This window comes from Mobula birostris, chromosome X (genome assembly GCF_030028105.1).
Source record: "Mobula birostris isolate sMobBir1 chromosome X, sMobBir1.hap1, whole genome shotgun sequence".
Lineage (NCBI taxonomy): Eukaryota > Metazoa > Chordata > Chondrichthyes > Myliobatiformes > Myliobatidae > Mobula > Mobula birostris.
In genome coordinates, this window is record NC_092402.1 from 26,052,339 (window position 1) to 26,196,517 (window position 144,179).

Consider the following 144,179-nt stretch of genomic DNA (forward strand, 5'->3'; position numbering starts at 1 on the left):
AAGGCTCAGTGCTGGGACCCCAGTTGTTTACAATATATATTAATGACTTGGATGAGGGAATTAAATGCAGCATCTCCAAGTTTGCGGATGACACGAAGCTGGGTGGCAGTGTTAGCTGTGAGGAGGATGCTAAGAGGATGCAGGGTGACTTGGATAGGTTGGGTGAGTGGGCAAATTCATGGCAGATGCAATTTAATGTGGATAAATGTGAAGTTATCCACTTTGGTGGCAAAAATAGGAAAACAGATTATTATCTGAATGGTGGCCGATTAGGAAAAGGGGAGGTGCAACGTGACCTGGGTGTCATTATACACCAGTCATTGAAAGTGGGCATGCAGGTACAGCAGCGGTGAAAAAGGCGAATGGTGTGCTGGCATTTATAGCGAGAGGATTTGAGTACAGGAGCAGGGAGGTACTACTGCAGTTGTACAAGGCCATGGTGAGACCACACCTGGAGTATTGTGTGCAGTCTTGGTCCCCTAATCTGAGGAAAGACATCCTTGCCATAGAGGGAGTACAGAGAAGGTTCACCAGATTGATTCCTGGGATGGCAGGACTTTCATATGAAGAAAGACTGGATGAACTGGGCTTGTACTCGTTGGAATTTAGAAGATTGAGGGGGGATCTGATTGAAATGTATAAGATCCTAAAGGGATTGGACAGGCTAGATGCAGGAAGATTGTTCCCGATGTTGGGGAAGTCCAGAACGAGGGGTCATAGTTTGAGGATAGAGGGGAAGCCTTTTAGGACCGAGATTAGGAAAAACTTCTTCACACAGAGAGTGGTGAATCTGTGGAATTCTCTGCCACAGGAAGCAGTTGAGGCCAGTTCATTGGCTATATTTAAGAGGGAGTTAGATATGGCCCTTGTGGCTAAAGGGATCAGGGGGTATGGAGGGAAGGCTGGGGCGGTGTTCTGAGTTGGATGATCAGCCATGATCATAATAAATGGCGGTGCAGGCTCGAAGGGCCGAATGGCCTACTCCTGCACCTATTTTCTATGTTTCTCTGTTTCTAATTGCTTGTAACTAGATTCAGGAGTTATTACATCTCAAGAAAAATTTAGAAGGTTAATGTTCTTGTCACCCACTATGAGAATGATTGGTGACCTGACAGAGATCCTTAAGGTTAAATACAGAAAACGTTGTGAATCACAGGAGAGACTAGAAATATAAAATAGAGAACTCAGGCACATAATTTTACACAAAGAAAGTGCTGAATGCAAAACTCTCCACCCTATGATGTAGTTGAGATGACTAGAGTCATTAACTTAAAGGGAATGCTAGATAATCAAGGGAGAAACATGGAAGGATATGTTGAAATGATTAAATAAAATCAAGTGAGGAGTCAGGTGGAACAAAATAAAAGCTTTAGGGCAAAAAGGAATATTTTGGTGCAGAGATTACTGTGAAGAATGGGTGGATATTCCCTAGATAGTCAGTTGTAGGATATGGAGCCAAATGAGTCAGTGTTGGGCGTTGTCATTTCTAATTTCCACAGTCCCTAACTAGCATAAGTTGCGTGCATGTCATGTGGTCGTTAGACACTACACCATGCTTAGAGCCTACAGCTTTTAAATAACATAATTTTGTGTGTGTGTGTGTTCAAAAAGCAGCAACTTTTATCACTGATAGATGGTGAGTAACAAGCAGTAAGAAAATTTAGAACTGCTTTGCTCACTGTGGTTTCAAACATTCAGACTTGGAGATGCCAGAAGTGGCTGGGAGTGAAAATTAAACGATTTCATTACTTCAGCAAGTTAGGAACTACAGTACAAAAAAATTTGAAGGTATTGACAATGGTCTTGAATGTTACAATAAAAATGAAGATTTGGAGGATGTAATCATCTATAGCATTGTTTGAAGGTAGTCCATTATCTGCACTAGGTGTCTGTGCTGATTTTGTTCATTTACTGTCAATCAAAAGAACATGGCAGTCTACACTGAATGGATTCCTCCGTTGACAACTATTAAGAACTAATACACAGATTTATAGCACTGTAGTAGGATTGGCAGTGTTCTAATTTGTTCTGTACTTCATTTAAATACAGAATTTGTTACTCAGTTAAATAGCAGTTTGTCTTTGTTTTTATACCTTTTTAACTATTTCTATGAAATTTCAGTTGATTGGGGCAGTTTGCTTAATTGGACCAAAATATACTGATCCCAATGTGTCCCAATTAACTGGAATCCATTGCATATGGTTCCTGAAGACTGGCTTTGGAAGCTGAAATAAAACAATGTTGCTAAGCAGAGGCCAGTCAACTACCTGAAATATCAACAAGGATAAAAGCCTTAGAGCTACAATTTCCTTCTTATAGCCAATATTATGTATCATACAATCATGGTCCATGATACTGGAATGATCATATTTGCAGTTTTCAGGTACAATGACCTGTACATTTAACCAGCAATGTGTGTTCGCTAAAGGGACCACTGATAGTTCCCAAGAAATATGTCCAAAAAGTTAAATTGGTGCAGGAAACACCAGGATATCCTCTGAAATCCTGCAGTAGTTGGTGCTCAATCTGAAATAGATTCGGCTACACCTCTGTCAAACCTGTTACAACTGTGATCGTGGTCACCAGACAGACACTGAAGCTGGTGATATAGAAGTTTTTATTCATCATGACAAGCAGGCATTCTCCTGGTGACCCTCTTGGTAGTCTCCCAAATTCAAAGTACATCACATTTTTATACCCTTAAGATCAATGGTAACAGCTGGTGATTCAACACAATTTCAATAGTTACAATGACATTCAATATTTTGGGTTGACAATGCTTCCTTTAAATTACATATCTCCAGTGCCAGACACCTCTGAATGTTTGAACACCTTTGCTGGGACAGATGGTCTAAAAATTTCTGGGGACAGAGATCCCAGAAACCAAAAGTTAATGGACTCAAACATCCTGAGTACTCAAATATCCCAACTATCGATTACAACTATACCTGTGACCATGTTAAGTGACAACAAGAGTCTGGTCTGCCAGCTTGAACTCAAGTCACAATGGTGCAAATAACTTAGCCCATATTGCCCGATTTAACACAATCTCATTAACTTACATAGAAGCATGGAAAACCTACAGCACAATACAGGCCCTTCGGCCCACAAAGTTGTGCCAAGCACGTCCCTACCTTAGAATTTACTAGGTTTACCTTTAGCCCTCTATTTTTCTAAGCTCCATGTACCTATCCGAAAGTCTCTTAAAAGACCCTATCATATCTGCCTCCACCACTGTTGCCGGCAGCCCACCACGCACTCACCACTCTCTGAGTAAAAACTTACCCCTGACATCTCCTCTGTACCTACTCCCCAGCACCTTAAACCTGTGTCCTCTTGTGGCAACAATTTCAGTCCTGGGAAAAAGCCTCTGACTATCCACATGATCAATGCCTCTCATCATCTTGTACTCCTCTATCAGGTCACCTCTCATCCTCCATCGCTCCAAGGAGAAAAGGCTGCGTTCACTCAACCTGTTTTCATAAGGCATGCTCCCCAATCCAGGCAACATCCTTGTAAATCACCTCTGCACCCTTTCTATGGCTTCCACATCCTTCCTGTAGTGAGGCGACCAGAACTGAGCATGGTACTCCAAGTGGGATCTGACCAGGGTCTTATACAGCTGCAAAATTACCTCTTGGCTCCTAAATTCAATTCCATGATTAATGAAGGCCAATACACCATACGCCTTCTTAACCACAGAGTCAACCTGCGCAGCTGCTTTGAGCGTCCTATGGACTCAGACCCCAAGATCCCTCTGATCATTGCATATGAGAACATCTCATGGTCACTTCGCTTTATAAACTTTATCACTTGAGCAGCCAGCCTCGGCTGTGAGCCAGCAGCCTGTGCTCTGTAGACAATACTCTTTGCAAAGCTGTAGTTTTAACTTCAAACTTACAATTTACATTAAGAACTGAAAAGTGGTTCTTGTTTGACTTGATATCTGCTATATTCATATAACTCCACAATACTCCCTAACACCTTCAATGTGCCTGACAGTCAGTACATGCTGGCAGCTTTGCTATTTCTGATCTTCCCCACCTGCATCAGCAAGACTGTCCACAGAATATTGGCTGCAGAGAGAGGGCTTATCTAAACTTGACTACAGAACTTCTGAAATTGGTGTCCAAATGATGAAGCATCATTAGACTCTCCAATACTAGATCTCTGGGTGCTATTGCTCGCCTGAGATCCTTGCAATAATTTAATTGGGCAGTATGCACTTCCTATGTTTTAAAGTTTATCTAGAGCAGGGATTTGCAACCTGGGATTCACAGACCCCTTGGTTAATGGTATTAATCCAGGTAATAAAAAAAAGCTAGGAACCCCTGGTCTAGAGGAATGGGTCAGGTACCAACCCGATCCTCTGATGGAGACTGCAAAGCATTCTCAATCAAGAAGAGGATGGAATTTCATTTTGAAAATTAAACACAATAACTAGAAATGACATACCACATTTAACATTGCAAAGTTATTACTCAACTAAAATGCAATTTAAATATAATATTTTGAAAACACTAGTATATTGAGAAGAATAAAAACATGTGCCAAAAACCACAAAATCTGGTAACAGTACTAGTTACTGACCAGTATACTTACAATTGCTCGATCTTAAATGTGCAATTTAATTTCAGAGTACAAGAGAAAGCCACTCAGTCCAGAGTCAATGCATGTGGCATGTTGACTCTGGGCTACCGATGTTGGAATCACAACCTTAAGGATTAAAAACTTTCTTTTTTAATCCATTAAGTTAAAATATTAAAATCAATTATTATTTCAAAATTAAAATTCAGAAGGATTCTATGTTTAAATACATATTTTACATGAAATTCAAACCATTATAATGGAATACAGTTGACTTGCTCTGGAGATGATTTGGAAGACTCAATTTTATCTTGCTTATTGCTCCAATTATCAGTCTTAAGTAGTTTCTGGTCTATATTTACCCCATGGTTTTCAAGAGTATAAGAAACAGTAGACAGAATAGGCCATTTGGCTCCTCCTGTTCTTTTAGCTCAGTACATCTTTCTTGCAACATCTCATATCCCTTGAATTCCTTAATATCTGAAAATCTATTAATCTATGCCTTGAATAGATGAAGTAAGTAGATAGAGTTGTAGAGAGAGTTTTTGGCCTTCATAAATCAATGTATTGAGTACAGGAGTTGGGATGTTATGTTGATGTTGATGGTAAAGTCTAATTTGGAGCATTATTTTCGGTGCCGGTCGACCTGCACCTGGACCATAGACCTCCATACCTCTCTCATCCATGTACTTAGCCAAAATTCTCTTAAATGTTGAAATCGAACCCACATTACCACTTCCACTAGTAGTTTGTTCCACACTCTCACCATATTCTAAGTGAAAAGGTTCCCCTTAAACATGTCACCTTTCATCCTTAACCCATGACCTCTAGTTCTAGTCTCACCCAACCTCAGTGGAAAAACACTATCTATACCCCTCATAATTTTGTATACCTCTATCAAATCTCCCCTCATTCTCCTACACACAAGGAAACAATGTCCTACTCCTATTAAACCTTTCCCAATAACTCAGGTCCTCAAGTCCCACAATGTCCTTGCAAATTTTCTCTGTACTCTTCCAATCTTATTGATATCTTTCCTATAGAGGGCAGCTTGCCTTGAATCAATATGCTCTTCACTCTTGATGATTACTAACAGCAAATGCCTTTCAGGGCTTTTACCACCTCTTTACCTCAATTTTCAAGTGCAGCTTTAGTATGAAACATCGGGGAATTTAACATCCAATGCAACAATCCACAACATTACCTGTGGATCAATGATAAAATTGTATTTGAGAAATTAATGAAGAAACACAAAATAAGGTAATATTTCACAAGAATTCTAATCATTTGTATTTGTTCAAGGTATCACAGGTTGAGCTAAACTGGACAGAACATAATTCTTTTATCATATAGATTAAATCCATTTTAAGCAGCCAGGCCGTTGTTGATGTAAGAATGTTGATTGGCCACATTGACTTCCCAGTTATGTAATGTTTCCACATTTTACTACTTCCTTTAATAACCCACAAGCACAGTATAACAACAGATATCTATTTTCATTTAGTTATACAATTGGACAAAAAGATTGATAGAAAATACAGTAAAACACTGATAATCTGGACCATTAGATGTTATTTCTAATAAAACTACAATATACTTCGAATCCCCTTTGATTTTAAAAATTATTTATTACTTATGTTGCTGGGGAGTATGGCAATTGAGATAACTTTATGAAATGATGCATTTTTTTCTATCACATCATGATTTTGGCAAAAGTAAATAAAAGTTCTGTTTAAATTGTGTTTCTTCCAGAATAGTATGTTTCCTTCAATATATTTTAAAGTAAGTCAGGGAAGATTAAACAGAACACAAGAACTGGGGCCGCAATGAGTGTAAAGCGGGTGTGGAAAATATTAGCTGGTGAGCCAGATGCCAAACCATCAGGGTTACTGAATAGCCGCATAGTAGCTTATCAAAGTTTTACTCTATTGCTTTTGAAAGAAGTCCATGCTTGTCACACTTTCCATGGATAAAGTAAGATTTTTGGAGGGTTTTACTCTGTAATTTTGGTAGATAGCCAACAGAAAATGAAGTTTGCATCAATACTCAAATGAAATTCGAGAAATTGCCAAGGAAACTCTGGCTAAAAGCAAAGCCCATGGAACTAAAGTCAAATTACTGACCTGGTTAAGGGAACAGTTAGGTGACAGGGACAGAGACTTATCTGAATGTTTATGAATTTGACTTGAAAGGAATTGAAAACCGACGCTCCAATAGAATCTAAGAAGGTGGCCTCTAATATTAATTCCAGTTTCATGGAACCATGATTTGCATTATACTGTACATAATATTGGCTATAAAAAGGCAATTTTCAAACATCCAGAAACATTCAAAACTAATGCAAGCTATAAGAATGATAGAAAATGCAATATATCTTATGTATTATATACTTTTATTTTTAATTATAAAAGCACTACCTCACTATTTTGCTCTCTTTTTGCTCTACTTATATACTTTTAAATGTTTATTTCTTGTTGCAATTTATAATACATCTTATGTATTGCACTATACTGCTGCCACAAAACATATTTCATGACATACAGTATGTCAGTGATAATAATCCTGATTCTGAAACATTTAAAAGCCTTTAAGTATGTTCATGAAATTTGAAAGATTTTAAATTAACTATTACACGATTCCTCCACAGCAGTTCTCCTCCACTGGAACCAATGGAATGGTAGTCACAGCACCTGGAACAGATTTTCACGACAGAGTGAAATGTTCAAGTCGATGGTCCCTTGAGGTGTCCAGCATTGGAGCAAAGTCAAATAAACAGCAACAAACAGCTGACCAAGTTTTCATTTCATTTACAGGGGGATTGCTGAAACATACTTTAGAACAGAACAATAACTCTGAATGGAATTGTCAATGTTCCTCTACAAAATTCAGACTGATTAGCATTGACAGCACTTATTCAGCAACATCAGGTTTAATACAAAAGCAGAAAATGCTGGAAATGCTCAACAACTCAGGCTGCAACTGTGAGAAGCAAAACAAGGGTTAACATTTCAGGTCAAAGTGTTCAGCCTGAAATGTTAACTCTGTTTCTCTTCCCACAGCTGCACCCCGGCCTGCTGAATATCTCCACCATTTTCTGAATGTATTCTAAATTTCCAACATCTGCTATCATTTTTTTAAAAAATGTTGATCTGGATAAATATACTCAGATTTTCAAAAGAATTTTTAAAAAGTACTGCATGATCGACTCAACACAAGGGATAAATTCACATTCAGACAGACAGAAGGCAGAAGTGGAATTTCCACCCATTGTCTAATATTCGCATCAATAACTCAGACTTATGACTAGAAGAGGAATCTTAAATTACTTAGACAACTCCAAAAACAGGGCAGAAATCAATTTTTAAAATTGTGGACTTGTCCACAACACAAAAAGTCACTGATTAACTCGCAACACAAGTATGTAGTAGAAATACAATATACTGTAAACCCTTAAAATGGGTAAAGTTGAGGGAGCATATATAGGTTGGAATATTAAGGAGCTTAACACTTTTTACATATCTAATTGAACAGAGGGGTTATGCATATTGACAAAAAAGAATAAAAGGAATATTAAACTAAAACATGATTAAATAAACCAAATAAGCACTGGGACTTATTTCCAGGGAGTTAGAATTAAAAGATAGAGGGTCATATTAAGTTTCCATAGATTCTTCAATCACACTTAAGAGCTTTTTGCTTTACTTATTGTAAATAATAAATGAAGCACTACAAAAAATACACTGGAACAATACCAGAACTACAAGGACTTATTGAACACATTGGAACTCCTCCCTTGAGGAAAGTAAAAATTGTCGTTTGAGCTGACAGAAGCCTGTTGGATTATGAAGTTATTTGATGTGATAGACATAAAGAAGGTGAGTCCAACTGTTTAGAAAACCAGAGCTGGGGACCATAAAAATGAATTTAAGATAACCTCCTTTACTCAGAAACAGGTTAGAATGTAGCACCAGCTTCAAGGAGCAATTGAGAAGACAGATAAAAGTGCATTTAAGAGAAATCTAGATAAGTACAGATATAAGAACATGGTAGAAGGATGTTTGATGAAGTTAGATGAAGAGTGATACAAAATAGTACAAGCAAAGCATAAACACGAGTATGAACCTGCTGAACTGTTGCTGTGCTATTAATACTATGTAACTATGCAACAGATAACGCGATATGAATTGCATGGTTTCTGTGATTGATGGTCTTTCCTCCAATTGATATACTGCACATCTCCACAGTATTTCACCAGTGTAGGCTTAAATTATATGGGGCAGAGGTTGATTCCAATTCATCATTACTGATTATGGATACGGGTAATTTTACTCCTGTAAACACCAGCATAGAATTAAAACCAAAACAGCACATTGGGCAGCTCAGAGACAGAGCCTGTTGAATTGCTGTTCCATGACACCAGGGACTTAGGCTTGATCCTGACCTGTCTGTGTGGAACCTATATGTATTCCCCCTGGCTGTTTCAGTTTCCTCCTACATTAAAAAGACATGTAGGTTGGTTGCCAAATTGCCCACTGTAAATTTTCTGTAGTGAGCAGGTAAGCGTAGAGACTGTAGAGTTGATGAGAATGTGGGTAGAATAAAAAAGTGCTTGATGATCGGTGTGGATTTGAAGGGCCAAGTATGCTGGTGGCAGTCCACTGGTATTTCCTTGCTGTATACTGCTATAGCTGAGGTCTAAGAAACTACATGTGGAGTTGAGTATGGCATGATCTGTCCTGATTGGTTGCCAATAGGAAAAGGATATCAAACAAGCAAAATTAGTTACTTCATGTAATGTCTGCTTAGGTATTCGGAAATTGTTACAGTTATTTTTGTAAATATTCTCAAGAGATTAATTAGGCTGAGGGTATGGATTTTACATGATGCACAGGAGGAGTTAGCTGGGTTAGACAAATAGACCTTCATAATGCTGGTTTCAAAATCAAAATCTAGCGAAGCTTTTGGCACTGTAATTTTCTTTGGGTGGAGCATCATGAGTGATTGAATCAAGACCATTGATCAATGTCTATATCCTGAGTTACACACAATTCATCAGCTGTATGATAAATAAAATGACTCAAGGAGCTGACATGAACCTATTAATCATCTCTTAAGTTAAAAAAAGGAGCTTTGTTTTGAAAGTTAATTTCAAAAATCCAATGTCAAAATTAATCACCACCGGGAATTTAGTAATCTGCTTTTTATCCACACTTTGTCTCAAGAGGAGTGGCGAAAAATAACGGTTTCTTCAGGAGCTAAACCATGCTTATGTGATTTCTCTGTCACAAGGAGACATTTTCAACATAAAGTATATTGACTCTACACGAATAGCCTTGCAACTTTGCCACATCATATTTCCAAATCAGACCAAATCGCAACCAAAATCATTCTGAACATGACCCATGAAATTAGCATAATCTCACAGAGAGGAGGCAAATGGCTGATAATCATCATCTTTTGGTTTATTTATCAATTTTTCAATTCTGTAGATGAGATGCTAGTCAATTCATCCAGTTATTATGCTCTAGTCTTATGCCTTTGAGATGTTGTCAGAAGGTGAGTTACTCACAGAAGGTTAACCAGGCTTTGATTTGATTTTGGAGTCACTGCATTTAATTGACTAGTTCCTCATCAACCTCTAGGTGTTTATGATGCAGGACTCAGTAATAAGTAGGTATAAGAGCTAGAATGTTATGATGAGGTTGTATAAGGCATTGGTGAGGCCGAATCTGGAGTATTGTGTTCAGTTTTGGTCACCAAATTACAGGAAGGATATTAATAAGGTTGAAAGAGTGTAGAGAAGGTTTACAAGGATGTTGCCGGGACTTGAGAAACTCAGTTACAGAGAAAGGTTGAATAGGTTAGGACCTTATTCCCTGGAGCGTAGAAGAATGAAGGGAGATTTGATTGAGGTATATAAAATTATGATGGGTATAGATAGAGTGAATGCAAGCAGGCTTTTTCCACTGAGGCAAGGGGAGAAAAAAGCCAGAGGACATGGGTTAAGGGTGAGGGGGGAAAAGTTTAAAGGGAACATTGGGGGGGGGCTTCTTCACACAGAGAGTGGTGGGAGTATGGAATGAGCTGCCAGATGAGGTGGTAAATGCGGGTTCTTTCTTAACATTTAAGAATAAATTGGACAGATACATGGATGGGAGGTGTATGGAGGGATATGGTCCGTGTGCAGGTCAGTGGGACTAGGCAGAAAATGGTTCAGCACAGCCAAGAAGGGCCAAAAGGCCTGTTTCTGTGCTGTAGTTTCTATGGTTATATGGTTCCATAGCCTCAAGATTCGGGACCGTAAATTTAGGATGGAGACGAGGAGCTACTTTTCCCAAAGAGTGGTGAATCTGTGGAATTCTCTGCTCAATGAAGCAGTAGAGGCTATCTCAGTGAATATATGTAAGACAAAGGTTGGATTGATTTTTGCAGTGTAGGGGAATTGAGGGTTATGGGGAAAAGGCAGGTAGGTGGAGATGAGTCCATGGCCAGATCAGTCATGACCTTATTGAATGGCAGAGCAGGCGCAACAGGGCAGATGGCCGACTCCTGCTCCTATTTCTTATGTTCTTATGGTAATGCTCCTGAATGTTACATTCCTTACATTGGGTATGATTATTTTGCCTCACATTCAGAGACATGAATGTTTTTTGCCACTTATCAGCCTGCCTGAATGTCATTAAGGTCCTGTCTCACTCAGGCATAAGCTGTTTCATTTGTGAGGGAGTGGAGTTAAACATTATTTAATCATTACTGAACATCTTCAGTTTTTATCTTCTGACAGAAGGTCATTGATGAAGCAACTAATGGTGGTTGGGTCAAGACACTGGCATCCTGGGACAGGGATGACTGACCAACAACCACCCTCATTTGTACATGGTATGTCTCCAACCACTGGAGTGCCCTTCCCTTGATTCCCAGTGCTTTCTGTTTCACTGGGTTTACTTGATGCCAAAGGCAGTCAGATGTCTTGATGTCAAGGACAACCATTCTCACTACACCTCTGAAATTCAGTTCTTCGGAATTTAGACTGTGATAGTTTCAAAAGCTAAGAGTTCATAGTAATTCCAAGTTATTGGCAAGTAAGTGCTGTTATGGTGATTTCTGGAATTAGGACATATACATTTAACAATTGACTTTGGCTGCCTGTCTTCACATCTGAAAATGTATTCTGCATTTAATTTAGAGTGCAGTTCTAAACAATGGCTGTGAATCCCAGTCCAGACAATGCTGTTTAAAATTCATTTAGATGTCTGTGGTGTGAATGTGAATCAGGAGGTGTGAAGGTTGTATGTAGTTTCAAAGAAAGCATTGTCCATATATTATAAATATGGAGTTGTCCTTTGATATTTAGCACATAAACTATCGAGCCCCACATTGGGCCAGCAGCCACTTTCGACTGAAAACGTGTCTGTATGATGCCTGCTGTACCTTGTTTTGTCGAATAAAGAAGCTGCTTTGTATCTACCAGTAATTTTCTCTGGTGAGTTCATTCACGCAACAACATTTGGTGTCAGAAGTGGGATACCTTTGTGACACATCGTGTGGCCAGCGATCTTAGCAGTCTAAGTTGGTGAGTAATTTTTAAAAATACGCACTCACACTTGGATCTGTTTGGGTCGGTAGTACACGGGAACACAAGGTATCATGAATGTGGACTGTGTGTGCATGCATGTGTTTATGTAAGAGACAAAACTTTGCATGTTAATTTGGTGAGTTGGAGCCACCAGTTGTGGAGGGTGGTCACTGACGGTTCGGGATGCCAGAGCAAGGGTGTGAATACTCATTTGGGGAGCTGCACACATTTTGTGAGTGTGATTGATGCAAAGGAATACAGCAGGCATCATGAGTTCAGGTGCTCAAAAGTGGCAGATTGCGGAGTACATACTCTGCGGTTTTAAGTATGTGTTGTTTAACTGGTACCCGTCTTTTATATTTTGCGTAGTATGGGAATTAGTGTTGAGGTATTTCAAGAAGAGGTTTTACCCAGATGTATCTGTCAGGATGGCACCTATTGAGGTCAAGTAATGTCAGGTTGAGATCCCTGATGACTCGAGCCAGCCCTTGACACTGATTATGACTATTCATAAGCCCTTCACGCCTGGGGAGAAACAGAGCATTTTGTCAGAGTTGCCCTCACTTAAAGTCGCCTGTGATAATTCAGAATTCTGGCACAAGCTTGAGGAAATGCTTGAAATTCACCAGATGTACCCTAAAGATATACACATGTTGGTAAAAGCGAAGTGCCCGAGGAATATGTGGGACAGGATGGCCCAGGGGGTGCGGGATGGTACCTGGGCAACTACCAGGAACGCAAGCAATGAAGAAAGGTATTGCTCTTTTAAAGGGGAAATGAGGCAGCGTCTGGGAGGCGAGAGTAACTGGGGAGCGATAATGGCAGTAATTCAAAAAGCTGATGAGACTGCCGTGGATTACGCAGAACATAAACATCAAGCATATGAGGAGTATTCAGGGTTGGATGATCCAGGGAGGGCCGACCTATTCTTCCAGAAAATGATGAAGGAAGACCTACTCTGCGGTAGCTTCATGGGCCAGTGAGATAGACAGAAGAAAGTGCAAGAGAGATCATAAAGTGGCTATAGTGGATGAAGCTGCTAGGGTGTCCCAGAGGGTTTGCTTTGTTTACCGGCGGCCAGGGCACGAAGCAAGGAATTGCTGGAATAGATGTGGCAGCGTAAGGTGGTAGATATGCTACAGCTGTGGCTTACCAGGACACGGTTGGAGGCAGTGTCCAAAAAAACAGGTGAACCTCACAGCAGACGCACAATTTCTCTCCCCCTCGGCACAGAGTCTGACCAATCTGACTGCCGATCAGATCATAGAGCTAGTAAAGACGGCTCCTAGGTCAGAAAAATATGTGGTGGGCCCCACTGCCAGCGCTGGTGACCTGCAGATATACACAACAGCTTTGTTAGGGGGACGGCAATGGGATATGTTAATGGACGCAGGGGCATTGATATCAATAACTGACCTACCCTTGCCAACAACAGGACAGGCTACTTATATTACAAGTGTAGGAGGAAAAACAGTGAAAGTAGAAAGTGAGACACAAATACTCGAAATCGGGGGAGTACAGCTTCCAGTGTATTTCTGGGTATGTCCAAATAATGAGGGCACCATCCTTGGAATAGACATCCTCAGGGAAGCAGGGGCTGTTATAGATTCAGGAAAGGGAGAAATAATATGGACATGTCAGGGACAGCGAACATGTACAACCAATGGAGTACATAACCTGGCTAGCATAGTAGCAGCTGTCCAATCACCAGAGACTGGAGCCAGCAGTTCCCAGTAGCGTGGGGACACAAGCAAGATTGTGGTCGAGTAAAGATAAACCCAGTTAAAATAGAGGAGGGTCTGTATAAACCCCATAAACAGTACCCTATAAAAACTGAGGCACTAATCACTGTTCAGGGTGAAGTGAAGGAACTAATACACCTGGGGATACTTACAGAGACTACGGTAACCACTAACTCTGCTAAATGGCCAGTAAAGAAGCCCACTGGATCATATCCATTAACAACAGGCTATACAGCCCTTAAGACCATGTCAAGATTGCGTCCCATACTGGCGAGCCCTGCAACAATCCTGAATGGCCTGTCTCCAGAACAAAGTTTTTCCAGTCCTGGATCTCACTAATGGATTTTGGGGGTCCCCTTAGCACTTGAGTCGAATGATCGATTCGACTTCACCTTAGATGGGCAGAAAAATACATGGGCCAGATTCCCCCAGGGATTCCACAGTAGTCCTGCCATTTTTCCATAAAGTCATGACGTAGACTTTGGAAAGCTCAATCTAACGCCCGCCCAGCTGACACGCTTACAATATACAGATGGTCTAATTGCTCTGGGAAGCTGAAGCAGGTAATTTAGGGGCAATAGTCAGTGTTGTAGGGATACTGCGAGACAAAGTGGCAGTAATTAAACTGAAAGCTCACCAGAAAGGGGAGAGTACGGAGCAGAAAGGAAATGAGTGGGCAGATATTACAGTGAAGAAGGCAGCAGAGGAGCAAGAGGCAATTGAAACAAGTGTGCAGGAAGAAACGACAGAAGCCTTGGTTGCAAACAATTGTAAACCTCGGTTCGGCTAATCGCTTAAGGTAGGGGATGATAACCCCCCCAGCCCAGCCAAATTTAAGAAATCTCATTTGGGTGGATGCTGTGCAATGTGTCCCCTGTTACAAATCAGTACCATGAAATAACAAACAGTACCCAATATGCAATTAAACGATTGAGCTTTACAATTCTTAATGTGACTATATGGTTAGAAAGAAATAACAAAAAAGAAAAGGGCCCATTCTCATAAGACAGTCTAATGTGCAAATGTTGGAACTCAGACCCTCAGTTCACTCTGTCCAGTGGTCTACCAACTCTCTCCATTTGCTTCCTCTCTCTTCATCTCTCCCCAACAAAAGACCGCGAAATCCCTGCACCCAGACACACAAGAACAACATCCTGCTCATTGGCTAACATGCCCAGTTATCTCTAGTCATAACCCAAACATTGCTGCTACGGAGAAACAATTATTACCTTAGCAGTGGAACGTTCCAGAGAGAGCAGTGAAACCTTACAGCTTGTTACACCAGTTTAGTTAAATTGTATGAAGAGATTGAGGCAGAAGAGAAGGAGAAATGGTGAAGAAAGGAGGGGCCAGATGGGAGCTGGACACATGGGGAGGAAGGAGCCGTGGTACCACCATGTATTAGGCAGATACTGCTGAAGTTATATCATGGGGTGATGCATCAAGGGAGGCAGAACGTGATCATGACCCTCCAGCAGGACAGGTGGTGGCCAGGGATGGGCGGGGATGTTGAGAAATTCTACCATCATTGTATCATTTGTGCCCAGCGTAACCCTGGTTCGGGCAGAAAGTTACAGCTGACAGATCAGCCACAGCCAAGAGAACCCTGGGAAGATATCTAGATGGACTTCATGCTGCCCTGATGCAAAAGCAAGGGGGGAAGCTACTGTCAAGTAATTATGGATCACTTCACTGGGTGGGTAGAAGCTTTCCCAACAAGGGACAGCACCGCCAACACCGCTGAATGGATTCTAGTTCAGGAATTTCTCCCAAGGTGGGAAACCCCAGTTCAGGTGGACTAGGATCAGTGAGCACATTTCACAGGGAAAGTGATGAAGGAAATGTGTCGACTGTTAGGGATTTGATAATGGTTCCACAGAACCTACCATCCTCAGATTTCAGCAGTGGTAGAAAGGATGAACAGAACAATCAAGAATACCTTAGCCAAAGCTATAGGTGAGACAGGAAAGACATGGCTTGATGTATTACCAGGAATCCTGACGAGATCACGAGCAACACCAAATTGCACGTTGGGTTTCAGCCCATACAAATTATTGATGGGGTGAGCAATGCAACTCCTTTATGGGGTAGTTATGGGTTGTGGGGAGCCTGGGGCTTACAGGGATAGAATGACATAGTGTGTAAAAGGCCTTTGTAATCAATTTAAAGTGTTCAAGGACTGAGCAAAACAAGAGCAGCATGTTGCAGATCAGAGAGAGCCAGAGGAAAACGAGTTAGTTCTCCCACAGCCCGGCGACCAAGTCGTGGTGAGGATGCTGCCTAAAAGGCCAGGGTTTTCTCCCAGCTGGACAGAAGTACAGATGGTACTTTTAACAAATGATACTTGCGTTTCTGTGCAGACTCGGTGAGGCAGTCAGTGGAAACACTGGACTCAGGTTAAAGCATATGACTCACCCTCTTCTTGCTCCCACAGACAGAGCGGGGAATCAAGTGTACCCAGTAACCATGTACTTACAGAGAACCTAAGAGAGGAACACCAGCCAGCCATGCCAGACCAGAACACAGTTGATGAAAACATACCTGCAGGAAACCTGAAGGCAGGAGACACCAAAAGCGTGACAGAAAGCTGTGAATAGCATACTAGGTGACGGTACTCTGTAACGAAGGCTGGTTGCTGAGGGTAGATAATTAGTTTAACAGCATAGAATAATAAAGATATTGGAAAATAGATGGGGAGGGACTTAAGTTAAAACAGAGACAGTAGGTTCCATAACTTTGATGGCACAGCAGACTAAGAAGGATTGTACACAGCATCTGAAAGCAATTACCCCCAGCCTGAATGGGGAGTGAATACAAATAAGTTGGGCCCTTTCAGCAGTCAGGCCAGTAATTGACTGGACAGTTTGGGAGGGGGTGCCACTGGGGAGGGGTCCTTGCAGTCATTCAAATAGAGACCACTCCAACCCTTGCTGTATGTCAACGAGAGGGCATGTGAACCTGATATACTTACTTTGCTGGTGGCGCTGGAAAGAGCAAGTTTCAACAACCAGAGAATGGAGGGGAGAAGACAAGGAATGTGATTAAACTGCAAATGTTGGCAGGGAAGAGTCAACAGGAATATGAATGAACAAAGCTGCATTTCTAAATACTGTTGTTCAAGTTAGCATTTGTAGATAGCGATTAGGGATCATGGGGTAGATGTAGATGGACACAAAATAACGGGGGGTGGGAATTCTGAGGCAGTGCATTTTTGCTGCCCTATTTGAGTTGATCCTCATTTCCTGGTACAAATTTATTTTTGTCCAGGAGGACCAAGAGGAGGGAATGTTAGGGTGATTTCTGGAATTAGGACATATACATTTAACAATTGACTTTGGCTGCCAGTCTTCACATCTGAAAATGTATTCTGCATTTAATTTGGAGAACAGCTCTGAACAATGGGTTCCTAAATGCTGTGAATTCCAGTTCAGACAACGCTGATTAAAATTTATTTGGATGTCTGTGGTATGCATGTGAATATGGAGGTGTGAAGTTTATGTAGTTTCAAAGCAAGCATTGTCTATAAATTGTAAATATGGAGTTGTCCTTTGATCTTTGGCACATAAAATATCAAGCCCCACATTGGGCCAGCCAGACCTTTCGATCAAAAGCGTACTTGTTTTGTCGAATAAAGAAGCTGCTTTGTATCTACCAGTAATTTCCTCCGGTGACTTTATTCACGCAACAACATACAGTATTGTGAGCTTAATTTCTGCTGAGGAGGCAGAGGATTGATCAGGCAGGAATTATCTTGACTGGATTGCTTCTGCTTTTGCTAAATTGAATGTACTTGTCTAGTTTTTCATTTTTTGGATAGCTGCCAGTGTTGTAGCCGAACTTAAAAAGTACAAAATAGTGAAATAAATTATTAAATGAGGAAATCACATAAATTATAAATGTGTAAAAAATATAAAACTGCAGATTTTGATTTTATTTCAAAAGGCCCTGATTAAGACGTGCATAATTGTTCAACAATTATAGATGGTTTTCTAGCTCAAACAGATAGTTGGGGTAGCTTGGACTCAATTTAAATTTTAATTTTATGGAACAGTTCTCCTGAGCTCTCTCCCTGTCTCCCAGCCTCTCTAAACCATAGTAGCTTGTGAAAAGTGAATCTATAACAAAATCAGGTAGTCATCATGACCATATCCCATTCAACTTTATATTTCCCAATGCCTGTTCAAATCCACACTTCCCACATCCCAATTCAGTACTATCTTACCTCCAAAATTCTTCTTGCTTTCTCAACCACTTTCCATATTCCACCTCTCTTTCCATCTTAAATTCTTGCCTTCCATTTCCCATTTCTATCTATCAAATCCCACTTTCCAGATCTCATTCCCATCACTCACTTCCAATTTTGGGTTTCAGAGGTGGTCTTTTGATAATTTCTGCAAATGACAGGACTCATACAATCAAGAGCACACCTAACAACATCCATAATTCAATTCAACAGAAGCTCCAGCAGACAACACAAATACCAGCAAACTGCCACTAACATACCATGCAAGGAAGACCCATATTTAATGACTTTAATTTTCTTTGGAGATCAAGGGACAATCATCCTGGATTCCTCAGATGTGCTAAACTCAAAGTAATTGAAACACCAGCACAAACTCAAAACTGATTCATGTGAGGAGCTTGACATTAAGAACCTCTGTAGTCAAGACATGCTTAAATTTTGACTTCAAAGATTTAGAAGTAATTTGAGGCATTTACTGGAATTAATTTTCATTCTATTTGATACAAGTTTGAAAATACCCAATGATGCATCTTTCAGCCAGAATTGATATCAGTAAATTATAATCTATTTACTTGGAACTCCTATGGATAAATACCAACAACTCCAGTACTGGATTATGATATTTCCTGTTCAGTAACTCAGATGCTTAGGGTTGGTGAAAAGGGTGCAGGTAAATCATGATTAACCTGTTGTCTGCTGCCATGAATCTTTCACAAACTTCAAACTTTCTGCATTTTCACTCAGAGTTGAACTGCATGTGCATTTAATGAGAGCTGTATAACTCATCACCTTTTACCTTAGGCCACGAACATATCAATCACCCCTGCTGTGGGCCACTTCTACAAAGAAGGGATCCGTATGCTCCATAACCGCTGGTCTAACTGTGTACATGTAGGAGGGGACTATGTTGAAAAATAAATGTGCTAGGTTTTCTAAAATTAATCCTTCTACCTTAGGCCACAAACTTATCAATCGACCCTCATAACACTAATCTCTACATATAGAAATGTCTTTAAGGAACACCGGAGAAAGAGGAAAGCAGCTATCCTATAATGCTGCTAAATGAGATGATGTAAATATGCATCTTAAAACTGTTCACTTAACTTTATCCTGTCTCCTTTAATTTCCTTACCGAACAAAAATTCAGCTTCCTGTTGAATAACATAGCTCACTGTCACTGCAAAAAACTCCACTGCATACAGGTCACATTGCCTGATATTGAGCGGTTATCTAAACTGGATCGACTCAGGAGTAAACACAAAATCCTAATGTGTGTGAATTGCTAACAGCTGCTTGTATAAAACAGGACGTTGCAAAATATCCAAGTCCCAGAGCCTGCAGCAAGGTATGATAGGTAAAACAAAATAATTAAACCTTCAAAATCTATTAAAGGTTCTTGCCTGTCAAAGGGATACTCAGTTAGTTACAACAAGATAATCAAACTATTTGAATTCAAGACACCATGGAGAGTGGAGTGATTTATTCATTTTGAAGTCTCAAAACAGAGCTAAATGTGTGGATTGGCTAGTGAAAGTAAACTACAGTTTTGCATGCGAACTTAATCTCTTGGAAATAATTTACAGGAAGTGAGAATGATAAGGATAAGAGCCAATGTCTGTAGACAACCACCAACCCTCTTGATTTTTCTCATTGATAAGACTCTGAAGAATGCATTAAGTTCAGAATTTTGTATGTTGCACAGTGACCTCAAAGACTACATTAAGCCCACTGAAGAGATTGTCAGTTTCTTTTTCATTGTATTTATTCCCCATTGAAACAGACCTTATCAATCTGTTTTAGGTAGTTCATAAGTACATCTAATAAAAGCCACAGCCTAATAGTCTGGAGGGTAAATGTCATAAGACCGAGCTCAATGCAATTTGAGGGATTTAAAATTGGATATTGTCTTTTGGTGCAATTTATGTCTAAATTAATTTTGAACCTAAAAGCTATGATTCCATTTACAAAAATTCTAAGTCTCTAAGTTTTGATTGGCATGCTGTTTTATCAATATTAATAAAATGGTAGGAACTCACTCTACATGAGCATTGGCTGCAGAGACTAAGCAGACAATTCATCTCATGTCTCATTTGTTTTATAAATTCAACCAAAAGTACTGTTTTACATAATTAAAAAATGGGTTCAACAAATGAGTTAAACACACCAGTTATACCAAGCTCATAACACAAGGCTCCTTGCCTCACATTTACAACTACCCTAGTTAACCCATTGCTTCAATTTGAACTTGCGTCCAAGACGCAACCCTTCCCATCTCAGATCTGTTTCACTCCTTTTGTTCAGCATCATCTCGCTTACTTGTGCAAATCAAGCAAGGAGGAGGAGAAGATGGCAGCACGACACAGCACGCAGTGGCCACTCCGGTGAATGATACATGTTATCTGTCAAGTAGGGTGCTGTGCTCAATCCTGATTTGATGGAGACAGACGTGAGAGCATGGAGGAACATCCGGAGAAACTTCTGAAATACCTTCTTCGCTGCCGCTGCTGTGTGATCCAGAATCTCCGGAGAAGGCCCCGAGTCCTCGGCTTTGTTTGCTGCTCAGCTGCCAGGGCGGGGTCAAAGCACTCAGCAGAGATGGTGCTCGGTGTCGGAGGGCTGGTTGGAGGATCGAAGTTTTCAGATGGACTCAGAGTCAACTGCTTCCAATGCATTGGCAGTTGTCAGTGCCTGGAGGTTTATAGCAGGGAGAGCTTCTCCCTTTCACCGCCTGCTATCAGGAGTACTGACAGTTGATCAGAACCTTGAGAATTTTTTTTTTTTTAATTAAAAAACCATGCCCATGTCTGCTCTTTGTAAAATTATGGTATTGCTTTGCACTGCTGTAACTATATGTTATAATTATGTGGTCTTGTCAGTGTTAGTCTTTGGCTTGTCTTGTTTTCTTTTGTAAAACCACTCTGGAGGAACATTGTATCATTTCTTAATGCATGCATTTCTAAATGACAATAAACGAGGACTGAGTGTCCTCATAATCTAATCTTCCATTGTTGCTGCCACTTTAAATGATTCTAATTTTCTCACCCCATTTTTACTATGGATAGTTATTCCATTCCTCCACCCCAGCAGGACCCTCCAAGAGGACCACAAGCTTGTCATAGGGTTTAGAGGCTAGCATGCTGCAATGACCCGGAGAGCCCTGTTGACTGGAGGCAGGGCCTTGCTCTTGGTAGGGTCATCTATGCCAAAGCAGTCAAAGGTCAGAGGCCAGACTAAAAGTGGTCTACCGGTCTTCCAAGTTTGAAGTTTCACCTCAGGGGTAACAACTCTAACTGATTAAAAAACAAAATGAGTACAGTCAATGTTTCAGGCTGAAACATTAACTGTACTCTTTTCCTAGGTGCTGCCTGGCCTGCTGAGTTCCTCCAGCATTTTGTGTGTATTGCTCAGATTTCCAGCATCTGCAGATTTTCTCTGGTTTGTGATCAAGAAGAAAAAAAAAATTGTTGCAGAAACAGCAATGAAGAATCCTATGTCTGTGCACAATGGTATTCCTGAGTCTCCACCCAGGATTTGTATGACTGACCATAATGAAAACTGAGGGGAAGCTGCTTGCATGATGAAGGAAGTCCTGAATACCACCAAGATCAAAGCCAAAATTGTTTTTTGGAATGTACAAACCATGTACAACACTAGCAAGCTAGCAGGAAAAGCATCATTACAACCTCACACCATGACATAATCATTGTCATGGGAGATCTAAACACCAAATTGGGAAATAACAGCTCACACTTCACTCAAGTCATAAGCATGCATGGATGTGGATTGATGAATAACAATGCTGAAAGACAGGTGGAATTCTGTGCCATGAACAATCTGGTCATAGGAGGGACCTTCTTTCCACACCATGAAATCCACAAACCGACATGATGCTCACCCAATGCATATGACAAGAACAAGATTGACCATTTAAAGATCAATAGTACATGAAAATGATCCTTGCAGGATGTGAAGGTGAAGAGAAGGGCAGATACAGGAAGTGATCACCACCTTGTTGTAGCAGTGGTGGAAACTCAAGCTAAGCAGCACCAGAATCAGAACACATGTGCAAAGACATTTTAATGTTGAAAAGCCCAAGGACACCAGTGTGAGATCTGCCTTCACTATTTAACTTAAGAACAGATTTCAGACCTTGCAATACCTTGATGAGGATTTATCAGTAGACAGGATGGACATAGGGAAACAGATTGCCTCAGTCTTCAAGGAGAGCAGTGAGGCTTATCTAGGATACAGAGCTGGAAAGAACAAAGAATAGATACAGCAGTAAATGTGGCCAGCCTTAGAAGAAAGTGTTAGATGCAAAGTCAACATGAATTATGGTGAAACTTCACCTATCATACACTGAAGCTAACAAGAAAGCAAAGAAACTAGTAAGAAGGGATAAGAGTCCACATGGAAGACCTTGCAGTGGAGGCTGAAGCAGCAGCCAGGCAAAGTGATCAGGGAAATATGTATTAGATTTCAAAACTGAAAAGCTCAAGACAGGAGTCAGTCAAGGCTGTGTGATGTCAGTGATATTATTTAACCTGATGATTGATTGGGTTATGAGGCAAACAACTAAAGATAAGCAGAGAGACATTAGGTGGACTCTATTCTCTACTTTAGAAAACCTTGACTTTGCAGATGACCTCCCATTGCTATCACATACACACCAGCACATGCAAGAGAAAACTCAGTGCCTGTGTACTCTTTGTGGACAGGTTGGACTCAGGGTCAGCCAGAGAAAGGCAGAGACCATGACCCTTAATGTAGAGTCTCCTCCTCCCCTCAAGCATATGGCAGCAACTTACCCTACACTGACCAGCAGGTTCACCTACCTAGGGTGGTGGTTGGGGCAGCATCATTCAGCAGGTTCACCTATCTGAGGGGCGGGGGGGGGTCAGCATCACTCAGCAGGTTCACCTATCTGGGGGGGGGGGGGGGGGGGGGTGGCTAGCATCACTCAGAAGCATTGACTTCCATATCAACTGTAATTACATTTCCTCACACAATACATCCTTAATGCTGAATCCATTCTCTTTGTTTCAACTACATCCATTGGATCTGCAAAAACATCTAATGCTTTTTCAATTCTTTCTTTTATCTTAATTGAAGAATTCTTCCATTATTATTGACTGAGACAATAACACAAGTCCATTTCATTATCAATTATCCTTCCTCTCAACTCTATGAGCCTATCAGGATGAGCAGGGATTCAATCATAGACCCAGTACAATGCACGCACTGATAACAATTGAGTAACAAATCCTGAGGTGCAAACAAAGTCAGCATCAAAGTTCAGGCAGAAATCAAACTATCCAAAAACCAGAATTGGGAAACAGGCAGAGTTAATATTCAGAAAGCCAGAATACAGATTATAAGTGCGGGATAGATGCAGGAAAATTCATTAGTACAATCTGGCAACAAACAGGTGAAAATACAGGACTGAAATACATTAAGCACTAAATAGAGGGGCAGATGATAGGTAGAGCACAATGAGACACAGGTGAGAGACAGAGTACTCAATAATACAGGGACCATACTTCCAAATAGTAAATAACCAGTCAGTTCTTCCAACTAAAATATACTACCTCACATTTCTGTGGAGATGAATGAGGGGCTGAAGACCTATAGCAGCAGTGAAATAGTATTCCACAACAATTTGTGATATTAAAACCCTGTCAGGACACTAAAGCAGGGATCCAATCACAGACCCAGTACTGTGCACACTGTGATATTTACTGAGTAGCAAATCCAGAGGAGCAACAAGGTCAGTACCAAAGTTCAGGGAGAGATCAACAATTCCAGAGAAATCCTAAAACAGAGTCAATATTCAGATGGACAGAGTTTAGATATGAATGCTGAAAAGGCTCAGGAAAACTCACTGGCACAATCTGACAACAAATAGGTGAAAACAGAGGACTGAACTACACTGAGCAATAAACAGAGGCAGATGATAGGTGGGGCACAATGAGACACAGGTGGCAGCAATACAGGTAATAATGAGAAACCGATGAGAGACAGAGTACTCAGTAATACAGGGGCCGGAGTAGAGCAGGAATGGGGACAGGAGCAGATGGCAAAACAAAACACAGACTGACAGTTGGGGGAAACACACAAAAAGACAAAGTTGAACTGGAGGTACTGACTGTACCCCTTCCATGGACGCCTCCTGGCATCATGGCAGGTAGAGATGGGTGCTGGTGATGAGATGAAAGAGCGGTCCAGGATGTTATGGGTGGGGACACAGCACCTCTCCTCAGGACCGTAGTTCTCCCAGTCCACAAGGTACTGGAGGCCATGTCCAGCAGCTGACGCATCATGAAGGCCTCTGACCCATTGATGAGCAATTGGGAGGTGGGTTGGGCACAACCTGGGGGTGGCTTGATGTGGGACACATGGAAGGTGGGATGAATGCAGCAGAGAGTGGGGGGAGCTTGAGATGGACAGTAGCAGGGCCGATGACTTTAGCAATGGGAAAGGGGCCGATGAAGCGAGGGGCGAGCTTGCAGGATTCCACTTTGATGGGTTGGTCTTGGGTTGAAAGCCACACATGCTGTCCCTGGTGGTAACACGAGGCCTTGGAGCGATGGCAGTCAGCTTGACGGTTGATCCTAGCAGAGGCATGGAGAAGGGCAGAGCGAGTGTGCCTCCACGTCCGCTGACAACGGCGGATGAATTCCTTGGTAGATGGAACACAGGAAACAGTGGAGGTTGGTATCCAAGGCAGCACTTGAAAGGGGACAGACCACTGGATGAGGATGGATGAGAGTTTATGGTGTACTTGGCCCAGGGTAGCTGCTGACTCCACACAGAGGGGTTCTGGGAGACCAGACACTGCAATACTGTCTCTAGCTGTTGGTTGGCCCGCTCGGTCTGGCTATTGGTCTGTGGGTGGATTCCTGAAGACAGACTCATGGAGCTTAACTGAAGGTATTGACAAGAATAAGTGATTAGGCATTGCACAAGAGCAGAATTAACAACAAAGGATGGGTTTCCTGATGTTTCCACCTCTGTTAAAGTGGAAGTTTATGGAACAGAGATATTTACGATGATAGTATTCTGATGAGTGAATTGCATTATGTTGCCAGGTTTTCCAGCAAGAACGAAATGACTTAACATAAACTTGAAATCAAGAGCCATTGCAAGAGAAATTATTTAGATGGTTCACTAGATGTCCGTCAACAATCTAAGATTAATTAGAATTACATTTTCGACATGACTTTTCATTATACCAACAGAAATATGTGTTTAAAGAAAAATGTACTGACTTTGAAAGGGATGTCAGCCTATTGAAGAGGGTCTTCTTCCAGTGAGAATTGAAGAAGTCAATGGCAATCATTAATTCCCAGGAACTTAGCCTCTTGATAATGTGGGAAGTCATTTGCTCTCACAGAGTAAAAATAACTGCCCCATGTTTCTCAGTAAATGATGCTCTTCCCCGATAATATGCTTGTCTACTTTGCCAGGAAGTTCTATAGTTGAATCAAGATCATGCACAATATCAGAGTTTTCCATAAAAAAAAGATAAAAATAACCCAAATAGCCCATTTGCAGATTATGACAACACAGGCCAATTAAATTTAGTTACTCCATCAGAAGGAAGGAGCTTTGAACTGAAATCTTCAAGATTCATAAGTGTGATGTATAAGTAACCAAATGATTTTACAGTACTTCATTGATTGAGCAGGATGCTTTGCATTTTAAAGTTATGCAGAAGTCAGAACTTCAAGGCCAATTAATAACATTATAACTGAGCTGGAAACCCAGTGTGATTGACCTCCAATGCCTACCAAGTTCCAAGTCAAATAAAGCTGAAATATTAGGTGGTATTCCTTAAGGTTGCCTTGACTAAGGAACACTTATAGGAAGTGAGGAGAGAGACTGATTTTAAAGACAAGAAGATCTATCAGTACCTCCAGATGAACTCTGTCTTTTCGTGTGTTTCCCCCTGGCTACGGTTTTGTATTGTTCCTGTCCCCACTCCTGCTCTACTCCGGCCCCTGTATTACTGAGTACTCTGTCTCTCACCTGTTTCTCATTATTACCTGGATTGCTGCCACCTGTGTCTCATTGTGCTCCACCTATCACCTGCCTCTGTGTTCATTGCTCAGTGTATTTCAGTCCTGTGTTTTCAGCTGTTTGTTGTTAGATTGTGCTAATTAATTTTTCTGAGATTTTCAAGCATTTGTATCTATGCTCTATCTATCTGAATATTGACTCTGCCTATTTCCTGATACTGGTTTTTGGATTTCACTGGATGTTTTGATCCCTGCCTGAACTTTGATGCTGACCTTATACTATAGGATTGTACTCTGTCAGTCTGAATATCAACTCTGCCTGTTTCCTAATTCTGGTTTTTGGATTTCTCCAGGTATTTTGATCTCTATCTAAACTTTGATACTGACTTTGTTTGTACCTTATGATTTGTTACTTAATTAATATCACTGTGTATAGTACTAGGTCTGCAATTGAATCCCTGCTCCAGTGTTCCTGACAGTACAATCTGGTCATAATGGATCCAGCAGACCTTGGCCTTGGAACAACAGGAGCGATGCTGGGGAGACACTAGCACTAGCTGGACTCTGTATTTAGGGTAGTGGAGTTACTTTCTGCTAATGTAGCTGATCTTGTGGCCTAGACTTAGTCACTCGAGCTGTTCCAGAGCACCCATTAACATTCTGTAACTGTATCTTCTGCCCTGCTCTTGGTGACCCTGCATGCTCCACCTATCCAAGAGCCCAGTCTGCCTCCTCTAGAAAAGTACTCAAGTGAGTCTGCTGCTCTTTTCTTTCCCAGTGCAACCTCATTTTTGAATTGCAACTGACAATATCTCTAACTGAGTCAAGGTGGCCTATGTCATCACCCAACTGTCTGGTCAGGTGAGAGAATGGGGAACAGCTGTCTGAGAGGTAATCTCACCCTTTGTACATCAGTTGTCAGTTATTTTCGGAGGAGATGAGGAAAGTGTTTGATCGCTCCAAACATGGGAGAGAGGCTGCCCATAAAATGCTGCACATACATCAGGGCACAAATCTGTGTCAGATTATACCATAGAGTTCCAGACCCTAGTCATCTCCAGTGGCTGGGACTCGGAGGCACAGTATGATACCTTCCTGAATGGCCTCTCTGAAGATATCAAAGATGAGCTGGTTGCCCAGGACCTTCCTGCCACCTTTGAAGCCCTGGTGGATTTGGCCATCTGTATTGATATTCGCCTTCAGCAGCGTCACAGAGAGAGGGGTTCTAGAGGGTCCCTGGGGGCACCTGGTGAGTTCCAAGCTCCTCGTTGGTCTATATTGCCCTGCTGTTTGCCCCCATCTATAATTCCCGTTCCAGAGCCAGAGGCTATGAAGGTTAACTGTACCTACCTGATGCCGACTGAAAAACAAAGGAGAATTAGTACCCATTCCTGTCTGTACTATGGCCAATCAGACCACTTTGTCTCCATCTGCCCAATAAAAGCCAAGTGCTCACCAATAGAATGAGGAGTACCCCTGTTTGGCTCTCCTCAATGCCACTCACTCTCATACCTGCTTCTCTGGAGTGACTAGCTCAGTCACAAAATTGTAGGCTGGAGCCCATTCTGTCACTCCCACTGCCTCTGCCATGCCAATCCTCTTGTTGCCAAGCCCAGATCCCCCTGAGGAATTTCTGGAGCTTAGTGCCATCCCTCCTGAATACATGGACCTCAAGGCTGTGTTCAGCAAGTCCCAGGCCACTACCCTGCTGCCTCATCGTCCATATGATTGCACCATTGACCTCTTGCCTGGTACATCTCCTTCCCACCCCCGACCCCCAAAGGGGCTGCCTGTACCTGAAACAGAAGCCATGAGTAAGTGCATTCAACAGTCTCTGACTGCAGGTATCATCCGGCCGTCTTCCTCCCCTGCTGGTGCCGGTTTTTCCTTTGTTGAAAAGAAAGGCGGCTCCTTATCCATGCATTGATTACCGGGGACTGAATGAAGTCACTGTTAAGAACCATTGCCCTCTTCTGCTCATGACCTCGGCAATTTAACTACTGGAAGGTGCCTCAGTTTTCACCAAGCTTGATCTCCATAATGCCTACCATCTTGTCTGCATCCACGAACGGGACGAGTGAAAGACGGCCTTCAACACCACCTCAGGCCATTACGAGTATTTGGTTATGCCATTCGGTCTCTCAAATGCCCCCACTGTCTTCCAAGCCCTGGTAAATGACGTTCTCGGGGACATGCTGAACCAATTTGTTTTGGTGTATCTCGATGACATTTAGATTTTTTTTCTAAGACCCTTGCTGAACACATAGGTCACGTCTGCAGAGTTCTCCAGCGCCACCTGGAGAACCAGCTCTTTGTGAAGGCTGAGAAATGAGTTTCATCGCAATACCGTCTCCTTCCTGGGGTATATAATTTCAGGTGGTTCCATTCAGATGGACCCACAGAAGGCCAAGGCAGTGGTTGAATGGCCCCATCCCTTGACTCGTTGGGAGTTGCAATGCTTTTTGGGCTTTGTTAACTTTTATCACTGTTTCATCAGAAATTACAGTACACTGGCTGCACCCCTCACTGCTCTTATCTCATCTGTTGTCAGATTCTCCTGGTCCCCTGCTGCTGAAAAAGCATTCTCTGACCTGAAGGAACGTTTCACCTCTGCCCCCATCCTGATTCAACCCGACACCGACCGGCAGTTCACTGTGGAGGTGATGTGTCTGACATTAGTGTAGGAGCTGTTCTCTCTCAGCGCTCGGCCAAGGATGAGAAGGTACACCCCTGTGCCGCCTTCTCTCACCGCCTCACTCCCACAGAGCAGAATTACAATGTTGGAAACCGGGAGCTGCTGTCTGTGAAGCCAGCTCTGGAGGAGTGGAGGCATTGGCTGGAGGGAGCCAAGGTGCTGTTCTTTACTTTATTGTCACCAGATAGTTGATACTAGAACGTACAATCATCACAGCGATATTTGATTGTGTTTCGTGCTCGCTGGAGTACAAATTGATAGTAAATATTAAAAATTTAAATTGTAAATCATAAATAGAAAATAGAAAAGGGAAAGTAAGGTAGTGCAAAAAAACTGAGGTAGGTCCAGATATTTGGAGGGTATGGCCCAGATCCGGGCCAGGATCTGTTCAGCAGTCTTAACACAGTTGGAAAGAAGCTGTTCCCAAATCTGGCTGTACGAGTCTTCAAGCTCCTGAGCCTTCTCCTGGAGGGAAGAGGGACGAAAGGTGTGTTGGCTGGGTGGGTTGTGTCCTTGATTATCCTGGCAGCACTGCTCTGACAGTGTGTGGTGTAAAGTGAGTCCAAGGACGGAAGATTGGTTTGTGTGATGTGCTGGGCTGTGCTCATGATCCGCTGAAGCTTCTTCCGGTCTTGGACAGGACAACTTCCATACCAGGTTGTGATGCACCCTAGAAGAATGCTTTCTATGGTGCATCTATAAAAATTAGTGAAGGTTCTAGGGGACAGGCCAAATTTCTTTAGTTTTCTCAGGAAGTAGCTTTTTTAGTCTGGACTGGTCACAAGAATCTGGAATACATCTGTACGGCCTTGTGTCATAACTCCCATCAAGCTCATTGGTCCCTGTTTTTCTCAAGAATTAATTTTACTGTCCTTCTGCCCCAGTTCCAAGAATGGAAAACCTGATGGTCTCTCCCGAAGATTTCCTTCCTCTGAGACCCCCGAGGTACCTAAGGTCATCCTCCCTGCTCGTTGTCTCGTGGGTGCAGTGCAATGGAACATTGAATCCATTGTGCAAGCTGCTCAACAGAGCGAGGCAGCCCCTAGTCAATGCCCCACTAACCGTGTTTATGTTCCCAGCTCTGTCCGCTCACAGGTATTGCAGTGGGGTCATTCTTCCTGGTTATCCTGTCACCCTGGAACCAAGCATACTCAGGCCTTATCAGTTGGCAGTTGTGGTGGCCCTCCATGGGAGATGACATCTGCAACTTTGTCTCAGCCTTCTCGGTCTGTGCTCAAGGCAAGAACTGTAACTGGTCATCCGCTGGTCTGTTACAACCCCTGTTGATCCCAAAGAGACCCTGGTCCCACATTGCCCTGGATTTTATCAACAGTCTTTCCCCATCAGATGGTAATACCACCATTCTCACAGCAGTTGGTCGTTTGTCCAAATATGTACACCTCATTCCTTTACCTAAACTCCCCTCTGCCAAAGAAACAGCCAAATTACTAGTACTGCATGTTTTTAAATTACATGGTTTACCTGTAGATGTTGTGTCAGACAGGGGCTCTCAATTCACATCCAACTTCTGGAGGGCATTCTGTAATCTTCTGGGTGCCTCTGAGTCTGTCTTTAGGAATCCACCCACAGACCAATGGCCAGACTAAGCGGCCAACCAACAGCTAGAGACAGTATTGCAGTGTCTGGTCTCCCAGAACCCTATGTGGAGTTAGCAGCTACCCTGGGCCGAGTACACCATAAACTCTCATCTGTCCTCATCCACTGGTCTGTCCCCCTTCGAGTGCTGCCTTGGCTACCAACCTCCACTGTTTCCTGCCCAGGAGGAGGAGGTTAGCGTTCCATCTGCCGTTGTCAGTGGACGTGGAGGAGCACCCGCTCTGCCCTTCTCCGTGCCTCTGCTAGGATCAACCGTCAAGCTGACCACCATCGCTCCAAGGCCCCACATTACCGCCAGGGACAGCGTGTGTGGCTTTCAACCCGAGACCGACCCCTCAAAGTGGAATCCTGCAAGCTCGCCCCTCGCTTCATCGGCCCCTTTCCCATTGCTAAAGTCATCGGCCCTGCTACTGTCCATCTCAAGCTCCCCCCACTCTCTGCTGCATTCATCCCACCTTCCACGTGACCTGCATCAAGCCTTTCATAAGCTACCCCACGTCCTGTCCCCAAACTCCCTCATCAGGGACTTTCATTACCAGCACCCAGCTCTACCTGCCGTGACGCAAGGAGGTGTCTACGGGAGGAGGGTTATTATCAGAACCTCCAGTTGAACTCTGTCTTTTGTGCATTTTCCCCCTAGCTGTCAGTCTGTGGTTTTGTTTTGCCATGTGCTCCTGTCTCTGCTCCTGCTCTATCTATTCCAGCCCCTGTATTACTGAGTTCTCTGTCTCTCACCTGTTTCTCATTATTACCTGTATTGCTGCCACCTGTGTCTCATTGTGCTCCACCTATCATCTGCCTCTGTTTATTGCTCAGTGTATTTCAGTCCTGTGTTTTCACCTGTTTGTTGCCAGATTGTGCCAATGAATTTTCCTGAGTCTTTCCAGCACTTATAATCTGTATTCTGGCTTTCTGAATATTGACTCTGCCTGTTTCCCTATTCTGGTTCTTGGACTTCTCTGGATATTTTGATCTCTGCCTGAACTTTTGATGCTGACTTTGTTTGCACCTCAGGATTTGTTACTCAGTAAATATCACTGTGTACAGTACTGGGTCTGCAATTGGATCCCTGCTCCAGCACCCTGACAATCCTTCATGGGTAAGGATGCACTCTGAGTGCTGATGGACATATCACACAACACTAACTTTCCAGTGGTCCTAGAGTCTTTGGTAACTCTCAAATATTGCTAAAGATCAAATGACATGGAAGTGATTTCTCAGAGGAGAAAGGAATAATTCATTATGCACTGTAGCTTGCACTCAAGGGTTACAGCAGCAGCCAAGAGGGAGGAGATGTGGGAGGGGAAACGTATGCTGAGATAAAATATATGCACCTTTTTTCACATGATGTAGTGGAGTCTGAAACTTGTACCCATTACACTCAGTGTTGCTTAGGTGTTGACCATTTTGCCACTGCATGCATCTGGTTAGTGTCTGTAGCCTGTTCAACATAGATCATAGAAATTTATTACACATTACAAGCCCTTTGGCCCACAAAGCTGTGCTGACCATCTAACCTAGTCTAGAGACTGCCTAGAATTTTCCTATTTTTCTAAGCTCCATGTACCTATCTAAGAGGCTCTTAAAAGACCCCATTGTATCCACTTCCACCACTGCCACTGGTAGTGCATTTCATGCACCCAAAACTCTGTGGGTGAAAACCTTACCCCAGACATCCCCTCTGTACCTACTTCTAAGCACCTTAAAACTATGCCTCCTTGCATTAGCCATTTCAGCCCTGGGGTGGGGTGGGGAGAACCCCCTGGCTATCCACACAATTAATGCCCCTCATCATCTTATACACCTCTATCAAGTTACTTCTCATCCACTGTTGCTCCAAGAAGAAAAGGCCAATACACTCAACCTATTCTCATAATATACACCCTCCAATCCAGGCAACATCCTTGTAAATCTCCTCTGCACTCTCTACAGTATCCACATACTTCCTGTAGTGAGGTGACCAGAACTGAACACAGTACTCCAAGTGGGTTCTGACCAAGATCTTGCACAGCTGTAACATTAGCTCTCAGCTCCTGAACTCAATCCCACCAGCACACCATATGCTGCCTTAACCATAGTCAACCTGTGCAGCAGCTTTGAGTGTCCTATCAACATGGACCCTAAGATCTCTCGGATCCTCTACACTGCCAAGAGAATTAACACTAATATTATATTGTCTTCAAATTTAACCTACCGAAATGAACCACTTCACACTTATCTGGGTTGAAGTCCATCTGCTACTTCTCAGCCCAGTTCTGCATCCTATTGATGTCCTGCTGTAACGTCCAACAACCCTCCAGACTATCCACAACACCCTCAACATTCATGTCATTAGCCAACTTACTAACCCTTCTACTTCATCCAGGTCACTTATAAAAATCACAAAGCGAAGGAATCTCAGAACTGTTCCCTGTGGAACACCACTGGTGACCGATCTCCGTGCAGAATACAAACCATCTACAACACCCTTTGCCTTCTGTTGGCAAGACAATTCTGGATCCACAAGAAAAGGTTTCCTTGGATCCCATGCCATCTTACTTTCTGAAGGAGCCATGGGAACCTTATCAAATGCCTTACTGAAATCCATATACACTACATCCATTGGTCTACCTTCATCGATGTGTTTAGTCACATCCTCAAAGAATGCAAGCAGGTTCATAAGACACGACCTGCCCTTGAAAAAGCCATGCTGACTATTCCTAATCAGATTGTGTGTGTCTCTCCAAATGCTCATAAATCCTGCCTCTCAGGATCTTCTCCAACAACTTGCCTACCACTGAGGTCACGACTTAGTGGTTTATAATTTCCTGGATTATCTCTACTCCCTTTCTTGAACAAGGGAACAACATTTGCAACCCTCCAGTCCTCCAGTACTTCTCCTGTCCCTATTCATGACACAAAGATCATCAGAGGTTCTGCAATCTCCACCCTCACCTCCCACAGTAGCCTGGGGTATATCTCATCTGGTCCCAGTGATTTACCTAATTTTATGCTTTTCAAAAGCTCCAGCACATCCTTTTCTTAAGGTCTATATGCGCAAGCGTTTCAACCTGCTGTAAGTCATCAATACTGAAGCAAAGTATGCATTAAGTACCTCTGCTATCTCCTCCGACTCCATGCACACGTTTCCACCATCACACCTGATTGGTCCTATTCTCACACGGCTCATCCTCTTGCTCTTCACATATTTGTAGAATGCCTTCCTTAATCCTGATCACCAAGGCCTTCTCATGGTCCCTTCTGGCTCTCCTAATTCCATTCTTAAGCTCCTTCCTAGCAACCTTGCAATTTTCTAGAGTTCTAATAGTGTCTAGTTTCTTGAACCTTTGGTAAGATTTTCTTTTCTTCTCAACTAGATTTTTGACATACTTTGTATGCCATGGTTCTTTAACTCTACCATCCTTTCCCTGTCTCAATGGAACATACCTATGCAGAACTTAGCAAATGTTCCCTGAACATTTGCCACATTTCTGCCGTGCATTTCCCTGAGAACATCTGCTCCCAAGTTCCTGCTTAATAGCACCATATTTTCCCCACCCCAATTAAATGTTTTCTCAAAGTGTCTGCTCCTATCCTTCTCCAGCACTATGATGAAGGAGATAGAGCTGTGGTCACTACCTCCAAAATGCTCTCCCACCAAGAGGTCTAACACCTGACGGTTCATTTCCCAATACTAGATCAAGTACAGTCTCTCCTCTAGTTGGCTTATCTACATATTGCATCAGGAAACCTTCCTGAACACACCTAACAAACTCCACTCTATCTAAATCCCTTGCGCTAAGGAGATGCCAATCAATATTAGTTGTTTAATTAACTACCAAAGTTTTCATGTATGGCTCACAGACAGCATAGCCCCATTCTACCCAATTTACCAGAACAACTTACTACCCAGAGATAATAAACTTGTAACAGACACTCACTGTACTCAACTTGCTATTTGTTTATCAACATGTTATTATTGGCTTTACTTAATAAGCCTCTCCCCTTTATAGTCAATCCAAAGCACATGTAGGTTGATAAATTCCTTTAGTAGGTGTTGTGTATTTAATATTTCAGTAATATTTGAGTATTATTGTAAATATATTGTTTGATTAAGCATCCTTGTTTGTCTAAATTCATTACAGGTTATATGTAAAGGTAGATGAAAGGCATATGTCATCGTGTTATATGTGTATGCCTTGCTTAAAGTAAAAAATAAACTCAGACAAGCATTCCTGATTTGCCTTTTTGGTTTCCATCAGTTTTATGTTTTGGAGTTACAAAACATAATAGTGATGATGAGGAAGTTTTAAACGAACCTGAGATGACCACTTACCTGTTGAAACACAGCAAGATGTTTGAGCTAAAAAAAAAAGCAGTGCAGCAGAGATAGTCGAGTTTAAAAAAAGGCAAAAATGAATTAAATTCATGGGTTCTTAAACAGTGAGCATCAGATGATAATCATGAATTTAAAAAAGACAGAAATGGCTTGCTTCATTGGAAAGATTGACATGTGTGCACAAGAGATAATTGGATATTGTCTACTGAGTGAATTGAGCTGTATTTTGAAGCAAATGAAATAGATCATGAGAACTGAGTGCCAGTGTTACTGAGTGCATTGGGTTTAAAGGCATCCAGTTTGCTTAGTTTGCTCCAACCAAACCAGCTGAAATGAGCTTTGCTAACAGCATGAAAATAATGCAGGAACATTTAGAATTGAAACCTCTGATGATTGCAGAATGCTTTCGGTTTCATAAGTGGAATCAAAATGAAGGGGAGTGCATTTCAGCTTATGTGGTTGAATGGAAGAAATTGTCTGAGCATTGTCAGTTCCATGATGAGCTTATAGATGAGAGACCATTTAGTTTCTGGAATCTTACAAGAAAGCATTCAAAAATATTTTCTAACTGAAGCACAACTTGCACTTAAAAAAGCAGTTGAAATTGCTCTATCAATTGAAACAACAGACAGAGATGCAAATGAGTCAGGAATGGAAGTGAGCATGAAGAAAATTGCAGCATCTAGACAGAGGCCTGCCTGGCCAAACAAATTCAGTTGCCATTAAGGTAGGGGCTCATATACACCAGACCAATGTAGGTTTAAAGGCAAAATTTGCAGAAAATGCAACAAAGTAGGACACATACAAGGAGCACTTGGGCAGACAAAGATAGATAGACTGCACAAGAAAGAGAAAAAGATGAAAAGTCAAGTTGTAGTTTCCAAATGAGTACTAATCTGCATGCTGTCAATGAAAAATCTGATAATGATGAGAGTGAAAGGGCTGTGCAACATTAAGATTTACAATGTGAAAGCTAACAGATGAGCAAAATGGCTTACACGAGAAGTGAATGACAAATTAATTAAAATGGAATTGGACACAGGCTCGGCTGTTTCAGACATTCCACAAATGAGCTTAAAAGGCATTTCAGAGATAGTGAAGCCTGCAGATATCCAACTAAGAACTTTTACTGGAGAAAAGATAACTCCTGTAGAATGACATTTGTAACAGTGAAATACAACAACCAACAAGCCACATTGGGCTTGTATGTGGTAAAAACAGAAAGGCCTGCACATTGAGGGGATGTGATTGGCTGAGAGAACTACAAATTGATTGGAGAGCCACCCACCATTTGCATGCCACATCCCCTGTAATAGAGTCAACTGAAAGTGAATTAAGAAAGGTACTGGTTGATGAGTGTGGCAGGTTGAGATATGCCTCTAACAATGGTGTAAGGCACTCCTTCCTTTTGCTGGCCTGCAGGTCACCCTCGGGCAAGGTGTAGCACCTGCTTAGTCCCCTGATCAGGGTCACATGGAGCTACGGGAACAAATGCTGGATGGTCGTATGAGCAGCCGATGCATATCACAAGTTCTGGTTATATGACCACTGACACCAGGCAGACAATCTTTTAAGAGTATTGATGATGGCTAGGGTCAACCGTCTTGTAAAGACATTGCCCAGAGGAAGGAAATGGCAAACCACTCCTGTAGAAAATTTTGCCAAGCAAAATCATGGTCATGGAAAGACCATGATCACTCATGTCATATGACATGGCACATCATGAATGAATGAACAGGATGAAGCCACAGCAGGGTTCAAGGATGGCATTGGAAAACTCAAACATATCAAGAGTAAAATGTTTTAAATGAAAATGCCACACACAAGCTTTGCAAAGCCCCTCCAATGTTTTATACCATCTGTGATAACGTGGCCAGTGAGTTAGAGAGCATGGAAGCTGAAGGAATTCTTTCTAAGTTGAATGGAGTTCATGGGCAATGCCAGTGGTCCCAGTAGCTGAGAAGGATCGACCTGTCAGGGGCCGTGATGATTTTAAGGTCACCATCAACCCAGTACTGAAAGTAGATCAATGTACTCTGCCCAGGATAGAAGATAACTTTGCAAACCTTTCTGGAGGAAAACACTTTAGCAAAGTGGGCTTAGCTGAGGCCTACCTACAGACAAAGATGAAAGAAGAGTCCAAAGTCTATCTCACCTTAAACACCTACAAAGGGCTTCATCATTATAACAGGCTTAGTTTGCAGTAGCATCTGCATGTGCATTCTGGCAGATAGCCAGAGGTGCTGCAAGGCTGCCCAGGCACTCAGTTTTACCTAGATGACATCATTATTACTGGTGAGGATAAAAAGGAACATCTCCAAAATCTCAAGACAGTGTTAAAATGTTTAGAGGAATATGAGCTCAGAGCATGATGAATTCTCAAGTGTGAATTCTTTAAACTAGACATCACTTACTGTAGTCATGCCATTGACACACAAGGATTACACAAGTGTGCTGAGAAAATTGAAGTAGTGATGGAAGCCCCAAGACCAAGGGACGTCTCACAGTTGCAGTTCTTTTTAGAATTTGTCAATTACTATAATGGGCTCCTGCCAAACCTGGCTACTGTTCTCCAACCCTTGAACTCATTACTATAGATCAGGAAAAAATAGCAATGGACAAAGTAGTATGAGATGGCTTTCCAAAAGGAAAAGGAAATGGTGATATCAGGCACTGTACTCACACGTTAAAATCCACATCATCCAGTGAAGCTTGCCATACAGTGTTTGGGATGACAGCACACCCAGAAGAAAGCTGTCCAGAGTCAATTAAAAATTTACTATGCTGTTCATGTCTATATAGTAGTCGTACCGTGTAGCCAAGTGGTTAAGGCATTCGACTAGCAATCTGAAGCTCGTGAGTTCGAGTCCCAGCCGAGGCAGCGTGTTGTGTCCTTGAGCAAGACACTTAATCACACAGTGCTCTGCGACGACACTGGTGCCAAGCTGTATGGGTCCTAATGCCCTTCCCTTGGACAACATCAGTGTTGTGGAGAGGGGAGACGTGCAGCATGGGCAACTGTCTGTCTTCCATACAACCTTGCCCAGGCCTGCGCCCTGGAGAGAGAAGACTTTCCAGGCGCAGATCCATGGTCTCGCAAGACTTACGGATGCCTTTTATTTAAAGTAGTCGTATTATATAGTATACTTTGTGTGATTGTGGGTATATATATATGTAGATAGATATAGATATATATGTACGTATATAAGTTGAGATGTATTCTGCATTCTGGAGTTTACAGCTAAGCAAGGAAGAGTCTTCAATACTTCAGTAATATTGTAAATACATTGTTTGATTAAGCATTCATGTTCATTTAAGTAATTATATAACCTATAATTAAAAGTATGTGAATGGCATACTGACTGTCATCATGCCACAAAGTCATACATGTGTGCCACACTTTAAGTAAGAATGAAACTAAGACATGCATTCCCAGCCCTATCTGTTTGTCTTCAATTAGTTTTGGAATTACAAAACAAAACAATTGATACTTCGGCAAAAGTGTTATATGGACAAGATCCATGTGCAGGATCATAATGGAAGAGCTCTGCTTACAGGAAGTGCTGCAAATTCTTTAAGATGGAAACCAGAGTTTAAAAAGATTTGAAAAGAACCAATACCAGGCAACTAGTCCAACTAACTACTAGAGTTACAGGGAATTGCAACACACCAAGTCCACACCAACCAACAAGCACTCATATTTACACTGATCCTACCCTAACCCGCCTTTTATTCTTTCCAATTTCCATCAACTCCTTACACACCAAATTCTACCACTTACTTACATACTAGGGCCAATTAAACAGAGACCAAATGAATGATCAACCTGCATATCTTTGAATGCAGGAACACACAGAGGAAAGCCATGTGTCACAGTGACACAACACCAGAGTCAGGAGTTGAAGGAGCTGTGAGGCAGTAGCTCTACTAACTGCACCATTGTGCGTCCCTTTTGCTAATAATTTTAATCATTATCTTGGGATGTACTTTAATATGTTTCAACCTTTCACTTCTGAATTATATTATTTTGAGGTGATGATGAGACGAGTTGCCTGTTATCCATTGTCAGGACAGACTCATTTTAAATCAGATTCATTTTACAGGAATTTGGCAAACTCTGAATGTAGCACAAGGAAGTCAAAAGTCAGTGTATATCAAAGATAGCATAGAGCTGGTGCTCTCATCAAGAACAAAGTGGAAGTACTCTGCTATGTACTATTTACATTGTCAGCATTTTTCTTAATGATAGGAATGTTTTTGTTGAAACATTCTCCATTGATTATGTCTGTGCTTGTGACAAATACAAGTTTCTGTGGCATTTTCGGAGACTGAGGCTGCTCCTTCTGATCTCATGTGATCATCACAGACCGTAGATGTGGCTAATTGCAGACACTGTGTCTATGACTGCTGGGCCCTGGGGGAAATGTCTGCTCACTGGCTGAGACTCCACTCAGGCCAAATCATAACCAACGAGTAGTTGTCATTGCTATTGTTTAACCATCTGTGTATGGGGGGCAGCAACTGTGGGTCCTAAATTGCAAGTCTTGGCTCACCACTTGAGTGACTCATCACTCAATGCAAGTGGCAACTGTGTGGCCATAAATATTCAGTACAACAAACTACTCTGGGAAGGCAGTCCACAACAAAATAACATAATGTTCTTTCACAACCTTACTAGTAATTTATTCTATTTCATATTTTAAAATGGGCAAATATTCTATACCAAGATTCCACACTACACTGTCTCTGAGATGCTATTCTGTTGGGAAATGATTCTGCAGTAAGTACCATGGATTATTACATATTAGAGCAGCATAATTACAAGTTTGAACAAATTAGAGTGATGAAGCACTTTGAATAAAATAGGAGGAATTGTTTAGTTATGAGGACAGATTTGTTCAGTTCATGCACTTTTAAAGCAGAAATCAGAACTATTTAAATAAACTCTGCACTGCATTTAGTTTGAGGACTGCTGCTGTGAGGAGAATAGCTTGACCATAATTCAGCTAGGTGTTGAGAAGAATTTTGAAACTGTGCAGCATAAAGGAAAAGAATCAAAAGTGACAGGTTAATGCTGGAAAAAGGGAGTCAGAAAGGAAGATAGCCATAGATGAGAGAAATCCGTGCCACAAAGAGTAGAGGAGAAATGTCATGATGCATACGTTCCATGTGTGGGGAAGAATATGGGAAGATTTTGAGCAATTTTTGTCTGAAATCAAGCACTTGGAAGCCTATTGGGCTATATGTCAATTTGACCAAATAGAACAACCTGTAGCATTCCAAATGGCAGCCCTTAGGAATTACATAGTAATACAAAATGGGCTCCTGCATTTAGTGCGACCTGCTACTTGCAGCTCTGAAAGTGGTGAACAACAAGAAGTCTTACATTTTTATGTCACCTTTTAGTACCTCTGACATCAGAATGTACTTTTCCAAATTTGAAGGCCTTTTGAAGTGTATCCTTCTCAGGAAACACAGTAGACAAATTGCACACAGTTAGCTCCCATAATCAGCAAGTTATACTTGCCTGATAATCTTCTTTTGTATATTGGTTGAAATATAAATATTGGGCAGAACTCAGAAATAAGTGGATGAAGATGGCTTTGGGAGCATCCTTAAGGAGATGTCCACAGAGTAACAAAAGATAGTTAATTCCAATGAAATCCCATCTCTTCTTTACAAAGAGCAGATTGTGCTGACAGTTCTGTACAGATGTCCAATCATCTGTAATGTGCACATCACCCCCTTCTGAATTGCACCTACACATTGCAGCACTGAAGTACAGACACAATTGAGGTGAGACACTAGCATAAAAGACCTCTTGTACCTCTGGGCTCATCACTGAGTCCAGGGCTGCCCTATAATTTACTGAGTTGAAGGGATGGATATCTGCATCTTTGATTTACATTGGAATGGATTGACCTAGCTTAGTTACAAGGTAACAAGGCTAAGGGATTTGTTTATTTTTCTTATTTCCCTGAATATTTCTGTTTTTAGTTCATGAAGAAATTGATTGTCAGAGACATTTAAAAACAGCAAAACAGCTCTCTGGGGCTGAAGCCTCAACCTCAGCCATCAACCACAGACCTGGCTGGTGCTTGCGGGATATTCACAGAATAGGTGCCCTAGAGGTGCCTGTGCAGATGATATACAGCAGATCTAGATCTGATGAGGGAGGAGAGGTGGTGGAATTTAGGAATTGATATTGAAAGAAACAATTCAGCAGGTTGGGCCAATAATCATCAGAATTTAGAAGAATGGGAGGTGATTATACTGTTACAGAACATTCTGAAGGGAGACTGAAAGGCTGGATGCTGACAGGATATTTCCCTTACTGGGGCAACAAGCAACATGCACAGGAACTCAGTGGGTTGAACAGCATTTGTGAGAGGAAAGGAATGGTCAGCTTTTCAGGTTGCAACCTGAAGATCTGAGTTCCTCCAGCACTGTTTGTTGATCTAACATTCACAGTCTCTTGTATTTCCCTTAGATGGGTATCTAGAACCATCAGGTTTAGTTTCAGTATAAAAAGTCACTTATTTATGATGGAGGTGAAGAGGAATTTCCTCACAGATTCTTTGAATTTCTTTTTCATCTGGGAATATATTCAGATATTTAACTTACAAAGGGTGAGGGAGGCTAAGAATGAGTCAGCCATGATCATACACAACAGCAGAGCACATTAGAGAGGCTGATGCATTTGCTCTTGGTCATCTTTCCTATTTGCTTATGTTCTTACGGATTGGATCAAAAAACAATTCACCCATTGGATAAAGCTTCATGCTGACTGATTCTTTCAGTGCTTCTCTATATTTCTAACAGGTTTGGACCAGCCATTTTGTGAAGAATCTCCCCTTATTTTTGCGATGTCATCAAAGATTTCTTTATCATTAAAGCCTGTGGTCTATCTCCATGATATTACTGCCTTGGAATCTCAGTTTGTGACATATGTGGTCAGTAGGTTACAGGTTCCCTCCCAGCTCAATGCACCAAATGCAAACCCTCCCTCTTAGTGTTCACACAAGATGTTAAACTGAGGACAGATCTCCCTGCTTAAAATAATTGGCCTGGATTTTCTCCATTTGGAACCTCGACAGACGGAGACATTCCCACAGAATTCTCTGAATTGTGATCGAGACCAAAAAAATAGATTTTCCTTTTTCCTTTCTATATGCCAAAAGTTCCTTTGCAGAGAAGCCTCTATCATGATCGCAAATTGCTTTATTTCAGAGGACAAGCAATTGAGTAGACATGGGATGTTTTAGCTTCCATACCAGGCACACCCCTTGTTAATTGCCCAGGAGTTACCTGGGAAAATAAAACTGAATTGAAGTAAGTGACAAAGATGACCATCGTGTTATATAATAGATAAGCAATCCACCACAGCCCATTCCATTCCTTGTATGAGCTTGACTTTAACCGCTTATTGCCTTAAGGGTAGATCCTGGTTAAATCTGAACGGAATTGATTCACCCATAAATACTGCCTCCTGGCATCATTATTAGTCTTCTGTTTTAACATCATTGTCATTATTGTGCATACTGTTGAGTTTAAAGTTACATTTATCAAATGTAGTCAGACTAACACTTTACAGGAATCAAAATTACCTCTGCTTGAACACTTTGACATATGCAATTTTATAGGCAATTACCAAAACTGGAATCAAGATTTTCTTCGGAAAATTTGGATTCCTTTACAAACTATAGCTCAGTTAAAAATCTATTCTGTTTCAAGCAAATGGAGATTTGTGATATCACTAATGTGAATCGAGAATTAAGCATGATTGACATTTAATATATATCTGTCTTAAAGCTGTTTAATTAAAATTTTATTCCAAGTTTCCTGCTCTTTTCATTTGGCCTGTCTTGAACCTTTTATATGTGTTGAAGAATGGCTTCATTACAGACAGTTTTCTTTTGTAAGGCAAAATAATATACCATTTATAGCAGTTCAATGATATCATAGCTGTTGTGCCAGAACTTTCTGGGGATTGATGTGCAGAGCCATAGAGCTGTACCCCTTCAGCTCACCATATTCATGATACAGTAGCTGCTTTGTCTATCAGCACTAAACCCTTTTACCTACACTACTTTGATATTATCCTGTGCTTAGATGACCCATAGAAATTAATTAAACACATGTTTTTTCCAATTTGGATTCACAAAGAGTGGTGAGTATATTTCAGCTGCCAAAGGAAGCGGTTGAGACAGATACAATAGTAAAAGTTTACTATTTTACTACATGGAGGGTGGAGCTTAGAGGGATATGGCTGAAATTGGGACAAGCTGTGTGGACACCATGATCAGCATGAACTTGTTGGGCAGAACCGCCTGCGTCTGTGCCATATTGTTTGATGACTCACTTCAATGCTGATGCACAAGGATTGATTTTTCACCCAGTGAAAATTATTTACTCTATTTTGGAATGTGGGTGTTTCTGGCAAACTGAATAATCTGGCATTTTTGTGGTATCCAGAAGGATCCAATGAACTGGACTATCAATAATGCAGGTATGGCCTTATGGTCATTGTTGGAGTGGACTTCAGGCCATATTGAAATTTTGGGCCAAATTGAAGTGTTGGGGCCAGGGTTCGAAAGCAAAAAGTGAACCATTGTTTAGCCGATTTAAGTACCGAACCAGATTAAAAATGTTAAGGCAGCGAGGCTGAGGGTGGGGGACAAACCGGTGTTCAGCTTATTACTCCATGTCACCTGAGCCCATCTCATATGCCTGCGTCTGATCTGTCTCCCTCTATTCTTGCTACTACCTTCAAGTGTGAAGTGCAGGAGGCGTGATCGACTGCACTCACTTCAGCATTGAACCGGCTCCGTGGCTGTGGATGCACTTTTGGGGATTCTGCGGTTCTGTGTACGATTTGTCTACTTTTTTATTGTTTGCACATTGGATATTTGATCGTCTTTGTTGTGTGGTTTGTTTTAAAGAGTTCTATTGTTTCTTTGTTTTGCGGCTGCCTGCAAGAAGATGAAGTTGTATATGGCGTACAAGCTTTGATAATAAATGAACTTTGAGCTTTGCAATCATCATGCATACATATCATCACTAGTAAACAAAAGTAATCAGAAGCTTGACAAAAAGGGTCAATTACCCTTCATCATGTTTTTTTTCTCTCTGGTATACTTGGGATCTATAGTAGAGCCAAGATCTTACCTCAATTTAGGAACAAGACAACTGGATCAAGTGAAAAGTAAACTTAAGATCAATGTAAAAAAAAAAGAAAGTTACTGAATAGAAATAAATATTGACCAAGCCCTTTCTAAAAGGAGGGGAGACCTTTACATTGCTACAATTTGTGTGTTTTCATATTAATATTGGAATGCCCATTTTTGACATAGATTTTGAAATGTACTGTACTTATGTACATTTGTATTGTAAGGAGTAGACCACCTGACCCATCAAGCCTGCTCCGCCATTCAGTAAGATCATGGCTGATCTGTCCATGGACTCATCTCCACCCACCTGACTTTTCCCCATAACCTTTAATTCTTCTATCATGCAAAAATCTATCTAACTTCATCTTAAATATATTTACTGAGGTAGCCTCCACTGCTTCATTGGGCAGAGAATTCCACAGATTCAGCACTCTGTGGGAAAAGCAGTTCCTCCTCTTCCCCATCCCAGATCTACTCTCGTGAATCCTGAGGCTATGTGCCCTAGATCTCGTCTCACACACCAGTGGAAACAACTTTCCTGCCTCTCTCTTATCTATCCCTTTCCTTTTTTTTAATGTTTCTATAAGATCTCTCATTTTCCTGAATTCCAGCAAGTACAGTCCCAGGCAACTCAATCTCTCCTCATAGTCTAACCCCCTCATCTCTGGGATCAACTGCTCTTAACCTCCCTGCTCTTGAATTCAATCCCTCCAGCAATGAAGGCCAACATTCCATTTGGCTTTTTGATAGCCTGCTGCACCTGCAAACCAACCTTTTGTGATTCATGCACAAGCAACCCAAGTCCCTCTGCACAGCAGCATGCTGCAATATTTTACCATTTAAATAATAATCTGCTCTTTTATTTTCCCTTCCAAAGTGGATGACCTCACATTTACCAACATTGTACTCCATCTGCCAGACCCTTGCCCACTCATTTAACCATCAAGCAAAAGATAGCATCATTTACAGTTGCTGTTTTTTACATCAATGACACTCTGATTTGAAAAGAGTTTTGGCTGAAGAATTTACAGAATATACAGAAAGAGGAAGATTTCCAATATAAACTGAAAATGCTGGAAAAACCTAGCAGGTTAGACAGCATGTGTGGAAAAATAAATAGCAAGGTCAATGACCCTTTATGAGAGCTGAGAAAGGCAGAAAGAGTGTTCGTATTTTTATTTGATTTGTATTTATGAAAGATTTAAAATTTTATGTTAAAAGACAATTTTGACTTCACCAGTAATGATGAAACTGGAGTTTCCATTGTTCAACAGTGGAGGAAAAGTCATCTTCAAACACTCTGATGGAATCTTAAGGAATTCCTGATCTTTCACAAACTCTAGAGGTGTGTATTATTTCCTAAAAGGAGAGCAAATTCAGAAATCAGAGGTGCAAAGAGACTTGAGAGTCCTCGTGCAGGATTCCCAAAAAGTTAACTTGCAGGTTGAGTCAGTGGTAAGGAAGGCAAATGCAATGTTAGCATTCATTTCAAGTGTATTAGAATATAAAAGCAAGGATGTAATGTTGAAGCTTTATGAAACATTGCTCAGACCATATGAAGTATTATGAGCAGTTTTGGGCCCCTTATCAAAGAGAGGATGTGCTGACATTGGAAAGGATCCAGAGGAGGTTCACGAGATTGATCCCAGGAATGAAACTGTTCATGTATGAAAGGTTGGTGGGATGAAAAAGAAGGTGTAAGGTGTAAGGTGCTCCTTCCCTCTGCTAGCCTGCAGGTCACTCTTGAGCAAGGTGTAGCACCTCCTTCATCACCCCCCCCCCTCCAAGATCAGGATCACATGAAGGTGGTGGATGGTCATATGAGCAGCTGGTGCACAACACACGTCCTGGTTATGTGACCACTGATGCCTGACAATCTCTGAAAAGTATTGATAATGGCTGGGGTCACTGGTCCTGTAAAAACACTGCCCAGAAGAAGGAAATGGCAAACCACTTCTGTAGAAAAACGTGGAAGAACAATCATGGTCATGGAAAGACCTTGATTGCCCATGTCATATGACACAGCACATCATGAATGAATGAAATATATGAGGAGCGTTTGATGATTCTAGGCCTGTACTTATTGAAGTTTGGAAAAATGATGGATCTCATTGAAGCCTATCAAATATTGAAAAGCCAAGATAGAGTGAGATAGTCTAGAACCAGAGGGCACAGCCTCAGAATACAAGAACATCCATTTAGAACAGAGATAAGGAGGAGTTTCTTTAGCCAGAGGGTGGTGAATCTGTGGAATTCATTGCCACAGACAACTGTGAAGGCCGTCATTGGGCAGATTTAAAGCAGAGGTTGATAGGTTCTTGATCAATACAGATGTCAAAGATTATAGGGTGATACTAAGATTCAAGGTACATTTATGATCAAACTATGTATGCTGTATACAACCCTGAGATTCATCTTCCCACAGACAGCCACGACACAAGGAAAAACCATGGATTACGCTTAAAGAAATACATCAAACCCCCAATGCACAAAATAAAGAACAAATCATGCAAATGGGAAGAAACAAACAAGCAAACAACACAGAATACAAAGCATCAAATCACTAAGACTTTGAAAGAGTCAGGCATATTCAGTTCAGTTCAATCCAGCACCGCATATCTCGCTATCTGCAGGCCACGGTGCTAGGCTGCCATAATCAAAATGCCACAAAACAGCAACGAAAAAAGGAGTGACCAGAAACCAGAAACACATCATAACATGAACTACAGAGTCCAATTCAAACACTGTGTTGATTAAACTTTGCCCAGGACCCATGGACACTGGCACCTTCCTCCAGTAGCATCAAGCGAGAGGGTGAGAGGGACCATTCATACGTAGCCACCTTCCCTCCGGAAGCAGCGAGTGAGAGGGGGAGAGAGAGAGGGACTGTTTATATACAGGTAAATGACGCTGAACACCCACCTGCCTTCTGCTCTCACCCTCATTGATTTCAATCTTCCTCGATGCTTTATTAGTGGGATCACCGAGAAATGGAATTGATCATGGGCTCGCGCCCTGTCTCCAGGCTTCTTGGCCTCTAGCCTGCATGCTTTGCTCAAAACCACATCAAACATCCTCAGAGACAGCAAAGCACCAGATTGCTCAATCAGCCTCAAACCACACCTCCAAAATGTAGATTACAGGCTCCAATAGTAGCATTACCACATTTTGAAAGAAAAACATGAAGTAAACGAGGTGAAAGGCAGGAAAAGGCAAGAGAATGGGGTTGAGAGGGATAATAAATCAGCCATGAGCTGAATGTCCTAATTCTGCTCCTATATCATATGACCTAATATCTAACGCAACACCATTACCAAAACTTGCAAAGATTTCTTTGAGAATATAAAATAGAATGGACATACTCTTCTTAGCTAAGGTTAGTGTCTAATATGTTCCTATTGTAGAACAGTGATAGTTGTTCTACAACTTCTTTTAAATTTTCATCAAAGTCAAAGTACATTTATTATCAAAGTATGTATATTATGTACAATCTTGAAATTTGTCTCCTTACAGGCAGCCACAAAACAAAGAAACCCAGTAGATTCTGTTAATAAAAAGACCTTCAAACATCCAATACACAGAGAAAAAAACAAATTGTGTAAGCAATAAAAATAAGCAAATAACATTCAGAACTGAAGTTCAAACAAGTGAGTCCACATCCACGAAGCCGGTCATCACTGCAGACGATCCAGAGCCTGTTAGTTGTAGACCACAGCCTGAGTTCAGTGCAGAGGCGAGTAAATCTTGCAGAACAGTGAGCTGAACTCTGGCCCATCCCTCGCCTCTGGCCCTTGACATCCTGACATTTTCAATCTGGCCTGGTACTTAAGTCAGACTAACAGTGCATCATTGCTTGCTCTCAGACTCAGGCCTTGCCACTGCAATACCCTCTCAGGGTCAGGACTCAGCGCCTTGACTTAGTCCATACCTGATGTTTCTAATTCGGCCTGGTGCTAAAATTGGTCAAACCTTGGCTCATTCCTCATTCTCCGGCCTGGACCGCACTGCCTCGCCTTAGTACTGCTACTTTCAATCGGCTCCATCCACTCCAGCAATGGCTAAACATTGGCTCATTCCCTGCTCTCGGACCAGGACCCACCACCTCGATTTGGCCCGTACACGTCGTACTGCAGCTGTCCTGCACCTTCAAGATTTCAGTTCACACTGCAAAACTGCCAGATCGTACAGGCACTTCAAAAGCTGGACTCCGAAATGGAAGTTACAGATTGAAGTGTTAAGTTCCGAGAAAAATTATGATTAATAAAGTAGTTAATCATTGTTTCTGCTGCCATCCAGTCATCACTGTGTTTCACCAGTGCCACCTTCAACCGGAAGTAATTCAAGTGGAAGAGGAGTGGACATTATTGTGAGTGTTCCAGTCTTTGGAGTGGCTTTGGCTCATTAGGCTTAGGCGAGATCATGCTTGGGTGAGGTAGATTATCTGGGATACCTCCATCCTTCAAAGTGAACACAACTGAACCAGGTGCACCGAGCTGCACCTCCTGAGAGAACATGTTAAGGAACTGGAGCTGTAGCTAAATGACATTCGGCTCATACGGGAGAATGAGGAGGTGAGAGATAGGAGCTACAGGGAAGTAGTCACCACGAGGTTGCAGGAGACAGGTAACTGGATGACTGTCAGGAAAAAGAAAGGAGATTGGCAGCCTGTGCAGAATATCCTTGTGGCTGTTCCCCTCAATAATAAATATACAAATAGATATTGTTGAGGGGAATGACCTACCGGGGGAGCCACGGTGGCTGGGTCACTGGCACTGAATCTGGTACTGTGGTTCAGAAGAGCAAAGAGGTGAAGAGGACTACAGTATTGATTCCTTAGTCAGAGGAACAGATATGTGGTTCTGCAGGAGTAATAGAGACATCCAGATGGTATGTTGCCTCCTGCCAGGATCAGGGATGTCTCAGATCGGGTCCACGGCATTCTCAAGGGCAAGGGTGAACAGCCAGAATCTTTGGTACATATTGGCACCAATGACATAGGTTGACAAGGTGAGGAGATCCTGAAGAAAGATTTTAGGGAGCTTGGTAGAAAGCTAACAAACACTAACTCCAGAGAGGTAATCTCTGGATTGCTGCCTGTGCCACGTGTCAGTGAGGGGAAGAATAGGATGATTTAGCAGATGAACCTGTGGCTGAGGATCTGGTGCAGGGGACTAGGGTTCAGATTTATGGATCAATGGGATCTGTTCTGGGGAAGATATGACCTGTACAAAAGGGACAAGTTACACCTGAAACATAGGGGGACCAATATCCTTGCGGGCAAGTTACTAGAGCTGTTCAGGTGGGTTTAAACTAATTTGTTAGGGGATGTGAACCAGTGATATTTCTGAGGTTGAGGTAGCTGGTTTAAAAACAGTGCAAAGTGTAGTGAGACTCCTAGCAAGGAGAGGCTGATGATAGAGCAAAATTGCAAAATGTAAAAGGTGGACAAATTGAAAAAGGTGAATACCGAGCTAAAGTTGTTATATTTGAATGCGTGCAGTATACAGAATAAGGTAGATGATTTTGTAGCACAGTTACAGATTGGTAAGTATAATGTTGTAGGTCTCATTGAATCATGGCTGAAAGTTTATAGCTGGTAGCTTAATGCCCAAGGATACACATTGTATCAAAAAGACAGGCAGAAAGGCAGAAGGGGTGGCGTAGCCTGTTGGTAAAAAATGAAATTAAATCATTACAAAGAGATGACATAGGGTCAGAAGGTGATGAATCATTGTGGATAGAGCTAAGGAACTGTGAAGGTAAAAAGATCCTGATGGGAGTTGTATGCTGACCCCCAAACAGCAGTGAGGATGTGGTCTACAAATTACAATGGGAGATAGAAAATGCATGCCAAAAGGGCATTGTTACAATAGTCATGGGGGATTTCAGTATGCAGGTAGATGGGGAAAATCAGATGGGATTCTAAGAGGGGAATTTCTGGAATACCTTTCAGATGGCTTTACGGGCAGCTCATGGTTGAGCCCATTAGGGGATCAGCGATTCTGGATTGGGTGTTGTGCAATGAATCAGAAATGATCAGAGAGCTTAAGGTAAAATATCCCTTAGTGCCAAGTGATCATAATATGATCGAATTCACCCTGAAATTTGAGAGACTAAAATCAGATGTATCAATATTACAGTGGAGTAAAGGGAATTACAGAGGCATATGAGAGAGAGTCCTGATGAAGGGCCTCGGCCCGAAACGTCGACTGTACCTCTTCCTAGAGATACTGCCTGGCCTGCTGCGTACACCAGCAACTTTTATGTGTGTGGCATAAGAGAGGAGTTGGCCAGAATTGATTGGGAAAGAACACTTTCATGATGATGGCAGAACAGTAATGGCTGAAAGTTCTGGAAGCAATTTTGAAGGCACAAGATATATACATCTCAAAGAGGAAGAAGTATTCCAAAGGAAAGATGACACACTGTGGCTAACAAGGGAACTCAAAGCCAACATAAAAGCCAAAGAGAAGGCATATAATAGGCCAAAAATTAGTGGGAGGTTAGAGGACTGGGAAGCTTTTAAATGCCAACAGAAAGCAACTAAAAAAGTCATTAGGAAGGTAAAGATGGAATATTAAAGTAAGCTAGCCAATTATATTAAAAAGGATACTCAAAATTTCTTCAGAAACATAAAGTGTAAAAGAGAGATGATAGTAGATATCAGACTGCTGGAAAACGATGCTGGAGAAGTAGTAATGGGGACAAAGAAATGGCGGATGAACTGAATAAGTATTTTGCATCAGTCTTTACTGTGGAAAACACTAGCAGTATGGTGAAAACTCCAGAATGTCAGGGGTCATAAAGTCTGTGAAGTCACTATAACCAGAGAGAAGGTTCTTGGGAAACTGAAAAGTCTGAAGGTAGATAAGTCACCTAGACCAGATGGACTACACCCCAGAGTTCTGAAAGAGGTGGCTGATGAGACTGTGGAGGTATTAGTAATGATCTTTGAAGAATCACTGGATTCTGGAATGATTCCGGAAGACTAGAAAATCGCAAATGTCACTACACTCTTCCAGAATGGAGAGAGGCAGAAGAAAGGAAAATATAAGCCAGTTAGTCTGACCTCAGTAGTTGGGAAGATGTTGGAGTTGATTATTAAGGATGAGATCTCAAGGTACTTAGAGGCACATGATAAAATAGGCCATCATCAGCATAATTTCCTCAAGGGGAAATCTTGCCTGACAACGTTAGAATTCTTTGAAGAAGTAACATGCAGGATAGACAAAGGAAAATCAGTTGATGTTGTGTACTTGGCTTTTCAGAAGGCTTTTGACAAGATGCCACACATGAAGCTGCTTAACGAGCCCATGGTATTACAAGGAAAGTTCTAGCATGGATAAAGCAGAAGGCAAAGAGTGGAAATAAAGAGAGCCTTTTTTGGTTGGCTGCCAGTGACTAGTGGTGTTCCGGAGGGTTCTGTGTTGGAACCAATCCGATTCTTTTTACGTTATATGTAAATGATTGAAACCTATCAAACGGTGAAAGACCTCGATTGTGTGGATGTGGAGACGATGTTACCTATAAAGGGAGTGGCTAAGATCAGAGGACACAGCCTTAAACTAAAGGGGTGGCCTTTTTGAATGGAGATGAGGAGGAATTTCTGTAGCTAGAGAATTGTGAATCTGTGTAATTCCTTGCCACAGGCAGCTGTGGAGACCAAGTCTGTCGGTATATTTAAGGCAGATTTTGATAGATTCTTGATTTGTCAGGGTATGAAGGGATACGAAGGCAGGAGGTTGAGGCTCAGAGGAAAAATGGTTCAGCCATGATGAAATGGTGGAGCTGACTTGATGGGCTGAATGGCCTATTTCTGCTCCTATCTCTTATAGTTATGTTCTAAGTTTGGTTTTTGAATGGCATACATGTGCACTGACCTGGGATCAGAAATCTTTCTTATCACTACACTGTACTTATTGTCAAAATAATGATATAAAATGGAAAAGCAAAGAGAAATAGACAGTAAAGCAATGTGGTACTTTCACTATGAATGGTAGGTGTGTTGGAGTACAGAAAGCAGCGATTAACGGGTCCCTTTCGGAATGGCAGGCGGTGACCAGTGGGGTACCGCAGGGTTCAGTGCTGGGACCGCAGCTGTTTACAATATATATTAATGATTTAGATGAGGGAATTAAAAGTAACATTAGCAAATTTGCCGATGACACAAAGCTGGGTGGCAGTGTGAAATGTGAGGAGGATGTTATGAGAATGCAGGGTGACTTGGACAGGCTGGTTGAGTGGGTGGATTGATGACAGATGCAGTTTAATGTGGATAAATGTGAGGTTATCCACTTTGGTGGTAAGAACAGGAAGGCAGATTATTATCTAAATGGAGTCAAGTTAGGAAAAAGGGAAGTACAACGAGATCTAAGTGTTCTTGTACATCAGTCACTGAAAGCAAGTATGCAAGTACAGCAGGCAGTGAAGAAAGCTAATGGCATGCTGGTCTTCATAACAAGGGGAATTGAGTATAAGAGCAAAGAGGTCCTTCTGCAGCTGTATAGGGCCCTGGTGAGACCACACCTGGAGTACTGTGTGCAGTTTTGGTCTCCAAATTTGAGGAAGGACATTCTTGCTATTGAGGGAGTGCAGCGTAGTTTCACAAGGTTAGTTCCTGGGATGGCGGGACTGTCATATGTCGAAAGATTGGAGCGACTGGGCTTGTATACTCTGGAATTTAGAAAGCTGAGGGGGGATCTTATTGAAACATATAAGATTATTAAGGGATTGGACACGCTGGAGGCAGAAAGCATGTTCCCGCTGATGGGTGAGTCCAGAACCAGAGGCCACAGTTTAAGAATAAGGGGTAGGCCATTTAGAACGGAGTTGAGGAAAAACTTTTTCACCCAGAAAGTGGTGGATATATGGAATGCTCTGCCCCAGAAGGCTGTGGAGGCCAAGTCTCTGGATGTTTTCAAGAAAGAGATAGATAGAGCTCTTAAAGATAGTGGAATCAAAGGTTATGGGGATAAGGCAGGAACTGGATACTGATTGTGGATGATCAGCCATGATCACAGTGAATGGCGGTGCTGGCTCAAAGGGCCGAATGGCCTACTCCTGCACCTATTGTCTATTGTCTATTGTTAATGGGAAAGAAGAATATGAGGCTTGGTCTGAGCAGATATCTGTTACTGGATGAATGGCTGTGCTCAGATAAAATGAAAAAACAGAGACTGATTTAAAGGGTCCGGCAGCTGATGTAGTGAAGATTCCTAAAGGCAGAAAGCCCATTAGCCACGTCAGCTAATTACCTGCAAGGTCTGGAAGATGCTTTTGACACTGCCCTAAGTGCAGCCCATCTTATGGTGAAGTCTAGGCACACATTCCTGGAGGAAGGAGAAAAGCTGCCTGATTACCTTTTCAGATTGGAGGAACTACTGCACTCGTTGTATCACAAAGAGAGCATTCAACTGTCTGAGAGAAATTGCTGGAGGGTGGAGCAAGTTGCGAGGGTGCACTGTAACATGATATGATTGCTCTACATATTCGAATGACCCACAAGATGCGCCTTCATCTATCTTTTACCCAGTTACTCAGAGAAGTTAGAGAGGAGGAAAACATGATTGAGAAGCGGAAGATTTCCAGAAGCCAAGTAATCTCTTTATTGGTAGCCTCTTTTGCTAAAGTGGCCCCTGAGTTCCAGTCAGGATTGAAAGTGAATGTGAGCAACATTGCTAAGTCTAAACAGAAACAGGCCTGGCTGAACAAACTGTGTTACTGTCGTGGCAGGGGCTCATGTACACCAGGCCAATGCAGGTTTAAAGGCAAAACTTGTAGAAAATGCCCGGCTGACAAAAATAAATGGTCTGCAAAGGGGAGAATTAAAGCTAAAAAGTCAAGTTGTAGTTTCAAAAAGAACATTAATCTGCATGCTGTGGATGAGAAATCTGATAATGATAAGAGTGGCACAGGACTGTATAGCTTTCAGAAATACAATGTGAAAACTAGCAAGAAATATGGCTTACACCAGAAGTGAACGGCAAATTAAATAGAATGGAATTGGACACTGGCTCGGATGTTTCAGTCATTCCACAAAATGAGTTTGAACGGCTTTTCAAAGATACTAAACTGAAGCCTGTAGCTATCCAACTAAAAACTTATAATGGAGAAAAGATAACTCCTGTGCAAATGACATTCATAACAGTGAAATACAACAACCAACCCAGCACATTGAGCTATATATGTTAAAAACAGGAGGACCAGCATTGTGGGGTCATGATTAGCAGAGACAACGACAACTTGATTGAAGATCCATCCACCATTTGTATGCCACGTCCACTGTGATAGTGTTAACTGAACGCAAATTAGAAAAGATACTGGATGATGTCAAAACTGTCTCCATGTTGTACACCATAAACCATTCTTCATCAGAGGACAAACAGGTGTTAGTGCCACCCTCTGTGCCTCTGGTTGGAAAGCATATTGGACCAAGCAAGGACCATACTGCTCAGATGAATCATGAAAGTGATGAAACAGTGGTCCGACTACAACAGATTTTGTTGGCAACATATCTGAGAAAGCTTCTGATACGTTAATCAGGCAGTTATGTGAAATGTGCCTTGCTTTTAAGATGGAAGAGAGGTCAAGGAGCTTCAGGAAAGTTGCAAGCATTCAGCTTTTATGAGTATAAAGAACCAGAATTTACTCTGCGTGCAGTAAGGTTATTGCATGAACTTCAATTGGGAGACAAAAAGCTGCTTGTAAAAGTAGATGCAAAGACCAAAGCCCAGCTGGATGAATGGAAAGCCAAAATGAAAAGAGTCAATGGAGATACAGAAACAGAAAGTTCCTCAGTTGATGTTGTGGATGAGAAAACCAGAAGGAGAGATCAGATCATAAAGGGAGCAATAGAAGGATTGATAAGAAAATACTCCAGTGAACTTAATGAACCTTCCCAAGATCAAGATGCACAAACTAGAAAAAGAAAAGGGAAAGAGACAAAAGGTGTCCAGAGCTATCAGAACCACTTCCTGCAATCTCAAAGTCAATTCCTACAACCACCAGGAAAGAGGTCCCAGAACCTGAGATTGTTTTCACAGCCACAAGTCTCACCGGCCAAGCAGAGTGACCCTCCCTGCCACTCCCATCAGGAAAGATGTTATCCTACTAGAGTAAGAAATCTTCCACAACGATTAAATCTTTAGACCTGAATGGGACAATTTAAAATCTACTATGCTGTGGATGTCTGTATATAGTACTTGGATTGTATAGTAATCTATACATATATATATATAGTTGAGATGCATTCTTTATTGAGTTGGAGTTTATAGCTAAGTAGGGAGGAGTATTGTGTATTTAATATTTCAGAAGTATTTGAGTAATATTGGAAATATATTGTTTGAGTATGTCATGGTCCGGTCTGTGAAGTCTGCATTCCGGTTCACGGTCCAGTCCGTGGATTCCGGACTCTGGGTCTTCCAGTTGTCCCTTGTTTTAGTTGAGCTTAATCATAGGCACCTGATGCTCATCTTGGGGCTGGGAATATAAGTGGCCATGAGTTCGAGTGTGGTTACTGGTTCATCTTGTCAGTATCCCGTCCTTGCCTCTGTGGGGTAAGCCAGGCCGTCTTTGTAGTTACCCTGCGGCTGGATCTGTCCCTTCCTGTCCTTGCCTCCATTGGGTAAGCCAGGCTGTCTTTACCGTTACCCTGAGGCTGGACTGTTCCCTTCCCTTCCCCTTCCTTCTGGAGCCTTGCCCTGCAACCTGTGTCTGGAGCCTTGCCCTGCAATCTGTGTCTGGAGATTTGCTCTGCAACCTTGTCAAGTTCAATCACTAGAGCGAGACCCGAGCCTTGCTGTGTTAAGATAAGGAACTGTATATCGTTGAATTGGAACTGTCTCTGTGTCCACGCCTTCACTAGGTAGGTCCGGCCGTTTGCTGCTACCTAATGTTGGGAACCATCTTGTCGTGTTCAGCATTCTGTGTAGAGCCCTGGACCCAAGGAGGGGTCCCAGCTCTGTGTTCCGTGTCCCTGTGTTCCTGTCTCTCAAGTCCAAGGCTCCGTGTTCCTGTGCTCTAGACCAAGGCTCTGAGTTCCTGTCCTGTCTTCCAAGACCAGGTCATGTCTTCGCCTAGTTCTGGAGTCCGAGCCCGAGTCAACATCCAGGTTTTGGGTCCTTGTCCAGTCTCTGTCTCGGAGTCCGAACTCAAGCCTCGTCATGTCCTCACATCGAAGAACCCAAGCCATGTCCAGTCCTGTAGCCACGTCATGTCGTCGCCTAGTTCTGGGATCCAAGCCCGAGTCAAGACCCAGGTTCTGGGTCCTTGTCCAGTCTCCGGTTCGGAGTCCAAGCCCAGGCTCCTAGTTCCCAGTTCCTTGTCCTGGTCCCGCTTGCCTAGCCAATGTCCTAGCCCAAGTCTGTGTTCTTGTCCCAGCTCTCTAGTCAAGTCCTGTTCCTAGTACTTCAGTGTCTGTGTCTTGCATTTGGGTCCGCCACCCTTGCTCCCCATTTATGACACAGTAAGCATTCTTATTCTTTAAATAATTCAATTTGGGTTGTATGAATAAATAATGAACTGCACTATGTCATCAAGGTACCACGTGATATGCGAGCACCTCGCTTAAGCACAAAGTTAGACCCACATTTAGGACTCCTGTGTACGAAACATAACAGGTTTTTAACAAGATTTGAATTCTACTAAAGAAAAATTGAGTGACTAATGGAGACTAATGGAAAGATTACTCTCTACTAGTTGACTATTAATTACCAGATATGTATCTAGATATGTTTGCCATCGAATATGACCTGCATTGTCCCATCCATAAGGAAACAGTTTATCACTTCAATCAATGCAAACATTTTTTGTAGAAATGATACAGACTATTTGGATTAACAGATCATGTATGGAGCATTTTCCCCTTTTCTTCACTGGTTGAAAAATATCATTGAAAGTGACCAATAGATAGTATTCAGTTGGTATAGTTGTGGGAGCAGACAATCAAGCTCCCTATAATTAAAAGCAACGAATGAAAAATTAAACTTGATTTATGATAGTTGATGGGAATGACCTTTAATGAATGACGGTTGCAGATGGCTTAAAATTCGTTTCTGTTTTGCAACCCAGAAAGTATTCAAAAGAAAAAGAAATCTATTCCAATTTTGACAATGTTACAAATGCTTACCACCAAATACAACCAGCCCCCTTGAAATCAGGATGCGTGAAAAGAGCTGACCTGACTTAATCCTTTGATGTTTTGCCAGCCTTATCTTCTGCCAAGAGGGGAGGTAAATGGGGGAGGGGGCAACAGAAAACTGGGGAAGCAGTCTCTCATATCTGTGCTTTTAATAATTCTTTTGCCTTTTCAATATATTTTAGCAATCTCCTTGACACGTTTCTTGAAGTGTGTGAGAGAGAGATGAGTGAGAATACTGGTACTGTTGCAGTCCTCTTCTCCTCGCATTCCCTCCTCCTATCCCCACTGACACCTTTCCTTTGATCCTAAGTCCTTTAATGAATATCCTCTGGACGAATTTCAAGAACATGAGTGCCAGCAATTTACCGAAGCAAAACTACATTTTACTTTCCCATTCCCTCACGTGAAAAGTGTAATCTTTAAAAATAAGTCAATAATAACATGAAAAAATATGTTGCACAAAAGCGTTACTATATAAAAATAGAAAATTCCACTTCAAGGTTTTTAATAAATAGAAAATGATCAAAGATGATCTTAGATCTTATCTTAGACCTCCAACCTAAGAAAACACAATCTGTAATTTTAATTCAGTAGCCTTTATTGTATGGACTTTGTATTTTAGAAGTTGGTTGAACATACCCAGTTCTGTATTCATTGGAGAGCAGCAAACTTTGCAAAAAGAAGCTCATCCAGTTAGAAACTCTACTCCATTAGTTAACCACAACATGGTGTGAACAACAGCTGGTGAAAAAAAAATGCATGGCTTAGGTTATTCCAAGAACTTGGCCTGTGGAGGAAGTGTAACGGGATTTCCTAATAAAGTGAGCAAAAAATAGAATATAGAACTTGTAAAGGTTGGTAAGAGGCAACTGGATTGGCTACTGAAAGTTTCACAGACAGTGATCTCGTTACGATCAGGATGCCAACTATGCAGTAGAGATTTTCTAAAATAATTATTTTCCTTCTCCTTCTCTTTCTCCACACTTCCCCCGCCTCCAAGAAAGGCCTAGATAGGGTAGACATGGAGTGGATTTTCCTATAGCGACACAGCCTCAGAATAGAGAGGCATCCCTTTAGAACAGAGATGAGGAGGAATTCCTTTAGCAAAAGGGTGGTGAATCTGTGGAATTCATTGCCATAGATGACTGTGGAGGACAAGTCATTGGGTATATTTAAAGCAGAGGTTGATAGGTTATCGATTAGTAAGGGCAGCATATGTTACAGAGAGAAGAAAAGAGATTGGGGCTGACTGGGATAATAAATCAGTCACAATCGAATGGCGAGCAGACTTAACGGGATGAAAGACCTAATTCTGGTCCTAGGACTTATGTCTTATCCTCAACAAATTTCCTCTACCGCCACTGTTTCTAATAGAGCTGGATTATTACCACAGGGATTTGGATATTCTGGATCAGTGTCTACAATAGCTGTAACTGTTGTATAGTTACTGTACTCACCCAGCTATTGGGCATATTATTGGTGATTAAAGGAGAAAACTAGCATCTCTGTACTTACAGCTTGGGAATTTCTGTGAGTCATCAACTCATACTAACAGAACACTCAGTTATCAAACTGTGGCTTTGCTGCTGTTGTTCTATAGTGAAGCTCTGAGCAAGGAGAGATTTGGTTACACTCAGAGCATTTGATCTAAATTTATGTTGTAACATTCAGCTTGATATCCCTCTTGTGTCTTTGTGGCTCCAATGCTGCCCTTGGGCAAATGATCTGGGCACCAGGAAAAGCTATTTTATTCTTTCCCTTGCTGTAATGAAAACTTGTGATGCAAGGTGGTGTCATGCACAAATTATACATATAATTCTGAGGTCGTTGAAACCGAGCAGTAAAGCTGTAATTTTTTTCTCTAGCTGAGAGATTTTTGATGAACCCAGTGATTAAATTCCAAACCTATTATTCATTCTCTGCTATCTGCTGCATTTATGATATGCTCTAGACTTGAGAAACTGAAATTTATGTTAATGATAGTTTAAAGATACACATTTCATAATGGTTACTATATTTAATAGAAGGCTTTCTGAATATACATCCTCACATAGAGCTTAATTTTAGCCACTGAAATCAACTTTTCTAACCTTAAGAGTACAAAGAAGTCAACAGATTCACCCTCACCCAGCAATGAATTCATGGAGTTGTTGTGTGAATGAAGTCACCGGAGGAAAGTACTGGTAGCTACGAAGCAGCTTCTTTATTCGAACAAAACAAGATACAGAAGGCATCATATGAAGAAGCTTTTGATGGAAAGATCTGACTATGCTCAGCACGAAGTACATTTTATGTGCTAAAGATCAAAGAAAATTCAGGACAATTCAAATAAATCAATATTTACAACGCTCTCTTGAACTACACATGAACAGTTTCAAATGTCTGGATCTTCCCCCCATCACACCAAAATAAGTGTCAATTACTGTCATATCCATGCAATGGGATGTTAATTGGATTCATGTATTTGTAGATAATCAGTTAAGTGCCTTTTTCCTGGTCTATCTGGTCTGTGATTCAAGGCTTGTATCGTTCAGAACTGCATTTTAAATTAAATCCACAATCTATATTCAAATTTGAAGACTGGTGGTCGAAGTTATTTGCTAAATGTGCTAAATCCAAAAATCACTCTAACAGAGTTAACATCCACACTGCAAGGTGACTTAAACCTTGTTCACATCCTGTGACATGTACAACATAGCTTCAGTTAACCTGACCAGTTGATTTATTGCGTCAAAATAAAAGCGAAAGATTCTAGAAACACTCATAGAAACATAGAAAATAGGTGCAGGAGTAGGCCATTCGGCCCATCGAGCCTGCATCGCCATTTAGTATGATCATAGCTGATCATCCAACTCAGAACCCCGCTCCAGCCTTCCCTCCATACCCCCTGATCCCCCTAGCCACAAGGGCCATATCTAACTCCCTCTTAAATATAGTCAATGAACTGGCCTCAACTGTTTCCTGTGGCAGAGAATTCCACAGATTCACCACACTCTGTGTGAAGAAGTTTTTCCTAATCTCGGTCCTAAAAGGCTTCCCCTTTATCCTCAAACTGTGACCCCTTGTTCTGGACTTCCCCAACATCGAGAACAATCTTCCTGCGTCTAGCCTGTCCAATCCCTTTAGGATTTTATATGTTTCAATAAGATCCCCTCTCAATCTTCTAAATTCCAATGAGTATAAGCCTCGTCGATCCAGTCTTTCATCATATGAAAGTCCTGCCATCCCAGGAATCAATCTGGTGAACCTTCTTTGTACTCCCTCTATGGCAAGGATGTCTTTCCTCAGATTAGGGGACCAAAACTGCACACAATACTCCAGGTGTGGTCTCACCAAGGCCTTGTACAACTGCAGTAGTACCTCCCTGCTCCTGTACTCGAATCCTCTCGCTATAAATGCCAGCATACCATTCGCCTTTTTCACCGCCTGCTGTACCTGCATGCCCACTTTCAATGACTGGTGTATAATGACACCCAGGTCTCGTTGCACCTCCCCTTTTCCTAATCAGCCACCATTCAGATAATAATCTGTTTTCCTACTTTTGCCACCAAAGTGGATAACCTCACATTTATCCACATTAAATTGCATCTGCCATGAATTTGCCCACTCACCTAACCTATCCAAGTCACCCTGCATCCTCTTAGCATCCTCCTCACAGTTAACACTGCCGCCCAGCTTTGTGTCATCCGCAAACTTAGAGATACTGCATTTAATTCCCCCATCTAAGTCATCAATATATGTTGTAAACAACTGGGGTCCCAGCACTGAGCCTTGCGGTACCCCACTAGTCACTGCCTGCCATTCTGAAAAGGTCCCGTTTATTCCCACTCTTTGCTTCCTGTCTGCTAACCAATTCTCTATCCACATCAATACCTTACCCCCAATAACGTGTGCTTTAATTTGGCACACTAATCTTCTGTGTGGGACCTTGTCAAAAGCCTTTTGAAAATCCAAATATACCACATCCACTGGTTCTCCCCTATCCACTCTACTAGTTACATTCTCAAAAAATTCTATGAGATTCGTCAGACATGATTTTCCTTTCACAAATCCATGCTGACTTTGTCCGATGATTTCACCGCTTTCCAATTGTGCTGTTATCACATCTTTGATAACTGACTCTAGCATTTTCCTCACCACCGATGTTAGGCTAACCGGTCTTTCATTCCCCGGTTTCTCTCTCCCTCCTTTTTTAAAAAGTGGGGTTACATTAGCCACCCTCCAATCCTCAGGAATTAGTCCAGAATCTAAAGAGTTTTGAAAATTTATCACTAATGCATCCATTATTTCTTGGGCTACTTCCTTAAGCACTCTAGGATGCAGACCATCTGACCCTGGGGATTTATCTGCCTTTAATCCCTTCAAATTATCTAACACCACTTCCCTACTAACATGTATTTCCCTCAGTTCCTCCATCTCACAGGACTCTCTGTCCCCTACTATTTCCAGAAGATTATTTATGTCCTCCTTAGTGAAGACAGAACCAAAGTAGTTATTCAATTGGTCTGCCATGTCCTTGCTCCCCATAATCAATTCACCTGTTTCTGTCTGTAGGGGACCTACATTTGTCTTAACCAATCTTTTTCTTTTCACATATCTATAAAAGCTTTTACAGTCAGTTTTTATGTTCCCTGCCAGTTTTCTCTCATAATCTTTTTTTCCCTTTCCTAATTAAGCCCTTTGTCCTCCTCTGCTGGACTCTGATTTTCTCCCAGTCCTCAGGTGAGCCACTTTTTCTGGCTAATTTGTATGCTTCTTCTTTGAAATTGATACTATCCCTAATTTCCCTTGTCAGCCATGGGTGCACTACCTTCCCTGATTTATTCTTTTGCCAAACTGGGATGAATAATCGTTGTAGTTCATACATGCGATCTTTAAATGCTTGTCATTGCATTTCTACTGTCAACCCTTTAAGTGTCATTTGCCAGTCTATCTTAGCTAATTCACGTCTCATACCTTCAAAGTTACCCTTCTTTAAGTTCAGAACCTTTGTTTCTGAATTAACTATGTCACTCTCCATCTTAATGAAGAATTCCACCATATTATGGTCACTTTTACCCAAGGGGCCTCTCACGACAAGATTGCTAATTAACCCTTCCTCATTGCTCAATACCCTGTCCAGAATAGCCTGCTCTCTAGTCGGTTCCTCGACATGTTGGTTCAAAAAACCATCCCGCATACATTCCAAGAAATCCTCTTCATCAGCACCCTTACCAATTTGGTTCACTCAATCTATATGTAGATTGAAGTCACCCATTATAACTGCTGTTCCTTTATTGCACATATTTCTAATTTCCTGTTTAATACCATCCCCAACCTCACTACTACTGTTAGGTGGCCTGTACACAACTCCCACCAGCATTTTCTGCCCCTGAGTGTTATGCAGCTCTACCCATATCAAATCCACATCCTCCCGGCTAATGTCCTTCCTTTCTATTGCGTTAGTCTTCTCTCTAACCAGCAATGCTACCCACCTCCTTTTCTTTCATGTCTATCCCTCCTGAATATTGAATATCCCTGAATGTTGAGCTCCCATCCTTGGTCACTCTGGAGCCATGTCTCTGTGATCCTAACTATATCATATTCATTAATAACAATCTGCACTTTTAATTCATCCACCTTGTTACGAATTCTCCTTGCATTGACACACAAAGCCTTCAGGCGCTCTTTTACAACACTCTTAGTCCTTATGCAATTATGTTGAAAAGTGGCCCCTTTTGATTTTTGCCCTGTATTTGCCGGCCTGCCACTTTTACTTTTCACCTTACTACTTCTTGCTTCTACCCTCATTTTACACCCCTCTGTCTTTCTGCACTTGTTTCCATCCCCCTGTTGTGAACTAACCTCCTCTCTCCGAGTCTCCTTAATTTGATTCCCACCCCCCAACCATTCTAGTTTAAAGTCACCTCAGTAGCTCCCGCTAATCTCCCTGCCAGGATATTGGTCCCCCTAGGATTCAAGTGTAACCCGTCCTTTTTGTACAGGTCACACCTGCGCCAAAAGAGGTCCCAATGATCCAAAAACTTGAATCCCTGTCCCCTGCTCCAATCCCTCAGCCACGCATTTATCCTCCACCTCATTGCATTCCTACTCTCACTGTCGCGTGGCACAGGCAGTAATCCCGAGATTACTACCTTTGCGGTCCTTTTTCTCAACTCCCTTCCTAACTCCCTATATTCTCCTTTCAGGACCTCTTCCCTTTTTCTACCTATGTCATTGGTACCTATATGTACCATGACCTCTGGCTCCTCACCCTCCCACTTCAGGATATCTTGGACGCGATCAGAAATATCCCGGACCCTGGCACCAGGGAGGCAAACTGCCATCCGGGTCTCTGGACCGTGTCCACAGAATCGCCTATCTGACCCCCTTACTATCGAGTCCCCTATTACTACTGCCCTCCTCTTCCTTTCCCTACCCTTCTGAGCTACAGGGCCGGACTCTGTGCCGGAGGCATGGCCACTGTCACTTCCCCCAGGTAAGCTGTCCTGCAAATCAGCAAATCAGACAATATCTGTGGGACAAAAAACAAAGTTAATGTTTCATGTTCAAGACCCCTTGTTACAATTCTTGTCTTTTATGACTTCCCGATATATAGACAACTGTAGAACGAGTGAAGTCCTCCTGCATTAAGAGCCACTATTGTAACATTGGGTCAGCAGTATTGCACAAAAAGTTTTTTATGTGCTGGTCAGGATACTGTAGATAAAATTCCACCCAAAATCTAAATAATGCGTTACTACCTCCTGAGAAAACACAGGGATTTGTCTCTTCCACCTCTAATGCTGCAACACCCTCTCAGTACTAGAGTGGAGAGTCACCCTGGATGTTGTGCTCTAGCATTTTGTGAAGAGCATAAACCCACAATATAAATTCTTATCCTTCCTGTCGAGGCAGAGTTGTTGAAATCATTCAGCTCGATAGCACTCGATGCTGATTGTAAGACCATAAGACCATAAGACAAAGGAGCAGAAGTCGGCCATTCGGCCCATCAAGTCTGCTCCGCCATTTTATCATGAGCTGATCCATTCTCCCATTTAGTCCCACTCCCCCGCCTTCTCACCATAACCGTTGATGTCCTGGCTACTCAGATACCTATCAATCTCTGCCTTAAATACACCCAATGACTTGGCCTCCACTGCCGCACATGGCAGCAAATTCCATAGATTCACCTCCCTCTGGCTAAAAAAATTTCTTCGCATTTCTGTTCTGAACGGGCACCCTTCAATCCTTAAGTCATGCCCTCTCGTACTAGACTCCCCCATCATGGGAAACAACTTTGCCACATCCACTGTGCCCATGCCTTTCAACATTCAAAATGTTTCTATGAGGTCTCCCCTCATTTTTCTAAACTCCAAGGAATACAGTCCAAGAGCGGACAAACGTTCCTCATATGTTAACTCTCTCATTCCCGGAATCATTCTAGTGAATCTTCTCTGTACCCTCTCCAACGTCAGCACATCCTTTCTTAAATAGGGAGACCAAAACTGCCCACAGTACTCCAAGTGAGGTCTCACCAGCGCCTTATAGAGCCTCAACATCACATCCCTGCTCCTATACTCTATCCCTCTAGAAATGAATGCCAGCATTGAATTCTTCTGTTACTTTAAATTAATCTTTTAAAGAGATAGTAATCAAATCCATCCAATAGCTAGCATTTACTCATATGGAATCACAGGGTTATACAGTCAAATATGTCTTGAAGGTTGTGAGAACACCTGCCCCCCATTGACTCCACTGCCAGTGAAGTCCAGTTTCCATATAACCATATAACAATTACAGCACGGAAAAAGGCCATCTCGGCCCTTCTAGTCTGTGCTGAACTCTTACTCTCACCTAGTCCCACCGAAATGCACTCAGCCCATAACCCTCCATTCCTTTCCTGTCCCTATAGCTATCCAATTTTACTTTAAATGACAACATCGAACCTGCCGCAACCACTTCTGCTGGAAGCTCGTTCCACACAGCTACCACTCTCTGAGTAAAGAAGTTCCCCCTCATGTTACCCCTGAACTTTTACCCTTTAACTCTCAACTCATGTCCTCTTGTTTGAATCTCCCTCACTCTCAATGGAAAAAGCCTATCCATATCAACTCTATCTATCCCCCTCATAATTTTAAATACCTCAATCAAATCCCCCCTCAACCTTCTACGCTCCAAAGAATAAAGACCCAACATAGAAACCATAGAAAAACTACAGCACAGAAACAGGCCTTTTGGCCCTTCTTGGCTGTGCCGAACCATTTTCTGCCTAGTCCCACTGACCTGCACACGGACCATATCCCTCCATACACCTCCCATCCATGTATCTATCCAATTTATTCTTAAATGTCCAAAAAGAACTTGCATTTACCACCTTGACTGGCAGCTCGTTCCATACTCTCACCACTCTCTGGGGATTTATCCACTTTAATTTTCCTCAAGACAGCAAGCACCTCCTCCTTTTCAATCTGTACAGTTTCCATGATCTCACTACTTGTTTCCCTTAATTCCATAGACTTCATGCCAGTTTCCTTAGTAAATACAGACACAAAAAACCTATTTAAGATCTCCCCCATTTCCTTTGGTTCCGCACATAGCCGACCACTCTGATCTTCAAAAGGACCAATTTTATCCCTTACAATCCTTTTGCTCTTAATATACCTGTAAAAGCTCTTTAGATTATCCTTCACTTTGACTGCCAAGGCAACCTCATGTCTTCTTTTAGCCCTCCTGATTTCTTTCTTAAGTATTTTCTTGCACTTTTTATACTCCTCAAGCACCTTATTTACTCCCTGTTTCCTATACATGTCATACAACTCCCTCTTCTTCTTTATCAGAGTTGCAATATCCCTTGAGAACCAAGGTTCCTTATTCCTATTCACTTTGCCTTTACCTGACAGGAACATACAAACTCTGCACTCTCAAAATTTCTCCTTTGAAGGCTTCCCACTTACCGATCACATCCTTGCCAGAGAACAACCTGTCCCAATCCATGCTTTTTAGATCCTTTCTCATTTCTTCAAATTTGGCCTTCTTCCAGTTCAGAACCTCAACCCTTTCTCTGTAACTCAGGAGATGAAACCCAGGTAACATTCTAGTAAATCTTCTCTGTACTCTCTCTATTTTGTTGACATCTTTCCTATAACTTGGTGATCAGATCTGTACACAATATTCCAAATTTGGCCTCACCAATGCCTTGTACAATTTCAATGTTACATTCCAACTCCTATACTCAATACTCTGATTTATAAAGGCCAGCATACCAAAAGCTTTCTTCACCACCCTATCCACATGAGATTCCACCTTCAGGAAACTATGCACCATTATTCCTAGATCCCTCTGTTCTACTGCATTCTTCAATGCCCTACCATTTATCATGTACGTCCTATTTTGATTAGTCCTACCAAAATATAGCACCTCACATTTATCAGCATTAAGCTCCATCTGCCATCTTTCAGCCCACTCTTCTAACTGGCCTAAATCTCTCTGCAAGCTTTGAAAACCTTCTTCATTATCCACAATTCCACCCTGTCTCTAGTTGAAAAAGGTCCTTCCTCATACCCCCTCTAAACATGTTTGCTCGTACCATTAACTGATGCCCTTTAGTTTTAAGCAGCTCTGTCTTCGGGAAAAGTTTCCTACAATCTACCCTGTTTCTATTCCTCATAATGCTGTATAATGTACTTCTATCAGTGCTGCCCCCTTAACTTCACTCCCACACCAAAGAAAACAAACCCAGCCGTTTCAGCCTTCTTCTTGATGGACTCCGGTAACATCTATAAGATTTGAATGATTTGAGGAACCACTTTTCAGAACAGTACTTTGGAATATTTTGTGCTTATTCTTCGGGTGAAGTTTCATCATCTGGAGCTAACAAGTTACTTGATTGTACTCATTGCAAGGCATGGCTTAGAGTGAGGCTCTGACCAATTCCTAAGTAATATCCTGTGCTTCTAAAGGCTAATGTACACAGCCATCCTGGATAATGCTTCAGTCATTATAGAGCTTTAGTGTGAATTCTTGATAGTTCCAGTTTAACCAGGTTCTTTGGTACCACGTTCTTATAATTGCTACCTTAATGTCATCATGCCATTCTCACTGTTGGAAATGATCTCTTTTTCCATAATTGGATCAGTGTAATAATGTCTGTGAGCAAGTGTTCTTGATGGAACCCAGACCAACTACCAGTTCACTGGTTATTGATAAGCACCACATAATAGTGCTGTTGATTACTCCTGCCATCATTTTGCTGATGACTGACATTAAAAAAGAAACCACAAACTAAGTTTCTAATTATTGTTTCTTTTCTAAAATAATAAGAAGGAAAATGTTGATCATAATGTAAACCATTTGATTTCTTTAAACCTGATAATGAAATGCAACTGTATCTAAACTAAGACAAATATTCAATCCACAGACTCAGTTCCAGATTAAAGCTCTCAAAATACTGATACAGGTGTCCCTTGCTTTTCGAACGTTCGCTTTACGAAACCTCACTGTTACGAAAGACCTACATTAGTACCCTATTTTCGCTTTCAGAAGGTGTTTTCACTGTTACGAAAAAAAATTCAGCGCGCGATAAAAGAACAGCGCGCGTTAAAAGGCAGCACGCGCCCCGAGCAGCCGCTCTCCCCCGGATTCGGAACTGCATTGCTTTAACACGTGCCTGTGAGCAGCCGTTTGCAAGATGATTTCTATGGTATCGGAAAAGCCTGAAAGAGCTCGTCAGGGTGTTACACTTACGGTAAAACTAGACATAATTAAGCGTTTCGATCGTGGTGAACAAAGTAAGGACAAAGTGAGTTTGGCTTGTGGAAGCTGACGAACATGATGTTGAAGAGGTTTTGGCATCCAATGACCAAGAACTGACAGATGAAGAGCTGATACAATTGGAAGAAAAAAGGATAACAATCAAAACCGAATGAGTAATGATAAAGTACAACTTTAATTTTGAAAGGGTACACCGGCTTAGGAGATATTTGCAGGATGGTTTGAGTCCTTATTAAAGAACTGTGTGATAGAAAAATGCGCAAGGCTCTGCAGTCAAGCAAGCCTTCCACATCAGCCACAGCAGACGACAAACCTCAACCTTCGACATCGAGGCGGGCAGAGATAGGAGAAGATGAGCTTCCTGCTTTAATGGAAACAAACGACGAGATAACAGCCCAGTGTCCCACCACCCCAACACCCAGGCCACAGACAGATACAGTACTGATTCGCGGAGAATGCAGCAGTAGCCGGGAGTCACACAACACATCTTTAAGAAAAAAGCCGAAATAAACATGCTAATTAATTAGGTACCTCCGACAAGTAATTGTCGGCCCAGATCAGAGACAACGCAATCGGAAATTGGTACTGATCTGGGCCAACAATTACGTGTCGGGCAGCACCTAATTAATTAGCTTGTTTATTTTCCGCTTTTTTCTTAAACATGTGCTGTGTACCTTCCGGCTACTGCTGCATTCCTGCATGTTTCACGGTAATGTATCGCTCGGTGGCTTGGAGGGTGAGGGCCACTGCACCATCCAGCCTGCGACGACTCAGTCTAACACACCATCATCTGTGTGCTCGGTGCTGTCCTGATTCCGGTAAGTGATACTACACTCTACATACATTATTTCTACTTTATATAGGCTGTGTATTTTTACGTGTTATTTGGTATGATTTGGCAGCTTCATAGCTTAAAGGTTACTGGAGAGAGTGTTCTTGCCAACAGCGCTTGCGTGAGATTTTCTGCCGACGGCGCTTGTGTGAGATTTTCGCTACGGAGAACAGTTCAGTAATGATTGTGGAAAAGTAATTCTACTTTATATAGGCTGTGTATTTGTCATATCATTCCTGCTTTTACTATATGTTACTGTTATTTTAGGTTATATGTGTTTTTGGCATGATTTGGTAGGTTATTTTTGGGTCTGCGAACACTCACAAAATTTTCCCATATAAATAAATGGTAATTGCTTCTTTGCTTTACGACATTTCAGCTTACGAACCATTTCATAGGAACACTCTACCTTCGGATGGTGGGGGAAATCTGTATTATTTTCTCTGCTGTTCAGCAGAAGGTACAATTATGATGTTATGTTACTGAGTAATTCTTGTTAATGAATAAGAAATGAGCTTTAGCATTTTGATTTGCATTGTTGCATAACTATAATCGGACTACATAGAACCACATAGACTACATGGTTCAGCATGGACAGGATGGGCCAAAGGGCCTGTTTCTGCACTGTAGTTGTTGATTACTGTATGATTCTATATCCACCCTGCCCTTAAGTTCAATTGGTCCATTTCTGACACCTTCATCCCCTTTTTCAATCTCTCTGTCTCCATCTCCGGAGATAAACTGTTGACCAACATCTTTTATTAACCTACTGATTCCCATAGTTATCTTGACTATACCCCTTCCCACCCTGTTACCTGTAAAGATGCTATTCCCATTTCTAGCTCCTTTGTCTTTGCTGCATCTGTTCCCAGGATGTGGCTTTCCTTTTTAGGACATCATAGATGTCCTCCTTCTTCAATCAACAGGGTTTCCTGTCATCCACTATCGATGCTGCCCTCATCCACATATCCTCCATTTCCCAAACACCTGCAATCACCCCATCTTCTTGATGCTTTAAAAGTGATAGAATTCCTCTCGTCCTTACCTACCAGCCCGTGACCCTCCACATTTAGCATGTCATTCTGCACAACTTCCACCATCTCCAAAGGGCTCCTACCACTAACATATCTTCCCACTCTCTGCTTTCCACAGGGATTGCTGCCTCTGTGATTCCCCTGTTTGTTCATCCCTCCCCACTAATCTCCCTCCTGACACTTATCCCTGCAAGCAGCCAAAGTGCTACCCCTGCCATTCACCTCTTCCCTCACCTACATTCAGGATTCCAAACAGTCTTCCAGATGAGGCAACGCTTCACCTGCGAATCTGCTGGGGTTGTCTATTGTACTCCCAGTGAGGCCTCCTCTACATTGGTGAGACCCATCATAAATTGGAGGACCGCTTCATCGAGCACCTCCGCTCCATCCACCAGAAGTGGAACTTCGTGGTGGCCAAGCATTTTAATTCTGATTCCTATTCTCATTCTAACATGTTGGTTCATGGCCTCCTTTAGTGCCATGAGGAGGCCACCCTTGGGGTGAAGGAGCTACACCTTGTATTCCATTTGGGTAGCCTCCAACCTGATGGCATGAATATTGATTTCTCCTTCTGGTAAAAAAAATCCTCTCCCTCCCTTCTTCTTCTATTCACCACTCTAGCCCCTTACCTCTTCTCACCTACCTGACACCCCACCCCCCCAGGTCCCCTCCTCCTTCCCTTTCTCCTATGGTCCACTCTCCTCTCCTATCAGATTCCTTCCTCTCCAGCCCTTTATCTGTCCAACCCATCTGCCTACGTCTATCGTCTTCTAGCTATCCTCCTTCCCCTCCCCTATCAATTTATTCTGGTGTCTTCCCTCTTCCTTTCCAGTTCTGCAGAAGGGCCTCAGCCCAAAATGCCAACTGTTCATTCATTTCTGTAGATGCTGCCTGACCTGCTGGGTTCCTCCAGCATTGTGGGTGCTGCTTTAAAACTAAACTATCTAGGTGACCCGCTCCTAATTTTCAGTACATTTGCCTTGAAATAAGCTTAAGCCATCCACTAATACCACAGCAGACACTCACTCATCATTGACCCATGTTGGTATCAGGTACGTACATGACAAAATCTATAAACTCTCTGACTGCATTGATCACTTTAGTTCTAAACTGCTGCAGCCCTCATATAATTTTAATGTCATGTTGCCTTAATTAGACCATTAATTTCATTATGCTGATTGAAGATTATAAAATTATCTCATTGTTTCCTTCTGTATTGCCATTGTTCTGTAATAATGTCACCATTATGTCTTCTCTATTGCTCCGCATTTTTCAATTTGGTTTCAATGACTTTTCCAGGGATTTTAACAATATACAACTGAAGTCTCATTTTTAAGTTTTAAATACTTCTGCCTCCACTCTTCTTACTTTGAACATTTTGAATCATGGATCTGAATCCAGAGCCCAGATTTCATTAGGCATTCTAGCCTCAGCCAATTTTGCTATTTGCGCTAAGGCATTCCATTGCAGAAGTTCCACCGAGAGATGTTCCAGCACAATGGCTTTCTTGAGCAGTCTCTTGTCTCAACTGCAGAGGAAGGAATTCTAGCTAATTTACAATTATCCACACCCTCAACTGTCGACTGTACTCCACTATCCCAATGCCAGAATTGTACGTTATTAGGACACTGATGGTAACCTTCTTAACAGCTATTTTGAACATTTTTGTTTCCAACTTCCAACTTCCAATCAGGAGACAGAGCAAATGTTGTGCACTGTAAATAATTTATACCTGCATCTTACCATTGCACTCCTCTTTGTTTCACTACATATCCACAGCTCCTCTGTGGAGAGAGGAGCGCCAGGTTTCGAGCAGTGCACAAAACGAACCATTTCACCTGGTCCCTCAACACCACCTTTTTGGTCAAGATATCACAACAATGTCTCCACTTCTTGAGAAAATTGAGGTGAGTGAGAATTCCCCCCTCCTCCACCATTTTAACCACTTTTTACAGGAGCACCAGTGAGAGTGTCCTGAGCAACTGTATCACCATCTAGTACAGGAATTGCACGGCATCTGACCGCAAGACCCCACGAAGGATTGAGAGGACTGCTGAGAAGATTGTCAGGGTCTCTCTTCCACCCATTAGAGATATCTATCATGAGCACTGTGTATGCAGGGCCCTTAGCATTGTCAGCGATCCCTCCCATTTGTCTAACAATCTCTTTGAACTCACACCGCCTCCCCCCCCCCCCCGACAATTAGGCAGGAGGTATATTAGGATTAGCACGGGAACTGTTAGGATGGGAGACTGCTTCTTCTCCCAGGCTGTAAGACTACTGAACTCCCTACCACCATCCAGGTCTCATCAAGAATGAAGCATCATATTGTTTACTTTTTAACATATATTGTATACATAACTTATTATTTGTTAATTTGTTTGTGGTAATATTACTTTATGTGTTATGTGTGTGAGTTATATGTATTGTGTTCTGCACCTTGTGGTGTTTTTGTCAAAATCGCGTTCCCCCAACCTTAAGCACATGAGGGTCAAATACCATTCATTCTACTTACCTAGGGAGTTCTCCATAATCCTGACTGCACTTTATATACTATCAGTGGCGGATTATAATCAAGCGCTTGAGATACTGCAAAATGTCATCCTCAAACATGAAGCACTCCATCCTGATGCATTTCAAATCATAGTTGGGCACTTCAGTAGGCTTGCTTGAAGAAAACCCTGCCCAATAACCTTCAGCATACAATCTGTAGCATCAGAGGTTGCAACAGACTAGACCACTGTTATACTAAGGTAAGAAATGCCTACCATTCCATGCTAGGCTGAATTTCGGGAAACCTGATAACTTGGCTGTCCTTCTCCTATCTGCATACTCCAGAGATTAGGACAACAAAGAGGTGGTCGTGGGAGGCAGAGGAGCAGCTGCAGGATTGCTTCAAGTCGGTGGACTGGGTCACGTTCAATCACTCATCTATGGATCTGAATGAATACACCGTGGTTGTCACAGACTTTATTAAAACAGTTGTAGATGAGTGTGTGCCCACAAAGTCATTCAGAGTCTTCACCAGTCAGAAACCCTGGATGAACTAGGAGATCTGCAATCCACAATCTGCTGGGGTCAGGTCAGAGGTGACCAAGAAAGTTACAGGAGGTCCAGGTATGATCTCAGGAAAGCCATCTCACAGTGGCAAACTAAGGATGCTCGATGGTTGTGGCAGGGCTTGAATGCTACCACCTCTCATAAAGTAAAATCAAATGACATCAGTGACAATAGGATTTTTCTTCCAGATGAAGGATAATCCAAGTGAAAGATAATCCAAAGAGCTTTTACAGGTATATTAAGAGTAAAAGGATTGTAAGGGATAAAATTGGTCCTCTTGAAGATCAGAGTGGTCGGCTATGTGCAAAACCAAAAGAAATGGAGGAGCTCTTAAATGGGTTTTTTTTGCGTCTGTATTTACTAAGGAAGCTGGCATGAAATCTATGGAATTAAGGGAAAGAAGTAGTGAGATCATGGAAACTGTACAGATCAAAAAGGAGGAGGTGCTTGCTGTCTTGAGGAAAATTAAAGTGGATAAATCCCTGGGACCTGACAGAGTGTTCCCTCGGACCTTGAAGGAGACTAGTGTTGAAATTGCGGGGGCCCTGGCAGAAATATTTAAAATGTCGCTGTCTACAGGTGAGGTGCCAGAGGATTGGAGAGTGGCTCATGTTGTTCCGTTGTTTAAAAAAGGATTGAAAAGTAATCCAGGAAATTATAGGCCGGTAAGTTCAACGTCGGTAGTGGGTAAGTTATTGGAGGGAGTACTAAGAGATAGAATCTACAAGCATTTGGATAGACAGGGACTTATTAGTGACAGTCAACATGGCTTTGTGCGTGGTAGGTCATGTTTGACCAATCTATTGGAGTTTTTCGAGGAGGTTACCAGGAAAGTGGATGAAGGGAAGGCAGTGGATATTGTCTACATGGACTTCAGTAAGGCCTTTGACAAGGTCCCGCATGGGAGGTTAGTTAGGAAAATTCAGTCGCTAGGTATACATGGAGAGGTGGTAAATTGGATTAGACATTGGCTCAATGGAAGAAGCCAAAGAGTGGTAGTAGAGAATTGCTTCTCAGAGTGGAGGCCTGTGACTAGTGGTGTGCCACAGGGATCAGTGCTGGGTCCATTGTTATTTGTCATCTATATCAATGATCTGGATGATAATGTGGTAAATTGGATCAGCTAATTTGCTGATGACACAAAGATTGGAGGTGTAGTAGACAGTGAGGAAGGTTTTCAGAGCCTGCAGAGGGACTTGGACCAGCTGGAAAAATGGGCTGAAAAATGGCAGATGGAGTTTAATACAGACAGGTGTGAGGTATTGCACGTTGGTAGGACAAACCAAGGTAGGACATACAGGGTAAATGGTAAGGCACTGAGGAGCGCAGTAGAACAGCGGGACCTGGGAATACAGATACAAAATTCCCTAATAGTGGTGTCACAGGTAGATAGGGTCGTAAAGAGAGCTTTTGATACATTGGCCTTTATTAATCAAAGCATTGAGTATAAGAACTGGAATGTTATGATGAGGTTGTATGAGGCCGAATCTGGAGTATTGTGTTCAGTTTTGGTCACCAAATTACAGGAAGAATAATAATAAGGTTGAAAGGGTGCAGAGAAGGTTTACAAGGATGTTGCCGGGACTTGAGAAACTCAGTTACAGAGAAAGGTTGAATAGGTTAGGACTTTATTCCCTGGAGCATAGAATGAGGGGAGATTTGATAGAGGTATATAAAATTATGATGGGTATTGATAGAGTGAATGCAAGCAGGCTTTTTCCACTGAGGCAAGGGGGGAAAAAAACCAGAGGACATGGGTTAAGGGTGAAGGGGGAAAAGTTTAAAGGGAACATTAGCGGTGGCTTCTTCACACAGAGAGTGGTGGGAGTGTGGAATGAGCGGCCAGACGAGGTGGTAAATGCAGGTTCTTTATTAACATTTAAGAATAAATTGGACAGATATATGGATGGGAGGTGTATGGAGGGATATGGTCTGTATGCAGGTCAGTGGGACTAGGCAGAAAATGGTTCGGTATAGTCAAGAAGGGCCAAAAGGCCTGTTTCTGTGCTGTAGTTTTTCTATGGTTTCTATGGTGTCTATGAGGTCAATGCTTTCTATGCTTGCTCTGACCATCAAATCACAGAGGAACCATCACGAACTCCCACAGCCCCAGTGATCCTGTGATTTCAGTCTCTTAGGCCAACATGCAAGCAACCTGCAGGAGAGTGAACTTATGAAGAGCATCCAGCCCAGACAGGGTACCTGGCCAAGTACTAAAGACCAGTGCTGATCAACTGGCTGGCGTGTTCACTGAAATCTTTAACCTCTTGTTTCAGCCATCTGAAGTACCCACCTGCTTCAAGCAGACTTCACTTATACCGCTACCAAAGAAGAATGTGACAACCTGCCTCAATGACTATTGTGTGTCTGGTAGTATTTACATCCACTGTGATGAAGTGTTTTGAGAGGTTAGTGTTGAAGCATATCAACTCCTGCCAGACAAGTGACTTTGTTCTGCTCCAGTTTTCCTACCGGAGCAACTAGCCCACAGCAGGTGCCATCTTATTGGCTTTTCACTAAACCCTAACTCTAGAACATCTAAACAGTAAAGATACACACATCAGGATGCTCTATCAACTACAGCTTGGCATTCAATACCATCATCCACTGAAAACTAATCAATAAGCTTCAAGACCTTGGCTTCAATATTTCCTTGTGTGAATGGATCCTTGATTTCCTCACTTGTAAACATCAGACTGTTTGGATTGGCAACATCTCTTCCACAATCTCCATCAGCATAGGTGCACCACAAGGCTGTGTGCTTAGCTTTCCACTTATGACTGTGTGGCTAAACACAGCTCCAATGCCATGTTCAATTTTGCTAATGATACCACTGTTGTAGGCAGAATAAAAGGTGGTGATGAAAGGTGGTAGGAGGGAGATTAAAAATCTGGCTGAGTGGTGCCATAGCAACAACCTCTTATTCAATGTCTGCAACAACTAAGGAGCTGATTATTGACTTCAGGAGGGGGAAACTAGAGTTATATGAGCAAGTCCTCATCAGACGGTCAGCAGCTTTAAATTCCTCGGTGTTATTATTTCGGAAGATCTGTCCTGGGCCCAGCACGTAAGTGCAATTATGAAGCAAGCACAGCAGCACCTCTACTCTAAAGAACTCCTACTTCCTTAGAAGTTTTCAAAGATCCAGCATGTCATCTAAAACGTTGACAAACTTCTACAGATGTGTACTGAAGAGTATATTAACTGGTTGCATCACAGCCTGGTATGGGAACACTAATACCCTTGAAAGAGAAATCCTATAAAAAGTATGTATATTACACAGTCCATCACAGGTAAAGCCCTCTCCACCATCGAGCACATCTACTCAGAGCGTTGTTGCAGGAAAGCAATGCCCATTATCAGGGACACCCCACCACAACCACCACCACCCAGGCCATGCTCTCTTCTCACTGCTGCCATCAGGAAGAAAGTACAGGAGCCTCAGAGCTCACACCACCAGGTTCAGGAACAGTTACTAACCGTCAACTATCAGGCTCTTGAAACAAAGGGGATAACTTCACTCAACTTCACTTGCCCCATCATTGAAATGTTCCCACAACCAATGGATTCACTTTCAAGGACTCATCATCTCATTTTCTTGATATTTATTGCCTATTTATTTATTATTATTATTTATTTCTTTTTGAATTTGCATAGTTTGCTGTCTTCTGAACATGGGTTGAACGCCCAAGTTGATGCAGTCTTTCATTGATTCTATTATGCATTTACTTAGTATGCTGACAAGAAAATGAACCTCAAGGTTGTATATGGTGACATATATATATACTTTGATAATAAAATTACTTTGAACATTGAACTTTGGTCCGGAGGAATGTTGTCTTGATTGGTGACATAAACCTATTTGGTTGGATGACAATAAACCGGAACTTGAATGAACTCTTGGCCTTCAGCCAAATCCACTGTACCTTTGGGATTGCATTCATTCTCTGATAGTTACATTATATTACTTCATTTAGCATTTGCATTTAATATCTGAAGTTATGCTCCACATCAGCAAGATCTGCTTTTGCTCCAAAATCTCCGAGATTGCCAACATATCAAGGCTTCACATAAATTGGAAATCATTAATTTATTGGCCAGTTATTTTCATACCAAACCAAATGCTTCTTTCCCATTTTCTAGTCCATTCTTATTTATCAAATTTGAAAAGGCACACCACTTGGCTCAAGGGCAGCTTTTATCCCACTGTTATAAAACCCCTGAACAGGCCTCTTGTACAATAAAGATGAAATCTTGATCTCAAAATCTATCTCTTCATGGAACTTGTACTTTATTGTCTACCTGCTGTGCACTTTCACCATAACTGTAACCGTAACACTAGATTTTATACTCTTTTGGTGTTTTTCCTTTTGTATTACCTCAATGTACTTATGTTCTGAACTGATCTGCAAGGATGGCATGAAAAACAATGTTTCTGCAGTTTGGTACATGAGGCAGTAATAAACTAATTACCTACTGTGGCCAAGTTTCTCTTTCTACACTCATACTATTATCAGTGGAGATGCCTAATTTTACTTCCCATCCAAATACCATCTCTTGGCGGTATCATTTAAAAGACAAATTGCAGGTTCTGCATAATCACTGAAACGGTCACATTCATTCCTTCAAACATCTTATTGCTTACACAGTCCATAGAAACAGATGATATCAGTTATTCTGACAGAACTTTCCTGCAACTGAATATAGGAAGACTGAAGCTCTGAATGGCCTTGATTTCCAGGGTGATCACCATTTCATCTCTTTTCCCTTCTGCTTTCTTCTCTTCCTTTGAGCCACCTCTTTGACTAAGATTTTTAACACTTACTCTCTTATTGGTGCCAGATTTCTCATATCCCTATGAAGTCCCCTAATTTGCTTCATGGCAGCACAGGGTACTATTTACACATTGCCACACATTCTAAGATGCCATTAATGAATAATTCAACATTTGTATGGGTGAAATTATTTCTTACCTAAATGTGAATTATTTTAGGGCCACCCATTGGATTTTAAACATCAGCATGATATTATTAGACATTGCAGATTTGATTGCTGCAACTGCCAGGACATTTTGGACATTTTAAAATTTTAAAACTTTTAAAATTGGAAGTTATCTTCTTCTCTGCCTACCTCTGAAATTAGAATAGTTGGACCTAAGGCATTGGGGAAAGACATGGGTGAGGTGCCAGAGGATTGGAGAGTGGCTCATGTTGTTCTGTTGTTTAAAAAAGGATTGAAAAGTAATCCGGGAAATTATAGGCCGGTGAGTTTAACGTTGGTAGTAGGTAAGTTATTGGAGGGAGTACTAAGAGACAGAATCTACAAGCATTTGGATAGACGGGGACTTATTAGGGAGAGTCAACATGGCTTTGTGCATGGTAGGTCATGTTTGACCAATCTATTGGAGTTTTTCGAGGAGGTTACCAGGAAAGTGGATGAAGGGAAGGCAGTGGATGTTGTCTACATGGACTTCATTAAGGCCCTTGACAAGGTCCCGCATGGGAGGTTAGTTAGGAAAATTCAGTCACTAGGTATACATGGAGAGGTGGTAAATTGGATTAGACATTGGCTCAATGGAAGAAGCCAAAGAGTGGTAGTAGAGAATTGCTTCTCAGAGTGGAGGCCTGTGACTAGTGGTATGCCACAGGGATCAGTGCTGGGTCCATTGTTATTTGTCATCTATATCAATGATCTGGATGATAATGTGGTAAATTGGATCAGCAAATTTGCTGATGATACAAAGATTGGAGGTGTAGTGGACAGTGAGGAAGGTTTTCAGAGCCTGCAGAGGGACTTGGACCAGCTGGAAAAATGGGCTGGAAAATGGCAGATGGAGTTTAATACAGACATGTGTGAGGTATTGCACTTTGGAAGGACAAACCAAGGTAGGACATACAGGGTAAATGGTAAGGCACTGAGGAGCGCAGTAGAACAGAGGGATCTGGGAATACAGATACAAAATTCCCCAAAAGTGGCGGCACAGGTAGATAGGCTCGTAAAGAGAGCTTTTGGTACATTGGCCTTTATTCATCAAAGTATTGAGTATAAGAGCTGGAATGTTATGATGAGGTTGTATAAGGCATTGGTGAGGCCGAATCTGGAGTATTGTGTTCAGTTTTGGTCACCAAATTACAGGAAGGATATTAATAAGTTTGAAAGAGTGCAGAGAAGGTTTACAAGGATGTTGCCGGGAGTTGAGAAACTCAGTTACAAAGAAAGGTTGAATAGGTTAGGACTTTATTCTCTGGAGCGTAGAAGAATGAGGGGAGATTTGATAGAGGTATAGAGTTACAAAATACATGTGGACTAAGATGTTAACTGTCCTGTGCTATCACCAGTGGGATCATCAGTTGATCTACCACCTGTCTTCAGGAGTTTCGGCCCGCTTATGATCAAGACTCCCTCGAGGTGGTGGGCCAGCAGTGCTAAAGCACCACCTCCCACTGGTGAGCTTAAAAACTTGGCATCTGCCTCTATCAGAGTTGTTGGTCACTTCCATCCAACAGATAGTCTGCTCTTCAGGTGTCTATGCAACTACTGAAGGGTTTGCAAGATATAAAATTATGATGGGTATAGATAGAGTGAATGCAAACAGGCTTTTTCCACTGAGGCAAGGGGAGAAAAAAACCAGAGGACATGGGTTAAGGGTGAGGGGGGAAAAGTTTAAAGGGAACATTAGTGGGGGCTTCTTCACACAGAGTGGTGGGAGTATGGAATGAGCTGCCAGACGAGGTGGTAAATGCGGGTTCTTTTTTAACATTTAGAATAAATTGCACAGATACATGGATGGGAGGTGTATGGAGGGATATGGTCCGTGTGCAGGTCAGTGGGACTAGGCAGAAAATAGTTCAGCACAGCCAAGAAGGGCCAAAAGGCCTGCTTCTGTGCTACAGTTTTTCTATGGTTTCTATGGTTTCTAAATGAAAGGTATTGCTTGTTTTCATTTTCAGTATGCTCCAGAAATAAAACTAACAAATACATATAAATTGCCACAACCACCAACTTAGTCAGCAACCATTTTAGTTTGGAATGAAAAGAAACATTGACAGCTAGAACATGTTCAAACTGTGTTCTTTCTTGGATTATTTGGTATAATTCATGGTTAATTTATGCCATGCATAAATTAAACATGTACTAAATATGAATGTTGTACATCTGATGCTATGTGCCAGTGATGATGCTGCAAGTAAGATTTTCATTGGAACAATTTACCCATGTACTTGTGCAGATGACAATACATTTGACTTTGACTTTGGAGAGAAGTGCTAGTATATGACCAGAGTACCACGAACATATAAAGTGAAGGGTTCAAGCATCAAGCAGCCAAGCTATGGCATCCATTTTGTGCTATGTCATTACACACATAAAAAGAAAACTATTCTATGAATTTAGGGCATTAAATAGTAGGAACAATTTTAAATCCCTGGGTGAAATGAGAGGCATATTTAGTTCTTACTCTTTGCATTCCTTTTATTGTTAATGCAGTTAGTTGGATTATATCAAACCAGATATAACCCCCTGGAGGTTTTCTACTTTATTAAAATACATTCCAAAGCCCTGTTGATCTCTTCTAACTCTGTGACTTGCTTATAAGTTTTTGCACTGGCTTAAGTGGTGTGTCTTCTTCTGCTGGTGCTATCTGCAGCTGCTCCCAGTTCTGACGTGTGGTAAACTGTTAAATTAATCAGTTATTGGGTTCATCAGAGTCTCCCACTAATCTTCAACATTATCATTAGTGCCAACTTCAATTCTACTCTCTTTCAACTTAACCCTTTTGCTCTCTTTTCTAAATATTCTGTACATATATTAATTTCTTATCCCTATGTCCTTATAAACATATTTTCCTTCTTCTGCTAACCTTGTGATACTATTTCCAAATTCCTCACCTTCCACCTCCCCCACCCATCCCTGGCCCTCCACAACCTTCCACCTCCCTTAATTCCCTTTTCGCTCAGTGGCCTCTTTATAAGGTACAGGAGGAATCTTTGTGTTTTTCTGCTGCTGTAGCCCATCCACTTAAAAGTTTGATGTGTTGTGTGCTCACAGACGCTCTTGTGCACACCACTGTGTAATCTGTGGTTATTTGAATTACTGTCAGCTTGAACCTGTCCTCTGACTTCTTTTATTAACAAGGCATTTTTTGTCCACAAAACTGCTGCTCACTGGATTTTTTTGTTTTTCCACACCATTCTCTGTAAACTCCAGAGACTATTGTGCCTAGATCAGCAGTTTCTGAGAAAGTCAAGCCACCCTGTTTAGCACCAACAATCGTTCCACAGTCAAAGTCACTTAGATCACATTTTTCCCCATTCAGATGTTTGGTCTGAACAAAAAAATGAACCTCTTGACCGTGTCTGCATGCTTTTATGCGTTGAGTTGCTGCCACATGATTGGCCGATTGGATAATTACATTAATGAGCAGGTGTATAGATGTAACTAATAAAGTGATCACTGAATGTATCTCTTGATTGGTTTTTTTTAGATCAGATTGTCTCTACTATAACTGACTCAGCCTACAGATGAATTGTTTGCCCTAAAAATTTAATTAAACAGTAAATCCCTGGCTCAATCTCCTTATTACCCTTTACCATATGTATAGTGTGTTTCTTGCAATTTCTAATACTAATAATCAAGCACTTAATATGAGGTCGTAGTTGAAATATGCATTATTTAAACTGGGCATGGACTGCTTATATTTGTCTTCCAGTCGAAAGCATTTTTACATTTTGTCATTTGTATTTCTCTGCACTACTCACATGGAAAACAGTATTTGTGTGACAGAGACTTATTTTCACTGTTGATGTGGTTGTTTCATTTCATTTTCCTTTTTCTTTCTTTGGCATATTCAGTCTTTCTCACTCCCAATCTCTAACATCATCTTATGGTTTGGTGACTCATCATCAAAATTCCACCCACGTGCTGGACTGATATGCGACTGCACCACGTATAAACCTCCAGGTATTAGCTGCAGCAGAGGACAGCATTTCATGGTTCATGAAAGCTCTTCAACAAATCTCATAGTATTTCCTTGTATTGTCTTGGCAACAATTAAGTTTCCTAATTGTCAATTGCTCCAATTATTTCGGCAGACTTTGCTTCTGTTCCTCGTTGAGAGGGAGTAGGCAAGTATCAATAGAATCATGTTTCTTCTTTATTCAATTTTGGTCAGCTCCTCTCTTCTGCCTCTGTAATTCTCTTTACTCCACTGTGATACTGATACAGCTGACTTTAGCTTCTCCTTCTCAAATTTCAGGGTGAATTCTATCACATTATGATCAATTACCCATATGGGTTCCTTTACCTTCAGCTCTCTAATCCATTCCAGTTTATTTCAAAATGTCCATTCCAGAATAGCCGTTTCCCTAGTGGACTCCACCATGAGCTGCTATAAAAAGCCATCTTGTAGGCATGATACAAATTTCCCTTTTTGGGAGCCAGCATTAACCCGATTTTCCCAATCTATCTACATATTGAAATCCCCTATGTCTATCATAACATTGCCCTTTTGACCTGCATTTTCTATCTCCCATTGCAATTTGTAGACCACATCTTCGCTACTGTTTGGAGGTTTGTATAACTCCCATCAGGGTCATTTTACCCTTTCAGTTTCTTAGCTTGACCCATAACAATTCCACACCTTCTGCTCTTACGTCACCTCTTTCTAATGATTTCATTCACCCCATCCCCCCGCCTACCTGCTTGTCCTTTCGATACAATGTGTACTCTTGAATTTTAAGTTCCCTGCTATAATCTTCATTCAGCCATGATGCCCACAATGTCAAACATGCCAATCTGTAACTGTGCTACAGGTTCATCTTGATGAAGCCAGTCCTGATGAAAGGTATCGGCCTGAAACATTGACCGTTTATTCCCATACAAAGATACTGTCAAGAGTTGCTGAGCTGCTCCAGCACATTGTGATGGATGAGGGGATGGGAAACAGAGTGACAGGCTTGAGGATGACGTCATTGGTTTACAAAAAAAGGTAGTGTGTAGTGAGACTGCTAGCAAGGAAAGACTCATGATAGGGCAAAATTGCAGTCAACGAGATAAGTTGCAATGTAAAAGGCAGACAATTTGGCAGGGGATGGGAAACAGAGTGATAGGGCTGAGGGTGGAGTAGTTGGTTTACAAACAGAGGCAGTGTGTAGTGAGACTGCCACTCTTGTGTGTATTACTCTTGATTTCAAGCATCTGCAGTACCTCTTGTGTCTAAAAGTTTATCAGCCTTATTCCTTATACTGCATGCATTCAAATATCCCCATCCTCAGCCCTATCACCCTGTTTCCCATCTCCCTGCCAAATTAATTTAAACCCTTCCAAACAGCTCTAGAAAGCCTGCCACAGAATGTTGATCCCCCTTGGGTTCAAGTGTAACTCATCCTCTTTGTACAGGTCATACCTTCCCCAGAAGAAATCGCAATGATTCAGAAATGTGAATTCCTACCCAATGCGCCAGTTCCTCAATCACTTATTTGCCTGCCACCTCATTCTGTTCCTACCCTCACTGGCACGTGGCACAGGCAGCAATCCAGAGATTACTACCCTAGAGGTAGAGTTTCTCAGCTTTCTACCTAGCTCCCTAAAATCTCTCTTCAGAACCTCCTCAACTTTTCTACCTATGTCATTGGTGCCAATGTGTATCAAGACTTCTTGGTCCCTTAGAATCCTAATGAAGAGTCACAGCCCAAAGTGTCGACTCTCCATTCCTCTCTATTGATGCTGCCAGACCAGTTGAATTCCTCCAGCCTTTTGTGTGTGTTACTTCGAATCTCCAGCATTGCAGAATTTCTTATTGGGTTAAATGTTGCCTGGTGTCAGTCCTCATTAACTCTCACTATTACACTCAATGCATTTAAATCACACAAAACAAAGTTAGCACACTAACTTGTCATACTGTACCACATCTTTAATCAAATTATCGCTTTTAGACATTCAATTCTCCTGCTTAATTCCATAATTAATTATCGATTTGTGCAGAGCCATTTGTACTTCAGATCTCTTTTTTTTCTCTTACCTTCAGCAATTTCAGACTCCTCACAATTTTGACCCATGGTAACTATGTTTTCAAGTTGCCAATTTAATCAATCACTGAGATAATTGGAGACTTTTTTTTTGTTAATTTAATTGGTAATTTTAGCATATTTTCCCATTGTGCTTCCTATTCACTTCAATTCGACTCTTTCATTCCATTCAGCTAGAGATTCTTTGGCCAGAAATTAGAACTCTGTTTCTCCCTCCACAATTGTTGTCTGAGCCACTGAGTATGCCCAGCATTTCTGGTTCTCATGTGAGATTTCTAATACATGAACTTTCTTTATTTTCAGTAAATCCTTCATTGCTTTGACACAATGCACCAGTATGTTCCAGATATTCTCACTTATGCGTGCATTTCTCTCCCAGTGTTGAATATGAGTGGAGAATGTTCTGTATCCTATTATTGCTAATTAGTTATTTTAAGCATATTTGAAACTAAATTAACTATTAGACAGCAAAAAAACATGATTATACTTCCATTTTAATTCTGGAATTTACCCTATAATATTAATAGTTTCCAACTTTAATCCATTTTGGGTGATTTTAGGTACATATTGACTGGTAAATTAAGTATCTCTCCACCACAGCACCGGTCATTACCATATTTTGGCGTATTATTTATCTTCACAACTTGCATCTTGAAATCCTGGCTGACCAACTCCTCAATCTGACCGTTTAATTCTGACAGGCCTCAGTTCTAAAAACTTCACCGTACTGCAACATTAGATGTGTGGATTCAAGGCCCCACATGCTAATTACTGCCCAGATTTCCAATCTGGCGGTGGGGGGGGGGGGGGGTGGAGCTGTCTCATTAGCTCAGTGAATCAATCTGACAATTGTTTGTGTAATAGACCTTAACTAGCTGTGACTAGCAATTGCACTTCAATTATTTCCTTGTCCTTTGGCTGAGCCACAGTCTTGGTACATGGAAGTAAAGAGCATCACAAATCTTCATTGCTGGTCTTGGGAGCAGCCTTGCTGAACTCCTGTGAAACTCTCTTTTTGCCAAACCTCAAACATTCAGCTCATTGCATTTCATCAATATGTTCATAAAGCAGTCATTATTTCAGCAGCTAGCCCAGACTGCCTGTGGTTTGCCTACAGAATTTGCCATATGACCCTTGGAAGACAGTAGATTTAAATGGCATTTTAAAGATGAAAATTTAATACCAAGATTCTAAGTAGTTGGCATTTGTGATTGCATTGTACAAATATACAAACCATGTTCAGTTTTGAATAAGTTTGCCTTTGTTTGTGAATTGGTGAGAGGTTACTGCTACCTTAAAGCAGCAATTAGGTCTCTCATCCTATGATTTTGATAATACAGAAATGACTTAACCTGTCAAATGCTAGTTCTTAGCTTTTATTTAAAACATTTAAAACTTATTTCACTGTACACCCTTCCTAATTTTGTATAACTTTAAAGCAGGGGTGCCAACTTTTTTTATGCTATGAACCAATACCTTTAAACAAGGGGTCCATGGACTGTAGGTTGGGGACCCCCTACTTTAAAGGTACACAAAATTTATGCGGAGCATACATAGTGATTTTGAGAAACTTTTCCTCATAATAGTGGTGTCTATAACTAGAGGCCATAGGCTGAAGGTGAGATGTAAGAGGATTAAAGGGGATTGATGGGGAGAAAACCCCTCCAGGGATGGTGGAGGCAGGTATATTTACAACATTTAAGAAGTATGGGGACAAGCACTTAAATCACCAAGGTAGAGAAGACTATGCCTGTAAATTGGGCTAGAATAGATGGGCCTACTTCTGTGCTGTATGAATCAATGACTTCCTATAACTCAACATAATTATTTGCTTTTTCTACCGTAAGGCCTTATTTAATAATAAAAGAAGATTTCAGTGAAACATCTTTACAAAAGTGAATGTATGAAATGTGGGGTGTTTTAGAATACCACCTCTTGCTTAATAAATTATTAATCTGAAATGTTAATCAGACCAAGTTTACATTAAAACTTCTGCTGGGGAATCCTGATGCTATAGTTCTCCAGTTCATTGTGCCCAACATCCATCTCATAATGTTATACTTTTCAGTCAAAGGGAATAAAGTTTTGGAGAAAGCGGTCAGTCATTCTGGATGAGAAGATATCTCAATATGTAGGTGAATATATATCTTTAGAACTTCCTGCTTCAGAGAGATGTGAATGTTCAATCCATGAATGAGTTCCAGAATGAGACCAATTGGTTTTGGATGGCAAGGAAATTAAAGAATGTGGGACTCAGAAAGTACAAGTTTGGCCTTGGCCTTATTATGTCTCAAGGGGTTTTGTGAAACTTTTACCCCAGCTCCATTTTTTTGTTCTTTTCTTCATGTGATTTGTGATTTAATTATACTGTTATGTAGCCCACCCCATCCTGGATTCTATTTTATGGAAATAGGCTACTAAGTCCTTTTTATATACAGTCATAATAAAATAAGGTCAGTCCAAAGCAATTTGCCTGCATTTAAAGATTAGTTCTACAGGTGAAAGACAAATTATTCCACCAAAGTTTTTGCATCAGAAGTCTGTCCATCATGAAATTAAGGGCAAACAACAGGAATTCTGCAGATGCTGGAAATTCAAGCAACACACATCAATGTTGCTGGTGAACGCAGCAGGCCAGGCAGCATCTCTAGGAAGAGGTACAGTCGACGTTTCAGGCCAAGACCCTTCGTCAGGACTAACTGAAGGAAGAGTTAGTAAGAGATTTGAAAGTTGGAGGGGGAGGGGGAGATCCAAAATGATAGGAGAAGACAGGAGGGGGAGGGATGGAGCCAAGAGCTGGACAGGTGATAGGCAAAAGGGGATACGAGAGGATCATGGGACAGGAGGTCCAGGAAGAAAGACAAGGAAAATTAAGGGGTTGTGTGAAACTCTGTATTTATACACTCCACTGCAGAATAATATCACTTATGTAAAATTAGCATTCTGTGGTTTTATCAATGCACAGATTAGGTTAACAAATTTTCCCATTTTGTTCTTGGAGCAAAATATTATCCTCTAGGTAAAAAGAAATGTGAGAAAGCATAATACAACACTCAAATTTCTTACTGTAAATATTAAGTGAAGTTTGTTCAAACATTTTTTCCTTTGAGTATAAATGGCATACCTGCAAGATATTGACAAACCTCTGTCGTTGTTAAGTGCTGTCATCGACTCATGGCGACCCTATGGATAGTGTAGTTGTCCATAGGGTTTTCATGCCAAGATACAGAAGCAGATTGCAGGCCTTTCTTCCGCGCAGATACTGCTGCTGCCCAGGTTGGGACCTGGCTGAGTTTGAACTTGGGACCATCCGCCTCGAAGTCCAGTGCTGATGCCACTACACTACTGGCCAGCCCATAACTGTTTGTACAAGTAAATAATAACCACATAATTTTGGGCAATTATTACTTCCAAATCTTGTGGGGGGGGGGGCAAAAAACTGTTATATCTAAAATATTGTGGACTTAGAAATTCAGTAGGCCGTGCCCATTTCTCTGATGCCAATCCATGAATATGGCAGAAAGTATGCTTTTGCTGCAATAATTGCCATATTGAAAGAGGTGCCTGCACTGGTAACCAGACAGGAATTTGCAGTCAGCAGAATCTATTTATCATAGACTCCTGCTACCTTTTAGAATATATTTTATAGTTTTAAGTGTCCCAAAGTTTTCCTAACCATTTTCTGAGCTTACATAGTGCAGCAGGCAAGAACCTATTACCCCTCTTCATGGGCAGTCCTATCTACATTGCTTCTCAACCACCAGCAGTTCTTCCTTTGCCATTGGTAAAGAAAATAATCTGAACTCACCCACATTTTGAAATAGAAGTTCTATTTGATCTGGCCTCCCTTATTTCCTCCTTTCTCCTGCTTTCTTTCTTCCATTACTTTATTATTTCAACACTGATTTCATTTTATTACTCTCCTGCATACTGTTCCCTTTTTTTTTTGATCTGTTGTAACTCTGTGTTTCCTCTCTTAGTTTCCTGCATGATATTGCTCATACATGCCCCAGGTCTAATGACTGTGGTCATTGATGCAGCCTTTAAGAAGTGTATATACAGTATATCAAAGCAGGAAGCGATGCTAGACAAAGTGTCAATTCAGACCAGATAATTTGTATGTGTGAATAAGGAATAGGTTGAAAAAAGGAATTGAAAATAGATGTCTGATAAATTCAGAACTACTCAGCAGCCCCACTACTTCTCTGAAGATGTGGAAATCCCGTGGAGGCATGGAGGAGGAAGGGTCACGAATCGTCTTCTGGATTGATAGCATTGGCCTTCATTGACAGCCTGCACCTAAACTTGGAGGATAAGTACAAATGCAGTCAATGTTTCCTTCCTTTCTGTGCTTTACCTGACCTAACACAGTTTACACCAATGTATATTTCTACTGTGGTGCTGCACATGCCCTCTTTCATTGCTACCATCAAGGAGGAGGTGCAGGAGTGTGAATGCACACATTCAACGGCTTCTTCCCCTCCACCATCAGACTACCTCATGTTTTTCTTTTCTTATCCCCTTTAGCATTACATATTTATTTTTATATATACTTATTGTGATTTGTAGTTTTTTATGATTATGCATTGCACTGTACTGCTGCCACAAAACAACAAATTTTACAACATATGCCAGTGATATTAAACCTGATTCTGATTCTAATCTGGGTATATTTACATCTGAACTCGGGTAAGATTCCAAAAATAATAGAAAGCTTTTATATTAGTTGAGTTCGAGATGTGCAGACATGAAAGGCTCTATCCTGTCTTCATAACTGCTTCAGTAAGGGCAAGGCTCATTTTAACAATGAAGATGCAGACATCATTGCTCCCTAATGGCACATGAAACATAAAAGCAGAAGAAACTCATTATGTATTTGTAAATGCATTCTGCTGAATCTCTCTGACTAAGATGCTTAGATGCATCTGTGTTAAATCTTCTGGATTAAAACAAGAGACATTTCGACTATATGGAGGAGCCGTATCAAGGGACAACTGTAAAATGGTTAGACTGATTTAATATGTGCAATTTTGAGACAAGTACAGATGTAAGTACTTACAGATACATTGCCCTACTCTATAAAGCACTCTGTGTTTATGATTGTGAGAGCTTTAATGCTAATCCCTTAAATCCTCTGTATAGTAAAATATATAACCTATATCACACACAGCTTAAATCAAGATGATTTTTTTGTTTGCAGAGACCAAAGCAGTGAAAGAATGGTTCTAACTATTTAACAATTTAAGAGTGTATGGAATTGAACTTATGTGAACTTGTTCTTTCAGCTTCAGGAAGTGTGTGTGTGTGTGTGTGTGTGTGTGTGTGTGTGTGTGTGTGTGTGTGTGTGTATGCGCGCGCGCAACTGAATCAGGTTTATCATCACTGAACTACATAACATGAAATTTGTTGTTCTGTGACAGCAGTAGAGAACAAAGACATAAAATACAAAAATAAATAAATACTGTAAATAAAGGAATACAATATACAATTCTGCATGGTTTTATGGAATGCTCAGAAATCTAATGGAGGTGAAGAAGCTGCTTCTGAATTGTTGAATGTAGATCTTCAAGCTCCTGTACCTCTTCCCAAAGATAATAACAAAAAGTAGGCACATCCCAGATGTTGAGGGGCCTTAGTGACAGATGCCTCTTTCTCGAGGCACCATCTCTTGAAGATGTCCTTAACCGTGGGGAAGTTTGTGCCCATGCTGGAACTGGCCAATACTACAAGCCTCTGTAATTTCTTGCAATTCTGTGCACTGGAGCCTCCATACATCGTGATGCCACCATCCATCTATAGACATTTCTAAGTCTTTGGCGACATACTGAATCTCTTTAAATGCTTAATAAAGTAGATCCACTGACATGCCTTCATTATTGAATCAATTGAATCAATGTGTTGGGCCCATGTATGCATATGGGTATGTGTGGTCTGTGAGTATATACAGGGTCAGGACTGGAACCCGCTCTGGTCTTCTGATGCTGTAGCCCATCCACTTCAAGGCTTGATATGTTGTGCATTCAGAGATGCTCTTCTGCACACCACTGTTATAACACATGGTTATTTGAGTTACTGTCTCCTTCCTGTCAGCTTGAATCAGTCTGGCCATTCTCCTTGTTCTCTTAACAAGGCATTTTCACCCATGGCACCGTCACTGGATGTTTTTGTTTTCCATACCATTTTATGTAAACACTTTATTGTGTTTGAAATTCCCAGGAGATCAGCACTTTCTGAGATACTCAACCCCACCTGTCTGGCACCAACAATCATTCCATGATCAAAGTCACTTAGGTCACATTTTACCCCATTCTGATGATTTTGTCTGAACAACTGAACCTCATGACCATTTCTGCTTGATTTATGCATTGAGTTGCTGACACATGATTGGCTGATTCGATATTTGCATCAAGCAGGTACACCTGATAGGGGCCACTGAGTGTATATATTTGTGTGTTTATATATAGTATATGTCATGCGGTGTGCATGTGCATTTATGTGAATGCATTGGTATATGTTTTTGAATGTATATGTGTGCTTGTATGTCAAAGTCCATGTGTGTGTTTTATGTACATTTGTGTAGTGTGTGTCTGCATGTGAAGTTTGTGTCTGTGTGCTGTCACATGAGTGTTCATAATGTTAATAGGGCAGAAGAATTAAGATGGGTGTAAGTTACATCCGTAATAGTTTGCCACATTATGCATGATCTCCAGATATAGTGCAATACAGCCTAGCAGCCTTTATACCAGCAAGGGAGATGAAGCTATGATTGACGTCTGAACTCCGCTTCCCCTCACTTTTACTAGCTCTCGAACTGAACACCAGGCAGAACATATTTCACTAATGGAAGCATTTGAGTTAGGGAGGAGTCAACAGTGCAGAGAGTGGAGATTGACTGTAATAAGTTGGTGATGGGGGAGACAAGTGTAGGGGGACTAGTTTTCAGTCATTTTTTTATGAAGTCATTAAATGAATAGAAAATTAGAGACTTGGCCTCAATTTGCTCCCTTTTCATACTGTAATTGAGAGGGCCTGTTAAAACAAAGGGAAGTCAAGGGGACAATGGAAAATACAGGGAAAGCAAAAGAAGATTAAAAAAGGCTAAATGTGACAAATAGCAGAATGTTGGAGGAATTCAAGTTAAGCAGCATCTATGGAAGGGAATAAGCAGTCAATATTAGGAGTCATTAGGATTGGATGAAGGGTCTTGGGCCTAAACGTTGACCGATAATTCCCTTCGTAAGTACTGTGTAACCGACTGAGTTCCTGTGTGTGTTGCTCTGGATTTCCTGTATCTGCAGAATATTTTGTGTTTTTGACAAATAACATAAAGGAAAGCATTTTATAAGTAAACTATGCAAAGATTACCTAAAGAAGTAGAAACAATAAATATAGGAATATTCAAGAAACAGCGAAAAACATAGAACAGTTCAGCACAGGAACAGGCCATTAAGCCCATAATATTTAGCCAAACATGATACCAAATTATGTTAATTCTCTTCTGCCTGTACATAATCTATATCATTCATTCTCTGCATATTCATGTGTCTATAAACAGCCTCCTAAATGCCACTAACATATTTGCTTCACTAGCACCGCATTGTGTGTGTGTGTGTGTGTGTGTGTGTGTGTGTGTGTGTGTGTGTTTTAAATAAATAAATAAATTGCCCAGCACATCTCCTTTCTCCCACCTCTCAACATAGAAACATAGAAAATAAGTGCAGGTGTAGGCCATTCGGCCCTTTGAGCCTGCACCACCATTCAGTATGATCATGGCTGATCATCCAACTCAGAACCCTGCACCAGCCTTCCCTCCATACCCCCTGATCCCTTTAGCCACAAGGGCCATATCTAACTCCCTCTTAAATACAGCCAATGAACTGGCCTCAACTGTTTCCTGTGGCAGAGAATTCCACAGATTCACCACTCTCTGTGTGAAGAAGTTTTTCCTAATCTCGGTCCTAAAGGCCCCCCCCCCTTATCCTCAAACTGCGACCCCCCGCTCTGGACCCCCCCCAACATCGGGAACAATCCTCCCGCATCCAGCCCATCCAATCCCTCCAGGATTTTATACTTTTCAACAAGATCCCCCCTCAATCCTCCAAATTCCAACGAGTATAAGCCCAGTTCATCCAGTCCTTCATCACATGAAAGCCCTGCCATCCCAGGAATCAATCCGGTGAACCCCCCCCCTGCACTCCTTCTATGGCAAAGATGTCTTTCCTCAGATTAGGGGACCAAAACTGCACACAATACTCCAGGTGTGGTCTCACCAAGGCCTTGTACAACTGCAGTGGTACCTCCCTGCTCCTGTACTTGAATCCTCTCGCTATAAATGCCAGCATACCATTCGCCTTTTTCACCGCCTGCTGTACCTCCATGCCCACTTTCAATGACTGGTGTATAATGACACCCAGGTCTCGTTGCACCTCCCCCCTTCCTAATCGGCCACCATTCAGACAACAATCCGCCTTCCCATTTTCACCACCAAAGTGGATAACTTCACATTTATCCACATTAAATTGCATCTGCCATGAATTTGCCCACTCACCTAACCTTTCCAAGTCACCCTGCATCCTCCTAGCATCCTCCTCACAGCTAACACTGCCGCCCAGCTTCGTGTCATCCGCAAACTTGGAGATGCTGCATTTAATTCCCTCATCCAAGTCATTAATATATATTGTAAACAGCTGGGGTCCCAGCACTGAGTCTTGCAGTACCTCGCTAGTCACTGCCTGCCATTCTGAAAAGGTCCCATTTATTCCCACTCTTTGCTTCCTGTCTGCCAACCAATTCTCTATCCACATCAATACCTTATCCCCAATACCGTACCATAAATGTACATCCTCTGTACCTGGCATTTCTATCCTCAGAAAAAGATTCTGACTGTCTATCCTGTCTGTGCTGAGCATAAGCTTTTAAACTTCTATCAGGTCTCACTTGAACATCTCACTCAGCTACCACCATCACACAGCATTTACAAGGACTGTGAATCCACAAGGCATTTGCTTCACCTACTGCCCCTAAACCCACTGAGTTGCAACAGTATTTTATTGAAAGTTCCAGAAATGTTCCATTAAGAACCCTTAAATAAACTAAACACACTTTCTGTAAATTCCATAAGTCTTGTGTGTAAGCATGTACCCACTGTAATGGGCTTTGTTAGAGGCCACCACTGGGACAGTCTAGCATTATAACAGGAAGAAAGAAGAAAAGTAAAACAATTCCACTCAGGCAGCATTTATCTGGCAAGAAATCAGATTGGTTTGCACTTCAATTTCAATAAAAAATCAACCACAAAAGGAAAATGTAGACTTCGTGTAAACTCCATAAATCCACAATTTTCCTTCTAGTTCTGATATGCTTATGGAAGCCAGTGGCTTAACGAATACAGTGGCATCTAGCCACATTTCCAGGATTTTGGAACATAAGTGTGTGGCCATTCATGTGAAAGTATCCTTAAAGTGGATGACGTTGAGCAGATTCCTGGCAATGGAATCTGCACACATGGACAATCACTGTGTGAGTTGAAATCATCCTCGCTGATTTGAATCCATGTCATATTGCTTATTTATATCACTGGTCTTTAACTTTATATGGGAGTGAGATTTTTATTTCCAACTATCATGAACCAATTTTGTGAAACAATCTAGCTTTCCATTGAGTCTTAATGATGAATTTCTGGAGATTCTTTAACATTTATTTATCTTTGTATGTCTTCTTGCCAAATATCTGTGTATTTCTAGCAATTATCTTTATTTGAAATCTGGCTTGGTTGCATTATTTAAAACAAATATTTTCTACTCATTTGCTAACAACACCAAATGGAAATGGGCCAGTGAGTATTCAATATACTCTGTACTGAAGAACTTTCATTCATAAGTTCCATTGGTCATTGCATAAGCTCAGTATGTCACTGTTCCTTATTCTATAATTAGCTTATTTGGAATTGGTGTAATTAATTATTTAAAGTGGTGGTATCAGTGTACTCAACACAGAGCCAGTCTTCTTTTCAATGTTTTAACTGTCAAAACTCAAGGACAATGATACTTGATTCCATTTGATTGTACAGTACTCTCTCTGCCATCAGGCATCTATGGGAAATAGTGGGTACCAGTTGCATGGAATTTCCATTAGCATGAGAATTGCTGAAAAAAGTTATTGCACATCACACAACAGTATTCTATAAATAACATCTTACTGTAACTACTGACCTATATGTCATCTCTTTTCCTTTTTAAATAATAATGCATAATACCATAAAATGTCATTACTGCAAGTTGCGGAGCTGTGGGCTGATGGGAGATTGTGTGAACAAAATGACAAAAGAACCTGGTGTGCCAGATTTACTTTTTCAAAAACTTTTGTGAAATTACTTAATAATCTTCAATTGTTTTGTCAGTTGCATAAGAATTCTGGATGCATAAACATTGGATAATTGAGAGTTTAATGTGCAATTAGGAAATGGCACAAAACAAGTGATGGCATGAACAAATTCTGCTCTTGCTGTTTTAATCACTACATCTCATTTTAACCTGAGTTGGAGCTGACTGCCGGAAGTAAAAGCTTTGGAGAATTCAGGAAATGAAATGATAGATTTAAATGGGACACAAATGTGACTGCCACAATCCTTTAAGAGGTTAAGCAACTCGGACTTAACTGAATTATTATGAGCCTGTTCCGCCAAGTAGATTAAATGCTGGGTTATCTGCATCCTGTGCTTTACACTTAACTTCAGGAGTGGAATGTTGTGTCCCCAAAGTGTATTTATCAAAAAACTCAACAAAGAGTTCTTTCTTCAGCCCACATGTAGTGGCCTTGTCTGAGCTGGTTAGGGTGTGCGAGTGCTTCTATCATTTGCAAGGCTCCATGGAATTTTTTCAGATCGTGTGTTATTGTGCTGTGTTGACTTGTTTCCCTTCATATTTTACTTCAATTTTTTTGATAATATCAAGTAAAATCTATAACAGATTTGTTGCCCCCCCGCCATTGCAACATATTCTGCAGACTTTTTTACAATTGTTGTAAATTGTGCAAAGCTTGCTAAAGACAAAAGAAAATAATATTATGCGCCTCAACAGGCAAGTAACTATAAAAAGATTTAACAGTGGGAACACCTGGATTTTTTTGCTGTATTCACACAGCTTGAACGACTAAACCTCAAGAGGGTGAAAATTGAAACTGAAACTGAGAAATGTTGCAATACACAATAACTCACTCAGGCTTTTCATTGGATCTTAAACCTTCCATTGTATAATTTGTAGTGGACCCAGCTTGGCAAATGAGATTTCTCTTTTAACTTTTTCTTCGGATTGTGGGTATCGCTGGCAAGGCTTTACATGCTGCCCATTCTCAACGATCCTGAGAGAACGGGGGTAGCTCTTCTCAAACTACTGGTGCGTTTACTATAACAGTGCTTCAGCCATAGTGTTGGGCTGGAAGTGTGTAAATAATAATTGTTCCTTTAATGCCGTCTCCCCTTTCAAGGATTATTTCATGTGACTAACTACTTCCTTCAAGAGTTTCAAATGTATTTGTGGAAAGGAAGTTCTGGAAGTAGACTGCATGCAATAATACAACATTTGAGATGCCCGTTGCCCATATATGTAGCTCCCTGAATAACGTATCTTCAGAGACTGAATAAGGGAACTATTAAGGAACAACCTACAGTAATGTGGTGTCAACAGTACACATTGATATAAAAGTCTTTGGTTCTTGTGTCACTTATAAATATTGCAGAAAGACAGATGATTGTTGGGAAATATAACCAATCACAAAATACCTTTGGAGTGTATTCACATTACTGCTGCAATTCCTATCTCTTGGATATTAAGAGAATTAAAGGATATGGCTTAGTCCAGGAAAGTGACACTCAGTTAAAAGATCCTATTGAATGATGGAATCGGAAAGCAGTGTCAAATGGCCCACTACTGCTGTTTCTTATATTCTCACTTTCTAGTCCCCACCCAGGCCAAGGCTGTTTCCAATTCCACATGCTCTGCCTTCATCACCAATATTCTCATATGAAAACTTAATATCTTAATGAAGTCCATGTACATACATTTAACATAATCAGCTGCACTGGACATCAATTATGCTTTTTACAAATTTACATTGCCGCCTTCTGATCAGATTATACTTGTCAAAATATACTTGTCACCAGGAATACAGTATTGCCATGGCAGCACCTTCACTAAATAAAGTAAGGAAGAAAAATGTTTGCTGGAGTTGCCCAAGAACACATGAACACGCGCTCAGTGGCCACTTGATTAGGTACACCTGTACACCTCGTTACTGCAAAATACCTCATCAGCCAATCATGTGACAGCAACTCAATGAATAAAAACATGCAGACATGGTCAAAGGTTCAGTTGTTGTTCAGACCAAACATCAGAATGGAGAAGATATGTGTTCTAAGTGACTTTGACTGTGGAATGATTATTGGTTTCAAACAAGGTAGTGTAAGTATCTCAGAAACTACTGACCTCCTGAGATTTTCATGCACAACAGAATCAGAATCAGAATCAGAATCAGGTTTATTATCACCGACATGTGATGTGAAATTTGTTAACTTAGCTGCAGCAGTTCAATGCAATACATAATCTAGAAGAAACAAAATAAAATAATAAGAAGAAATAGTATATTTCTTATTTATTATAAGTATATTATTATTCAGTATACTTTATACAGTATATGTATATTGAATAGATTGAAAATCATGCAAAAAGCATACTGTATATTAAGAAAAAGGTGAGGTAGTGTCCAACTGTTCAATGTCCATTTACGAATCAGATGGCAGAGAGTGAGAAGCTGTTCCCGAATCGCTGAGTGTGTGCCTTCAGGCTTCTGTACCTCCTGCCTGATGGTAACATTGAGAAAAGGGCATGTCCTGGGTGCTGGAGGTCCTTAATAATAGATGCTGCCTTTCTGAGACACCGCTCTTTGAAGATGTCCTGGGTACTTTATAGGCTAGTACCCAAGATGGAGCCAACTAAATTTACAACCCTCTGCAGCTTCTTTCGGTCCTGTGTAGCAGACCCCACCCCCACCACCACCATACCAGACAGCCTGTCAGAATGCTCTTCATGGTACATCTATAGAAATTTTTAAGTGTCTTTGTTGACGTACCAAATCTCTTCAAACTCCTAATAAAGTATAGCCGTTGTCTTGCCTTCTTTATAATTGCATCGATATGTTGGGACCAGGTTAGATCCTCAGAGATCTTGACACCCAGGAACTTGAAACTGCTCACTCTCTCCATTTCTGATCCCTCCATGAGGATTGGTAGGTGTTCCTTTGTCTTATCCTTCCGGAAGTCCACAATCAACTCTTCCATCTTACTGTTGCTGTGACACCACTCCACTAGGTGGCATATCTCACTCTTGTACACCCTCTCATCACCATCTGAGATTCTACCATCAATGGCTGTATCATTAGCAAATTTATAGATGGTATTTGAACTATGGCCAGCCCCACAGGCATGGGTATATAACGAGTAGAGCAGTGGGCTAAGCACACACCCCTGAGGTGCACCAGTGTGATCGTCAGCGAGGAGGAGATGTTATCCCCAATCTGCACAGATTGTGCTCTTCTGGTTAGGAAGTTGAGGATCCAATTGCAGAGGGAGGTACAGAGCCCCAGGTTCTGTAACTTCTCAATCAAGATTGTGGGCATGATGGTATTAAATGCTGAACTATAGTTGATGATCAGCGTCCTGACATAGGTGTTTGTGTTGTCCAAAGCCACATGGAAAGCTATTGAGATTCTATCTGCTGTTGACCTATTGTGGAAATAGGCAAATTGCAATGGGTCCAGGTCCTTGCTGAGGCAGGAGTTCAGTCTAGTCAACAGTCTCTAGAGTTTACAGAGAATGGTGTGAGAAATAAAAGAAAATATCCAGTGAGTGACAGTCCTGTGGGTGAAAATGCCTTGTTAAGGAGAGAGGTCAGAGGAGAATGGCCAAACTGGTTCAAGCTGACAGGAAGGTGACAGTAACTCAAATAATCATGCATTACAATAGTGGTGTACAGAAGAGCATCTCTGAATGCAGAACATCTCAAACCTTGAAGTGGATGTGCTACATCAGCAGAAGACCACAAACACACTCAATGACTACTTTATTAGGTGCAGGATGTACCTAGTAAAGTGACCACTGAGTGTATTGCTACCATAAAAAATATTGTTCTAATTCTATTAAAATTATTGATCTGACTAAAAATGTAAGTTATAAATTTGCAGGTTGCTCTATACCGTTGAAAACTTGTCAGTGATGCAACACTAGACCCGTTACTTGATGCAAAAGTAACTGTGATCCTGCACTAATTTAGCACCTACCCATTGATTCTGCAGGGGCTTCGGTGAGCAGTGGTTATTTATATTTTCTGAATTAATTGACCTCACTCAAAAGTTTTAAAGTTTCTGGACATTTTTCATTTTAATATTTGATTCGTAAATCATTTTAACAGTTCAAGGATCTTTGGTAGCTGATTAATCCAATGGTGGAGTACTATATTGTCTCATTCAGAATATCAATCAATACAATTTAGATTGGTCAGTAAACCAGACATTCATCATACAAATATACTGTTGGAAAAAAGGTGAACAAAATGTGAGTCTGGTTGCAGAAAGAAAGATGTCAATATGCTTGCCTCTTTAGCCCATCCCTGACCAATCACTGCCTTAGGGCAGCCACCTTTATTACTTATTTTGTTCTTCACTAATTGGTTAGTTTGGTGGAAAAATAGAATTTGACCATGAAAACAACAAGCTGCATTTATAGAGGACACTTAGCTATAAGACATATGATAGAAATTTACAATACTCTGCACCATTATTTGTCACCAAACCAATAATGACATGCAAAAGATAGGGACCTGGATCAGAGCATCTTCAGGATTAGAGATGGGATCCCCACTGTGATTCACATTCAGTGACTCAGATCATCCCTGGGATCAGCAAGCAGGCCATCCCCTTGGGTTGTGGATATAACCCCTGCTATCCTGGAATTAGAATCCTCTATCAAGCTCTCCAGGGTTCGAGCCAGATCTATCTGCCATTCTATGGTGCAGGTACTCCCACAGAGCTGTTGGGTAGGAAGTTCCAGGATATGGACCCCGTGCAGTCTCTTGAATGATACTGACCTTCCAGAGATTTGTTAGTGTTGAGCTCACCCTGGCAAATGGATGACATTCCACCACAATCCTGATCTGTGCCTTCTAGATGGTGAAAGCACCTTTGATGTCAGGAGCTGAGCCACAAGCTGCAGTATAGTCAGTCTAGGATCTTCTTCTGTTGACATGGCATTTTATGAGGCTGATTCATGTTGGATTGAGGTCACCGATGACCCTCATGGTGAGGGACTCAGAGAGCCTCAGGGTGCATGGTTAGATTATTTTTGTGTTTTTGATGATTATTGCCTGATACTTTGGAGGCAACAATGTTATTTGCCACCTTTAAACCAATGCCTCAATGTTTGAGGTTGTGTGGCTCATTTTACTGAGAGTTCGCAAATGGAATTGAGTATTGCACAATCATTTGTGAGCAACCCTGCTCCTGACATGATGGAAAGTCAATAATTAAGCAGATGAAAATAGCTGGGATTATTCCATAAGGAAGTGTTGCAGTCATCTCCTGCCTGAGATGATTGCTCTTGCAGAACTTTTAACATCCTCTTTTTACAAGGTATGACACCAGCTTTTGGAGTGATTTCTCCTGATACTCATTGACTTCAGTTTACCAGCTTCATGTGCCACCCCATACACCATCTAAGCATTCATTTCACCTGCCACTGGTTCTAATGTATTGCAGTAGTACCATTTATAAAGCATTTTAGATGAACTCGCCTACATGACATTACATTTTAGATGTTGTACTCTCCTAGAGGACATTCCAGCAAATCAAACTCATGAACCTGCCAGCATTTGAGCTGTGCCTAGACCTGAGTGTAGAGAGTACATCAGTGGCTAAGCATGCATACTTGAGGTGTGCTTTGGTTGATTGTCAGTGAGGTGATGTTTGTTCAGTACTGTCTTAATATCAAATGCACTCACTCACAATTCATTTCTGGAATTCAACTCCTTGATCCATGTTTGGAACAAAGCTGTGAAGGTTTCTGAACAAAAGTGTTCTCGCAAGTCACTACCTAGCAAGTTACCAATTAATGGCACTCTCAATTGCTATGCTCATGATTGAGGGTTGACTGATTGGGAAGTAATTAACAGAATTAGATTTATTCTGCTTTTTTAAATAGGATATTCTTGTTTAAAAGTTAGCACTGATATCTGCAAATCCTGCCTGAAATGGAGGGAACGTGGAGTGTGTGACCAGTGACATCATTAGCAAATATCAGCCACACAAGGATGCATCAAACACAAAAATACCTGAGCTAATGTTGCCTGTGGTTACAATTTCACCTGGATGTGATTACAAATGTATATGTTGGATTTTTCAGGCTTGGTCAGAGAGTTTGTAACTTCATTATTGGGTGTCTGAATATTGTAACTTTAACTTCCTTACCGTGGTGACTTAAGTGGTGAAATGTATCCTCGCACCCAGCCATCAAGTTAGAAACCATAGAAACTACAGCACAGAAACAGGCCTTTTGGCCCTTCTTGGCTGTGCCGAACCATTTTCTGCCTATTCCCACTGACCTGCACACGGACCATATCCCTCCATACACCTCCCATCCATGTATCTGTCCAATTTATTCTTAAATGTTAAAAAAGAACCTGCATTTACCACCTCGTCTGGCAGCTCATTCCATACTCCCACCACTCTCTGTGTGAAGAAGCCCCCACTAATGTTCCCTTTAAACTTTTCCCCCCTCACCCTAAACCCATGTCCTCTGGGTTTTTTCTCCCCTTGCCTCAGTGGAAAAAGCCTGCTTGCATTCACTCTATCTATACCCATCATAATTTTATATACCTCTATCAGATCTCTCCTCATTCTTCTACGCTCCAGGGAATAAAGTCCTAACCTATTCAACCTTTCTCTGTAACTGAGTTTCTCAAGTCCCGGCAACATCCTTGTAAACCTTCTCTGCACTCTTTCAACCTTATTTATATCCTTCCTGTAATTTGGTGACCAAAACTGAACACAATACTCCAGATTCGGCCTCACCAATGCCTTACACAACCTCATCATAACATTCCAGCTCTTATACTCAATACTTTGATTAATAAAGGCCAATGTACCAAAAGCTCTCGTTACGACCCTATCTACCTGTGACGCCACTTTTAGGGAATTTTGTATCTGTATTCCCAGATCCCTCTGTTCCACTGCACTCCTCAGTGCCTTACCATTAACCCTGTATGTTCTACGTTGGTTTGTCCTTCCAACTATCTCATGTCTTCTTTTAGCCCTCCTGATTTCTTTCTTAAGTATTTTCTTGCACTTCTTATACTCCTCAAGCACCTTATTTACTCCCTGCTTCCTATACACATCATACAACTCCCTCTTCTTCTTTATCAGAGTTGCAATATCCCTTGAGAACCAAGGTTCCTTATTCCTATTCACCTTGCCTTTAATCCTGACAGGAACATACAAATTCTTCACTCTCAAAATTTCTCCTTTGAAGGCTTCCCACCTACCGATCACATCCATGCCAGAGAACAACCTATCCCAATCCACGCTTTTTAGATCCTTTCTCATTTCTTCAAATTTGGCCTTCTTCCAGTTAAGAACCTCAACCCTAGGACCAGATCTATCCTTGTCCATAATCAAGTTGAAACTAATGGTGTTATGATCACTGGAACCAAAGTGCTCCTCTACACAGACTTCTGTCACTTGTCCTAACTCATTTCCTAACAGGAGATCCAATATTGCATCCCCTCTAGTTGGTCCCTCTATATATTGATTTAGAAAACTTTCCTGAACACACTTTACAAACTCTAAACCATCTAGACCCCTAACAGTATGGGAGACCCAATCAATATATGGAAAATTAAAATCCCCTACCATCACAACTTTATGTTTCCTGTAGTTGCCTGCTATCTCTCTGCAGATTTGCACTTCCAATTCTCTTTGACTATTGGGTGGTCTGTAATACAATCCCAATAATGTGGCCATACCTTTCCTGTTTCTCAGCTCCACCCACAAGGACTCAGTAGACAAGCCCTCTAATCTGTCCTGCCTGAGCACTGCTGTAATATTTTCCCTAACAAGCAATGCTACTCCCCCACCTTTCATTCCTCTGCCTCGATCACATCTGAAACATCGGAACCCTGGAATATTAAGCTGCCAGTCCTGCCCCTCCTGTAGCCAAGTTTAACTAATTGCTATAACGTCATAATTCCCCGTGTCTGAATTTGATGGCCCAGGTCATTAATGGAGCTTTGGTGGAGTCAGAAATGACTTCAACTGCCCACAGCTTCTGCGCTGTGAAACAGAGATAGAAGCTGTATGTGCATTCGTGGTCTACAAGGCAGCTGTCAGATGCCCAGTAATCATTCCACCACCATGTTCACCTCCTTAATTGCCCCTCCCAGAGCAATGCTGAGAAAGGAAGAGAGAAGAGTTGATAAAGCCTCTTCCCATTTAAATTCTATGGGCAGGAACCTCACCCAGGTCAATGCTGAGGCCTTGGAAAAGATCTAGGACTGCCTGGGCATTGTTACTTTCTCTAAAGGAAACACTTTGCTCAGTAGTATTCATACCATATCTGATGGAGGAGAGGCAGATTTTAAATAATCTAAGCAAGAAGTGATTGAAGCACTTTGTTGATTAGTTTGCCATGGGATATTTAGAATATAGAATAGTACAGCACAGTACAGGCCCTTCAGCCCACAATGTTGTGCCGACCCCCAAACCCTGCCTCCCATATAAGACCCCACCTTAGATTCCTCTGTATACCTGTCCAGTAGTCTCTTAAACTTCACTAGTGTATCTGCCTCCACCACTGACTCAGGCAGTGCATTCCATGCACCAACCACTCTCTGAGTAAAAAACCTTCCTCTAATATCCCCCTGGAACTTCCCACCCCTTACCTTAAAGCCATGTTCTCTTGTATCGAGCAGTGGTGCCCTGGGGAAGAGGCGCTGGCTGTCCACTCTATCTATTCCTCTTATTATCTTGTACACCTCTATCATGTCTCCTCTCATCCTCCTTCTCTCCAAAGAGTAAAGCCTTAGCTCCCTTAATCTCTGATCATAATGCATACTTTCTAAACCAGGCAGCATCCTGGTAAATCTCCTCTGTACCCTTTCCAATGCTTCCACATCCTTCCTATAGTGAGGTGACCAGAACTGGACACAGTACTCCAAGTGTGGCCTAAACAGAGTTTTATAGAGCTGCATCATTACATCACCACTCTTAAACTCTATCCCTCGACTTATGAAAGCTAACACCCCATAAGCTTTCTTAACTACCCTATCTACCTGTGAGGCAACTTTCAGGGATCTGTGGACATGTACCCACAGATCCCTCTGCTCCTCCACACTACCAAGTATCCTGCCATTTACTTTATACTCTGCCTTGAAGTTTGTCCTTCCAAAGTGTACCACCTCACAATTCTCCAGGTTGAACTCCATTTGCCACTTCTCAGCCTACTTCTGCATCCTATCAATGTCTCTCTGCAATCTTTGACAATCCTCTGCACTATCTACAACACCACCAACCTTTGTGTCGTCTGCAAACTTGCCAACCCATCCTTCTACTCCCACATCCAGGTCGTTAATAAAAATCACGAAAAGTAGAGGTCCCAGAACAGATCCAGTATCTCTGACCAGTAATGCCACCCCTCCTCCCCTTTTTCCACCCTCTCTATCCCTTTTAAAGCATGAAATCCAGGAATATTGAGAATCCATTCCTGCCCTGGTGCCAGCCAAGTCTCTGTAATGGCCACTACATCATAATTCCAAGCTCTCAGTTCATCACCTTTGTTCCTGATGCTTCTTGCTTTGAGGTACACACATTTCAGCCCTTCTACCTTACTGTCTTTACACCGTTTATTCTGCTTCTCTTTCCTCAAAGCCTCTCTATATGTTAAATCTGGCTTTACTCCATGCACTTCTTTCACTGCTCTATCGCTCTGGGTCCCATCCCCCTTGCAAATTAGTTTAAACCCTCCTGAACCATGCTAGAAAATCTACCTGCAAGGATATTGCTCCCCCTCGAGTTCAGGTGCAACCCATCCAATCTGTACAGGTCCCACCATCCTCAGAAGAGATCCCAATGATCTAAAATTCTGAAACCCTGCTCCCTGCACCAACTCCTCAGCCACGCATTCAACTGCCATCTCCTCCAATTCTTACCATCACTGTCACGTAGCACTGGCAGCAATCCTGAGAACGCCGCCCTTGAGGTCCTGTTCTTCAGCCTTTAAGCTTCTGGAAGTTTGGATGCCACCACCCAAGCATGTCACTGTGTGATGTAAGTAAAAGGAACACGTGAAACTCTTCTATAACTTGGAATTGGTCGGTCTCTCAAGTGAAATATAGTAAAGATAATTTATAGCTGCTATTCTTGATGATTATTCCACTTTAGCTGGAAAACCTGGAAGCCAGTAGATGGTACAAAAGGGCATCTTCCACAGTGGAACAGCCTACAAGTGCTCCCATCGCACATGATATCTGGATACTTGGATTAGCTACCAGGAAACAGTCAAGCTGGAGAACTATCTCCTTGCAAAGATCAAGGAGGGGACAAAATCATAAATACAAAAGAAATCTGTTTTATTTTCCCAAAGTTTATGATATCATCAGAACTGCTCAGCAAAATAAATCCTTTGAATTCATTGTTGATAATCCTTTATTTCTCTTCAGTACAGAATGTTCACTGAAACTAACCTTCAGCATCGCAGCATGATATTCCAATTTATGGCATAAGCGAGTTAAAGGTCAAATAACTAAATTATTTGATGGAACATGGATCTCTTAAGTAACTCAGCATAATGTTGAAACTGATGCTGCTGTCAAATCAATAGAAACTAAAGGAAAATCTATTCATCATTACTGGGATGCATACATAACAACTCTTATTATTTATCACATATTGCTAAACTATGGAATAAAAATGTATTGTGCAACAGATCAGGCTGTTTGTCCAGTAACAACAAACCCAGACTAATTTCTATTAATTCCTGTTATTAAAGTGAGTTACACGCTATCACTAGATTGTAGTGTATCTATTTATAACAATTTTCTCGTGTAATCATTGAAGTGAGTTTCCTTGAATGTGGCACCAATTTTTGTTGGGCAGCATTTTTGTTGGAGAAATCGATGTTCATGCCATCAGGTTGGAGGCTACCAACCTAAGTGTGGCTTCATCACGACAATGGATGAGACCACGGATGGACATATCAGAAATGGAAGTGAATTAAAATGGGCGGCCACTGGGAAATTCCATTTGTTCTGGTGGACGGAGCATAGATGCTCAATGAAGGGTCTCCCAAACTCCAGTGAGTACAGGCCCTGCACCGCCATTTATTATGATCATGGCTGATCATCCAACTCAGAACCCCGCCCCAGCCTTCCCTCCATACCCCCTGACCCCCGTAGCCACAAGGGCCATATCTAACTCCCTCTTAAATATAGCCAATGAACTGGCCTCAACTGTTTCCTGCGGCAGAGAATTCCACAGATTCACCACTCTCTGTGTGAAGAAGTTTTTCCTAATCTCGGTCCTAAAAGACTTCCCCTCTATCCTCAAACTGTGGCCTCTCGTTCTGGACTTGCCCAACATCGGGAACAATCTTCTTGCATCTAGTCTGTCCAATCCTTTTAGGATTTTATACGTTTCAATAAGATCCCCCCTAAATCTTCTAAATTCCAACGAGTACAAGCCCAGTTCATCCAGTCTTTCTTCATATGAAAGTCCTGCCATCCCAGGAATCAATCTGGTGAACCTTCTCTGTACTCCCTCTATGGCAAGGATGTCTTTCCTCAGATTAGGGGACCAATACTGCACACAATACTCCAGGTGTGGTCTCACCAAGGCCTTGTACAACTGCAGTAGTACCTCCCTGCTCCTGTACTCGAATCCTCTTGCTATAACTGCCAGCATACCATTCGCCTTTTCACCGCCTGCTGTACCTGCATGCCCACTTTCAATGACTGGTGTATAATGACACCCAGGTCTCGTTGCACGTCCCCTTTTCCTAATCGGCCACCATTCAGATAATAATCTGTTTTCCTATTTTTGCCACCAAAGTGGATAACCTCACATTTATCCACATTAAATTGCATCTGCCATGAATTTGCCCACTCACCTAACCTATCCAAGTCACCCTGCATCCTCTTAGCATCCTCCTCACAGTTAACACTGCCGCCCAGCTTCGTGTCATCCGCAAACTTGGAGATGCTGCATTTAATTCCCTCATCCTAGTCATTAATATATATTGTAAACAACTGGGGTCCCAGCACTGAGCCTTGCGGTACCCCACTAGTCACTGCCTGCCATTCTGAAAAGGTCCCGTTTATTCCCACTCTTTGCTTCCTGTCTGCCAACCAATTCTCTATCCACATCAATACCTTACCCCCAATACCGTGTGCTTTAAGTTTGCACACTAATCTCCTGTGTGGGACCTTGTCAAAAGCCTTTTGAAAATCCAAATATACCACATCCACTGGTTCTCCCCTATTCACTCTACTAGTTACATCCTCAAAAAATTCTATGAGATTCGTCAGACATGATTTTCCTTTCACAAATCCATGTTGACTCTGTCCGATGATTTCACCGCTTTCCAAATGTGCTGTTATCACATCCTTGATAACTGACTCCAGCAGTTTCCCCACCACTGATGTTAGGCTAACTGGTCTATTATTCCCCGGTTTCTCTCTCCCTCCCTTTTTAAAAAGTGGGGTTACATTAGCCACCCTCCAATCCTCAGGAACTAGTCCAGAATCTAAAGAGTTTTGAAAAATTATCACTAATGCATCCACTGTTTCTTGGGCTACTTCCTTAAGCACTCTGGGATGCAGACCATCTGGCCCTGGGGATTTATCTGCCTTTAATCCCTTCAATTTAACTAACACCACTTCCCTACTAACATGTATTTCGCTCAGTTCCTCCATCTCACTGCGCCCTCTGTCCCCTACTATTTCCGGAAGATTATTTATGTCCTCCTTAGTGAAGACAGAACCAAAGTAATTATTCAATTGGTCTGCCATGTCCTTGCTCCCCATAATAAATTCACCTGTTTCTGTCTGTAGGGGACCTACATTTGGCTTAACCAATCTTTTTCTTTTCACATATCTATAAAAGCTTTTACAGTCAGATTTTATGTTCCCTGCCAGTTTTCTCTCATAATCTTTTTTTCCCCTTCCTAATTAAGCCCTTTGTCCTCCTCTGCTGGACTCTGAATTTCTCCCAGTCCTCAGATCAGCCACTTTTTCTGGCTAATTTGTATGCTTCTTCTTTGGAATTGATACTATCCCTAATTTTCCTTGTCAGCCACGGGTGCACTACCTTCCTTGATTTATCCGTTTGCCAAACTGGGATGAACGTTTGTTGTAGCTCATCCATGCGATCTTTAAATGCTTGCCATTGCATATCCACCGTCAACCCTTTAAGTGTCATTTGCCAGTCTATCTCAGCTAATTCACGTCTCATACCTTTAAAGTTAACCTTCTTTAAGTTCAGAACCTTTGTTTCTGAATTAACTATGTCACTCTCCATCTTAATGAAGAATTCCACCATATTATGGTCACACTTACCCAAGGGGCCTCTCACGACAAGATTGCTAATTAACCCTTCCTCATTGCTCAAAACCCAGTCCAGAATAGCCTGCTCTCTAGTCGGTTCCTCGACATGTTGGTTCAAAAAACCAGCCCGCATACATTCCAAGAAATCCTCTTCCTCAGCACCTTTACCGATTTGGTTCACCCAATCTACATGTAGATTGAAGTCACCCATTATAACTGCTGTTCCTTTATTGCACACATTTCTAATTTCCTGTTTAATACCATCTCCAACCTCACTACTACTGTTAGGTGGCCTGTACACAACTCCCACCAGCGTCTTCTGCCCCTTAGTGTTACGCAGCTCTACCCATATCGATTCCACATCTTCCCGGCTTATGCCCTTCCTTTCTATTGCGTTAATCTCTTCTTTGACCAGCAACGCCACCCCACCTCCCCTTCCTTCATGTCTATCCCTCCTGAATATTGAATATCCCTGAACGTTGAGCTCCCATCCCTGGTCACCCTGGAGCCATGTCTCTGTGATCCCAACTATATCATATTCATTAATAACAATCTGCACTTTTAATTCATCCACCTTGTTACGAATGCTCCTTGTATTGACACACAAAGCCTTCAGGCGCTCTTTTACAACTCTCTTAGCCCTTATACAATTATGCTGAAAAGTGGCCCTTTTTGATTTTTGCCCTGTATTTGCCGGCCTGCCACTTTTACTTTTCACCTTACTACTTCTTGCTTCTACCCTCATTTTACACCCCTCTGTCTCTCTGCACTTGTTCCCATCCCCCTGTTGTGAACTAACCTCCTCTCTCCGAGTCTCCTTAATTTGATTCCCACCCCCCCAATCAATCGGTCCTGATATGGTAACCTTTTCATTCCCAGAATCATTCTCATAAACCTCCTCTAAACCCCCTCAAATGTCAGCACATCCTTCCCATAACTGCTCATAATACTCTAAATGAGACCTCACCAGTGCCTTATAAAGCTTCAGCATTACGTCCTTGCTTTTATGTTCTAGTCCTCTTGAAGTGAATACTAACCATGCATTTGTCTTCCTCACCATGGACTACTCAACCTGCAAGTTAACCTTTAAGGAATCCTGCACATGGACTTCCAAGTCCCTTTGCATCTCAGATTTTTGAATTTTCTCTCCATTTAGAAAATAGTCTACACTTTTATTCCTTCTACCGAAGTGCTTGACCATACACTTCCTGACACTCTATTTCATCTGCCACCTCTTTCCCCACACTTCTAATCTGTCCAAGTCCTTCTCCAGCCTCCCTGCACCCTCAACATTACCTGCCCCTCTGCCTATCTTCGTATTGTCCTTAAAGTTGGCCACAAAGCCATCAATTTCATCATCCAAATCACTGACAAAAAAGAAAAAATAGAACTGCTCCCAACACAGAACCCTGTGGATCACCACTAGTTATCGGCAGCCAATCAGAAAAGGTACCCTTTATTGCCACTCTTTGCCTCCTGCCAATAAGTCTATTATTACCCACTGACCACTACAAATACTTGGTGAGCCTTTTAGACTTTCCAACAGTCCAGCCATTTTCTAACATTCATAAATGACATCTTCTGAGACATGCCACATATGTATGTGGTTGTCTATCTTGGCAACATCTTCATCTTCTCCAAGGGCCACTAAGACTGCATCTGTAATGTCCAATCAGTCCTTCAGCATCTCCTCAACACAACTGTACTGCAAGTTAGAAAAATGTCAGTTTCACAGCCCAGTCATTTTCTTCCTGAGTTGCATCCTTTCACCCCAAAGCATAACCATGGACCCAGAGAAAGTGTGTGTGTTTTTGTTGAATGGCTTCAACTATGCTCCCTCACACAGCTGCAACGCTTCTTGGGCTTCTCCAATTTCCATCACCAGTTCATCAGAAAGTACAGCCAAATCACAACTCTTCTCACCTCCCTCACTGAGTCACCTACCTCCGAGATAATCTGGTCTGCTCCTCAAAAGTGAGTTGAAGAGACATTTCACCACCACTCCCGCTCTCCACCATCTGAATCCCTCTGGACCTTTTGTGATAGAGGTACATGCATTTGAAATAGGCTCTGGGGCCATCCTCTCCCAACAAGAACCAGACAGGAAGACACCCTTTGTGCTTTTTTTCTCATGCAAGTTGAACTCGACACATCACTATTATGAAGTAGGAGACAGAGGGCTGCTCGCCATCAAATGGGCCTTAGAGGAATGAAAAAATTGGTTGATGGGAAACACTGAGTCCTTCCTGATCTGGACTGACCACCAGAACCTCATATCTATTCAACAGACCTGCCAACTCAACCTATGTCAGGCTCGCTGGGCCAGTTTCTTCCAGCAATTCAATTTCACTATCTCCTACTGACCTGGATCCGAAAGTACTAAGGTGGACAATCTGTCACAACAGTTTGACCCAGTTGAAATGGAGACCCTTTATCCATCAGTCCAGCCCCCCAGATCCTCTCCCTGATCTTCTGGGATTTTGAGAACCAGATCTGCAGGCCCTACAATGTGAACTTGCTGATGGTTGTGCACTCTGGGACACTCCACTGGTCCCTGGTTTGCTGATTCTGGAATTTTGGAAGAGGACATGGAGGGCCATCCGTGCTTCCAACCGCACCTACTGCCACCAAACTAACCACCGTCCTTACAACGTCCCACCATTTGCAGGCCCTCAGCAACAAGAATTGAAATACATTTCCATGCTTTGATACTAATACCTAATATCTTTCCATCTTTCTCAAATTATCTTATAACATAGATGAAGACCATTCTGGCCCTTGAGTCTACGCCAGCCCTTACAGCATTTCCATCAATATCCTTTCCCTTATTTCCCTGAAACCACTTCTCTGTCAATAAGCATCATCCTGATTGTCCTCCCATCCACCTCCAGTGGGGATGGTTTACAGTGGCCAATTAATCTGCCAAACATAAATGACATAAATCTTTGGGATGTAGGAGGAAACTGGAGCATCTGCAAGAAACCCATGCAGTCAGAGGGAGAACATGCAAGCTCCGTACAGACAGCACTGGAGGTCAGGATTGAGCTGCAGTCACTGGATCTCCTGATGGAGAGAACCACTTGCAATTTCCACCTCCCTCTCCCAATCACAGGTCCCTGGTGATTCTTTAATAAAAATGTAACAGGCGCACCATACAGAGCAGTCTATGTGGATGCATCACAACTTGGCATGGCAAGGTCACAGGAAATTGCAGTTTGTTGTGAACACAGCCCAACCCAACATGCACACCAGCCTTCCCTCTATTGACTCTGTCAATTTCCACAGCCTTGGAAAGCAGTAAACATAATCAAGGACCCCTCACACCGCAGTCATCCACCCCAATGAGGCAGAAGATACAAAAGCTTGAAAGAGCATACACCTGAACTGAGGTGGACTTCTATCCTGCTGTTATCAAGAGTTTGAACAGATCTACTACTACTACGTCGACTCAGGCCTAGGGGGCTGGCGTCGGGCATGATGATGGACTCTCCACTTCTCCTTCTCCCTCATCAGTGTGTTCAGTTCATCTACATTAGCCGCGCCTCTGTCTTCTAGGAGTGTGTTGACCATAGTCTTGGGAGGGCACCCAGGGTTCATCCTCCCGTGCTTGGGCACCCATCTGATGACCAGGCTGGCAGGTAGCTCGGGGTGGCGTAGACAGTGCCCCACTAGTTGCAATCTTCTCGCCTCGATTTTAGTGGTGACCATCGGTAGGTCGTCATAGAGCTCGGCGTTCAACATGTGCTGTTGCCAACTTACGTCAAGAGCCATCCGGAGCATTTGTGTATAGCAACCATCTAGAGACTTTTGCATTGTCTTGGTTAGTGTCCAAGTCTCGTATCCATACGTGAGAATGGACTTTATGACTGCTATGTAGATCCTCTTTTTAAGCCCTCTGGTCAGGTTCGACTTCCAAATTTCCTTCATATTGTTCATAGCCCTCCACGCTAGCGCCTTCCGTACCTTTATGTCCTTCTCCGAATGCATCATTCTTGACCCGAGGTACGTGAAATCAATGACTTTCTTAATGGTATCATTCTTTACAGTCTTGAGAGTGCCCTCGTCGCAGTTAAACACCATTTACTCTGTCTTTTTAGCGTTTAGGTGAAGTCCAACTTTATTGCACTCAATTTCCACTTTAGAACAGATCTCGCACATGCTAAAGATGATTTTTTGATCAGCTGGTCTACCTCATTGTGACCATTGAACTTTATTTGTTTACTTGTACTGTACTTTTTCTGTCACTGCTAAACTCTATTCTGCATTCTTTTCTTTCACTAAATGAACATGTGTAAGGCATAATCTGCCTTGGTGGAACACAGAAGTTTTTCCACTGTATCATGGTATACATGGAGTCCCTGTACATCCTCCCTGTGGAATGTGTGTGTTCCGATTTCCTCCCACAGTCCAAAGACTAGGTCGTTGCAAAAAAATTGTCCCATAATTAGGTTAGGGTGTTGTGAGGTTGCTGGGGCTGCATGGCTCGAAGGCCAGAAGGGTCTACTCTGCATTGTATTTATAAATAAATAAATAAAATGATAAACCAATACCAATCTGCACATGTTCCCAGGTGAGCTGAGGTGAATGGACAATATTAAAATTCTCATTATCTCCTTTCCACATCTTTCTGTTTTCAGTTGCCTCCCTTCACATCATCTGAAATGTTTTTTCCCCCAGGAAGTTAATCTGATCAACCATTCTAGTTAGCCCCTCTCCCATGCCCTCTCCATTACGTCAATCTCTGAATCTGATAGGAGAGGGCAGAAGGCCATGGAAGAAAGGGAAGTGGGAGGTGATAGGCAGGTAAAGAGATGAGGTGAGAGAAGGAAATGGGAATGAGAAATAGTGAAGGAGAAGTGAGGGGGCGGGGCATTACCAGAAGTTCAAGAAATTGACGTTCATGCCATCAGGTTGGAGGCTACCCAGACGGAATATAAGGTGTTGCTTTTCCAATCTGAGTGTGGCTTCATCACAACAGTGGAGGAGGCCATGGATGGACATGTCGGAATAGGAATGGAAGTGGAATTAAAATGAGTGGCCACTGGGAGATCCCGCTTTTTCTGGCAGGCACAGCAGCGGTGCTCAGCGAAGCAGTCTCCCAATTAACATCAGGTCTCATTGATATACAAGAAGCCACACCAAGAGCACCGGATACAACAGACTCACAAGTGAAGTGTCGCCTCACCTGCAAAGACCGCTTGGGGCCCTGAATGGTAGTGAGGGAGGAGGTGCACAGGCAGGTGTAGCACTTGTTCCGCTTGCAAGGATATGTATCAGGAGGGCGATCAGTGGGGAGCAACAAGGGGTGGAATGGACAAGGGGGTTCTGTGGGGAGTGATCCCTGAGGAAGGCAGAAAGTGGGGGGGGGCAGTGGGGAGAGAAAGATGTGCTTGGTGGTGGGATCCCACTGGAGATGGCAGAAGTCATGGAAAATTATGTGCTGGACGCGGAGGCTGGTAGGCTGATAGGTGAACCCTATCCCTGGTGTGCTGGTGGGAGTAGCACGAAATGGAAGAGATGTGGGTGAGGGCAACATTGATCATGGAGGAAGGGAAGTACTTTTCTTTGAACAAGGAGTACATCTCCTTAGTTCTGGAATAAAAATCCTCATCCTGAGAGTAGATGCGGCAGAGACAGAAGAATTGAGAGAAGAGAGTGGCATTTTTACAAAGAACAGAGTGGGACAAGGTATAGTCCAGGTAGCTGTGAGAGTCCGTGGGTTTATAAAAGATACCAGTCGATAAGCTGGCTCCAGAGATAGAGACGGAGAGATTGAGAAAGGGGAGGGAGGTGTCAGAAATTTGGCCAGGTAGATTTGAGGACCAGCTGGAAGTTGGAGGCAAAGTGGATGAAATCGGTGAGTTCAGCATGGGTGCAGGAAGCAGCACCAATGCAGTCATCGATGTAGCGTAGGAAAAGTTGAGGAATGATACTGGTGTAGTCTTGAAACGTAGACTATTCCACGTAGCTGACAAACAGGCAAGCGTAGCTGGGTCCCATTTGAGTGCCCATGGCTACCCTTTTGTTTGAAGGAAGTGGGAGGAGCCAAAGGATAAATTATTGAGAGAGGACAAGTTCTGTCAGACGGAGGAGAATGTTGGTGGAGCGGAATTGGTTGAGTCTGGTGTCCAGAAAGAAACAGAGATTTTTGGGGCCTTAAAGGTGTGGGATGGAGGGGTATAGGGACTGGATATCCATATTGAAAATAGGTGACTGGAGCCAGGAAGTATGAAGTCATTGAAAAGATCAAGAGTGTGTGAGGTATCACAGATGTAGGTAGGAAGGGATTGAACTAGGGGGGATAAAACAGAGTCAATGCAGGTATAAGTTCAGTGGGGCAGGAACAAGCAGAAACAATGGGTCTACCTGGACAGGCAGGTTTGTGGATCTTGAGTAGGAGGTAGAAACAGAAGGTGCAGAGTGAGGGAACCAGTAAGTTGGTGGTGGTGGATGGGAGATCCCCAGAGCTAATAAAGTCAGTAATGGTGTGGGAGACAATGGCCTGGTGCTCCTTAGTGGGGTCCTGTTCGAGGGGTAAGTAAGAAGAGGTGTCTGAGAGTTGTCACTGGGCCTCAGCAAGGTAGAGGTCAGAATGCCAGACTACTACAGCACCCCCTGCTAATCTGCGGGTTTGATGGTGAGGTTCAGATTAATGCAGAGAGAGTAGAGCCGAGCACCTACACTCCATCAGTCAGACTTTGCCAAACAACTATGTTTCATTCACCCGAAAAAGCGGGATCTCCCAGTGGCCACCCATTTGAATTGAATTGAATTGACTTTATTTCTTACACCTTTCATATACACAAGGAGTAAAAATCTTTATGTTACGTCTCCATCTAAATGTGAAATGTGCAATTTTTAGTAATTTATAATAAATAGTACCTATAACAGGACAGTCAATATAGCATAGAAATACAATTATATCAGCGTGAATTAATCAGCCTGATGGCCTGGTGGAAGAAGCTGCCCGGAACCTGTGGGTCCTGATTTTTATGCTGCGGTACCATTTCTCAGGGAACAGCTGGATCAGTTTTTGGTAGGGTGATTTGGGTCCCCAATGATCCTTTGGGTCCTTTTTACACACCTGTCTTTGTAAATGTCCTGAATCCTGGGAAGTTCACAACTACTGATGCGCTGGGCTGTCCGCACCACTCTCTGCAAAGTCCTGCGATTAAGGGAAGTACAGTTCCCATATCAGGCAGTGATACAGCCAGTCAGGATGCTCTCAGTTGTGCCCCTCTAGAAAGTTCTTAGGATCTGGGGGCCCATACCAAACTTCTTCAACCATCTGAGGTGAAAGAGGCACTGTTGTGCTTTTTCACCACACAGCTGGTGTGTACAGACCACGTGAGATCCTCAGTGATGTGCCTGCCGAGGACTTTAAAGCTGTTCACCCTCTCAACCCCAGATCCATTGATGTCAGTAGGGGTTAGCCTGTCTCCATTCCCCCTGTAGTCCACAATCAGCTCCTTTGTTTTTGCCACATTGAGGGAGGGGTTGTTTTCTTGACATCACTGTGTCAGGGTGATGACTTCTTCTCTATAGGCTGCCTCATTATTATTTGAGATAAGGCCAATCAATGTCGTATCATCAGCAAATTTAATTAGCAGATTGGAGCTGTAGGTGGTGACACAGTCATGGGTATACAGAGAGTAAAGGAGAGGGCTTAGGACACAGCCCTGAGGGGCACCTGCGTTGAGGGTCATAGAGGCAGAGGTTACCACCTGCCACTCTTACCACCTGTTGGCGATCTGACAGGAAGTCCAGGATCCAGTTACACAAGGCAGGGTGAAGGCTGAGGTTTCTGAGCTTCTTGTCGAGCCTAGAGGGAATTATAGTGTTGCATGCTGAACTGTAGTCCAAGAACAGCATTCTCACATAAGCATCCTTCTTCTCCAGATGTGTAAGGACGGTGTGTAGAGCTGTGGCTATTGTGTCAACTATCGATTAGCTGTGTCAGCAGATGAATAGTAGGGGTCCAGTATAGATGTAATCCTTGACCAGCCTCTCAAAGCATTTGCTTATTATTGAGATAAGTGCGACAGGACGCCAGTTATTCAGACATGTTATCTTGATCTTTTTAGGTACAAGGACAAGGAGATGTTTTGAAGCAGGAAGCACTCTACACTGGGAGAGGGAGAGATTAAAAATGTCTGTAAACATATCTGCCAGTTGTGTTGGGCACATCCTGAGTAAAAGTCAATTGTTTACTTTTTTTCATAGAAGCTGCCTGGTCTGCTGAGTTCCTCCAGCATCTTGTGTATGTTATTTTGAAAATGACAATGGAAATGGGGAGAATCAACAATGATGAAAAGGAAACCAAGCCTGACATATCTTTTGGTGCCTTTTGAAATTGTTCTTGACAGAATAATTAATAGAAAGTGAATTATTTGAAAGTTCAGAAGGACTTCAATATGATGATGCAATGCAAGACCATTAAATAAAACTAAACTGCACAGTGTTGTGGCAACTTATCTGTGGGGAGGGTCAAGGGACTGTGTGGATAATATAAAGGAATTAGAGTCGAATTAGTATGCACCGGTGCTTTCTTGTTGAGTCAATAAGCCTATTGACATGGTGCTTGACTCTGATTCTGCCCTGAGTTCCAAATTTCCATAGGATTAAGAAAGGTAAGTGCATTCCTTCTCCAATAATGGTGTTGCTCACCTAATTATTGCACATTTTTTATTAAAATAGTAAGCATTTCATGCTGTAAATTCAGATTTTATTCCATTAAATGGGAATACAGATGTGCTATCAGTTTGACCCTTCTCTGTTTGCATTATGGTTGTTATTACATCCTCAATTTTTTGGAGAGTTTAATTTTTAGAATTAAGCATTGCAAGTTCCAATCTTATCATCATATTCTCTGTTGTCACGTGAATGAAGCCACCGGAGAAAATTACTGGTAGATACAAAGCAGCTTCTTCATTCAACAAAACAAGATACAGCAGGCATCATATAGAGACGCTTTCGGTCGAAAGGTCTTGCTGGCCCAACATGGTGCTTGGTATTTTATGTACGAATCATCAAAGGACAATGCCATATTTACAAAGTACAGACAATGCTTGCTTTGAGACGACACAAATTTCACACCTCCATATCCTCACGCACACCGCAGACTTCCAAATGTATTTTAATCAGCATTGTTTGGGCTGAGATTCACGGCTTTTAGTAACCCATTGTTCAGACACGACTCCAAATTGAATCCACAATATATATTCAAATGTGAAGACTCATAGATAAAACCATTTGCTAAAGGTAAATGTGCTAAACCCAAAAATTGTTCTCACATTCTCCTGCACCATAATAGAGCAAGAACAGTTTAGTGAAACGCTGCTAACGTAAAATATTCAAACTGTTTCTTCTCCAAGTGGGTGCTGCTTGACCTGCTGAGTCTTTCTAAGATTTTCTACAGAAGTATTTGGGTTTGGTATGGCTATTGACTAGCTCATCTTGCTGGCAATTGATGTTGTTATCTAGTTCCTCCATAGCCTGAACATAAAGGCTGGATTGGCTTGGTTAAAAGATAAAAAGTAAAAATTTAACATGGTGTTAACAGAAAACAAGGATGCTTTTCAAAGCAAAGGGAAACTTTATATCTAATTTAAATCCAGACAGCAATGGTATCTCTTCCCAAGGACATGCCCAATATTTAGCTCACAAGTGACAAGGAGAGTAAGAAGGGGATGTAAAATTAGAAAATAAACATATTGAAAATGTTTAAATGTTAGTTATAACTTTAGTGTAAAAATAACCAGGCTAGATAGAGAATGTGTCATGCTTTTAAGTGTCATACATCCTGAGTACTTAATAGGTTATAGCACTCATACAGCTATACATTTAACTTTGAAGTTAATCTTATTGATATTATTGTAGTTAGCTCTTATGTTGCAATGAAGTACAACAAATGTTAATGGTATTTTGACTGCTTATCCTTTCGGTTATTTATCTCTACCTAGTCACATTCTAATCTGCTTAGTACTGTTAGACTAAACTGTTCTTCTCTTCCGATTAGACAATTGTGGAAAGAATGCCAGGCTGACCTGGAGCTGTGCCTCCCTCTCTCAGGACCCCAGGATCAGCCTGAATCACAGTTAAACATCCCTGGCAGAATGCCAAGAGAACAGATAAAGGCCTCCAGTTAAGAGACTGAACTCAGCATGATAGCTGTGAACAAAACTTTCTTCAGTTATCCCAGTTGCAGAAGTCTTTATCAGAGTTTGTATTCATAGTACTCTCTCACTTCCCAGTTTCAAATTACTCTGCATCGGAAAAGAAGGAAAATAACTGCTTCACTAAAATCTAATAAGCTTAGCACACTTCCAGTTCAAGCGTGTTACAAAGAGGCTGAAGAGTGTTGTGAGTGGAAGGACAAACTCCCAAAAATTGTAGTCTAACTCAGTACCAATGATAAGGGAAGGTCAGGAAAAATGTTGCTGCATGTGGACTAGACAGAGATGATGCATTATTACACGGTGTCTGACCTACAGTACACACTTCAGAGAGCACAGAATGAAAATTACAGTGTAATAAGGCTGGGGGGAAGCAATTTAATTCTTGTGACAATGTAACCATTTCTAAGGGAAATGAAACCTGTAAAAGCAGGACAGGTTGCACTTGAACAAGGCCAGAGTCAATGTTGTCACTGGGATATTTCCTAGATCTACTGATGCACAGTAGATCCCTACACTTCTGTCACCTATGTGAAAGGAATTTTTAAGCCTGGATTAGTCTAATCAGCCATCACCAATCACGTCGCAACACTGTCATTGTCTCATTTGAGAATAAGTGACGAACAACAGAAGAGGTTAGTTGGGGAGCTGCAGAACGTGTCAGGAAGTAGGTGAAAAGACTGCGCATAAATTTCCAAAGAGAAAAACAAATTAATTCACTTAATTAGAAATTTTGAAACATAAAAACTAAAGGCAGAAAGCTTTCAAACAAGGAGTTTGGCAGTGCCAAATTCAATGTAATTCTGTTAATTATGGCAAAACCCCAGAGTCTGATTTCATAGCTGTTACTAAAATGTGATGATGGGAAAGCTCAGAACTCTTAGTTATGGAGTTTTCAGAAGAGATGGAAACAGGAATAAAAAGGAGTGAATAAAAATGATTAAAGACACTTTTACATCTGTGATGATACGTTGGGAGGATAATTAAATTAGCTTACTGTATACAACTAAGTAGATGGACAGACACAGACAATCTGGGAGGAATCAATAGTCAGAGAGCGTATGAAGATCAAATATGAGGGATCAAGTACAAAAGCAATAGGATTGTGATAATGAGGGATTTAAATTATCCCAGCACTAACTGGGATAAGATCCATGTGGAAAGTTTTGAAGAAGCAGAAATTTTGAACTGCATTCAAGAGAATATTTTAACCAGTCCAAAAAAAGAGTAGGCAGTTTTAGGTTTGGCTTTATGGAATGAATTTTTTTGGGGTGGAAAAGCTGGCAGTGGGCAAGCATTCAGAGAGTGGTAATCGTAATTCTATAGATTTAATATAGTAATGGAAATAAATAAAGGTTGGCTATCTCAACAGGGAAAGTCCAACTTTACCAGACTATGATGTGATTGTGAAAAAATTGAATTGGAAACAAATGATTCAATGTATATCAGCATCAGTGGAGTTCCAAACTTCCAAGAAGGAGACAGAGAGGGAGTTATAGAATGGTGGTTCCTACAAAGAAAGTATATGAGAGTTCCAAATTTAGAACCCGTATCAGTTTAGTGGAGAATAGATGAAGCTTGATAAAGTACTGACAGATGAAATCAAGTATCACTCAAAGCTTGTATGAATGCAGAAATTTCCAGAGAGTAAGCAAGAAAGAAATGGATCTACTTGAGACTCAAAATGCGAGGTGTGCATAGAGGTGAATGACATTGAGTCTATACAGAATGAATTCTTTGATTCTGTCTTTGGGAATGCATGGGGCATTGCAGAAGTTACATACAAGAAGAAGGCATGTTAAATAATGCTTTGGTAAAAAACATGAGAGAGGAATTAAGAGGTTTAGTATACTTAAAAGAAGACAAATTCCAAACCTAGTTATAAGTTAATGTGTTGTATTAAGAACCCTGTGTAATTGGATCCTTGATACCCTCAATGGCAGAACCCAGTCATTACAGATTGGCAACAATATCTTCTCCATAATCACCATCAGCACAGGTGCACAATAAGGCTGTGTGCTTGTCCCCCTGTTCTACTCACTTTATACTTATGATTTTGTGGCTAAGTACAGTTCCAATATCATAATTATGTTTGCTGGAACATCACTGTTGTTGGTGATGAATTGGCAATCAGAAGGGAGATTGAAAATCTGACTGAATGGTACCACAACAATAATCTCCCACTCAATGTCAGCAAAACTGACTACAGAAGGAAGACGCAAGACGTCCATGTGCCAGTCATCATTAGGGAATCAGAAGTGGAGAGCGTCAGCAACTTGAAATTCTTTTGTAACTTTAAATTCCTTAGTGATAACATATCAGAGGATCTATCCTGGGCCCAGCACGTTAAGTGCCATCACAAGGAAGGTATTGTTGTCACATGAATGAAGTCACCAAAGTGCTGGTAGATATGAAGCAGTCTCTTTATTCGACAAAATGAGACAGAGCAGGCATCATATTGAGACCCCTTTTGGAGGAAAAAGCCCTGCCTGACCCAACACCGCATGATGTTTTATGTGCTAAAGATCAAAGGACAATTCCCCATTTACAGTGTATCCACAATGCTTCTGTTGAACAACACACAAACTTCACAACTTCCTCTTCTCACCGTTTTCTCTCTTTGGTTGTCCATCAAAATCTGATGACAATGTCCACTCCTTTAACGGTGAGATCTTTGATGACTATACAGTCCTATTCTGGACCCACAAGCTCTATTGCAGGTGGGACATGTGTATGTGGTAGTGATGGCAACCATGGCTGCATTCCTCCTGGCTCTCTTCTGCTGTCTTCTGGTTGTTCTTTCCATCTCCAGAATACGAACCCCATCCCTACACAGCTGTCACCAAGTGGTACGGTCAGCAGCAACATCCTCCAGGTCCTCGAGTCTGATCTTGTACTTCCTTAAAGCATTCTCAATCTGATCCTTATAGCACTTCTTCGGCCTTCCAGCTGAGCGTTGACCATGATGTAGTTGGTCGTATAACACTCTGTGGGGTAGCCGACATGGGGGCATCCTTATCACGTGCCCCATCCACTGCAGCTGACGCTGGGTGATCATGGCCTCAATACTTCTGCAGTTGGTCTTTACAAGTATTTCAGTGTGAGGCACCCGCTCACGCCAGGTAATTCCCAGGATGCGCTGGAAGCAGCTTATGTGGAAGTGCTCCAAGGACTTGATGTGACAGCTGTAGGTTACCCAAGCTTCACAGCTATAAAGGAGGGTGGTGACACAGACCGCTTGGTATACGGTGACCTTTGTGGAGGGACAAAGACTCCTGTTCTGAAAGACTCTACGCTGAAGTCTCCCAAAGGCAGCTGATGCCTGTTTAATGCGGCTCTGGGTGTTGTCAGTGCGGCTATCCTCAGGGAGAATGCTCCCCAGATATTTGAAAGATGGCTTTTCATCACCAACAGTGAAGGTAGGTAGAGTGGGTGGGACACTGGTACTCCACTGGTAAACCACTTCTGTCTTGGTGGTATTGACAGTCAGCCCCATCCTGCTGTACGCTCTCACCGCCACAGCAAGGACAGCCTGAAGATCCTCCGGAGTATGGGCCACAAGAGCACAGTCGTCTGCGTACTGCAGCTCCAGGACCCACTCTCTATGGAGTTTGGTGGTTGGGTGGAGCCTCCTGATGCAAAGAGATTGCCATCTAGTCATAGTCATAGTCATACTTTATTGATCCCGGGGGAAACTGGTTTTTGTTACAGTACACCATAAATAATTAAATAGTAATAAAACCATAAATATTTAAATAGTAATATGTAAATTATGCCAGGAAATAAGTCCAGGATCAGCCTATGGCTCAGAGTGTCTGACCCTCCAAGGGAGGAGTTGTAAAGTTTGATGGCCACAGGCAGGAATGACTTCCTATGACGCTCTGTGTTGCATCTCGGTGGAATGAGTCTCTGGCTGAATGTGCTCCTGTGCCCAACCAGTACATTATGTAGTGGAGGGGAGACATTGTCCAAGATGGCATACAACTTGGACAGCATCCTCTTTTCAGACACCACCGTCAGAGAGTCCAGTTCCATCCCCACAACATCACTGGCCTTACGAATGAGTTTGTTGATTCTGTTGGTGTCTGCTACCCTCAGCCTGCTGCCCCAGCACACAACAGCAAACATGATCGCATTGGCCACCACAGACTCGTAGAACATCCTCAGCATCGTCCGGCAGATGTTAAAGGACCTCAGTCTCCTCAGGAAATAGAGACGGCTCTGAGCTTTCTTGTAGAAAGCCTCAGTGTTCTTTGACCAGTCCAGTTTATTGTCAATTCGTATCCCCAGGTATTTTTAATCCTATACCGTGTCCACACTGACCCCTGGATGGAAACAGGGGTCGCCGATACCTTAGCTCTCCTCAGATCTACCACAAGCTCCTTAGTCTTTTTCACACTAAGCTGCAGATAATTCTGCTCACACCATGTGACAAAGTTTCCTACCGTAGCCCTGTACTCAGCCTCATCTCCCTTGCTGATGCATCCAACTATGGCAGATTCATCCGAAAACTTCTGAAGATGACAAGACTCTGTGCAGTAGTTGAAGTCCGAGGTGTAAATGGTGAAGAGAAGGGGAGACAAGACAGTCCCCTGTGGAGCCCCAGTGCTGCTGATCACTCTGTCGGACACACAGTGTTGCAAGCACATGTACTGTGGTCTGCCAGTCAGGTAATCAAGAATCCATGATACCAGGGAAGCATCCACCTGCATCGCTGTCAGCTTCTCCCCCAGCACAGCAGGGCGGATGGTGTTGAACGCACTGGAGAAGTCAAAAAACATGACCCTCACAGTGCTCGCTGGCTTGTCCAGGTGGGCGTAGACACAGTTCAGCAGGTAGATGATGGCATCCTCAACTCCTAATCGGGGCTGGTAGGCGAACTGGAGGGGATCTAAGTGTGGCCTGACCATAGGCCGGAGCAGCTCCAGAACAAGTCTCTCCAGGGTCTTCATGATGTGGGAGGTCAATGCCACCGGTCTGTAGTCATTGAGGCCGCTGGGGCACGGCGTCTTCGGCACAGGGACGAGGCAGGACATCTTCCACAGTACAGGAACCCTCCGGAGCCTCAGTCTCAGGTGAAGTACTCCACATAGCTGAGGGGCACAGGCTTTGAGCACCCTGGTACTGACACCATCCGGTCCTGCAGCCTTGCTTGGGTTGAGACGTTTCAGCTGTCTTCTCACCTGTTCAGCTGTGAAGCCCACCGTGGTGGTTTTGTGTGGGGAAGGGGTATAGTCATGAGAGCAGGATGGGGGACTGTGAGGAGGGGTAGGAGGGAAGAGTGGAATATGTGCTGGTTGGGGGCCGACAACAGATGAATCATGTGGGGGATGGGTAGGGGTCACAATGTCAAATCTGTTAAAGAACAGGTTAAGTTCATTGGCCCTGTCCACACTGCCTTCAGCTCCTCTGTTGCTAGTTTGCCGGAACCCAGTGATGGTCCTCATCCCCCTCCAGACCTCTCTCATGTTGTTCTGCTGGAGTTTCCACTCAAGCTTCCTCCTGTACCTGTCTTTAGCCTCCCTGATCCTGGCTTTCAGGTCCCTCTGTATTGCCCTCAGCTCCTCCCTATTTCCATCTCTAAACGCCCTCTTTTTAGCGTTCAGGATGTCCTTAATGTCCTTTGTCACCCATAGCTTGTTCTTTGAATAACAAAGGACAGTTCTTGTCGGAACATTGCAGTCCACACAGAAGTTAATGTAATCAGTGATGCACTCTGTGAGCCCATCAATATCCTCTCCATGTGGCTCACAGAGTGCCTGCCAGTCTGTCACCTCAAAACAACCCTGGAGCGCCTCATAAGCCTCCTCCGACCATTTCCTCACTGTCCTCGAGGTTGTAGGTTTACTCTTCACCAGAGGCACGTAGCAGGGTTTTAGATGCACCAGGTTGTGATCTGACCTTCTCAATGGGGGGAGGGGAGAGGAGCTGTATGCATCCTTAACGTTAGTGTACATCAAATCCAGAGTCCTCTCCCCTCTGGTTGTACAGTTCACATACTGCGTGAAGTTGGGCAGTGTTCTAGCCATAGTAACATGGTTGAAGTCACCTGAGATGGTAATTAGGGCACTCGGGTGCTGGGTTTGTAATCTGGCTATGACGGTGTAAATGATGTTACACGCCGACGTCGGGTTGGCAGAGGGAGGGATGTACACAACAACCACAATTGCATGCCAGATTTCCCTTGGCAAATAATATGGCCGGAGTCCAACAGCAAAAAGTTCAATATCCGGGCTACAAACACGTTCCTTGATCGTAATATGACCAGGATTGCACCGTCTGTTGTCCACTGGCACAGTGCTGCTGTCTTCAGTCTCGTTGTGGAGAAGCTTGGTAACACACAAGAGGAAGATGTTAAAGAGCACTGGTGTTAGCACACACCCCTGCCTCACCCCTGTGTGTACAAGGAGGGGCTCGGACTCTTATCCTCCTATGGTCACCTGAGCAGTCATCGCATCGTGGAACTGGCGTAGGATGTTAACAAATTTATTGGGACAGCCAAACCTGAGGAGGACATCCCATAAGAGTTCTCTTTGCACAGTGTTGAATGGTTTGGAGAGGTCTACAAAGGCCATAAACAGGTCCTGATGTTGCTCCTGGCACTTTTCCTGAAGCTGCCGGGCTGTGAAGATCACGTCGATCGTGCTCCTATTCTTCCTAAATCCACACTGCGATTCAGGCAGCATTGACTCGGTGATGTTGCTGATGAGTCTCTGAAGCATCACCTTAGCCAGGACCTTTCCAACAACAGACAGGAGTGATGTGCCCCTACTATTGCCGCAGATGGCCTTGTCACCCTTGTTCTTATAAAAGACAACGATGTTTCCATTTCTCCATTGCTGTGAGATGTTCTCACCAGTCTAGGCCTTGGTGATGTACTGGTAGAGGGTGCGCATACACATGTACCCTCCGTTCTTCAGTAACTCAGCAGGGATATTGTCAGTGCCAGGGGACTTGTTGTTCTTAAGGGAATGGACAGCTGATAGAACCTCCTGGAAAGTTGGTTGCAGACTGCGGTCGTGGATAGGAAGAAGTTCAGGCAGTTTGTCCAGGATGGTGGGGTCTGTGTTACAGTCTTGATTAAGCAGGGCATTAAAATGCTCAGCCCACCTCAGCAGAATGGTATCCTGATTCTTCAGAAGTGTTAGACCATCTGCTGTTTTCAGGGGAGTAACGTATCGATGTATTGGGCCGTAGATGGTTTTGACAGCATTGTAAAAATTATGCATGTCATTATTATCAGCAAAGGACTGGATTTCATGTGCCTTTTCAGTCCACCACGCATTTTGTATGGCCCGTATTGCCTTTTGTACTTTCCTCCGAGCTGCCTGCCAATGCTGCCTGATGCTGATGGATGAACCACAAACAACACAAACTAAGTGCATTTTAATCAGCATTGACTGGTCTTCCCATTAACTGTGATTCATGGCTTTTAGCAACTCACTGTTCAGAGCTGCATTTTAAATTTAATCTACAGTCTATATTCATATTTGAAGATTGATGGCTGAGGCTATTTGCTAACCCAAAAATTACTCTTACAGTCCTTCCTCTTGGCCCTCCTGGACAAAAATAAACTTGTACCAGGAAAGGACGACCTAAAGGAGGATCAACTCAAATAGGGCAGCAAAATCATCCTGCCTCGGAATTCCTCCAAATTACTTTATGTGCATCTACATCTACCCTCTCATCCCTAATGGCTCCCTACAAGACACAAAGCAGAGAGATTGTTACAGAAATCTGAACAACAGTCTTTAAGAATGTAGCTTCATTTGTATGCCTGTTGCCTCATTCCCTGCTGGCTGATTGCAGTTTAATCACATTCTTTATCTTCACCCCTTCATTTTCTGATAGCTAAACTCTCTCTTTCCAGGGACACCAGCAAGGTGAGTGTATCACTGAATCACTGAAAGGGCCTAGCTCATTAGTATTTAATCCTTATTCAGGCTGGGGGCTGACTGCCTTCAGATGCAATGTGCACTTTCTTCTCTTTCTCAGTCTGCCGTGCCAAAGTTGTGAAACCTGATGTCCCTGCTGGAACTTGGATCCATTCCCATCTATTTCCCCCAGTATCTTTTCTACTTTATACTAATTATCCACCTTCAGCATCCAGCCTTCATTACAGAGTACCCTTACCATTGCTCCATAACATGCAATTCACGGCTTTCTGTCACGCTCTTACAGTGTCTCTGCCTTCGTGTTTCCTGTGGGTCTGTTTCCATCATCTGTGGTCAGGTCTGGTGCAGCCGGCTAGACCATAAGACCATAAGACAAAGAAGCAGAAGTCGGCCATTTGGCCCATCGAGTTTGCTCAGCCATTTTTATCATGAGCTGATCCATTCTCCCATTTAGTCCCAGTCCCCCACCTTCTCACCATAACCTTTGATGCCCTGGCTACTCAGATACCTATCAATCTCTGCCTTAAATACACCCAATGACTTGGCCTCCACTGCTGCCCGTGGCAACAAATTCCATAGATTCATCACCCTCTGACTAAAAAAATTTCTTTGCATTTCTGTTCTGAATGGGCGCCCTTCAATCCTTAAGTCATGCCCTCTCATACTAGATTCCCCCATCATGGGAAATAAGTTTGCTACATCCACTCTGTCCATGCCTTTCAACATTCGAAGTGTTTCTTTGAGCTCTCCCCTCATTCTTGTAAACTCCAAGGAATACAGTCCAAGAGCGGACAAACGATCCTCATCTGTTAACCCTCTCATTCCCGGAATCATTCTAGTGAATCTTCTCTGTACCCTCTCCAACGTCAGCACATTCTTTCTTAAATAAGGAGACCAAAACTGCCCACAGTACTCCAAGTGAGGTCTCACCAGCGCCTTATAGAGCCTCAACATCACATCCCTGCTCCTATACTCTATTCCTCTAGAAATGAATGCCAACATTGCATTCGCCTTCTTCTCCACTGACTCAACCTGGAGGTTAATCTCTTGGGTTCTCTGTAATTACACTGTTATTGGGTACACTTGGTCTCCCATTCTGTCTGTGGGGGCAGCAAGAAGGTGATTCGTGCAATTTAATGCAGTGTTTCCACTGGCTGCCTCGCCGAGCCTGCACCGAGACACAAGTGCCATTTGTTAAAAGTACCATCTGCGGTCCTGTCCATCTGGGAGCAAACCCTGCCCTTTCAGGCAGCATCCTCACTATGACTTGATCAGACAGCTGTGGGAGGACCAGCTCCTTTCCTTCTGGCTCTCTCTGATCAGCGATTTGCTACTGTTGTTTTCCTCGGTCCTTCAACACTCTACCCTGGTTACAGTGGTCCTTCATACCTCCATATAATCTTACTAAATTGGCAGAAATTATACTTGTAATTTCTGTTGTTTCATGTTCTTTCACTGCCCCCCTCACACTGATGTTTGCCCAGTCATTCTCTATCTGCTCCCTTCCTGCTGAGCCTTCACTTTAATCACTGCTCCCTCCTCAAGCCACTGCACTACTTCTAACAGCTCCTGACTGTGCTCGGCCCAACCCTTGGGATCTCCTGACATGATTCCTATACATTGCCCTGTCCCTCCTTTCTGCTTGGGGCTGTTGTCTCTCAGTGGGCCATGTTAGCTGGCTTGCGGGTCACACATGTTTGCTGTCCCTGTCTTGTCCATGTTATTTCTCCTTTTCCCGAGTCTATGATAACACCTGCCTTACTCAGTGTGTCTGTCCCCAGGATAGTACCTTCGTTGTTTGGGCACACCCAAAGACCTACAGGAAGCTGCTCTCCCTCAATCTCAAGCACCTGGGGCTGACTTCTGTCCGCCCTCATTGTTCCACCTCCTGCACTGGTAATGTATATCATCTCTCCAGTCGTGTACAAGGGTAGATCAGTTATCGATACTAATGATCCCGTGTCCACTGACATCTCACATTGCTTGCTCTCTAATAAACTGCTTGTGTACATCCATGGATGACCACCACTGGCCACAGAGGCTGCCGTCAGCCGTTTGTCTGACCTCACCAGCTCTATAATCTGGTCCGCAGTCAGATCAAAAAGAGAGGGCACTACTGCGGATTCCGCCTGTTTTGGTGAGTGATTCTCACACTTTGCTTTCTTTTCAGGACACGCGCTCCAACCAAGGCCTGAGAGGCCACAGCTGTAACAAATCATCTCCTTTACCCTCCCATGTCTATTCCAGCAGTTCCTTGCTACGTGCCCCATTTGCCGGCACACAAAGCAAGTTCTCTGTGACATCACAGCATCTACATTCACTACAGCCACTTTACAGCTTCCCCTCCCCCTCTTCTGGTCTATCTCACTGGCTTATGGTCAGTCCCAGCACTATCTGTATGTATGAATTTATTAAAGTTTTGAGAAGATTACCGAACAGGATGATGAGTACAGAAAATTTGTTGCAGTGCAAGTAGATAATAATATGGAATTTGGCAAGGACCTTCACAGCAAACTGATCAGCAACGTAAAAAATAATGGGATTGAGAGAAAAGATCCAATAAAATATGGACCCAGTTCAATGTGGATAATAAAGAGTAATAGTCAAAGAGTGCTTCTTTTGAGTGGGAGGCTATGTGGGTTCTATAGCCGAATTTCTTGTGATTTCCAAAGCACATTTTGGAACGTGGGCATCATTTTGCAATCCCAACATTTCTTGCCCATCCCCACTTGCTCTGGAGAAGGTGATGGTAAACTATCAAAAGCAGTTTGTGAGACCATACTCTGCAGAGTTCTGGTTGCATGAGTATAGAATAGATATCCTTAAGCTAGAAGGGGTGCAAAGAAGATTCACAAGCATGTTACTGGGACTGAAGGGCTTAAGCTATAAGGAAAGACCAGATAGGCTGGGGAATAGGAAGTAGAGTCATGGTGGATGGGTGCTTTTCTGAGTGGAAGTGGTGTGCTGCAGGATACTGTGTTGTAACCTTCTGTTGTTGTATTATATAAATAACTTGTATGAGAATGTGGGGAATATGATTAATAAGTTTGCAAATTACACAAAAATTGGTGGAGCCATAGATAAAAGTTGTTTATAAATACACTGGGACATAAATTAGATGAAAGATGGGTGTATTGGTGGCAAATGAAATTGAATCGAGACAAGTGTGAGGTAATGCACATTGAGAGGTCAGATTCTGTTACGGCACACAGAGTAATTGGGCAGGCATCTTCGAAGCACTGATGTGCAAGTTCTAAGTACCCTGAGGGTAGCCACATTGGTGGGTAGAGTAGACAAAAAGTAATTTTGTATACAAACGTTTGTACTTGCCATCATAGGCTTGGGTATAAGAATTGGGTTAATTGGTTTTGTTGCAGTTGTACAAAACATTGTTTAGACTGCACTTAGATTATTTTGTATAATTCTGGTCACCATGAAAGATGTGGTAACAATAGAGAAAGTGCAGAAGAGATTTACCAGGACATTGTCTGGAATAGAGGGCTATTGTTGTAAAGAGAGATTGGATAGCTTGGGTTAATATTCACTGGAGCATTTACATTTGAGGTTTCTAAACCTCAGAGAAGTAGACAAAATTAAGAGGAGCATAAATAGTATGGTCGCAATAATTTCCCCAGGGCAGGGGATATTAGAAGTGGAGGACACAGATTTAAGATGAGAGAAATTTAAAGTCGATCTGAGGAGTAAGTTTTACACAAGTTTTACTTGGATAGGAAAGGAGGAAAGGGATTGAGGCCTAATATGGGCAAATGGGATTGAGGTAGAAAGGCACCAAGGTCAGTATAGATGAGATGGGCAGTAAGGATCTATCTCTGTGCTGTATCTTTCTATGATTCTACTTTAAAAATATCTATATCTATTGCCAGCAAGTGCTAACCACTCTGATGTAGCTTCTAGTGTTTTCTGATTCCAGACATTACTGCTGATTTTACAAAAAGTTACTCCAGGGAAGAATAATTTTATTTCCTAGATATTTATTAAGTTATAAGGCAGCCAGAGGTTCTGGGATTTCATGATTCCCTCAGACAGAAAGATGTCTGATAGGCACCCAATGGTAATTAGATTTAGAACTGAACTTGCATGCAGCATGGCAGAGATACGTGTTGTTTTCTGAGACGGTCTTTCAAATGAAGACAAAGCTGACTTGTTGAATTGAGCACTGCCGTCTCATTTATCATTTATCATTCTGTTTCCTGGCCTCCACAGAAAGTTCTTTACACTGCTGATTATTTTTCAACATTGGGTCCCATTTCAGTCTGGACGTATATGATGACACCACGTACTTTTTAAAGTATTGGTCACAGTTGACGATACTCTTGCCTCAAAGTTCTGTAGTCATGAGTTCAGTTCCTACTCTAGAGCTAGTGATCCTGGCAGACACTTCTATGTAATAGTGAGGGGCACAAAATGGGTTGAGTTGTTATCTGTTGAGGCCTAATATGGGCAAATGGGATTGAGGTTTTGTTTGCCATCCATACAGATTATTTCATCACATCAGTGCAATGAGGTGGTACAAAGAAAAAGTTGTAATATAATGCAGAATAATATGTTACAGTTACAGAGAAAGTGCAGTGCAGTCAGACAATAAGGCGCAAGGCCATGACGAGGTAGATAGCGAGGTCAAGAATCCATCTTATTGTACGAGGGATCTGTTCAATAGTCCTATAACAGTGGCACAGAGGCTGTCTTTGAGCCTGGTGCTACATATTTTCTGGCTTTTGTATCTGAAAATGTGTTTATTTTTGTCTTGAATATACTCCCTCCCTGAGCCTCAAAAGCCCTTTTGAGGAGAGAATTCCAATAATCCACTATTGTCTAGGTGAAGAAACTTCTTCCCATTTTTGTCCTGAATGACTAATCCCTTATTTTGAGACTGTGGCCCCTGGTTTCAGACGCCGACCAAAAGGTAACTTCATCCCTGCATCTATTTGTTAAGCCTGACTACGCCTCATTGGAATCTCTCGCGAAGGATCACCTTAAATGCCCATTTGTCTCCAGTCTAGAAAAGTGTGACAAAATGTGAGGGGAGTCTGGGGCGGTGAACCCAGGTAGCTGGCTGATTCCAGATCACCTCAGACCCCTTTATTTAAAGAAAAAAAATCAGAATGAATTTACCAGAAATTAAATTGAAATGATACCAAAGAATGGAATATTATGCAGATATAGAAAATATATATTTAATAAAATGATGAGGGGCAGCTTGTCATAAAAACAATTCCTTCATGTACCTTGCTCTACCCATGAACTTAACTAATTTTTTAAGGTGAAAAGCTGAATGTCTGTGTTAAAACAGCAATTAAAGAAATATCATCCAACATAGCTGACTTCATATTATTTTGCTGGAACCATGCCTAGTTCAGGGGATTTGAGGAGGTGGAGATGGAGGATCTAGACATCATCTGAGAATGCTGGGGGTTGGGGGAGAAATATAGGAAATATAGGGAGGAAATAAAGAAGGAAAGAAAAGGAGGGTAGGATGAAAATCTCAAGCATATTTAAAGGAAAACAAGAAAATTTCAGATTAAGGAAAGAAACTTGAAGCAACCTGAACAAAGTTAAACATTTTTATAAATGCATATTGGAATGAGATGTTTATTCTTTAAATATCTATTGAAATTAATGATAGATTGCTGGTGTGCTTGGAGTTGATGAAACATTCTCCAACTAGGCTGTACTTCCTGTATGTTTCCCATGGGCCTGTCAATTCAGTTAGTATAAGCCAATAACTACAATAGGTTCAGTCCAAATTCAAGATTTTGAAAAGAAAGACCAAAGGAATTTCACAAAGGTAAGGGAGCAAATTTTTGAAGCAACAGTTACCATAGGAGAAAGAAAATGTGGAGGAGACAAAGATAGTAATTAAATTACTAGCATATATGGCACATCACAAGAAGATTTTGAATATTTCATTTTCTTGTTAGTTGAATGGTAAATGAGACATTATTGGGAGAAGTCGAAATTTATTAACACAAACAGAATCACAAAGTTCTGTTTTTGATTCTTGTCAAGTAACCTCACTCCTGACAAGAGAAATAGAGAAATAAAGAGAAATAATAATAATAACAATAATGTAATAGAGAAATGGAGATCATTTAAAGGTGTAATTTTGAGGGTATAGGATCTTTATGTTCCTGTTAGGTTGAAAGGAAAGGTTAAAAGTTTGAGAAAGCCATGGTTTTCAAGAGATATAGGAAACATGGTTCAGAAATAGAGAGGGATCTACAATAAATAAAGGCAGCTTGGAGTTAATGAGGTGCTCGAGGAATATAAAGAATGTAAAAAGAATCTTAAGAAAGAAATTAGAAAAGCTAAAAGAAAATGCGAGGCTGCTTTAACAAGTAAGGTGAAAATAAATCCAAAGGGTTTCTACAGTTATATTAATAGCAAAAGGGATAAAATTAGTCCCTTTGGTAAAATTGGTAAAAAAGGGAAGTGTGCATGCACCGGTCGTGCATGCAGCCTGTTACAACCGTTCTGACTAGTTTTCTTACTTTTTTCTTCTTACTTTTTTAACTTACATTATTTGTTGTATTTTTTTTCACGGTAACACGTTGAAGCTGCACCCTCTCTAACATGCTGGCGAAGAGAGTTTTATTTGGGTATTTAGCGCTGGAAATAGTTACATTCGGACACGTCTCATTATCAGGGCAGCAGTATGGTTGCATTGTTTATTCCAGGGACCAGCTGATTGTGCTTATGCCGGCCGGTTTAGCGAACAGAGCGGCGGACACCTCTGCTGAAATCTGGAGGAAAACACACAGAGGATGCAGAGGGGGATCACAAGGCGAGGAAGGAGGACTGGGTCGAGACAACAGAGACTTATGGAGAAGAGGAGTTTGGTGGGTAATAAAATGGACGAGTTGATGGTGCTAGCCAGGAGTCAGAGAACATTTCGGGAGTGCAGTGTTCTGTGTTTTACTGAAACGGGGCTGCATGAGGACGTACCCGACCAAAATTTTTTCATGGACGGCTTCCAGACTGTTTGGGCTGACCGGAAGCGCACTGAGAGCGATAAGCGTAAAGGAGTTGGGGGCTTGCTGTTCTGGTCAACAACGGATGGTGCAATCATGGTCATATTACGATCGAGCAACGTGTTTGTAGACCGGATATTGAACTTTTTGCTGTTGGACTCCGACCGAGATACAACACTGGGCATAATGGGAGGTTGTTCCTGCCTGTGGCCATCGAACTTTGCAGCTCCTCCCGTGGAGGGTCAGGCACACTGAGCCAATAGGCTGGTCCTGGACTTATTTCCATCTGGCATAGTTTGCATTTTGTTGTTTGATTGTTTGAGGTTTTTGTATTGTCATATTTATGCTCTATTCTTGGTTGGTGCAGCTGTAACGAAACCCAATTTCCTTTGGGATCAATAAAGTATATCTATCTATCTATATATCCTTAGAGAATCAGAGTGGATGGCTATGTGCGGAGCCAAAAGAGATGGAGGAGATTTTGAACAATTTCTTTTCTTCGGTATTCACTAAGGAGAAGGATATTGAATTGTGTAAGGTAAAGGAAACAAGAAGGGTAGTTATGGAAAGTATGATGATTAAAGAAGAGGATGTACTAGCACTTTTATGGAATATAAAAGTGGATAAGTCTCCGGGTCTGGACAAGATATTCCCTAGGACCTTGTGGGAAGTTAGTGTGGAAATAGGGGTTCTGACAGAAATATTTCCAATGTCATTAGAAACAGGAATGGTGCTGGAAGATTGGCGTATTGCACATGCAGTTCCATTGTTTAAAAAGGGTTCTAAGAGTAAACCTAGCAATTATCGGCCTGTGAGTTTGACGTCAGTGGTGGGTAAGTTGATGGAAAGTATTCTTCGAGATAGTATATATAATTATCTGGATAGACGGGGTCTGATTAGGAACAGTCAACATGGATTTGTGCGTGAAAGGTCATGTTTGACAAATCTTATTGAATATTTTGATGAGGTTACTAGGAAAGTTGATGAGGGTAAAGCGGTGGATGTTGTCTATATGGACTTCAGTAAGGCCTTTGACAAGGTTCCACACGGAAGGTTAGTTAGGAAGGTTCAATCGTTAGGCATTAATAATGGAGTAGTAAAATGGATTCAGCAATGGCTGAATGGGAGATGCCAGAGAGTAGTGGTGGATGACTGTGTGTCAGATTGGAGGACGGTGTCTACTGGTGTGCCTCAGGGATCTGTACTGGGTCCAATGTTGTTTGTCATATATATTAATGATCTGGATGAAGGGGTGGTAAATTGGATTAGTAAGTATTCAGATGATACTAAGATAGGTGGCGTTGTGGATAATGAAGTAGGTTTTCAAAGCATGCTGAGAGATTTAGGCCAGTTAGAAGAGTGGGCTGAAAGATGGCAGATGGAGTTTAATGCTGAAAAATGTGAGGTGCTACATTTTGGTAGGACTAATCAAAATAGGACATACATGGTAAATGGTAGGGCATTGAAGAATGCTGTAGAACAGAGGGATCTAGGAATAATGGTGCATAGTTCCCTGAAGGTGGAATCTCATGTGGATAGGGTGGTGAAGAAATACTGGCCTTTATAAATCAGAGCATTGAGTATAGGAGTTGAGATGTAATGTTGAAATTGTATAAGGCCAAATTTAGAGTATTGTGTACAGTTCTGGTTACCGAATTATAGGAAAGATGTCAATAAAATTGAGAGACTACAGAGGAGATTTACTAAAATGTTGCCTGGGTTTCATCTCCTAAGTTACAGAGAAAGGTTGAACAAGTTAGGTCTTTATTCTTTGGAGCATAGAAGGTTGAGGGGGGACTTGATAGAGGGGTTTAAAATTATGAGGGGGATAGATAGAGTTGACATGGATAGGCTTTTTCCATTGAGAATGGGGGAGATTCAAACAAAAGGACATGAGTTGAGAGTTAAAGGGCAGAAGTTTAGGGGTAACATGAGGGGGAACTTCTTTACTCAGAGAGTGGTAGCTGTGCGGAACGAGCTTCCAGCAGAAGTGGATGAGGCAGGTTTGATGTTGTCGTTTAAAATTAAATTGGATAGATATATGGACAGGAAAGGAATGGAGGGTTATGGGCTGAGTGCAGGTCGGTGGGACTAGGTGAGAGTAAGAGTTCAGCATGGACTAGAAGGGCCGAGATGGCCTGTTTCTGTGCTGTAATTGTTATATGGTTATATGGTTATATGAGTGGGATTACTTGAAGACATTGGGGAGTGCAGCCAAAGGAGCCTCAGCAGGTTGATGCCTCAACTGCCCAGTACACAATATTTCACTTGCAGCATCTGACACCCTTAAAGTTCAAAATAAATTTATTATCAAAATATGTATAGAGCATACAACCTTGAAATTTGTCTTCTTGTAGACAGCCACAAGACAATAAAAACACCACAGAACCTATTTAAAGAAAATCCCCACACAACAAGACCATCAAACGTGAAAAAAACCAAATCATGCAAACAGCAAAAAGGAAACAAATAACACACAAGACAGTAAACATAAAACCGCTGAGTCCCCAAAAGTGAGTCTACAATCATGAGTTGCCAAGGTGAGCAAAGCCAGTCCAGGAGTCAATGGACTCCTGAGTAAGTCAGTTCAGCACTGTGTCGATGGCTGCAGATCTAGTACTGTGCTGAATTGCCTCGATCAAATCATGTAAATAGTAAAGTGTGTTCAGCACCGAGGATATTAAACGCCAAACTGAAGCCAAGAGGGAGTCCACAGCAATGAGCCGCTGAGCCAATCAGACCTCGCAGTGTGGGACCCGCTACTCCTGCAACTTCCATCAGCAGCAGCAAGAGGGAGACTGGGTCAAACGCAGGCGGACAGCACTGAACACCCACTCATTTTCCGTTTTTGTCCTCGTTGATTTTAATCTTGCTCAATACTTTAATCAGTACGAAGTAATGGAGCCAAGCACAAGTTCGTATTCCGCCATTAGGAAATGATAGAATGTACAACCCCAGTGACAGCCATAGCTGCACCCTACACCCTAGGAGACTGCAGAAGCACCAGACTGTTCTGCTGAAGGGTCTCGGCCCAAAACATCGCCTGTACTCTTTTCCATAGATGCTGCCTAGCCTGCTGTGCTCCTTTGGCGTTTTGTGTGTGTTGCTTGTATTTCTAGCATCTGCAGATTTTCTCTTGTTGGTGACCAGGTTGTTCAGTCGGCCCAAAAATGCCTTCTTAAAAGTGAAATTACAGGCTGCAATCCATCCCAGTTCAGAAGAAGACGACGAAGACATATATTTAGAAGGAGAGTATCCAGTAGTTTTGTAAGCTGTCTGGAAGACGTCGCCATTGGTCACGGGTGCCATCTTGCTGGCAGAGTTAATGAGTGTTAGTCCATTGAATTTTACACTAGGCCTCCTACCAAGGATTGCAGTTTGAAACCAGGAGGAACTTTGAAGTTCCATTGAGCAGAAAATTGCCAAAGGACAGATGGAAATAGAGGTAAAAGTTATGGCCAGCAGGCTTTTAAAATGACAAAGACTATATAACAGATTTGATAATAGCATTGATTTTTATGAGCAGATAATGTAAAAGCAGCTGATAGTCTGTTTGTGCCTGCCAACACATTTACTATGTAATCAAATATTTCAAACATGTTAGCTGAAAACTATTCTATCACTTTCTGGCTCCATCTTGGAGGAAAAAAAACCAGTATTGTGAGTAAGTTACTGGGCTAACAGTAGAATTCTGGACTATTGCATCATGGGTATGATGTATAGAGTCATAGAAAAATATAGCTCTGAAACAGGCCCTTTAGCCCATCTAGTCTATGCCAAAACATTTAAGCTGCTTACTCCAATTGACCTGGACCAGGGCCGTAGCCCTCCATACCCCTGCCATCCATATACCTATCCAAACTTCTCTTAAACGTTGAGAAGTTGCACTGGCAGCTCGTTCCATACTCTCATGACCGTCCAACTGAAGAAGCTTTTTCTCATGTTCCCATTAAACTTTTCACCTTTCATCCTTAACCCATGACCTCTAATTGTAGTTCCCACCAGACCTAGTGGAAAAAGCCTACTTGCGCTTACCCTATCTACATCCCTCATAACTTTGTATGCCTTTATCATATCTCCCCTCAATCCACTACATACCAAGGAATAAAGTCCGAACCAATTCCATTTTTCCTTATAATGCAGGTCTTCCTGACACAGCAACATCCTTGTAAATTTTCTCTGTATCTTTCAACCTTGTTTATATATTTCCCGTAGGTAGGCGACCAAAAATTGCACACAATACTCCAAATTAGGCCTTACCAACGTCTTATACAACTTCAACGCAACCTCCCATCTCCTGTACCCAATACATTGATTTATGAAGGCCAGCGTGCTAAAAGTTTTCTTTACAACCCTAAATACCTGTGACACAACTTTCAATGAATTATGGACCTGTATTCCCAGATTCTTTTGTTCTACCACACTCCTCAGTGCCCTACCATTCACTGCGTTATGCCTACCCTGGTTGGTCCTACCGAAGTGCAACTCCTTGCACTGGTCTGCACCAACTTCTATTTGCCATTTTTCAGCCCATTTTTCCAGCTGATGCAGATCCCTCTGCAAGACATGATAGCCTTCCTCACTGTCCATGACACCCCAAATCTTGGTGTCATCTGCAAATTTGCTGATCCAGATAACCACATTATCATCCAGATCGTTGATCTAGATGACAAACAACAGTGGACCCAGCACTGAGCCCTGCGGTACTCAACTAGTCACAAGCCTCCAGTCAGAGAGGCAGCCATCTACTACCACTCTCTGGCTTCTCCCACAAAGCAAATGTCTAATCCAATTTACTACCACATCCTGAATGCTAAGTGACTGAACCTTCTTGACTAACCTCCCATCAGCACCTTGCTAAAGTCCATGTGGACAACATCCACTGCCTTGCCTTCATTAACTTCATTAACTTCCTTGAAAAACTTGATTGATTAGACATGACCTACCACGCACAAAGCCATGCTGACTATCCTTAAAAAGTCCACGTCTATCCAAATACTTATAAATCCAGTCTGTTAGAATACCTTCCAATAACTTTCTGACAACTTTTCCATGCTAATAGTTCTTTTCCTAATGCTATAGTACCTCCTGCCTGATGGTAGGGGTCAAAGAGATTGTTGGACGGATGGAAGGGATAATTGACCATACTAAAGGCCTTGCATATGCAGCGCTCCTGATAAATATCTCTGATGGGTGGAAAAGTGTAGGTAGATAGATAGACATAATTTATTGATCCCGAGGGAAATTGGGTTTTGTTACAGTTGCACCAACCAAGAATAGAATATAAATATAGCAATATAAAACCATAAATAATTAAATAATAATATGTAAATTATGCCAGATGGAAATAAGTCCAGGACCAGCCTATTGGCTCAGGGTGTTGAGTTTTATGGAGCTGCAATGTAACCTCACAACTCTTGAACTCAGTCTCCCAACTAAAGAAGGCCAGCACACTATACTTGCACAGAAACATTAAGGGATTTATAGATTTATCCCTAAGATCTTGCTGTTCCTCCACATTCCTCTGGTCATTACGTACAGTATAATGATAAGTTAAATACATTTACACAAGTTCAACAAAATAGTATAATTTCCCCATTTGAAGTTTTAGCAAAATTCCATCCACTGCTCACAAAAGCTGTTCAATTAGAAACTCGGCACATAAGAACAACAAATATCAAATGAAACAAATCTTTACCTCACCAAATTCTGACAGTTTAATATATTATTTTTAGGTAACCCCAACTTGCCTCTCTAAGTTGTGGCTGCAATTCCAAGTTAACTGTGTTCTGTTCTTCGGCCTACTAGAAGCTGCTTTGAGATTGCTATCTACTTTCAGATTGACATTTTTCAAACAACTTCAAGGAGGATCAAATTTGGGCTGGCATTTGTATCAGAAGTACAGTTTAGTGTAGATTCAACAAATAGAACCATAGAACATTACAGCACAGAAACAGCCCTTTTGGCCCTTCTTGGCTATGCTGAACCATTTTTCTACCTAGTCCCACTGACCTGCACCTGGACCATATCCCTCCATACACCTCTCATCCATGTACCTGTCCAAGTCTTTCTTAAATGTTAAAGGTGAGCCTGCATTTACCACTTCATCTGGCAGCTCATTCTACACTCCCACCACTCTCTGTGTGAAGAAGCCCCACCTAATGTTCCCTTTAAACGTTTTCCCCTTCACCCTTAACCCATGTTCTCTGGTTTTTTTCTCCCCTAACCTCAGTGGAAAAAGCCTGCTTGCATTCACTTTATCTATACCCATCATAATTTTACATACCTCTATCAAATTTCCCCTCATTCTTCTACGCTCCAGGGAATAAAGTCCTAACCTATTCAACCTTTCTCTGTAACTGAGTTTCTCAAGTCTCGGCAACATCCTTGTAAACCTTCTCTGCACTCTTTCAACCTTATTTATATCCTTCCTGTAATTTGGTGACCAAAACTGAACACAATACTCCAGATTCGGCCTCACCAATGCCTTATACAACCTCATCATAACATTCCAATTCTTATATTCAGTACTTTGATTTATAAAGGCCTATGTACCCAAAAGCTCTCTTTACGACCTATCTACCTGTGATGCCACTTTTAGGGAATTTTGTATCTGTATTTCCAGATCCCTCTGTTCTACTGCACTCATCAGTGCCCTACCATTTACCTTGTATGTTCTACCTTGGTTTGTCCTTCCAAAGTGCAATACCTCACACTTGTCTGTATTAAACTCCATCTGCCATTTTTCAGCCCATTTTTCCAGCTGCTCGAAATCCCTCTACAAGCTTTGAAAACCTTCCTCACTGTCCACTACACCTCCAATCTTTGTATCATCAGCAAATTTGCTGATCCAATTTATCACATTATCATTCAGATCATTGATATAGATGACAAATAACAATGGACACAGCACTGATCCCTGTGGCACACCTATAGTCACAGGCCTCCACTCGGAGAAGCAATCCTCCACTACCACTCTCTGGCTTCTCCCATTGAGCCAATGTCTAATCCAGTTTACGACCTCTCCATGTATACCTAGTGACTGAATCTTCCTAACTAACCTCCCATGCTGGACCTTGTCAAAGGCCTTACTGAAGTCCATGTAGACAATATCCACTGCCTTCCCTTCATCCACTTTCCTGGTAACCTCCTTGAAAATCTCTAATAGATTGGTTAAACATGACCTACCACGCACAAAGCCATGTTGACTCTCCCTAATAAGTCCCTGTCTGTCCAAATACTTGTAGATCCTATCTCTTAGTACTCCTTCCAATAATTTACCTACTACCGACGTCAAACTTACCGGCCTATAGTTTCCCAGATTACTTTTAGAGCCTTTTTTAAAAAACGGAACATGAGCTATCCCCGAATCCTCTGGCACCTCACCCGTAGATACAGACAGTTTAAATATATCTGCCAGGGCCCCTGCAATCTCAGCACTAGTCTCCTTCAAGGTCCATGAGAATATCCTTTCAGGTCCTGGGGATTTATCTACTCTGATTTGCCTTAAGATAGCAAGCACCTCCTCCTCTTCAATCTGTATAGGTTCCATGACCTCACTACTTGTTTGCCCAGTCTCATTTCCATAGACTCTATGCCAGTTTCCTTAGTAAATACAGACACAAAAAACCTATTTAAGATCTCCCCCATTTCTTTTGGTTCCATACATAGCCAACCACTCTGATCTTCAAGAGGACCAATTTTATCCCTTACGATCCTTTTGCTCTTAATATACCTGTAGAAGCTGTTTGGGTTATCCTTCACCTTGACTGCCAAAGCAACCTCATGTCTTCTTTTAGCCCTCCTGATTTCTTTCTTAAGTTTTTTTTGCACTTTTTATACTCCTCAAGCACCTTATTTGCTCCCTGTTTCCTATACATGTCATACATCTCTCTCATCTTCTTTATCAGAGTTCCAATATCCCTTGAGAACTAAGGTTCCTTGTTCTTATTCACTTGGCCTTTAATCCTGACAGGAACATACAAACTCTGCACTCTCAAGATTTCTCCCTGGAAGTCCTCCCACTTACCAATCACATCCTTGCCAGAGAACAACCTGTCCCAATCCACACTTTTTAGATCCTTTCTCATTTCTTCAAATTTGGCCTTTTTCCAACTTATAACCTCAACCCGAGGACCAGATCATAAGACCATAAGACCATAAGACAAAGGAGCAGAAGTAGGCCATTCGGCCCATCGAGTCTGCTCCGCCATTTTATCATGAGCTGATCCATTTTATCCTATTTAGTCCCACTGCCCCACCTTCTCACCATAATCTTTGATGCCCTGGCTACTCAGATACTTATCAATCTCTGCCTTAAATACACCCAATGACTTGGCCTCCACTCCTGCCCGTGGCAACAAATTCCATAGATTCACCACCCTCTGACTAAAAAAATTTCTTTGCATTTCTGTTCTGAAAGGGCGCCCTTCAATCCTGAAGTCATGCTCTCTCGTACTAGACTTCCCCATCATGGGAAACAACTTTGCCACATCCACTCTGTCCATGCCTTTTAACATTCGAAATGTTTCTATGAGGTCTCCCCTCATTCTTCTAAACTCCAAGGAATACAGTCCAAGAGTGGACAAACGTTCCTCATATGTTAACGCTCTCATTCCCGGAATCATTCTAGTGAATCTTCACTGTACCCTCTCCAACGTCAGCACATCCTTTCTTAAATAAGGAGACCAAAACTGCCCACAGTACTCCAAGTGAGGTCTCACCAGCGCCTTATAGAGCCTCAACATCACATCCCTGCTCCTATACTCTATTCCTCTAGAAATGAATGCCAACATTGCATTCGCCTTCTTCACTACTGACTCAACCTGGAGGACTCCCAAGTCCCGTTGCATCTCAGAACTTTGAATTCTTTCCCCATTTAAATAATAGTCTGCCCATTTATTTTTTCTGCCAAAGTGCATAACCATACACTTTCCAACATTGTACTTCATTTGCCACTTCTCTGCCCATTCTTCCGATCTATCAAAGTCTCTCTGCAGACTCTCCGTTTCCTCAGCACTACCGGCCCCTCCACCTATCTTCGTATCGTCAGCAAACTTAGCCACAAAGCCATCTATTCCATAATCCAAATCGTTGATGTACAATGTAAAAAGAAGCGGCCCCAACACGGACCCCTGTGGAACACCACTGGTAACCAGCAGCCAACTAGAATAGGATCCCTTTATTCCCACTCTCTGTTTCCTGCCAATCAGCCAACGCTCTATCCATGTATGTAACTTTCCCGTAATTCCATGGGCTTTTATCTTGTTAAGTAGCCTCATGTGTGGCACCTTGTCAAAGGCCTTCTGAAAATCCAAATATACAACATCCACTGCATCTCCCTTGTCTAGCCTACTGGTAATTTCCTCAAAAAATTGTAATAGGTTTGTCAGGCAGGATTTTCCTTTAAGGAATCCATGCTGAGTTCTGCCTATCTTGTCATATGCCTCCAGGCACTCTGTAACCTCATCCTTGACAATCGACTCCAACAACTTCCCAACCACCGACGTCAAACTAACAGGTCTATAATTTCCTTTTTGCTTCCTTGCCCCCTTCTTAAATAGCAGAGTGACATTTGCAATCGTCCAGTCTTCCGGAACCATGCCAGAATCTATCGACTTTTGAAAGATCATCGCTAATGCCTCCGCAATCTCCACAACTACTTCCTTCAGAACACGAGGGTGCATTCCATCTGGTCCAGGAGATTTATCGACCTTTAGCCTATTCAGCTTCCTGAGTACTTTCTCTGTCGTAATTGTGACTGCACACACTTCTCTTCCCTGCCACCCTTGCGTGTCCGTTATCCTGCTGTCTTCCTCAGTGAAGACTGATGCAAAATACTTGTTCAGTTCCTCTGCCATCTCCTCATCTCCCATTACAATTTCTCCAGTATCATTTTCTATCGGCCCTATATCTACTCTCACCTGTCTTTTACTCTTTATATACTTGAAAAAGCTTTTAGTATCCTCTTTGATATTATTTGCTAGTTTCCTTTCATAGTTAATCTTTTCTCTCTTAATGACCTTCTTGGTTTCCTTTTGTAAAGTTTTAAAAACTTCCCAATCCTCTGTCTTCCCACTAATTTTTGCTTCCTTGTATGCCCTCTCCTTTACTTTAACTTTGGCTTTGACTTCTCTTGTCAACCACGGTTGCATCCTTTTTCCACTCGAAAATTTCTTCCTTTTTGGAATATACCTGTCTTGCACATTCCTCATTTCTCGCATAAACTCCAGCCACTGCTGCTCTGCCGTCCTTCCCACCAGTGTCCCTTTCCAGTCAACTTTGGCCAGTTCCTTTCTCATGCCACTGTAATTTCCTTTACTCCACTGAAACACCGACGCATCAAATTTCGGCTTCTCTTTTTCTAATTTCACAGTGAACTCAATCATGTTATGATCACTGCCTCCTAAGGGTTCCTTCACCTCAATCTCTCCAATCACCTCCGGTTCATTACACAATACCCAATCCAGTACAGCCGATCCCCTAGTGGGCTCAACAACAAGCTGTTCTAAAAAGCCATCTCGCAGACATTCTACAAATTCTCTCTCTTGAGATCCAGTGCTGACCTGATTTTCCCAATCTACTTGCATGTTAAAATCCCCCACAATTATCATAACACTGCCCTCCTGACAAGCCTTTTCTATTTCCAGTTGTAATTTGTAGTCCACATCCCTGCAGCTGTTTAGAGGCCTGTAAATAACTGCCATCAGGGTCCTTTTACCCCTGCTATTCCTTAGCTCAACCCATAAAGATTCTGCACCTTCCGATCCTATATCACCTCTTTCTAATGATTTAATATCATTTCTTACCAATAAAGCCACACCTCCCCCTCTGCCTACCTTCCTATCCTTCCGATACACCGTGTATCCTTGGACGTTCAGCTCCCAGAGACATGCATCCTTTAGCCAGGTCTCAGTGATGGCCACAATATCATACCTGCCAATCTGTAGCTGTACGACAAGATCATCCACCTTATTCCTTATGCTGCGTGCATTTAAGTACAACACCTTAAGACCAGTATTTGGTACTTTTCGCTTTGATTTCACTACAACTTTATTGTACTGCAACTCATCCCAATGGCTACACATTTGCCCCATCACCTGCCTGTCTTTCCTGACATCTTTACTGCTCACTATCTTAGATTTATTTCTGTTTTCCCCTTCCTCCGCTTTATCATTCCGGTTCCCATCCCCCTGCCAAATTAGTTTAAACCCTCCCTAACAGCTCTATTAAACTTTCCCGCCAGGATATTGGTCCTCTTCGGGTTCAGGTGTAACCTGTCCATTTTGAACAGGTCATACTTCCCCCAGAAGACATCCCAATGATCCAAGAATCTGAAGCCCTGCCCCCTACACCAGTCTCTCAGCCAGGCATTCATCTGCCTGATCCGACTATTCTTGCCCTCGCTAGCACAAGGCACAGGTAGCAATCCTGAGAGTATTACCCTGGAGGTCCTGCTTCTCAGCTTCCTTCCTAACTCCCAGAAATCTCTCTTCAGGACCTCCTTCTTTGTCCTATCTATGTCATTGGTACCAACATGTACCAAGACAACTGGCTGCTCACCCTCCCCCTTTAGAATATTCAGGACCCGATCTGAGACATCCTGTACCCTGGCATCTGGGAGGCAACACACCATGCGGGTATCTCTATCAGGCTCACAGAATCTCCTGTCTGTTCCA